The sequence below is a fragment of the Artibeus jamaicensis genome, unplaced genomic scaffold, assembly GCF_021234435.1.
Source record: "Artibeus jamaicensis isolate MK-2021 breed Jamaican fruit bat unplaced genomic scaffold, CSHL_Jam_final contig_1998, whole genome shotgun sequence".
Taxonomy (NCBI): Eukaryota; Metazoa; Chordata; class Mammalia; order Chiroptera; family Phyllostomidae; genus Artibeus; species Artibeus jamaicensis.
The window spans coordinates 18,295,294-18,403,140 of NW_026521407.1; the positions used below are offsets into that span (position 1 = coordinate 18,295,294).

The 107,847-nt window shown below is 39.9% G+C and overlaps 1 protein-coding gene and 1 pseudogene across 5 annotated transcripts; one reads left to right on the top strand and one right to left on the bottom strand.

Moving 5' to 3' along the window:
* Nucleotides 1-21,146: 21,146 nt before the first annotated feature.
* LOC119036257 (ABC-type organic anion transporter ABCA8) lies at nucleotides 21,147-89,322 on the bottom strand. Of its 5 annotated transcripts, none has more exons than XM_053655625.1 (40): nucleotides 89,111-89,322; nucleotides 73,619-73,720; nucleotides 72,781-72,854; nucleotides 72,128-72,332; nucleotides 68,675-68,839; nucleotides 67,511-67,614; nucleotides 66,677-66,903; nucleotides 64,886-65,027; nucleotides 64,383-64,568; nucleotides 62,945-63,092; nucleotides 59,894-60,062; nucleotides 58,120-58,178; nucleotides 57,281-57,391; nucleotides 56,348-56,523; nucleotides 55,769-55,888; nucleotides 55,381-55,519; nucleotides 54,627-54,717; nucleotides 51,358-51,497; nucleotides 49,041-49,160; nucleotides 46,447-46,645; nucleotides 45,003-45,169; nucleotides 44,620-44,753; nucleotides 42,117-42,254; nucleotides 39,974-40,078; nucleotides 36,671-36,844; nucleotides 36,354-36,467; nucleotides 34,593-34,712; nucleotides 33,733-33,798; nucleotides 33,203-33,294; nucleotides 32,043-32,163; nucleotides 30,876-30,993; nucleotides 30,131-30,222; nucleotides 28,027-28,187; nucleotides 27,495-27,570; nucleotides 27,327-27,421; nucleotides 25,584-25,703; nucleotides 25,244-25,384; nucleotides 23,591-23,670; nucleotides 22,199-22,254; nucleotides 21,147-22,066 (listed from the first exon to the last, which is right to left on the bottom strand). In XM_053655625.1, exons 2-40 carry the CDS (start codon nucleotides 73,644-73,646, stop codon nucleotides 21,968-21,970), a joined length of 4,872 nt encoding a protein of 1,623 aa, XP_053511600.1. In that variant the 5' UTR covers nucleotides 73,647-73,720; nucleotides 89,111-89,322; the 3' UTR covers nucleotides 21,147-21,967. The 5 variants fall into 5 exon arrangements, with proteins under 5 accessions (XP_053511600.1, XP_053511597.1, XP_053511610.1 ...); XM_053655622.1 differs by lacking the exon at nucleotides 89,111-89,322 and adding an exon at nucleotides 83,071-83,243; XM_053655635.1 differs by lacking the exon at nucleotides 72,781-72,854.
* Nucleotides 26,227-26,661, top strand: LOC119036256 (mitochondrial import inner membrane translocase subunit TIM14-like; annotated as a pseudogene).
* Nucleotides 89,323-107,847: the final 18,525 nt, after the last annotated feature.

A 107,847-nucleotide genomic window follows, 5' to 3' on the forward strand; every position in this document is an offset into this window, starting at 1 on the left:
CATATTCCAGACCACCAATGTAAATGGATTCAAATTTTTACAGTGAATATTAATTATAGGTCGAGCGAGTTCTAGATATTTTCTGTGCAATGAAGCATCATGTGGTATTAGCTTAGAGATACAAAAGAGAAAGAGTAAGTGAATGAGAAAGACTACATGAATAACAATAAGAAAATTGTATGTATTGAAAATTTTCTATCCTGTGATAATTGGAGTAGCTATATTTTATGGGAGCTACTGGGCAACTCATTAAGTGAAAACTAGAGATAAAACTTAAGAAGGATCATATCTGATAGTGTAATTATTTTTACTACCTGTCCCAAATGCTTTGGTGGTTTCAGAATTATAAAATTGCATTTAGTAAGACAGCATGTAAGAACATCCATACTCTCCTTTGATACTATGGCCAGTTAGGGGAGATGGTGGAGACCAGAGAGGCAAGGGCTCCCAGGAAGAACTGTTAGCCACTTCTTTGCTTTCATACATACTAGAAACATTAATTATAGCATCTAGTGTATATATATATGTATCCTCACCTTGTTATAGGAAAACGAAGCAACCAGACACCGAGGGATTCTGGAGTACTAGGTTTATTGTTTAACGTGCACGGGCCCAGAGGAGGCATTTCCAAATTCTGAGCCCCGAACAAAGGATTCTTGGGGAATATATAGATTAGGGGGTCTTCCTGTCGACGTGACAAACGTGGGATACAGAAACAGAATGTGATAATTGTTCCATCAGCGGGGGTGCTAGTTCCAGTCCTAACTATCCGGCCACCTGCCCTCCCAGACGGCCCCATCATTCTCTCTAGGGCGCCTGGGGCCTGGGCAAATACAGGTTAAACAGAGGTTTTTCAAAGTTTCCCATATCAACCTGAGGATATGTTTTTATTGGTTTTCCAGAGAGAGGAAGGGGGTTGACAGAGAGAGAGAGAGAGAGACATCAGTGCATTGCTACCATCATCACCCTGACGGGATTGAACCCACATTCTAGGTATGTGCCCTGACCAGGGATTAACTGGTGATGTTTCGCTTTGTGGAATGACATGGATCCCACTGAGCAACAAGGGTCTGGGCATGTCAGTGTAATTTGATGTCATGACGATACAGGGTGCAGCCGGGGGCCCCCCCCAAAAAAGATTTGGAATGGTGTCCAGAATTCAAAGTGTATAGGAATATTGGAGAGACATATAAGATGTCCTTCCCCCCCCCCCCAGGGGGAAGAAACAAATGGAGCCAGGCCATTGAGAGCTGTTTTGCATAGCAACAGTTTTGCAGCTAACCTCTGGAATGGTTATTTAACATATCTATAACCTTTAACTGGTTTCATAGATATGTTAAATAGCTGTGGCCAAGTTTGGAGGGAGAGAGAGAAGGTAGTGGCTGGGACTCAGGATGGAACTAGGGGCTGCGCCCTGAGAGGAGCTCCTGTGTGGGAACTGGGAAAAAGATGGGCTCCAGGACATGAGGGGATAACTGCCCAGGTGAGGGGAGAGCCACACGGTTTGAGCAGAGTGAGGAGAAGAAAGCCACATGCTTTTGGTGGAGTGTGGACCCCTGCAGCTTTGGTAGAAGAGGCCCACGCGGCTTTGGGGTGCCCCCTTTGGCCGCGTGGCCTGGAAAAGCAGGAGAGACTTTGACTGGAACTTGGTACAAAGAACTCTTGCCAGTGGACCGTGAGAAGGTACCACAGTACTTTGGATTAACTAGAGAGAGATCCTGCCTGCACGGTGACACAGCTGACGGTGCCAGCGGCCTGCAGCACAGACATGTGCTCTTTTCCTGATTTACGGTACCCGGAGTTGGGTCAGTGGGAGAAGGGAGAGCTGTGCGGGCGTAGGTGTATACCCTAAAGGACTTTGATATTTTAGTGGAGACATTAGGCCTGAATAGCATTAAATAAACATTTTGTTTCCTTTTCACAAATCTCTGGCATTGAGAGATGTCTTTCCAATTGGCAGCGGACAGAAGAGCCCAGTAGATATTAGTATTTTGTTTTTGGGAGGGTCCCCTGTTGTGTAGCAGTTTTTGGCATCCCTAGGTGAGCCAAATATTGTATTGCCCCTCCCTCGGACCTCTTGTTCGGTAACAATGATATCACAGGTAACCAGGTTCTTGGTGATCGGGACAAAGAATTGAACTGAACTGAACACGCAGAGTTTATAGCAGAGATTGACCTCATTGGCTAGAGGGACTCTATTCTTACAGGGCAGATCCTTCCTGGCTAGTTTTGATGGGCTTTTACTGTGCATGTGGTCTCCCATGATTTTCTTTGATTGGCCACCAGGGAAGGGGGTCCCACAATGTTATTGAATGGACCCCCCCTTCTCCTGGGGTTCCCCTGTACTAGGTTCGCCTTGTCCATCACCAGAGAGTTATAGCTCTCCATGTTAGAGATTGGTGAAAAGGAATTGTTTATTCAAGTTATACAGACTTAAGAGTAATGACTTAATGTCTTCATTAAAATCCCAAAGTCCCTTAAAACACCCACAAACGTACACAGTCCTTCCTTCCCCCCTTTGTCTGGTCTGGGGTACCATATCTCAGGAAAAGAAATAGAAGTCCGTGGCTCAGGTAGCCCCTGGTTCTTCCCAGTAATTCCTGCTTGGCTGGCAGGCCTCCCTTGGTTCCTAGCACCGTCAGCTGTGTCATCGGGACCTCCAGTTCTTCTTCCAAAACCGCATGGCACCTTCTCATGGCCCACCAACAAGAGTCCTTTCACCCCTTTCCTTCCTGCAGCATCTCTCCTGCATTCTTCCGAATTGCTAAGAAAGAACCCTGCATCGCTGCTACATCTTGCTTTCCGACTTCCTAAGCTGTGTGGCAAAGGGACACCCAAAGCCACGTGGTTCTCTCCAGCCAAAGCCACATGGCAAAGCCATGTGGTGATTCTCTGCCAAAGCCATGTGGTGATTCTTGTCATGGCTGCTGCATCTGGGTTTAAATCCCAGCGCTAATTTTCCTCTATAGCCCCATTTCTGACTCCTCCCACAATCGGCTACATTTGCCAGCCGTCCCATATTTTTCCAGCTTTACTGGGCTGCCATAGTAAGTCTGGGCAGGTGTGGCCCCATGGCATGGAGCCAATCATCTCCAAGCTCCCATGCAGACTCTGTAACCAGGGGGAGTTGCCTCCCAGTTACATTTTGGGTGGAAGTCACTCCCTTCTCCCTAGCTCAAAGCATGGCCACAGCTACTTAATATATCTGTGAAACCAGTTAAAGGTTATAGATATGTTAAATAACCATTCTAGAGGTTATCTGCAAAACTGTTGCTATGCAAAACTACTCAATGGCCCTACTCCATGTATCCCATCCCCCAGCTCAGACTTGTAGGGGTGAGGATATCCCATATTTTTAATATTTCCTGGACACCCTGAGTTCTGGACCCCATTACAAATCCTTCTTTTGAGGTCCCCCTGGCTGCACCCTCTCACAATGATCCAGGTCCTTTTCCTATGAATGACACTATTTTAGTTAAAGGTCATTCAGGAAGGCAGAGGGGTATGGGTTCACCGACTCTGGCTGCTCCCATCAGGAAGTCTTCAGATTTAAACACTCCTGTGCCCTTTACTCCCCAGTAAGTGCAATTCCATATCCTACAGGTTACAAATTCCTCTTTGTAGGGGGAGAGCCATGCCTTGCCTTGACTATATTGTCTCTACTGACGATACTTTTCATGGGGAATGCTCATGGCTATCCTACCCACAGCTCTTGATGCTTAGCTCTCTGTGATTTACAGAGATGATTCTATCCCTCAACCCCAAGTGGCCTGAAGCTACCTGAACACCAGCGTCGTGCTAGTGCAGTGATCAGTGAGTCACAAGATGGGGGAAAACAGATGTGTAGACTATTGCTGGCTTCTAAGGGCACTCCCTCCAGTCTTTGCACTTTGGAAGTCAGACAATAATTTGGGCCAAGGTTATGCTCTGGGCCAGGGGTGTCAAACTCATTTTCTCAGGGGCCATATCAATCTCTCAGTTGCCTTCAAAGGGCCAAATGTACTTTTAGGACTGTATAAATGTAACTACTCCTTAACAGTTAAGTGAGAGCTCGGCTCTGCCGCTGGGTAGAAACAAGGTGCTGGGCCTGATAAAACAAGGTGGAGGGCCAAATTTGGCCCGTGGGCTGTTGGGAACCTTACACCTGGCTTCTAGCTAAAAACATTGCATTGATTACAGGAACCTGTGCGCTCCACAAAGCCAATCGGCTACAGGCACATGAGGTGTGCACGCGCTCCACAAGCCAATCAGCTACAGGCACATGAGGTGTGCACGAGTACCGGTTGCACCCAAGTAATCAATAAGCGGGCCCTTCTTTGTCTCAAGCTAGCCAATAGCAAGCAACCTAATCTCCTTCCTCTCCCTCCCCCCCTATATATATACCCAGTTCGGAAAAATAAAGTTTGCAGCTTGATCAGAATCTTTTGTCTTGCTGCCATTCTTCGCGCCTCTTGTCCCCCCAACTCATTTGTTCTAGGTAGGTGGTCGAGCCCCAGTTGATTGCTCCGAGGGCCGGAGCAAGTGGCGCCCAATGTGGGGGCCCGATAGCCGCCGGAACAAAGCGCGGTCCCCGCCAGTGACTTCCCTGCACAGATTGGATCGCCGCGACTACTCCACTGCGAGACAGATCCAGGAGCCCCTCCCCTCGACGGCGAACTCGGCCAGGTAAGGCCCCCAATCATGGGACAAGCATGTTCACAAAATGATATTTTTATAAGTCAATTAAAGCAAACTCTCAAGGTGCGAGGAACTCGAGTTAAGAAAAAAGATTTATTTTTGACTTTATATTCAAAATGTGCCCCTGGTTCCCCCAAGAGGGGAGGATTGACCCGCAGTGTTGGAACCGGGTCGGAGATTGCCTTAATGACTATTATCGGATCTCTGGCCCCGAGACCGTCCCTATCACCGCCTTCAGTTATTTTAATCTTATTAAAGAAATCTTAGTCACTCATGGGCATTCTCCGGATGTCCAGAGCCTCTGTAAAGAGGGACAAGAAGTTCTAAAAAATCAATCCCGGCCCCCCTCGAGGGCCCCTTCAGCCCAAAATCTCTGTAAAGAGGGACAAGAAATTTCAAAAAATCAATCTCGGCCCCCTTCGAGGGCCCCCTCAATTTGCCCCTCAATTTCTATTAACATAGAGGAAGAGATTAAAAAAAACCCTAACCCTTCCCGTAATTCCTCAAATAACCATGTCGACCAATTAAACCCAGCAGAAGAGGCCAAACTCGAAAAAGAGGCAGCTTCTTACAATAACCTTGACTGGCCTCCTCTCTCTTCTGCCCCCTTACTTAAAGATCTCCCAGCTTTTCGGCTGCCCTCCTATGCACCCTCAAACCTACCGCCTGCAGCCACCCGTATTCTGGCCCCCATTCTAAACAACCCCGAGCCACCAACAATCCACCAAAAACCCCTTCTCCAAAAAACCTCCATTCAAGAAGCCTTAATTCTCATTCGAGAAATCAAGGCAGTGGCTAAAGAATTCACTGATTTGACCGTATCCACCCCCACTGAATTACTTGCTTTCCCCAAACCGCGGGGAGTAGACCTAGATACCCAGACTGCTGACATTTTAATAGCCACACATCAAGCTCTTAACATATCTAACCCTCACCTAGCCGAGGATTGCTGGTTATGTATGAGCCTAGGCACCCCCATGCCTTTAGCTATTCCTGTCAATATATCCACCCTTAATAAATCACAGCTACAATGTAACCCTAGTTAACCCTAGTTTACCTTTTAGAGTCCAACCTACAATATTCCCACCCTCCCCGTGCTTACAAGGCATAGCTCAAAATAATAGCTTCAACATTCCTGTCGGCTTTATAGAATTTACTGGTTGTAGAAGCATAACCAATTATAGTAACCCCCTTTGCCCAGGTCATGGACAAATATTTGTTTGTGGAAACAACCTGGACTTTTCAGCCTTGCCCGCTAACTGGACCGGGCTATGTGTCTTGGCTACCTTACTACCAGATATAGATGTTCTCCCCGGAGACGAGCCTGTCCCCATTCCCAGCTTAGACCATATTGCGGGGCGACAAAAAAGAGCATTAACATTCATACCCTTATTAGTTGGATTAGGCGTCTCTGGAGCAGTTGCCACAGGGACTGCAGGATTGGGAGTCGCAGTCCATTCATACACAAAGCTCTCTAAACAACTAATTGATGATGTCCAGGCTCTGTCCAGTACCATTAGTGACATCCAAGACCAAGTAGACTCCCTAGCAGAAGTTGTCCTTCAAAACAGACGAGGTCTAGATTTACTTACTGCAGAACAGGGAGGTATCTGTTTGGCTTTACAGGAACACTGCTGCTTCTATGCCAACAAATCAGGCATCGTCCGAGACAGATAAAACAGTTACAAGAAGACTTAGAAAAAAGAATAAAAGAACTTTCCGAACACCCCCTTTGGGGTGGACTCAACGGAATTCTCCCCTACCTCCTTCCCCTCTTAGGACCTTTAGTTTCTATCACCCTCATCCTCTCCTTTGCCCACTGGATTCTTAGACGTATAACCAACTTAGTCAACGACCAACTTAACAGTGTACTAGGAAGACCTATTCAGGTGCACTATCAACAATTAGAAATGCTGGAACATGGAGCGGACTCTGAGCCGTACAGCCCCTGGGGTGCTAGCCCACGATTCCTGCCAGGTTCCCCTCCTGCGGGAGCAGCATAACCCTCGAAGGTATGCTTCACAGCCAAGTAGCTGTGATAGACACCGCTGGGTGCAAGGCAAAGCACTGCAAGGAGAGGCCTGTACATACGGCCACTTCGAGTCTCCTGAGAGGTAAGCTGACTTGCAAAGAGGTTGGTACCCAACTCCTCTCCTCCCAAAAGGTACCCTAAAGCTCAGAATGAGCCCAGGAGGAGTCAGGCCTCTGCCTCCCCCAGCTGGTTAAAGTCTACCCTACCTACATTCTCCTTGCCCTCAAAGTAATAAAAAGGGGAGGAGATGTTGGGAACCTTACACCTGGCTTCTAGCTAAAAACATTGCATTGATTACAGGAACCTGTGCGCTCCACAAGCCAATCAGCTACAGGCACATGAGGTGTCCACGAGTACCAGTTGCACCCAAGTAATCAATAAGTGGGCCCTTCTTTGTCTCAAGCTAGCCAATAGCAAGCAACCTAATCTCCTTCCTCTCCCTCCCCCCCTATATATATACCCAATTCGGAAAAATAAAGTTTGCAGCTTGATCAGAATCTTTTGTCTTGCTGCCATTCTTCGCGCCTCTTGTCCCCCCAACTCATTTGTTCTAGGTAGGTGGTCGAGCCCCAGTTGATTGCTCCGCGGGCCGGAGCAGTGGGCCAAATTGTGCTCTGGACACTCTGAGCCTGTAACGGCTCCTCACCCCATGTGAGCTGTGTGAGCTATATGTGAGCTAAGGAATGCATTCTAAGTCTTCAGAAGGCTCTCAAGACTCCCTTAGCTTTCACGTTGTTGCCAGGCTACCACGGCATTCATAGGGATGTAGACAATCATGCACATGTGGTGAGCTTATTTTCTCCATCTTTCTATGGCCTGCTGACTTCTAGCATCTCTCCACTAAATTTCTAGCTGCTCTGCATTGAGTTCCCCGCTTTTGGCAGTAGAGCTGCGGGTCTTTGCTGCCAGCTCTGAACTGAGTTCCCCATATCCCTCCTCAGGTAAGGCTGCAGGCCTTGCTGCCTCTGTGTTTATGGAAGGTGTGGGGACCCCTCCAGGAAAACTCGCCACTGTCCTCCCATGGATCGTAACACTTTTTCCAAGGGAGTCATGTTCACAGTTTATCTTCTTTTGGTCATTTTTAGTACCTCGAAATGGTTGTTTTTAACCATTCTGTCTGGTTTTATACTTGTTTTCTGTGAAGGAGAGTCATCTGATCGCCTCATACTGCTTTTACTGGAAGTAGTAGTCTTACCATCGCTCTGTGGTCTGTGAAAGACAAATAGATTTTTTATGTCAGTTCTTCTCGTATACCAGTGTTTATGTTTTTATAGGAAAAATGAAATTTTTCTCAATAGCATGTCACCATTATGCAGTAATTGTCCTACCTAACTTCAAGCACTATGTTTTACTTCCCTTTTGTTTTTTTGAATGTTCCAGACTAATACATCTTTCTCCCAGAGGTCTTTTGCAGCTGCAGTGTTTTTAAATGTTCATTTATTGTGAAATCTGGCCAGTCAGATTAAATATTCCTTTGAGATACAGCTGCAGTCATTTTTAATGATAAAAAATTATTCAGTTCTCATTTAAAACCATTTGCAGAAATGAAATATCATTGCACATTAGCCTAATTTTTTATCCATCCCTTTTCTCTTCTCACTGAGTATTTTCTTGGTGTTGTTATTGTTTTATTTTTCTGTTCTTTTACCCTTGTGTTAATAGGTTGGTGGTATTTTATCATTATTGTTTGCCATCTCAACTCCATTAATCAATATGAGATGACATGAACAATTAATAACAAACAATAAAATTATATTCAATAATTCTCATTTAAAAAATCCTCGTACATTTAAGATAACGGCATGTTCCTTGCTAAAATCAATTGGATAACCCACATTATCTTTTCTGCATCTGATACCTTAACAGAGAAGGAATAGATAAATCCTTCAACCCATGGGTCTCTCAATTTTTCCAAAAATCCAAGTTCCCTTTCAATGTGCAAAATATTCTGTGTTTTTGATGTTACGTGAAATGTAGAGCAAACACAATACAATAATCTTGTCTAACTTAATATGTCAGTCTATCAGTTTTATATCTTCGACCCCCAACTTTTTTGAGGAGAAAAAATTCTAATATCCTCCATTAGAACACTCCCCAACTTTACATTAATTCACAAATGCAGTTAGATGTTCAAGAAAAACATTTTACTGTCTTGACTTGGTGACATCAAAGTCCTAAATGCAACAAGAGTACTCTGAGATGGGCAGAGAACTCCGCCCACTGAAGTGACCTGTGACATTACTATTAACTCTATAATCACCTGTTACTGCAGCCAAAAGGCAAGGAGCCAATATTAGACGAAGCCCTTATAAAATACTTGCCCAGGAGCTTCTGGAGCTTACAATGAAGAAGTGTGGCTTAATAAGAATAAAAACAAAAGCAATATTATTTTTGAAGTCCTGGTAAGCAGAAATAACTTGCATGGTGTTTTCGAATGGGTCTTGAATTATGATACTCATCCTAATTGCTCTTTCTCACTGGTCTTAAAGGCTCCAGTAGCTTAACGCACTTTCCCTGATATCTTTTCTTTAAAATTCTCAAACAGTCATCCTTCTAGCATTCTGGCAAGTTTTTATCACCTCCCCAAATGGCAGCAGGGCAGCTCTGACCCTCTCCAGCTCAGGGTCGCTTGGCATCAAGTTTTTCTTCCCAGAGCTCATTTCCTCCTGCTCTGTGTTCTTTGCCAACATCTTTCTGCCCTGCTGGGATTTCTTAAAGAAGTCAGGTACCTCAACTTTCTGAACCACAGAACGGAGTTTCTTCAAAACTTCCCATTTTTTAGTAAATATGCAGCATAGAGTCTCAGAAATCTGTGTTCACATGGAAGTAGCAATTCCTCTATATTTGCTTTGAAGCATCTTTGCTATTCCCTCTTCCAAGAAAACAAAGGAAGTGGCTGTGCATAACAGAACCCACAGGGTTGATGACAAGCACAAACTGGCTGTGTCACTGCTTAGACAGCTGCAACTAAATGTCCAGAAGCTGTGGTTTGCTTTTTGCCACAAGTCCACTAAGATATATTAAATGGCCACAAACCATGGCCATGCCCGTTACACAGAAAATAATCAAAGGGCACACAGGTCTGAAAAAAGTGACCCTGGGAATGTTTCCGGTGTCCTCTTCCCAATACCCTCTCCTTCAATTTTCTAGGCAGTTAAAATAATTATCTTACAGTTTACAGGTCTTGGTATCCTCCACATTGGAATGGGAACTGATAAACCAGTTCATGACTTGCTACCATTTCACCTGCTTTTCATCTTCCCTTTGATGACTTGTCATATTCCAACTCATCCTTTAGGACCTAAGTTTAGGGAAACCTATCCTGGAAATTTTCTTTGCTTCAAACTCTACACACCCTCCCAAAACAGCCAAGAGTTAATTATACAATTCTGCTATGATTTTGGTTTTATGTAATTGTTTGCATTGCATTTGTCATATGCTGTTTTCATTCTAGATACACCGAAATGATCATGGGGCTTTGGAACAAGATAGACTTGCATTCAAATTTTAGCTCTGCCAACCATGTGACTATGAAATGGGATGCAGAACGAGGGGTCCCTAAAGCTCCCACAGTCCTTGCTTGAAAGATGGGGAGAGGAGACAATACAGCAGTTAAAATACTTTTCATAACAATGGCAAGTTGATGCTTAGCTAATAGCTGTGATACCATCACAAGGCAAAAGTTGTGTACACGACTTGAAGAATGTATGGTGACTTGTGACACAGCCGGGGAGTTTATACAGCACCTTCACAAGAGGCAGGGAGGCAGCTCCACCTGCAACATTGAGTCACATTTGCCCTGACTAAATACGGCAGCCAAGAGAATGTAAATAATAGGGGAAACTGGCAAATGTAGCTCAGTGTGGGAGGAGCACTTAGGAATTTCTTTAAACTAAGGGTGGGCAGACAGAAAATGTTCTGCTATGAGGGCTGAGAGAGTAGGTTGCAGCTGTGCTGGTCTGTAGTAAAAAGGGCAGCCATGTGAGAGATTCAGCTACACTGCTAGTAGTGAGATAGGAGCGGAGTGGGTAGAGGGGAGGAGAAGCCACGATAACAGCTCGGCAGTTTGTAGTCAGCATTTGCCCATGTGGCCTGGTGTAGTCAGAGCCACATGCTGCTGCTCTGATCGTGCCTGTTCTAGCTGACTCAGAAGTCATCACGGACTCTGCCTTGCAAAATGCTGACTCTTGGGACTTGGGACATGCCGAAAGGTCATGCTCTTGGGACTTACGCCTTTCCTGGACTTCACCATGATCCGGTGCAACATGGCACATGCTTTCCTGGACTACCACATGGAGGCTGAGGATAACGTACCCCAGATCCCGAAGGGGAGAGCTGCCGTGTGAGGATGGCAACTTTGAGAATTATAAGTGTACTTTTCAGAGGGACTGAGAACTGTTTGTGCAGCCAGCTTAAGATGAAAATATGGGGAACTATTGGGCTTGGCTTTGGCTTTAAGCATTTTGGGGAGCAAGAGAAGTGCTGGGTCTTGGGGAAGAACAGAGGTCTGAGCAGGAGTGCTCTCAGCCCCTCCAAGGGGCTGAGAGGTTGGAATCTTGTAAATAAAAACCATGTGAAACAAGGTTGGAATCTTGTAAATAAAAACCTGTTTCTCTCAACACTGATTATTGGGTCATGCACCAAGGTACCACATGAATGGGCCCCTGTTTTCTCAGTTACAAATATAGGTGAGTTACTCAAACTCTGCAACTGAGTTCCCTCACCTGTCAAGTGGTAATAACCATCCTTTTAATATAGTAATGTGAATGCCTAGTATATTAGAAGATGCTTAATAATATGAGTCCTCTTCTTTCCCCTTCCTGATGGTGTTTTATTTATTGTGGTATTTCTGTAACTGTGTCAGTGTTTGGCACACAAAAGGTTCAGAAGTATGTAGTTACTAAGAAAATGCACCAGTCCTCTCTATGAGGTAGATTACACATCATGTATTTTTCATCTTGAAATAAAGCAAACCACCCATCTTGTTTGATAGATTTTCTTAGTCATGGATTTTGTATTTTCTATTTGTAGTTCAATTTTCCAGACTTCTTTGGATCTCAGAAGCTCCCAGATTGTAACCAGAAGAATTAGTCACTATTGCTCAAATGTCAGTGATCTTTGGTCAAACAATATTCAGGTTAATTTTTGCCCCACATTTTATTTTAAAGTAAGAACAGTTTATCTTAAATAACCCCAAGCCCCCAACCTCTTTTGTTTTTATATTTATTTATTTATTTATTTTTAGGATGGGGTAACTTTTTTTTATTGATTATGCTTTTACAGTTGTTCTATTCCTGCCTTCATTCCCCTCCACCCTACCCCCCGTCCCCACCATTACCCCCCCTTTAGTTTATGTCCATGTGCCTCAAGTTCTTTAGATTCTATATTTCCCATGCTATTCTTGCCCCCCATCTATTTTCTATCTACTGTCTATGCTACTTATTTTCTGTACCTTCTCCCCCCCTTCTCCTCCTCCCACTCCCCTGTTGCTAACCCTCCTTGAGATCTTCATTTCTATGTTTCCACTCCTGATCTAGCTGTCCTCTTAGTTTGCTTTTGTTTTAGGTGTGGTTGTTAATAACTGTGAGTTTGCTGTCCTTTCACTGTTCATATTTTTTATCTTCTCCCTCCCAGATAAGTCCCTTTAACATTTCATATAATAAGGGCTTGGTGATGATGAACTCCTTGAATTTGATCTTATCTGAGAAGCACTTTATCTGTCCTTCCATTCTAAATGAAAGTTTTGCTGGATAGAGCAATCTTGGTTGTAGGTCTTTGGATTTCATGACTTGGAATACCTCTTTCCAGCCCCTTCTTGCCTGTAAGGTCTCTTTTGAGAAATCCACTGACAGTCTGATGGGGACTCCTTGGTAGGTGACTGTCCCCTTAGCTCTTGCTGCTTCTAGGATTCTCTCCTTCATTTTAATTTTGGCTAATGTAATTGGTGTGTTCCTTCTTGGGTCCAACTTCTTTGGTACTCTCTGAGCTTCCTGGATTTCCTGGAAGTCTATTTCCTTAGCCAGATTGGGGAAATTCTCCTTTATTATTTGTTCAAATAAGTTTTCCACTGGTGGCTGTGCCTTTCCCCCTTCTGGTACCCCTATAATTCGGATGTTGGAGCATTTAAAGATGTCCTGAAGGTTCCTAAGACTCTCCTCATTTCTTTGAATTCTTGCTTCTTGACTCTTTTCTGTTTGGCCATTATTTGCTTTCTTCTGGTCCACTCCATTGATTTGAGTCCCAGTTTCCTTTTCATTGCTATTGGTATCCTGTGCAATTCCATTCATTTCAATTAGTTTCGCCTTCATATATTTGTCTGATTTGTGGCTATAATCAACCAGTTCTGTGAGAATCCTGATCACCAGTGTTTTAAACTGTGCGTCTGAGAGTTTTGCTATTTCTTCATCGCTTAGATTTATAGGCTCTGGGGCTTTGAGATCTTCTTGAGTCATTTTTGGTCTGTTCGTGCCCTTTAAGTGTGAGGAGCGGAGCCCTGGACTCCCAGGTCGCTGTGTTGTGACGCTGTACGTGGGGGCGTGGTCAGAGCGGGGAAATGGCGGCACCCTCCCTGCCGCTAGCCTCGGGGACCGCTGGGTCCCAGTCTAATCGCCCACTCCCTCGCTTGTCTATCCGCGCACAAATGCGCGACCACAGTCAACCAGCAGCCCTGCTCCCTTGCTGTTTCCCCATGGTCGCTCGCTTGGTCGGTCGCTTGGTTGCTCACTAGGTCCAACTCTGCTCCTGGATTCTGTATGCCCGAGTCCATCTGACCGAGTTTTCCTGTGCTACCTGGCTCCACCAGCTGCTGGTTTCGCCCTTCTTACCGGTCAGACTGAAGAATTTGTTGTTAACAGACTTCCGAAAAGTTCAATTTTCTGTGTTCTGGCTGTGTTTTCTGTTGCTAACATTTAGTTGTCTCTAAACTTGGTTGTGTGAGAAGGCACGGATATCCACCTATGCCTCCATCTTGGCGGAAGTCCCCCCATCTTTTGTTTTTAGTTGGAGATTGTATTTAATGTGATGGCTTGGCCCATTTGGCGAGGTTCCTCAGTTTTGGGCATTTCCCTTATATACATAGTTATTTGTATTTCTCCTATTAATATTTTTATTATGCAGTGGGGTCTAGCCAAGAACCTAGAAAGGTAGAGATAAAATTATTTTTCTTCCCCTACACTTCAAATAGTGATCATCTAATGGAGAAAAACCTTTGGAGACAGGTGTTTATATTTCATAGTAATAAGTGCTAAAACAGAGAGAAGCAGGGGTTGTATTTAGGTAGTTGATTAATTTAGTAATTACTTAGTGGTTGCCTATTATGGGATAAGTACTGTTCCAGTCCATGGGAAAACAATAGTTAATGAGACAGATGAGATCCCAGCACTCACAGAGGTTGTCTTTAACTGGGGAAATAGGGGCAGGGTGGGGGAGAGAGTTTATTTGCAAACATCTAGTACATCTAGTACATAAATAAAGTAGAACATAGTACATCTAGTTCTAGATGTACTAGAACAAACTAGATGTTTGTTCTAGTACATACATCTAGTACATAAGTCTAGTACGCAAACATCTAGTACATAAACTAGATAATTTAAGAAGAATAAAGCAAAGCAAATAGTGAGAGGGTCTAGGAGCGACTTTAGATTTGGTGGTCAGGGTGATGATTTTGATGAGACAACTGAGTCCAGTGAGACATTAGAGGTAATCAGGAGCCAAGCATGTGGATGTCCAGGAGAAGAAGCGTTTTGGCATAAGGAAAAGCAGATGCAAGGTCCTGTGGGAGAAAAAAATCTTGGCATTTTTAAGAAACAAATAAGACTCCATGTGGCTGGAGTCTCAGAGAAGTGGGCAGAAGCCACATCATAGAAGGATCTGTAAACTTGAATGGGGAGTTTGAATTTCATTTTAGTGCAATGGTGGATTTTAAAAGGGCTGTGGTGATGTAACCACAGAACCAGCTCAAAATGGTCCTATCCTATTTAACAAGACACTGAGCCACTGTTCAGAAACAACAGACCAAAACCACATGATATGCAGCTGAAGCATGTGCAGAGTAGAGAGCTTCCATCTCCAACTGCACCCAGAAGCAAAGTCCCCTATTCCCTCCTCTGCAATAATACCCTGCAGGGGCCAAAGGACCGAGGCATAACTGGAACTTGAACACTGACACCCTTTCAGAAGTGAAGGGTCTGTTGTTCAGGAAGATCTAGTACCGAGGCCTTTTACCATAAATGGCCAAGTTCTAAGGTCTTCCAATTAAAAACTTGTCCTATCAGTACTTCTGTGTACCTGTTGCCCCTAACCCCTCAACCTAGTCCAGAGAGCACGATGGATTTGAGGTACCACTAGGTCTCCCATCTTCTCAGTTGGGAATTAATAAACCTTTCCTTACTCCATGTTCTGATGTTTTGACTTTTGGCCTTTCCAAGCATAGAGCATACAAACTTGGGCTCAGTAACAGTGACATGACATAATTTGTGGCTGCTGCATGGAAAATAAAGTACAGAGTACAAGATTGGATGCAGGTATCATAGTGTGGGGGCCAGTGCAGAAATCCTGATGAGAGCACCCAAACTATGGTGGTAACAGTAGATGGAAAGAGGTAGATAGATTTAGGGTACAGGATGGAGGAAAGTTCAACTGAGGGGAAGGAGGGAGAAATCAGGGATGGCTCCTAGGGTGTTGCTATTTACTGAGATGGAAAAGGCTAAGGGAAGTATATTAAGACTTCTTTTTTAGACATGTTTGGTTTGAGATGCAAACTAGTTATCCAACTGCAAGTGGTTGGCTATATGAGCAGAGCTCAAGGGAGAGGCCAGGGTTGGAGATATTTGAAAGTTTTGATGCATTTGAAAGATTAGATTCCAATGTTTATTCCACCCTCCTTCCTTGAGTTTCCAGCATTAGAGTTTTAAAATGCTGGAGTCTCCTCTCCTTCACATCAGGACCACCCCAACCAGTCCAGGAGTCAGACTACAAATAACGAAGATAATAAGAATCACTAGCATGTTTTATGCGTTGTTTTCATGAGTTCTCTGATGGCAGCAGGCAGCTTCAGCCTACTTAGACCCTGGCTACAAGCCACCTTTCAGTCTCCAAACCAAGACTTGAATCACTCAGGCTTCCAAAGGTTAAGATCTCAACATCAGAGTCTCCATTTAGCTTAAGTCTCATGTAACTTTTTCTTTGGATGTGAGAGTAGGATGAAAATATATATTTTAAATTACCAAGAAAAAAAAGTAAGGAAATTCTGGATTTTGTAAAAAGAATATTAACCTTCTCCCCTTCTAAATGCTGCTCGAATTTCCTCCATATTATGTGATGGTGATAATTTCATCTCTCCCCTCAATACTTTCACAGTGAAACAGGGTACAGAGCAAGAGGTCCCTGAAGCAGAGATGTTCCCCCACCGCCCATGGTTGGAGGAAAGGGAGAATGAGATGATGTGGTTTAAGATGCTTTTCATAATAATGGCAAGGTGTTAGCCATGTTTTTCCTGAAGGGAAGCTGTGCTGCCACCTGGGTAAAAGGTCTATGTGACTTTCAGAATGTATACTACCAAGTATGAGGTCATGTAGGAAGCTCTGGATCAGCTTTTAAAAATTAGGGTGGCCAGCCGTGAGGGGGAGCGATGAAGCAGAGAGCCATGGGGTTTGAAAGGATGTAGAAGGACCCCTCCATCCCCCACTGTCTGCCATGAGGCCTGGTGTGAAAGGAGGTGCCATGTAGTTTGGAGTAAGGAGGTGCCATGCAATTTTGGATTAAGAGCTGGAATAAAAATGAGGAGGTCCGCTGGGAAATCCGCTTGGAGAACACAGGGGCACGGCAACTAGAAATTGAGGGAACCATCCTAACCAAGCACAGATTAGTGGGAGATTGCTGGAATGCTGAACTGTGACCAGGAATGCTGAGCCACAGACTTCTGCTTTTCTGAAAGATGGTACCTCTGACTGGTATGTTTAGAAACTGTCCTGGTTTGGCAAAAGAGGGATAGGACTATGTGTTTTGGGATGTTTTATAAGGAATGGGACTTAACAACAGAAATCTGCCATTATTCTGGATCCGCATAACCTTTAAATAAACCCCTTTCCTTTTTCACCAAACTCTTGCACTGGGAGTCATGCTTCTTGGTGGTGGGCAATAAGACCCCACAGCTGTTCCAGAACAGCATAGGCTGGGGTTCTGTAACAAAGCTGTGAATGGTCTTATCTGAAGTAGACAAAGGATGTCTCTTGAGGCATTCAGTTCTCACCATCATAAAGATATTTTCTATCTTCCCTGTTCCCTTTAGTTTCTCTCATTCAACATAACATATTATGCGGCTCCTTTGGGATCTTGGAAGACTGTTCGTTTCTTTTTGTAATTGTGGAAAAAATCTTCCTCCATAATTTTAATTCAACAAAATCTTGGAAAAGATTTTGGAAGTGTCATGGACCTAAAAAGGAGAGGAAGCAAACATGTGAACAGAAAAGGAATCAAAAGCACAGAAACTGGAATAAGAGGGAGCCTGGGACAAGGAGACAGAAGCCATGTTTCCTTGACATTGTACATCTGGTTGAAAAATGAAGATGTCGGTCATTAACCAGACATTTCTGCCACACAAACCAATTTATCTTAAACATTTCCCTTGAATATAATTTTGTTTGGTCTCTATGCAACCAGAGAAAAAGCAAAACAAAGAAGGTTAAAAAAATATTATGTAATACAAAGGAGATGAGGATTTAAAAAATGGATGGATAGAGCATGACTGACCATAAGGAGCAGAAAGAATGAAGTTTTGCACAGTGATATAGTTCCACCTTCTGTGGTATATAAATGTAAGTGGCTGAGACCTGTTGAAGGTAAAATCTACACAGTTAATCTCTGCTTCTAGTTCTAGGGTTTCTCATTGGCCTCAGAAATGTCAACTATTGCCATCTGGCCACCAAGCATTTCAAAGTGTATCATCCTCTATGTAATACCAGATTTGTGATAATGGATTTCCTTTGTAGATTGAAGGGCACCAAAAGTTTTGCTTTTTGAGATACTGATTTTAAGCTGTTAAGAAAACAAAGACTAGGAGAGAGAAACTTTGACCCTCTCCCTTTCCTGCCCAAGAGATTCAGATGATAAAACCTGCTTCAGGAAGGAAGGCTTAAGATGTTCGTTCACCTTAACCTAACTTGAATTAAGTATGGTGAATGGGGAGGCTTCAGGCAGGGGGGCCTGTTAGTGAGAAAGCCTGGGTCTCATTGTTTCTGATTCCTTAGCAAGAATTTGCCTGTCCTGTGTGTTCTGCTCTCCTTCAACTACCTGTAAACCCCCTGTTCTCACTTCTGAAACCTAATAACCCATTCTCCCCTATTCTCCTTTGTCTAAAATAACACACGTACCCAATGATGTTAGCCAATGATGTTGCCTTGCTGTCTTTGCAATTGTCATGCTAAGGTGAATTCCCCATATGCACATATTAAGATGTGATTTGTCTCCAGTTAATCTTCTCTGCTAATCTGATTATTAGCCCAGCTAGAAGAATTTAGAAGGTGGGAGGAAAAGTATTAACTTTTTTTTAGCCCCTACACAGATATATCATTGGAAGCCAACAGCAGACTTTGGTCCCACATAGAACCACATAAAGAATTGGGCAGGCTTTTCCTTGGCAAAGAGCAGATGAAAACCCAAGGTCAGGTTTGACACAGTTGTCGGTTTCATTTTTTCCCAAAGATCTGGTTGTCTGATATTAAGGCTGGGTCAATCCATAGGCTGAATAAAAACCCACTTGAGAGCTAAAACTCAGCTTGTCCCAGGATATCTCTCCCATTCACCTGCCAAAAAGCTTAAAAAAAAACAAACCCAAACCCAAAACAAAACCACAACCTCGAGCTAGTTTGTATTATTTCTTTGGGATATAAAGTAAAGTCCTCCATTAAAATAAGTCTGTTTAGTGTACTATTTACAGATACCTCCTTTGGCAATGGTGGAATTTTGATGTGTCCTTGAGAAGTGAGGGGGTAGGAGAAAGATGGGGGCTGGCCAGGGCATGACAGAGCCTCTTGGAGTCCCTAGGCTCTGGTAAGAGCCAGGCAGCAGTTCGGGGCTGTTGTTGCCTTTGTCACTTTTGGTTGTCACAGTAACCCTCTGCCGTGGGTACTGAGATCTCCCTTTCACAGATGAAGAAACAAGGTCAGCACAAAGAGAAAATTGTAGATCCAATATTGAATTTAGGACATGTGCTAAATTGCTTTACCACGCAGCTGCATTCACTGAAGGTAGGAACTAAGTTTGATCCTTCTTTTCTTCCCAGCACAAGATGAATAACCAGACCTCCCAGGAGCCTGCACAGTCAGTCAGGGGAGAGGTGCCCTCCAGAGCAGAATTATCTGGGATGCTAAGAATTTTCTGAAAGGGATGAAAGGGGATGCAAAGAGAGCACAGGTAAGAAAGCTCAGAGAGTCATCTCACCACTCAGAAAATCGTGCATTTCATGCATGGTAACCTTAGCCAGTAGTTTTTGGTGACTTTTCTAGGAAACATTTCTGCTTGCCACTGTTTACTTCCTTAATCACGGTGTGGTCTTTTCTTCCTTTAGATTTTGGTAGCACATCGATTTTTTAAATATATATTTTATTGATTATGCCATTACAGTTGTTCTATTTCCCCCCTTCATTTCCCTCCACCCTGCACACTCCCTCCCCCACCATCCCCTCCTTTGGTTTATGTCCATGTGTCTCAAGTTCTTCAGATTCTATATTTCTCCTAATATTTTTGCCCTTCCCCTATCTATTTTCTACCTATTGTCTATGCTACTTATTTTCTGTACCTTCTCCCTCTTTTTCCTCCTCTCACTCCCCTGATGCTACCCCTCCATTTGATCTTCATTTCTATGGTTCTACTCCTGATCTAGCTGTCCTCTTAGTTTACTTTTGTTTTAGGTGTGGTTGTTAATTACTGTGAGTTTGCTGTCCTTTCACTCTTCATATTTTTTATCTTCTCCCTCCTAGATAAGTCCCTTTAACATTTCATATAATAAGGGCTTGGTGATGATGAACTCCTTGAATCTGATCTTATCTGAGAAGCACTTTATCTGTCCTTCCATTCTAAATGAAAGCTTTGCTGGATAGAGCAATCTTGGATGTAGGTCTTTGGATTGCATGACTTGGAATACTTCTTTCCAGCCCCTTCTTGCCTGTAAGGTCTCTTATGAGAAATCCACTGACAGTCTGATGGGAACTCCTTTGTAGGTGACTGTCCCCTTAGCTCTTGCTGCTTCTAGGATTCTCTCCTTCATTTTAATCTTGGCTAATATAATGATGATGTGCCTTAGTGTGTTCCTTCTTGGGTCCAACTTGTTTGGTACTCTCTGAGCTTCCTGGATTTCCTGGAAGTCTATTTCCTTTGCCAGATTGGGGAAGTTCTCTTTTATTACTTGCTCAAATAAGATTTCCACTGGCTGTTCCTCTTCCCCTTCTGGTACCCCTATAATTCGGATGTTGGAGCGTTTAAAGATGTCCTGGAGGTTCCTTAGCCTCTCCTCATTTTTTTGAGTTTGTGTTTCTTCCTATTTTTCTGTTTGGTCATTTTTTTTCCTTCTGTTCCGCTCCCTTGATTTGAGTCCCAGTTTTCTTTCCATCACTATTGGTTTCCTGTGCATTTCCCTTCATTTCAATTAGTTTAGCCTTTATATGTTCCTCTAATTTGTGGCTAAAATCAACCAGTTCTGTGAGCATCCTGATCACCAGTGTTTTGAACTGTGCATCTGATAAGTTGGCAATTTCTTGTTTGCTTAGATTTATCAGCTCTGGGGCTCTGAGTTCTTCTTGAGCTATGTTTTGATCTGTTTGCGCCTGTTTTGTAAGAGGAGCAGAGCCCTAGGTCTTTACCAGGGTGGGGCTACCCAGTTGCTGGGTTGTGACGCTGTATGTGGGGGCGGGGTCAGAGAGGGACAATAGTGGTCCCCTCTGCTGCTTCCCACCGCTGGGACCTGCACGGTCTGTCTCACTGCTATTTCCTTCACCTGGTTTATCTGCGCACGAATGTGTGACTGAGATCAGCCTGCTGCCTTGCGCCCTCACTGGGTCCACCGGTTGCTACTCCACACCTAGTATTCGTCCTTGGCTGCCTGTGCGCCTGGGTCAGTCCGGTGGATCTTTCCTGCCTGACCCCACTCTGCTGTTGGCTCTGCCCCTCTTATTGGTCTGGCTGAGTGTTTCGTTGTTGTCAGACTTCCATATAGGTCAATTTTCCGTGGTTTGGCTGCGTTTTTGTTGCTAAAACTTTGTTGTTTTTGAACTTGGTTGTGCGAGAAGGCACAATGTTTTCACCTACACCTCCATCTTGGTGGCAGTCAGTAACACATTGATTAAAGCAGCAAACTCACTCTTACATTAGAAATAATTTTCAATTGGGTTATAATACACTTGTAAATTGGAGGTAAATAAATTGAAGAAAAGGACACATGAAATTAAAAAAAATTCTAAACTACATATATGAGATTTATTTTATCTGTTCTACCAACATGGTCATTTGACCCGTTTATAATATTTATCAACCTTCTGGGATGAAGTGGCAGATACCCATAAAAGATCAGTTACAACATAAGCAATTGTAGTAAAGATTTAAACATACAATGAAAATAGGATTTTGCTGGTTTATAGAAATAAAAAAAGTATAATAAATTCCTAATAGTCAGTCTGTAGTCTTTCAGGCTGTGTCTATAGGATTGATAATATTACCAGAGGAATATGTTATCAAATATATTGATATCAGATATTATGACCAAAGGTGTTTTAATATTTCTATTCATAAGAAAATGCATTAAAATTTATTTCAATAAGTATGGTACTTTTTGACACACAGTCACTTAAATTATTACTAAAATATCAGCTGTACAAAGTAAAGCTAAAGAGTATACATATGAATTTCTCAATCTATGTTAGAAAAAAAAGCTTTTACATTTTTGAAAAAAGAAATTAAACCAAATTTGCATATCAGATTTGGAGACTGAAACTATCTCATGGAAGTAAGTTTATTTATTCAGCATTAGGCAGAAAAATGGGGTGAGAGCGACCTGCAGAAATACAGAGGCCAGGCCTGGGAGGCAGGCCCAGCCAGGGCCTTGGTCCTGGCTGTTACTGTGCTTGCCTAGTGCTCATGCCTCACTACCACACCCAAGCCCTGCCAGTGTCTACCGGATAGGTTCTAAAAGTAAACACTGATGCTGTAAACGAAAATGTCTTAAAAAACAGCCACAGGCTTGAATGGTGACACAAAGTATTTGGGGCTTCACGGCTCTTCCTGCAGGAGGAGCTTCTGCCTCACTGAAGGGTGAAGTTCCTCATCAAAATTCTCCAGCTCCTGCTCCTTGGACAGCTCCAGAAAAACCTGAAAGGGGATAAGAAATATATATAGAGAGGGGGAATTCACACTGCCTCCTGTAGATCCAGGAGAGTAAAAAGTGTATCACTTGTACGTTTACACTCCACAGAGGATATAAAATCACTAAAACCGACCCACCTGCTCCAGGGTGGACTGCGAGAGGCTATACTCCTCCAGGTCGAAGTTCTGTTTAACTGCAGAAGGATGGACATACATTAGGGGTTTATATGTTTTTATACATAGGTGGTCTTAGAAGTCAGCACAGAATACAAATAAAAAAATTTAAAAAGCATGAAATAAAAAGATTAAGACAGTAATTAATAAAAGATTAAGACAGTAATTGTCTATGGTTTAAGTACAGCATCCAACTAAAAGAATTCCAATGCACTCATAAAGGCTTGAGAACAAGGTGCTGGTGTTATGCCTGCATGTTGCACAGGTTTCGAGATCTCTGTTTAAGGGAGGAAGCAGTGCTGAGGGGGCTTCCTTCCCCGCAGGTGAGCCAGCACATTGTGTACTGGAAGAGGTGGAAGACAGACACGTTTTGAAAAGGGTCACATCAGAAGATTATAGAAAAAGATGTTTGTGGTTTTCTAGGGAGCAGATCATCCTCAATCAGCTTCTTTCCATCAATGCAGTGTGAACCAAGTCAAGTTGAAGTCCCTTCTCTTTGACCAAAATGGACTGGAAAGAGTAGTTAGAGCCCCCAGTAAGAGCCCAGGAGACTGGAAACATGCCACCAACAGTACCAGATGGGAAATATTCTAAAGAAGGTACTAGGCTGGTACTGGCCACAGTGCCAATCTGGGGAGTGCTCATACTCGGGGGCGCTCCGCTCAAGGAATGGAAAGAAGAGGTGTCACTATGATCACAGATGCTATCAACAGGAGTAAGAAGAGTCTTCTAGAACCAAGAGACTTGAATCTCTTCTTAAGGGAATGTGATAAGCAAGCAAAGATGTCACTGAGCGGTGACAATGAAAGAACGCAGGAAGTTCCAGCTAGCGCAGAGGAGAGTGGCAGAGGTCACGGGCCTGGATGGCAAGGACAAAGTGAGTCTGGTGATGACAGACGCAGTGTGGTCAATTTTAAAGTGCAGCAGACATAAGGAGATAATCTTAATGACCAGACAAGAGGTCAGTTTCTTAATATAGAGCCTAAGACAAAAAAATGCAAGTCCACATAAAATTTAATTTTAAATATGTAAGCATCAATATTCCAAAAGAAAGTATCTTCTTAAATGCACATATAACTGAGTTTTGATTTAGCCTGTAACAGTATATATACAAAAAGTCATGGAAAACCCCTAGAAAGCAAGAATAAAACCCCAGAAAGCAAGAATAAATGTCCCGTTACCCCAACCCCACATACACAATTCCTCCACTTCCTTGATATCATGCTCCTAAAATTCTTTTTGGGATTTTAACCTTTAACACATTACATCACATTTAGTTTTTGTCACGAAGATGGATTATTTTATGGTTTGAAATGATCTGCTTTCAGGCTCTATTTCAAAGCATATCACTCTTACCCCTCTCTAACTTGAAGAAAGCTTGGGCCAAAGGTCGCACGTCTTCCACTGGCAACTTATAGACCATCAGAGATGAGTACCTGGGAGAGGAGGGGAGACAGGCTGACACCACCTGTGACAGGTGTGAACGGACTCAGACATCTCCCTGGGTGGTTTGGTGTAGGTGAAATATATAGGGTGAATCCATAATAGTGAGAAAGAGGCAGCTCAACAAGAAAAACAAGGATGGGAGCCAGACTCAAACGGTTTAGTGCTCTTGGTCCCTTGAATAGAGATGAGCAGGTGTGGTGCAGATCGCCAGAGTTACCTTCTGCCTTACTTTCTAAGCTCCACGCCTATTCCTCAGCTTCGTCCTCCAACCAGGCCCTGACCCATGTAGTTAGTTCCTTCAAGTTTCCCAACTCAGGTGGCAATCTAAGTCTGTTCTCCAGAGAATTCATACCTCTCCTACCTTTCCCCACCACCTCCCCCTCAAACTGCTAGTCTCTGATTAGGAGACTAGAAAGCTCTAGGAATTCAAGCCCCAAAGAATGTCCAACAACCATTTTGAAAATAATTTGTTTCTCAGATAAATTTTTCTTCTCAGGAAAAATATTTAGACTTCATTTCAGAAGGTGCTACTTCATGTATTTATGGAGCAATCATTCCCATCCATTCTGCCCATTCTCTGTACCTCTGCGACATATTTCTAGTTAGTCTTGGGCTGCACATTGACTTACAGCATTGCTTTTATATTTATACTCCACTGCAGATTTATATTTTTGACCTTGACATTGTGACTTATTTCTCTTCTCTGTTTTCTCTCCTAACTCATAAAAACTATCTGTCTTCTGAAGTAAACTGTAGGTGTTAAAAATGACCCTAAAGTTAATCCTTGCACTTTTTCAGTGTACTACTTTTATGAGGATTGTTCCATTAGCAGATTCTACATAAAATCAGAAATATTAATATATTTGAAATAATCAGCTTTACATCCCTATTCTGCCACTTGTTAGCTGTCAGGTGATCTAACCTATCTACCAATTTCCTATTTATAAGGGTAATAATTCCATTTATTAAAGTCCTTGTAAAGGCCAGGCTATCCCAATGCCCCCTTTTTTAAAAGATTTTTTAAATTGTTATTCTATTACAGCTGTCCCGATTTCCCCTCCTTTGCCCCGCTCCACCCGTCCCACCCTCCGACTCCCCCAGTCAATTCCCACACTGTTGTCCATGTCCATGGGCCGTTCACACACCCTCTTTACATAGTCCCTTCCCCCTTTTTCCACCATTATCTCCCTCTCCCCTCCCTTCTGGTCACTCTCGGTCTGTCCCTGTGTACAGGCATGGAAACATGGAACAGATTGACAATGCCCTTTTGAAATCATCGAATTCTTCACTGGAATACAGAGTCTACTTTAGAAAGTCTCAGTGAGGATTAAACAAGATAACCTAAGACCAGGACAGTACCTGGCACACAGTAGGACCACAACAGGCAATGTCAGCTTTTACATCAGTTCTTCTCTAGTTTACTTTCTGCAATATCCAACAAATCATTTATTTCTTTTAGGTTTCCTTTTGGGCCATATGCGGATTCAAAGGATTACAAATGAATGATCCTGACAAGGAAAAGTTAACTTTGGACACCAAATCAAAGCCAGCCACCATCTTTACCTTTCCTGACGAGCAGCCTGGGGGAAAAGCCTCAGAATTTCCGAGTGGAGAGGCTCCACCTGCGTGGGACTCTTCACCTTCATCTCTAGCAGGTAATCCTTGCCAAATTTGCTCTTCAGGTGCTGGATGGAACCGATACATCTGGAAGGAAGAAGGAGGTCATAGTAGAAAGAGAAAAAAGACATAGGATGCAATGTTTGAGACTGATGATTCACTGCTAGCGCTGTCTCAGGGCTTCACTGGTAGACCCTGGTGATGTGGTTCCAGGTATTCACAGTGTCCTCTCTGCCCACAGACAAACTCTTCCAGCTGTGCACCTGGGAGTCAAGGGTGCACCCACCTCAGCCTTCCAGACACCATGATGGCCACACGGTCACACACAGCCTCAGCCTCTGCCATATAATGGGTAGTCAGGAGGACGCCCCTTTCTGTGTTTTTAACGATGGTCCGGATCGCCTGCCTAAATTGCCAAGAGAATATTTGCAATGAAGGAAGTCATCGAATTAATCAGAGAAGAAAAATTTTAAGTGGCATGAATGTGAATAATTAGCAAAAAGAGGTTAAGCAAGGGCAGCTGGGAGGAGGAATGGCAAGCCAGGTGAGAGACTCTATGAAGAGGCTGTGTAGAGGGAAACAGCTGTCATAACCTGGTAGGAAAAGTGCACAAGGTACACACATGACAGCACCAGAATCCTCCTTCTGCTCGCACCTGTGCACCCTAATGAGAATGACCATCCTCATGAGAAGTATGGGACACTGTGATTGTGTCATAATGTGTCACAGAGATGCAGCAGAGCTACCTGAAAGATCAGTCGGGCAATTACAATACTCAGATGGAGCATGCTGAAGGCCTGACAGTGATTATTTTTCCTTTAATGAGAAACGGTTAGGAAGTATTATCTGGGTAAGATTTTTTCTTTTTTGGCAAAGTATTGGTTATACTAACGATAGTGAGGTTTTATTAGGAAACAGTTTAAGGGACAGTGGTCGCCTTGCTTCCTGGTAGAGGTGTGGAGTGGTGGCTATGGCCTCTGGGCTGGGGTGACCCGCGCTCTTGGGGGGAGCCACGGCCAGCACAGGGTGAGCAGTCGTACTGACCATCCCTGCTGCAGGATTTGCTGGCTGCTGTGTTTCGCAAGCCATGAAGTACATGGAGCCTCAAGTCAAAGAAGCTTTTCCAAAGCTTACCAAAATCTGCCTTCAGCGGTGGCTATTACGGAGATGGGTCTGAACCCAAACTGACAAAATGGGAAGCAGTGTTAATACCAGGTCTAATTTCTCTCACCAATAAAGGGAAAATAAGAGATGCTCTTAGACAAATTATGCTTTTGAATCCCCCAGACAAGGGAGGATCTCCTTATATAGAAGCCAAAATCAGTGAAGCTAAAGATTTACTAAAAGATCAATCTGAAAAGTAAAGTGAATGGATGGTGAATTTTAAATTCTTATTAGTTATGTATATGAGCACCAGCTGTTTATAATGAGATGTTTTGAAGTTACAAATTTTAAAGATGACTTTGCAGAAACTAAGTTAAAGCCTTGGTATAAGCTCCTTGTTTAAATTTGAGAATTTTAAATCAGATTATAGAATATTTGAAGACTAATGCTTAATAATACAGATCAATACATACTATGGAATAGAACATTGTTGATTACTCAGTTGACAAATAATTTGGTACTTACTTCAAGGCAAAGTGGACACGAGAGTCGCAACTCTCAAGGAACCTCGATCTAACGGGAGCCTGATGAACTAACTGGTAATTAAAGTGCACTGTGATACGTATCATGATGGAGTCAGCACAGGTTGTTAGAGTGGACTCATCTCACTGGGAGGAAATTCTGTCAAGGTGCAGCGAGCTGGCTCAGCTGCTTGGGACTGGGAATTTGAAAGTGAATGTAGCCACATCTTTGACCTTAGGAATGGATGTAATTGGTATGTGTATCATCGACAAAATTCAGATTCCACACATTAAAAACTCAATAGAAAAGTAACAGTTTAAGGCACCATTTTTACAACAGTAAAATAATCCACAGATTTCCCGCAAGGCATCCACGCTGGCCCTGAGCAGGTCAGGCTCCTCACCACATCTGCTGCTGCCCCTCGGGGTCCATGCCCGTGGACGGCTCGTCCAGCAGCACCACCGACGGGCTTCCCAGCATGCTCAGCGCGAAGCACAGCTGGAACGAGAGGAACAGCGCGTCTGGCCCCAACCCGTGGGCTGCACAGAGTGACACCGAGCCCCGCCCCTACCTTTCTCTTGATTCCCTGGGACAAGGCCTTCACGGGCTGCTTCTGCTGGTCCTGCAGCTTGAGCGCCTCCACCAACCTGCAGGAGACACAGTGGGTGTCTTGGAGATGAGGAAACTTGATGGGAGAACAGGGCCACGCAGGACCAGGACGGGGAGCAGAGTACAGAAATGTGGTTTTGGAAAGACACTGGGCCATGTTAAAAATGACTGGTTTGATCCCGCCCCCAAATTAGTATTTAAAAAAAGAGTTTAAGCACATTTCATGATATCTGAATAGCTGTCTTACCATAGCTTATACTTAAATTTTAGTATTTTTTGATAAATTTACCCATGAATGCTCTTCCATATTAATATGAGAAAATAAAATAACACTTGAAAATCAGGGAAGACAGATGCTAACTGCACATCTACGCAATGTGGTCTGGATCAGTGCTGACAGTCACAGGCAAAGTCCTGAGCTGCCCGTAGGTTGTCACTGCGAACTGTCTCCGGGACCCCTCGGGTAGAGAACAGGTGTGTCTTCTCACACGCACCGTGTGATGGCGACTTTGGCATCCGCCTTCCTGAGCCCTCTCACCGCAGCGAACACCTCCAGGTGTTGCCTCACAGTCAGGTTGGGCCACAGCGCGTCCTCTTGAGGGCAGTACCCCAGGAACTTGGGGGTGTCCCCTTCGTGGCTGCCTTTTAGAAGCACCTGAGGAGAAAGGTTCACTCTCAGACTCTGACTTGCATTGCTTCTCTGAGTTTCCACAACACCTTTCTCCCCACTAACTGAGAAATCCTAGAGAAATCCTTGGGTCTCACTGACTTTCGTCACCTGCAGCCATTCTGCATCAGAGGAAGGCTATCGGTGTGCACCTATGTGAAAACAAACATACGCGCAACCAAATCCAAGCTGAAAATCAAATATCTCACCGTCGTGGTGCCTTGTCGTCACGGCCAGCCATTCACATCCAATTTTTAAGTCACACTCAGAAAAAAAAGTACGTCCATGTAATGACTCACTATTGAGTCATTAGTGAGCTTCTTTCCCTGCGGAGGTGACAACTCTTGCGCTGCCTGCTTCGGGTGTAGTGAGCAATGGAAGGGCTAGGGTCCCAATGACTTGGTGTTTGCATTCTACTGAGCAGACCAGGCAGTAAACAAGTAAAGAAGTGAGTAAACAGAATACTGAGAGATTGCCACTGGTGCAGTGATGGAAATTTTCAGGAGGCCAGGGTGGAGAGTAACAGGGGAAGTGACTTGGAAGAGGGTGACTGGAGAAAATCTGTCTGATGAGGGACTATTTCAGCAGAAGGGTGACAGGGCACCTGCAGTGGAAAAGGCCAGGAATTTGGGGCAGGGCAAAGCTCTGTGGAGGGATGGTACTCAATGTGTTCTTGGACCCTAGGCAAAGGTGGGGGACCTGGAGCAGAGTGGTCCAGGGGAGAAGAGAGAAACATAATAATAGGGACTTGGAAATCAGCTTCTAATCAGCAAGGGAGGTTTCCTTCCCGCCACAGTGCCATGAGAGGTCATTTAAGCAGGACAGTGACATTGTTTATAAAGATGACACTGGCCCTGATTAAAGCTGAGTCCATGACACCCAAATAGCTGTTGGCTTTATAATTAAGATCTCACTTAACCTTTAAAAATGTTTCATTCTGCTACATCAATGAGTGGTTATCTCTTTTTTGCCCATGCTTAAGGAGAAATAAAATACTGATTTAGGGTTCATGTGGTGATTGAATTAGAAGGTGGTCTCAACTGAACTAATGAGTCCAGTTAGGGTCAGCTGAGCCACCAACGTCCCTGAGAGGCCCCCTTCAGAAATACCTGCTCTCACCTTGGCTTCAGAGTGACTGGGAATATGTTTTCTCCTTCCTCTGTGTTGGGATACCTGTCAGTCATGTTCCTGGAGGTCTTTCCCTGTGTGGGCTTGACTACCACGCCCTTTCCTACAGTCTGGTTCCATAGCCTTCTGCCTTAAGATTCTGTTCTTCACTTCCCTTGGACATACTTTCCAAGGGAGTTCTTAAGGTTATCTATCTTCTGACATAGAATTTTAGGAAAAAAAGTTTACAACTCATGTTGTCCCCCTCTGATAAACTGAGCTCTTTTTCTGTTTGCCTGGCCTCCTTATGCAGTTGAATTGCATGCACAATTCTGTAGAGTTCATATCCCTGCTATTCGGCTTGAAGGCATTCCCTGAAAACACTCCCCCAAGAGTGGATTTGCACCAAAATATGTGTTCCAGTAACTAAGAACTTTTTGAAAGATACTGAATATGATTGCTTAATAAAGTTTTTTAATTAAAAAAAGCATTTTTATTCATATTGGGAGGACAGTGCTCATTGAAAGTGCAAATCCATGGGTTTGATGGTACTATAGGTAGAATTTATATGAATTTTGAAATTGACTTTTGATCTGATACTGGACAGTCCCACTAAATGCCTTTGAAAGCATAAATAATTATCCCCTTTCAGTGACTAGTATTGGTGTGTATTAACGGGATAATTTGTGATGTGTTACTCTGCCACATTAATCACTTCATTCATCTGATGAGTAAATGGGATTTTGCTGTGTATACTATTTTAACATCTTATAAACTTTATTTTGAGCACCACTAGGTAACTATTCTCACCAAAATTCACCTACCTGTCCAGCAGTTGGTTTTGAATCTCCAGTTATCATCCTAATGGATGTACTTTTACCAGCTCCATTGTGTCCTAGTAATCCTAAAACCTCACCTGAAAAAAAAAAAAAGTCTACACTTAATACATATTGATTTTAATAGTAAAATTAAGAATAAGACACAGTCTGATGTTTCACTTTGTGACAAGTGTTCTATGAGCTTTATACATAGTATTTCATTTAATTGTCACCACTCCCCTGAGAGGTAATTACTATAATCCTTTCTTTCATATTTGGGGACAAAAGCTCATAGGGATGAGGTTAGTTGCCCAAAGCCACACTGATGGGAAGTGACAATACCACTCTCGGGAGCTAGGTATGTCAGACTCTGTCTCCTGTGATCCCAAGTGTGCAATAATATCACAAAGTGAGGTGATCTATCACCTGTGGGTACATCTGTTAATTTTCTTGTGAAATAATAATGGACATTGGACAATTCATTGTGTTCGTTAAATAGAAATGTCATGGTTGCAATGGCTCATTTCAACAGAGTGCTTATGGTTTCCACGTAGATGTGACTAAGCCCCTCTCCACATGCATAAGTTAATTAATTTCTTCAGAGATGAGCCATGTGGCAGGAGCTGTCAGGGCCACCTGCTGATGGTTCTGTGTATGAACCAAGAGGTGGTGTACAGAATGATTCACCTCAGGAAACATAAAGCTGTAAGAAGGGCCCTGAGCCCAGAGTGGAAGAGCCTCCATGCCCAACCTTTTCTAACACAGAAAGAGACATTTCTTGTGGCAGTTTTCTTCTTCGTCTTAGAAAAGCAGTGTTTCTTCTTCCCTACATACTCCTTGCGTAGACAGCTGGCAATAATGACTGGTTTCTGTAAATGACAGGAAATTGTGTCAGACCTTAATACCGTCTATTGACCTGGAAAAAGCTCTATCCTCCCAGTGGGCCAGCCCCTCCCTGTACAAGCCATGCATCAAAGAAGACTTTCTACTAGGAGACACGTTCATTGGCTATCCTCCTGTCTTAGCACTTCTTTTTGGAGAGGAGAGACTATCATTTTTCTCTCCTACAAAGGCATTTACTCGGGAACACATTAAGTGGAACCTTGATTCTCGAACTTAATTCGTTCTGGAAAATTGTTTGAAAAAGCAATTTGTTCATAAACTGAATCTCCTTTATTTGTTGTCTGAGAGACATGTGACTGATCACACAGGTATCAGCATGAAAGGGTTGTTGGGTCAAGAATCAAGACCCAAAGTTTTGTTAGACCACCAAGATATTTTTTCCCTTGAACAACTTTATTGAGAACTGTTCGAGAACCAAGACATTCAAGAACTGAGGTTTGAATGTATTTTATGCAGTCAGTCCATCTCTCAGAAAGTAAGCAAAGAGATTTGGAGAAGCACCAAATAACCCTCGAAGGACAAAACAGCATGCTGTGGACTGGACTTTGCCCTGAATTTTTGTACAGTATAGTTTTTCCAAGTAGCAGTGATTTACAGTACTTTGTTCAGTTTCTAAAATTCACAAGTTCTTCCTTGGCTTCTTTAATTTTAAATTCACTCCACTTTTTTTGTTTTTTATTCTATGAAAGACAAAGCAAGTTAACATGATTTTTTTGGATCCTTACCCAAGGATATATTTATTGAGAGAGAGAGAGAGAAAGAGAGAGAGAGAGAGAGAAACAAATCAGTTGCCTCTTGTACATGCCCTGACCAGAGATCAAACTCTTAATCTTTTGTCAAGAAGATTACTCCAACCAACTGAGCCACCCATATGTAGATGTAAACGTAATTAATATTTGTTAAAATAAAGTTATGAATTAGAGAAGCTCAAAATCATTTGAGAGTTGTAGGCAGGCCACTTTAACTGACAAACATATGTATTATTTGATGAAATAACTACTCTGTATGCTTTTACCTCATCAAAGTTTGTGGAATTCAAGGCGTTTGTTGTTCTCACTCTTTCCATCTGCACATCTTCATCCTCTGCTCCTGGATCTTCTGGGTTTGGGCATACATTGCTGCTTCTTGGAGAAATTCTGGGAGTCAAAACCATCCATTAATAATTGATTTTAGGTTTTCATCCTGTATCAAGAACACTGCATTCTCTAAATCTTACTATATTTAATGACCAAAGCTTCCTACATAGATTTCATTTTACTTCCCAATGGAAACATTATTTTTAGAAATACCAATAGGTAACTTAGTACCTGGTATAGGACAAATAATTTTACTGTCATAGCTTAAAATTTTTTTCTAGGCAGCCTAGTTTTGACACCAACATGTCAGCATTCTTATATTTTCATAGGGAGATAAGGTCAGAATATTTGAAGTCAGGATGTGCCCCCACCAAACAAAAAAATACAAGTAAGATGCTTTATCTCTCATTAAGCTTGGTCATTTCTTTGGAATGTGTGCCAGGTTCACTCTTCTCCCTTCTTATTCTGTCTCTCATACTTAGAATATAATCTCATTCTATTCTCCCTTCAAACTAATGTCCCATATTGACATTAGAAAATTTCTTCTTTTATCTTGGAAGTCTCCCATCTAACTGTCTATGATAGTTAATGATAAAACAGATGTGATGTGGGAGACACAGAGGGAATAAGATGCTTATGGTTGTGTTCTTGAATGGTGAAAAAAAATGTTTTGAGTCCCATTGATAACTGAACCAGTCTATGGTCCACTGGTTGGCCTTCTTACTACCATAGGAAAAGAGCACAGTTATTGCTGTCTTTGATTTATTGATCATTCTGTTCTTCCTTTCTGGACCAACATCATCCCTTCAACTGCTGATCTATTCAAATTAACTGCTAAACTAGCCACATGTAACCTTTCCTAGTGTTCCACTGCACAGTGTCAGAAAGAGTCCTTTATCTTCAATGTCTCAGATCCATTTGCTCCATTATTTATCATATTTGATTTGGGTACCTAGATCTCTATAATTTGTATTGATACATGGTTCCTACTCCAGTCTATTCTAGTACTTGGCACTTCTTTATTAATGGGTTAATTTATACATGAAAAAATATTTTATTGATCACTAAAATGAGAGAATCCAATTTATTTTTTTCTAACCGAAAGAAGGGATCCTTGCTCATTGATATCTTCCCAAACTTCCATTCTAGACATCGAAGAATAAAGAGGAAGATGATAAAATGAAGCAAAGGCTAGGAATAAAGAGATGCACAATTAGAAACACTACAAGAACATCATTTCACATTAGAAGTGAATTAGGACTAATCAGACTTCTGCAATGATGCATTTGGCAAAATCATTACCAATTTCCAATAATCTATTCATCAAATTGTGAACTAGAAAATTCGCTCTCTGTTGTTTACAGACACATAGGCAACAAATATAATTATGTGATACCATTACTTTAAGTCATTTTCTCTAATAGTTGTACAGAGTTCTTAAAAATCGGGAAGTAGATTATCTGGTTAGTTGATCTTTATAAAAATGTTCTATTTTTACACAGTTCTATCTCTATGGGCTACAGACACCCATATATCCACTTTAACAAAAAGTTTCCCATGGTTATAGGAATTAAGATGGTTTAGTTTAATAAAATACATGATAAATTTTGAAGAAGAATGTGTTCTTACAATTAGAAACACCAGGAAGGGCTCTATACCTCCTGATTCTTCATGAAACATAGAAGACATTAAAAGCTACAAAAAGAAAGATAACAGTTAGACAGTAAAAGTTTTATTTTGTGAACTTTAGCAATATAAATGTGAATTGGCCCATTGAACAGCCCTAGTGGAATGTTCTCTGATTTCACCCAGAGTATTGACTAAGTGTCCATTCTGAAATATGTAGTGAAAGGCTGTTTTCCTTCCTACCAAGGTCTATGAGCCACTGTGCTTCAATTTGAAACAGTAGAATATAGCAATTATTCATCGTCTGCTAAGAGAATCTTGGGTGTCTATGCTAGCCTCCCCAAACACTGAGAGAGAAGCAGAACTTATCTTCATCACACACACCTCCACACACCTTCCTGTGCCCCCTGTGCCTTTTAGAAGGCCCCTTTCTCCCCTTTCGCATGGACACCTCTTCACTCACATACTGTACCTTCCTTCCATTTGTAGAAGTATGGGTATTGGTCAGCTAGGACAAAGGGATTCTATTCATATTGAGAGCTTCTCTAGAATCCTGAAATCCCTAAGATTAGGAACATTTCATTCGCCTCCTTCTAGAGCTGAACATGCCCAGGAGTCTAGAAAGCCCAGAGTGTAAAGGCTGTTCTATTTCTCACCATCCACTATCCTTCATCCCTGCCTATGAGCTAGGGCCAGCTCTTCAATTACAGTTCAGCTGGAGTATATTGTCTTATCTGGGAGAAATTCAGTTGGAATCCATGAAGTACAATCTTCAAATGTCATGCCCATTTAATGTGCTGCAGAGTCCCAACCCAGAGCCCAGCTTTCCCCACTGGTTGTGAGTTCCAGGTAGTATTACTTACATGCCAAAATATGAATATGCAGATAAGTAGTGTGCTTTGAGGTACTAAAAAGACAGTAATATACATTGTATGAGGTCCCAATAAACCAATCATCGTTATAAACACACAGAAGTTTGTGATCTAAAGAAAATACAAATACATATGTTAACCACTCTGAACTTCAATAGATTCTCCAAATTAAGATGGCTTATCTTGGATCCGTTCCTAATCTGCACTCCATCCTCTGAAAACAAGCTGAAATCAGCATATTTCACTGACATTTTCTTTTGGTGATTTAGTTGCATTCCTGTGGTCTAGAGTATCAGAATGAGACATCACTGGATAAATCTAGAATTTAATACATAGAGCATCTTATTATAGAAAAGGAGAAAAGGTGGTGTATATTGTTTTTGGAGATAAAATTCAGAATGGTAAATTCTGATTTTATTGCTTATTTAAGCAATAATCATAGGTACAAATTGAAATTAATCTCTAATAGGAATAAAGCAACAATAAAAGGAAACTTTTGTTAACTAAAGCAATGGAGCACTCAAAGCATTTAATTATTTGGAGTGGCTTAGCAGACGTACTAAAATACAAAATTCAGGGATAACAGAAAGTTTTAAGTATATCTGACGCTCTCAGACTTTTTCTTCTAAACTATGGCAATGCCTTCTTAAAAGTTTTGGCACTTCAAATTTCTGTCTGTTACAAAACATCACTTCTATGGCTTCCAGAATATTCTACCTAAAAGGGTGTCTTTGGTCATATATTTTTTTTCTGCACTATACACCACCCTGGCTTCCCACAGTCTGCAGAATAAATTCTTGAGCACATCACTTAAGGCCTCTCAAGGTTCCAACCATTATGTTCACCGTAACTGGGCGCATGTGCAGGCGGCAGCTTGCTTTCTATGGATATTCATTGTCAGATTACTATCAGTAGCCAGGTCTTTCTCCTAGCCTGGACCTTCTCCCCTTTGGGTTTCTGCTTATCCGCTGTTTCCTGTTTGTATCATCATTCCCCTCCAGCTGTTGGAATTTTACTCTTCTTCGGGGTTCACTTTCTAAAGGAAATCGCTGCTGTTATATTTATGGATGACTCTCTCCCCTTTTCTGATTTAATAGACCTCTTTATTACTCAGTTGTATTAGACTTTTAAAGATGGATGGCATCTCGATCATCTTTGCCTTATCTCTATTTCAGTAAGTGGCTGTTTACTCACCCGTTTACCCTCTGAGTGCTCCTTCAGTGTTGAAACTATTTTTCTCTGTCTTAGTTTGTGACATATTGCTGGAAGCCACCAATAGGTTTGGTGAGTTAATAATGTACTTGTTGGCATCCCAAAGTGACAGGAAATTAGAATAGATGCTTTTAGATTACATATATTTTCCCCCCTAATTTACATCAAGTAATTGTTGCTCTATGGAATTAATTCTTAGTAGAGAGTTAGAGAACTTGTTTCTAGTTTTAACTACGTGACTTGTGTAACCTCATGGAGATCTTTGGCGTTATTCCTTTTTCAGTAGAAAGAAAATACAGATAGTTTCTAGGTTTCCTTTTACTAAGTATTTTATGGTTAGAAAGAGTTTTGGCCACTTTTAAAGAGAGACAGGGTAGAAATAGGAAGAGAAGCAGATTTCTAAAAACGATCCATACATAATGTAAACACAAAATATTTTAGTCTATAATACTAATTTACCCTACTGAGGATGAATTTTTAAAGTATTAGCTCAGAATCCTACGTTAAATATATAAAATAAATGTCCAAAAACATACTTACAATAAAGAAGCAAAGAGACCAAATGCCACTGTTTTTTCTTCCCTTGCGACAGATGAAGGAAACTATGTATGTAAAGAAGATAAGGGACATGCCATAGCCAGTAGCGCACGGGATCTGAGATGAACAGAAGTGTTGTGTTTAGTGAAAGTCAAGTGTCATCTAGGAAAACATTTCAGATCCAAAACATTGTCATAGCACAGGGTTTTATAGTTATTAATGATTCCCGACGATGCGAGTATCCATGAAAATAGTTTGCATCTTTAAAGGCTCTAATTAAATTGTACAATGACATTTGTTCTATGAATATTGTAACTTACTTGTATAATCTGACCGAAACTGGAAAATATATGCCTTTGAAAGACCAAAATGAAATCCATTAAACACATAAAGAAGAGCATCAGCCAGTACAGTGGAACATCAACCAGTGCTTGCCCAAGCCAGTAAGCCGAAGGGAAGAGTCCCGAAATCCGTAGCTGGGACCAGGCTCTGCTCTGATTAGAAGAGAGCAGAAAAGTACAAATGGTATTTAAATTTGAGGTTTAAGAAAATGTGGATTATGTAAGAAATATTCAAACAAAACATCCATTTGTAATAATTCTGCATCATGGCTACACATGTTATCTGGACCAAGGGATATGAATTGTTCCCAATGTAAGTGGTCAGTTTGCTGCTTTAATAAACAACATTGATGTTCATCAGACCCCTGATAAAACACATGGTAAAGGAAATCTCAGAATAATCAAGGCGTCAACACTTGGGTAAACAGAGAAGTGATTCGTGGCTTATGGGTCAGGGTGAGATAGTTTATCTGAGCAGCTTTTTATCAGGGATGCTTCTTTGACTCAGTATGAACTGTGCTCTTGCTCTTTTTCCTAGTACCGCATTTAACTATGTACTTATATATATGCTTTTAAATATATGTACATTTGCTTTATTCTTTTAATCGAAGTAAATGATGTATTAGGATAGTTTTGCCATAGCACACATTCAAATATTAATTGCCCATCTAAATATTTGTGTGTGTGTACATAAATACAAATTCCTTCACAAATACAGAGGTATTTTATATTCCTTGTAATCCTTTTGTATTTATTCTCTGAATAAACTACTAAGTTACATATTTTAAAAACAACTTATATGGTGATGTGGTTTGGAGCACAAATTATACTTTAAACTTAATAATTTTGAACATGTTTTTTTTTGAAAAATATTTACATTCATTTGTTGATGGTCACTGATCAGCTAAATAATGCTCCTGCCTGAGATGTAGTTTGACCTAAGGATTCATATCAAAATCCTCACACAGATCCACTCAGGTGGTACAACTGAAAAGGATTTGGTGATCTACTCAATATGTGGGTGAAGCTCCAAGAGAAATGAAGGATTATTTTCAGATGACCCACAAGATAACTGATGCATTGTGCTGACATTTATGGGGACAGAAAATAGGCAGGGGAACACATTTAAGAATGTCACACATTTACTTTGGGAAGGTGAAGTCTGAGAGTCTGTGAGGCCTCCAACAGAAAAGTGGAGAAAGGAGCCTGGGTCAGCATTGAAGGTGAAATCACCAATTAGAGGTCTGAGCTGGAGTCCAGCCCATGAGTGATGAGGCAGTAGAGGGCATTTGAAGCCTTAGTGTCAGATGAGCTTGCTGGGGAGAAAATGACATTTAACATGAGAGTCAACGGGTTGAGACCTGAGGATCTCCAAAATTTAGAGATGAGATAGAGAAATAAGAAACTTCAAAGAAGGAAGGGGGGGGGGAGAGAGACAAAGAGAAAGTGGCTGCAATGTTAGGAGAGACACGGTGAAGTCAGGACATCACACAGCCTGACACAGCCTGCAAAAAGAAAGCGTTTCTGTTTTCCATGGGTGACATTTTAAGTTGGGATTATGTTAATGCTAAAATGACTAATTGTTCCATCAGGCCCGTACATGGCCTTTCCCTAGATTCCTGGAGATTCTACACAAGAAAGGGAACATTGCACGGATAATATTCTTTCCTTGGGCAACAGGATTATTTTGGGCAGGAAGTGACACTGATAGAGATGGTAGTGAGTAAACAGATGCTTACGCAAGGTTTCATGGGTTTTGCCTCATGAAGTTCCACAAATGAAGCTATTAAAGGGTATCCTATTGAAATGTGTGAGTAAAGCTAATGGCCTGTATGGATTAGTCATATAAGCTCATCACCCTGTGATTACTACTCAAAATTGGTCTCCACTTCAGAACTACTGAATCAGAATCTTCATTTTACCAAGATGCTCTAGTAGTATGATTTGTAGATGCATTAAAGGGTCATTTGGATTCATGAAAGAGGGTCTTTAAAAGGAAATTTATAAATAGATTGTCAATTAAACATTGGGATTTTCTTTTTATTTCTCTGAGTTCAAATATTATTTGAAAATAATATTTTCAAAATATTATTTCCTTTTATTTCAATAATCTCATTTTTATTAACTATAAAAATGTAATTTTTGAACAGTAAAAAGTACCCATATGAAGTACACAGTTGTGTGAACTCTGAGGAATGTATATATTACTATATCACAATCATAACCAAAGTATAGAATGTTTCTATTCCTCCCTCCCACAAAATTCCCCATGCTCCTTTGCAGTCGGTAGCCTTCTTTACTGTTACAAGAAACTACTGGTCTGCTCTCTGCCATTAAGGAATAGTTTACCTTTCTGAGTGCTTCATATAAATGAAAAAAATTTAGTGTTTACTTTTTGTGTCTCATTTCTGCTGGTAAATTTATGAGTTGCCCCTTCTTTTATACGGCTGAGTGGTAGTCCATTGTATGATTATACCAGAGTTTATCAGTTCACAGCTTGATGGATATTTGGGTTGTTCAGGTGGTTAAAATTTCTTTACGTTGTTGACATAAATCTTTTACTTACATAAGCATTGTGAATATTTTTCTCTGAGTCCACAGCTTTTTATTTTCTTAATGGTGTTTTACAAAGAACAAAAGGTTGTAACTTAGATGAAGTACAAGGTATCATATTCTTGTGTGGTGTATGCTTCCTTTGTCCCAGCTAAGAAATACTTGCCTACCATCAGACCTATGATTCATTTCAGAATAATTTTGTGTATGGTAGGAGGTGCATGTTGAGAACATTTTTTTTTCATAACAGTATCAGGTTGCTTCCATACAACTTGCTGAAAAGACTAACCTTACCTCATTTGAATTCCCTGACAGTTTTTATTGGAAATCAGTCGATTATATATGGATAGGTTTATATCTGAAATGTCGATTACATTTTACATATTTATATGATTATCCTTATTAATTCAACACATTCTTAGTACAACTAGAGTAAGCCTTGAAGTCAGAAGCATACCTATTCCAACTTTGTGTTTTTTTCAAAGTTATTTTATTTTCAGTTCTGTTCATGCTCACATAAATTTTAGAATCATTCTGTATAGTCTATTTATCTGTATATTTATGTTTCCACTTATAAAACTCCCTTTATTTTTACAGCCAAAGATTTATATCTGAATTGGCTGGTCAATTAAACATGTATAAATAGGCTTTTGAAATTACGCCTGTAATTACATTACGTTCAACATGTTCTCATAAAAAGTAAGGAAAGTTGCAGTTACTCATTGTTACCTTATAATCATCAATGCTAGTCATGGCAATGTAAGGAGCACAACAGGATGACAAGAGCAACCACAACAAAGAAGGTAGCAGGAATCCCAAGGAATGAGTCAGTTCCTTTTGAAAAGACAAAGAATATAATGAGCTGAATGAACAAATTCAAAATTCATTTTCTGGAATGCATTTTAAAAAATATTAAACAGCTTATGTATAACCCTGCCTTATGCCCTTTTTGTTACCAAACTCTCTCACTATCCAACCAATTTTGAAGCTTGACTTTTGGCTTGATTCCCATGTTTATGGATAAAGAAAGCAATTCAAAGAAGGTGAGTGAATTGCTAATATTACAGAGTTGGAAAGCAATGAGAGTAAGATCTTTCATTTTCTTACTTTATGCTTTTCAGTGGAGTCTGATGCTAAGTAATAATGATAATTCACAGTTGAAACATTGTTTTCGAACAGATCTTTATAATTGTTTTAAATGTAATAGCTTGACTCAAAAATTGAATCACATATTTTATGAGTACAAGGATAGTAAGTCATCTTTCATGCACAACGTGAGACAAGGTAAGTATTGGGTGAGGATTCAAAAGCAGAGATGAGGTACTACAAGGGAAGTGAAATCTCCAGGTAAAACTTATGCCCTTGGTTATACATACGGCTGCTCCTGTTTATAACCATCTTTAAGGACAGAATATTCACAAACCGTCTTGGACACAGTCCTCATTGTTTTGTGATTTGCAGAGTTGCGTTTGAGCGAGCACATTACTGAGAAAATGTCGTAACCAGAGTTGTTTTTAGCCTGGACACCAGAGACTCACTTGCTGTGCACAGAAAGGTGGGACTGAAATTTATTGACAGACTCTTCCCAGAACACCTGCATGCTGGGTGGCTTTAGTGCTCTGTGGCAAATCCATTGCCTTTGGGCAGGACGGAAGTAAGGTCTGAAATTACTGGTGCAGTGAGTAGGCAAATTAATAGAGTATAAAATGAATTGCTGGAGACACTGGGCACATGAATATGGGCTAACTGAGCTGGATGGTGTCATTGCACTCACCCTATCTAAACAGGACATTTTTACAGATGAACAGCCCAGGCAATGTCTCGGTTATTATACCCTCCTTCAGAAACCAGAACATCAAAAATGCCGTCCTAGTTATGTAGGAGGGGGATTAAATAAAAACACACTGTATATTCTAAAATTAATTAATATTTGATGGGTGACTGAAACTTTTTGGTTTCATGATTACATTTCTTATATACCCTTACTGAAAGGAATGATTTCCTGAGCACACAGGGAGAGATGTTGTGAGAAAATAACTCAAGGTCTTTCTGGAGCATGTGACAATAATGATGGATAGATCCATGGTCCATTTTATATGTGTATGGGTAGATGGTTGTTAGCCATAGACATTATCATAAAACCTTACAGTTGAGTGGAAAATGGATAATTTTCTGATCTCTGATATTGATTTGTGTGTTTAACAAGTAAGGAATTCAGGGCTTTTCATGTTCTAGTCCTTATCCTATGCACAGGGTATAATATGTGTTAAAAATACATGCCAACAGAATGCTTTAGAAGAAAGTACTATATTTAGCGAATAATCAAAAAAGAATAATTACAAAGTCTGATAGGTATTCTGGTTTCCAAACCTAAAGGGCTCTGTACATTCCAATCACCTGGGCTTTTTACAGAAACAGAATTATTTTTACCTATAAGAAAAAGCTGCTTTGGTCTAGAGTGGGCCTTAGGAATTAATATCTTTGACAAATGACTGGAGTCATTCTAATGTAACCAGTCTTCAGCTCTAGCCTGAATTTGTTCTCATTTTTTTTCTTTTGTAGTATTTATAAAAGTAATACTAAGGCTTCTATTTTCTCTCTCTCCTTTCTTTCATTATTTTTGTAGCTACAGTGCTGCATGATTTCACTTTAATTTCCTCATATTCTCTTTGGAACTACATTTTGTTGGTTCTATTTTACATTAAAAAAAAAAAAGAGAGGCTTTGAAAAATCACATGGATTTCCCAAAGCATGAATCCAAATGCTAATTTATCACACAGTAGTTTACTCAATGAGCATCAAATTCCAGCACTTAAAAGTGTAATCTGGGAGATTCTTGATAACAGGAGAGTCGCTCAGATTATCTACTTACCCCCTGAAATGTAGTTCTGTCAGTTTGGATGCATGCTGTTGGCTGGACCATTTTAAGTAGCCCATTACTAACAATATGCATAAGAACTGGGAAGCAATTCAGTCTTTTGACATTGCAAGCTAGTGAAAATCTGTAATTCTAAAATATAGAAAACAAGGTTATAAATTGTTAGAAACCTTCATGTTTTTTTCTAAAGAGGTCAAAATTCAATATTTTATTTTAAAAAGTCATGTTTTTAAATAGTGTTAAATAATCAGAACAAAAATGAACACTGTGTAAATAAACCAAAACATGGGGACTCCCGTCAAGATGGAGGCATAGGTGGATGTGCCGTGTCTTCTCACACAACCAAGTTTAGAGACAACTAAATATTAGCAACAGAAAACACAGCCAGAACATGGAAAATTGAACTTTTCGGAAGTCCGTTAACAACAAATTCTTCAGCCTGACCAGTAAGGGGCGAAACCAGCGGCTGGTGAAGCGGGGTTGCACAGGAGGACTCGGTCAGACGGACTCAAGTGCCTGGAATCCAGACTCGCGGAATCCAGGCACAGGGTTGGACCTAGTGAGCGACCCAGTGAGCGACCAGGTGAGCGACTGCGGGGAAGACAGCGGAGGAGCGGTGCCGCGTGTTGACTGTGGTCGTGCATTTGTGCGTGGGTGGACAGGTGAGGGAGTGGGCAGTGGAGGGCGCCGCCATTTCCCTGCTCTGACCCCACCTCCACATACAGCGTCATAACCCAGCGACTCAGAGTGGCCTGGCCCTGGTGAACCACGTAAAGCGCTGATCCTCACCCAGCTGTGAGAAACAGCAGAGGGGGTCGCCATTTCCCCGCTCTGACCACGCCCCCACATACAGCATCACAACCCAGCGACCTGGGAGTCCAAAGCGCCGCTTCTCACATTTAAAGAGCATGAACAGAACAAAAATGGCGCAGGAAGATCTCAAAGCCCCAGAACCTATAGATCTAAGCGATGAAGAAATAGCAAAACTCTCAGACGCACAGTTTAAAACACTGGTGATCAGGATCCTCACAGAACTGGTTGATTATACCCACAAACTAGACAAATATATGAAGGCGAAACTAATTGAAATGAATGGAATTGCACAGGGCACCAATAGCAATGAAAAGGAAACTGGGACTCAAATCAATGGAGTGAACCAGAAGAAAGCAAATAATGGCCAAACAGAAAAGAGTCAAGAAGCAAGAATTCAAAGAAATGAGGAGAGTCTTAGGAACCTCCAGGACATCTTTAAACGCTCCAACATCCGAATTATAGGGGTACCAGAAGGGGGAAAGGCACAGCCACCAGTGGAAAACTTATTTGAACAAATAATAAAGGAGAATTTCCCCAATCTGGCAAAGGAAATAGACTTCCAGGAAATCCAGGAAGCTCAGAGAGTACCAAAGAAGTTGGACCCAAGAAGGAACACACCAAGGCACATCATAATTACATTAGCCAAAATTAAAATGAAGGAGAGAATCCTAGAAGCAGCAAGAGCTAAGGGGACAGTCAGCTACAAAGGAGTCCCCATCAGACTGTCAGCGGATTTCTCAAAAGAGACCTTACAGGCAAGAAGGGGCTGGAAAGAGGTATTCCAAGTCATGAAATCCAAAGACCTACAACCAAGATTGTTCTATCCAGCAAAACTTTCATTTAGAATGGAAGGACAGATAAAGTGCTTCTCAGATAAGATTAAATTCAAGTTCATCATCACCAAGCCCTTATTATATGAAATGTTAAAGGGACTTATCTAAGAAAAAGAAGTTAAAGAAACATGAACAGTGAAAGGACAACAAACTCACAGTTATTAACAACCACACCTAAAACAAAAGCAAACTAAAAGGACAGCTAGATCAGGAGTGGAAACATATAAATGAAGATCTCAAGGAGGGTTAGCAACAGGGGAGTGGGAGGAGGAGAAGAGGGGAGAAGGTATAGAAAATAAGTAGCATAGACAGTAGATAGAAAATAGATGGGGGGCAAGAATAGCATGGGAAATATAGAATCTAAAGGACTTGAGACACATGGTCATAAACTAAAGGGGGGGTAATGGTTGGGATGGGGGGTAGGGTGGAGGGGAATGAAAGGGGGAATAGAACAACTGTAACAGCATAATCAATAAAAAAAATTTAAAAAAACAACAAAAAAAACAAAACATGTGTATAGGCTGTATATGATTTTCAGGACACCGGGTATCATCTATCTTACGGTTAGAATCAAGTATTATTACAGTTTAAGATAAAGCAGGTGTTTCAGAACATATGCTCTTGGCAGTGGGCATTGTATAGTATTTATTTTGCTAATGTACATCATTTGTGTTGGTAGACAGTGCTTGGTATATGCATTATTTATCATACTAATGACTACGATTAACTAAGTAATTAATGAAAGCAATATTTTTTTCACTGTGTTTCCTAAATTAAAGGCCTGAGCATATTGATAGTTCATTAGCTCTGCACGCCTTGAGGAAAAAATTACTAAGTAGAGACCAGCATACCTTTTCATGACCAGACACTATGATGGCTCCATTATAAGATGGATCATCTAGACCATTCTCAGTTCCAGATACATCCACTTTCAGAACTATGTTTTGATGCTCCACGGAACGTACAAAGTCATCAATGTTTGCCCCTAAATGGTAGTTAAATATATTAGGTGTCACAGAAACTAAGAAAACCAACGTCAAGTTCTTCAGTGAAATTAAAATTAGAATTAAAATTTTAAGATTAAAATTGTATATTTGTCATCTCCCAGCCTCAAAAATTGATTTGAACACACGCGGAAGAAGTAAAAAGTTCATTTTTTTCTCTCATTTTTGTTTTCTAAGTAATACCCTGGACAGTGAATGTTTTGGAAATGAAGCATTCACCATATTATTACCTGTTTTATTGATGATTAATAATTGAGTGAGAGGATCATGTGGTTGTTGTCCAGGAGCAAGGAAGTATAAATGAGGAGTAAGTTCCCAAGTATAACTGCTGGTATATAATTTAGAGAGGATGAACTCCCAAAGAAGAGGTATCATTGCAATTCCTAGAATCGATAGCCTACACAGGAGAAAAGTGCTGATGTGAATGAATGCACAGTCATTTCCTAACCTTTTAAAACTGTCTAGGCAAATTATAATGTAATGAGATCAAGCAATTATGGAAATTAAACATATAGCTCTCTGATTCATTTATGGAGTATTTTGCTTTTTCTTTACTTCTAAATTAGACATGATAAAATATAGATATATCCTTTTGTTAATTTCTTGTTCCTCTCTAGCCATTATAACAATTTCATGGGATATGTGTCCTTTAACTCTATGTTCAGATTCTGCCTCTTCCTGGGGTTCCAGTATGGTGTTAATTCATCAACGCTTCATACTCAACTCCCTTCATGTTCAGTCCTCTTCACATAGTCCCTATTTCTTTTAGTGATGACCGCGTGATTTCTTGAATCTCCAGGCTTGGATTTTCAATTATTTTTTACTCTTTATTTTCCTCCATATAAGTTGAAATTTTTTATTATGCTTTCATTATATCTTATTTTGGAATCTTTCTCCATTCCTAATTTCTAATTTTAAAATATTACATCTGATGTCAATTCTTGCTAATTGGCAGGCATCTCTCAAGACACTTCCACAGTGTCACCAGATTAATCGTAAAGATTCTTCTTAAATTATGCTAACCTCCTTATGAAAGATTCTCAGTGAATTCTCATTACTTATTTATTTAGCAAGGATTTATTGAGATTCTATGATGTACCAAGTTTCCTATTTCTTTGATGCTTAATCAGTCTATTCATAGACAAGGTACTGACAGACAGCCAAAGTTCTGTGGACACCAGGGTGCTAATGAGAAATGCTATCATTCTTAGGAGCAGGAACAGTGCCCATTGTGCATGCAGCAGGTATGGAAAGTGAGCTATTGGCACTTAGGAAGGGTGGAGGGAAGCCATGAGATCTAGGTTAGAGCAAGTAGAATCTAATGGGAGAGTCAGGACTTCCCAGAAAGTCAGCAGCGTGATTAGACAACTGGCATATGAATACTGGGAAAAAAGATTTATATTCCAATGTGTCCCTCGCCTGCCACAGGAAATCTAAAGGAGAGCCAATATTACATTACTTTAACTTTTTTCCTAAAATTGGCTCTGAGATGTTATACATTCCACCTGCTACTCTGCTAGTGAATAAAATAAGGACCATGAACTAGACTGAGTATTATACTTTATCTAGTTTTGTAGATGGAGAAATTTATTTTCATTTGTTTTCTCTTGTTTTTAGACCATAATTTCTTTTAACGCATTGACTGAACAAAAGCTATGGCACTCTGATACTCACAGTGTTAAAAGGGCTTTTCTCTCATGCTTTAGCTTTAAGAAGCGGACCCTCGCAATTGCAAGGATTTGCTGTCTCCACAGAGCCATGCCACCTACTGTTTCTCTCATTTCACTAAGTGAGGAGGGAACATGTTCCATCTCAACAAGTCTTTCTGTGTCTCCAGCTCCTTCTGCTTGTACTTCTCCCAAAGTGGCAATATCTACAAAACACAAAATAAGGCCCTGGCTGGTGTAGCTCAGTGGATTAAGCACAGGCCTGTGAAGCAAAGGGTCGCCGGTTCAATTCCCAGTCAGGGCACATGCCTGGGTTGCAGGCCAAATCCCCAGTAGGGGACACATGAGAGGCAACCAGACATTGATGTCTCTCTCCCACTCTTTCTCCTTCCCTTCCCCCTCTCTAAAAAATAAATAAATAAAATATTAAAGAAAAAACCCACAAAACAAGTAATGCATAAAACCCCATTTCAGATAGAACTTACTATAGGCATTTGTTTTACCAAAGACATCACAGGTAACGTCTTCCACATAACTGTAGGCATTGTTTGGTATTATTGGCTTTTGCCGTGAATTGAATAAACAGTGGGAATGTTCATTTCTTGAACAAAAGGACTGGAGAGGTCTTATATAACTTAGATACAGATAATACATTAAAGAGGTTAAGATAAATATGCAAGACCATCATAGTGCTTAGGTGTGGCTTGGAAACTTGGTAATGAAAACAATTATTTTAGGTATTCATCTGGTGAAACAAGAAATTGATATGCTACCAACTGGGGGTTAACTATAAATTAACTAGAGCAATAACCACATTAAAAATAAGGAAACCACTATAAGAAACATTGTAAATGTAATAATAAGCAAAATTTGACAATATTCTGAATTTAAATAAAATGCACAAAGAAGTTGATTTTAAATCAAAAGTACAAGTGGGTTGAAAAATTGTTTTAAGAGACAAATTGCATTAAAATTAAAGCAATTGCATGAATACTAGACAACTGGGCTTCAGGATAACTGCCATAACCAGAGTTTAAAGAGACTATTCATAATGATAGTGAAGGCAATTAATCAAGAAGACATGCTAATCTTAAATGCATATGTGCCTAATAACAGATTGAAAATACATGGAGTAAAAATTTACCTAACTGAAGGGAGAAGAAGACAAAAATAGACACATCTAGAATTATAGTTGGAGATTTTTACCACCCCTCACTTGTAAATGATAGAAACTATAGGCAACTAAAAAATCAGTAAGGGCATAGAATATTTGAACAACAGTATCACCCAGTTAAACCAAGTTGATATTTATACGACTTGCCCTACAACTGAAGTTTTATAAATATGTACATTTATAGCACAATGTTACCACATTGATCAAACCCAAAGTGACCATGCTGAGCTGCCCCGTCAGAGGGTATACATGTAGAATGTATACATGTACTATATATACACACACTATGTATACTATATATATTACACATACTATATATGCATGTTATATGTACTATATATAGTACATGTATACATTTGTATACACACATATATACATATATGCAGTACATGTATACATTTGTATAAACACACACATATGCATTTATATGTATGTACATATAAATGTCTTTAAATAGAAAGGAAATATTCACCAAAATAGTCGAAATACTGATTCAATAACACGCTTGGGAATCTTCAAGTATGACAATAATGTTTCACTAAATAGGGCATGCCAATAGAAATTGAAAAATTATTGAAAATAGCCAAATATAAATTTTGTATTTGAAAAGTATAATAACTAAACAAATTGTTGAAAAATAAAAGCTCAACAGATTTCATCTGGTGGAAGAGATGATTAAAAAACATGACAAAAGGTACATGGAGATTATTAAGTCTAAGAAACAGAAAGAAAAAAGAATGGAGAGAAGTGAAATTTCAAAGACATGTGAGACACTATCAAGCACACTGACATATACTACCACATACAATAATGGGAGTTCCAGAGGACAGTAGAGAGAACAATTGGCAGAAAGTGTATTTGAAGAAATAGTGTCTAAAATCTTCCAAACGTGATGAAAAACTCTAATCTATACATACAGGGAGCTTAACAAATACCACATAGAATGCAAGGGTGTCTACCCCCAAGGACATCTTTGTTGAATTGTCAGAGTCAGAAAGAGAATCTTGAAAGCAGAGGAGAAAAATAAGTAATCATACAAAGAAATCCTCAATAAGATGTACAGCTGACTTTTAATCAGAAACCATGGAGACTAGCAGGCAGCGTGATGGCATATTGAAAGTGCTTAGAGAGGGAGATTTGGAGTAAGTGTTTTGTCTGAAATTGTCCTTGGAAAATGGGATATGATGATGGTTATGAGCCTTGGGTAGAAGAAAATGGGCCACCTTTAATACTAAGGCAACTGGCGGTGGAGGTAAAAAATGTGACAGGGATGCATTTCACCTTAATAAATTCTTCTCTAAGAATGGCCTTAATCATGGAACCCAACATTTTGTAATCATGTCTTTGGAATGGTCTTTTCTAGAAGTATATACTGTACCTGATGTTATGAACATATCTACATGATACTTTTCATGCATTTTAGTTACCTGGTTCATCAATGGTTGATTCTCCTTCTAGTTTCAGGAATACCTCATTCAAAGTTGTCATAGAAACACCATAAGTCTCAATCCCCAGGTCAGAATGGAGATCAAGTTTCTCATAAAGTTCTAAAAAACACATACACAGTAGCAAATCAAAACAACAAAAATCACAGGTGAACTGAGGACAACTTTTCAAACTCAAAAGCACAAATAATATATAAAATTATACTTACAATATGTCAGACATTTAAAAAACAAACATTTTATGATAATTAACATTTTCAAATCTATGTTACACTTTTGGTATTATGTTACAGCCTATACATTCACTTCTTTTGATCAAATATTAATTTATATTTATATTAAAATTTCATTTTAGTTTTTTATGACTTACTTTTAAAATTTAATTAATAGTGAAACTTCAGATTTTTCAACTCTAAGCCTAATTAATTGAAGTCTTTTTCAGAGAGCAGATACAAAAGGGACCCAACAAAGGGATAGAACTAATTTTGTGAGAATTAGTTGGATTGTGTAGAATCTTCTTCAGTTCAGAAAATATCTGTCACAGGAAGTACACAGGATATAAATAATTTTTAAAAACTACTGCTTTTGCCTATAGAAGAAAAATTCACAGGATCTTATAGACAGAGAATGAAAAAGCAACTCAGAATTTTCTTGGAAAAGTAAGAAATTGTCACAGCATTCTCTCTAGCAACCCTGTATCCATTCATTCTTTGGTTCATTCACCAATGATACTTTTGCATCCATCATTGTTCTTAAAACAAGAAACAATGTCCCTGTCTGCATGAACTTGAATTCTAATTTTTAATTAAATGAAGTTTAAATAAAAGTCTAATTTAAAATCCTAGTATGATCACAGAACTGCTGTGGCTTCAACCTGGAGCTTATCCTTGGGCACAAGGATATGTTAAAAAGCTTTGTGTAAGTTAAATTTACTGGGGTGACATTGGTTTATAAAATTATACAGGTTTCAAGTGTACAGTTCCATGATACATCATTGGTATGTTATATGTGTGCCCACCACCCAAAATGAAATCTATTTAAAACTTTGTCTTGACAAGTGCCATATGGAAAAGTAAGATTTAAACTGCTAATAAGTATTATGCGTCATTCTTCCATTTCCCTAAAATTATACAAAGCTCCTCTGAATGCCAACTATTATAAAAGCACATCTATTAGGGCTTCATTAATGTTTTTCCTGATGGTTCTAAGGACTAACTTGTGTGGTCACCATGAAAAGTGTATTTGAATGACTCTGTGGGGATAATTTACATGTTCTTGTTTCCCACACATATGGTGGGGTTAACTATTTCGACCATTCAGTGCAGGCCCTCATCAGACTGCATTACTAGGGAGCAGACTCTTTGAGTGATAAATACAAGTAGGAATTTAAAAAAATATTAAGCTCTTTAAGATAATTTTAGATTCACATGCAGTCATAAAAAATAATACAGAGAGATCTGTCTACTCTCTTCAGTTTCCTCCAGTGATAATGTCTTAAAAGCCACAGTGCAATATCACAGCCAGGGTACTGTCATTACTGTAATCAAGATCTGGGACATCGCCATCACCACTGTGATCACGCTAGCCAGTAAGAGCCACATGCCCCTGGCTCGTCAAGGAGAGAACTGATGAAAACCACAGCTGCCTTCTTCTCCCTTGGAATCAAAGGAGTTAATAGAAGCCTTTGGACTCTCTGACCAGGCCAATGGGTGGGGACCTTCTCTAGCCCCATGCCAGTCTGTGAAGATGGGGAGAGGTGCCTGTTCTACCTAATGTACACACATCAACCTAGACAGTCAAAGGAAATGAAAGCTTCTCAAAGAGATTCTAACAAAAGAACAAGATAAATCTCCAGAAACTGACCCTAATGAAATGAAACTATTTACCTGATGGAGAATTCAAAACAGTCCCCAAAAGTAAACTGTTATGTATTGGTCTGAAAAACCCAGAGTTCTCACAAAAGTCTTGTCAAGAGAAGAACAAGCCATATCATGGGGCTATTTAACATAGTAAGCCAGAGGTTTTCAACCACTTTTGTTTATGAATGATTATGAATATTCTGTTGTACAGTATAAAGGGAATGAAGACCTAAAAAAGCACCTTGAAATGCCCAGGCCTAATGCAACCATTGGAATATAATATTTCCCATGGTAAATAAAATAATCTAGTTATTGTACCTCATGTTTTAAAAACTGGAACACATTGTAAGTCCTCAATAAATATTAGTTATAATAATTATCACTGATATTATTATGAATAATATTTATATATTTCATTTCATGATGCTCATGCACATTACCTGGAAATCTATTTGTTCTTTCCAAGGGCAATGTATAGACAAGTTTTCCTTTGCTTTCTGCTGATAATTTGGCATCAGGGATGTGCTCGGTAACAAGGGATGTTATTTTTTCTTGAACACACATTTCATTCAACTGCAAACTGTAGTTCAAAAAAAAGATGTATGTTATTTGGCATCATCTTCATTCACATGAAGAAAATTATTAGTCTCTATGAGACAAAGAAAACTCAAATAAAATCTAATGCAACAAATAGGTCATCCAAAGAAGAAAAATGAAGACAAAACAATCAGATTATATACATGTGATGGGGGAAATCAAAGAATGAGCGAACCAGAATTACAGGTCAGGTTATTCAGAGGTGTTGCCCAGAGAAGGTCGATACTGATTTAGGTTATTAAGGGGAGAATAGTTACCAAGATACCAGGGACACAACACAGCCAAGTCAGGACACTGCAAGATGGAAAATGTTTAGGATTTTTCAAAGGGAGTTTAAGTTGGTTAAACAGGACTGTGGGACTGGGCAAGAACAAGGGACTTTTGATAGGTAGGCCTAGGCACAAAACAGGTTCAGTTCAATTTAATCATCCAATGCAAATTTGTGAAGTTCTTAGCATGTGATAGAAATGATCCTAAATGCTGAGGGTACAATGGTGAACAAAACAACATTGTCCTGCTCTTGTGGAGTTTAATTTCTGATGGGAGTGACAGAAAGAAAAGAAGGAAACAAGTGGATACATAAAGTAACTACCAATAGTGGCTAAGTGTTATGAAGGGGACGGGGTTATAGGCAGAAACAAATTATGGATAAATGTGAGTTTGGGTTGGTGGGGTAACTAATTTCTCACCTTAGTGCTAACTTTAGAGCTTTGAATAAGAACAAAGTAACATTGAGAAAATCAGTCTACTCATTTAAAAAACACCAGTGCAAAACCCTGGCCAGCTGGTTCAGTTTGTTGGAGCATCATCCCAACTACGGTAAGGTTGCAGGTTTGATTCCCAGGCAGGGCATACACCTAGGTAGTGAGTTTGATCCCTAGTTGGGGTGCACACAGGGGGCAAACTATCAATCTTTCTATCTCACATGAATGTTTCTCTCTCCTCCTTCCTCTCTCTCTAAACAATCAACAAACATATCTTCTAGTGAGGATAAAAGAAAAATACCAACGTAGAAAAACAAACAAAAAATTAATCAAGGTTATAAAGTATACAGTAGATGAAATAAGGGCAGTAACTTGACTTCGAAACTTGGTTTTGCCATTTGAAATGTGTTATTTAACCTATTTGAACAGTTTCCTCATTAGTAAAATGGAATAATGATTGCTAACATCTAGGGTTGTCCTAAGAAGTGGGTATTAGTGATGTTGGCACTTAACAAGCCCTTCACAATTGTAGCTATTTCATTTGATCAAATGCTTGAGTCAAAATTATTCTATTTACTCATCAGGTATTATAAACATATAAGAACAACAGCCATTTTTAGAAGCAGTGAAATCCATTGATGGAATGAAACAAAAAATACTACAGTTGTTCTCCATGATGATGTTCTCAATTCACGAAATATTTCCTGGCCACTTAGAAGAACTTGTGCTGAGCACTAGAGAAGACTGCATGAACAGTACAAGTTTATAGCTCAGAAGGGTGTCAGCAAACTTTTTCTCTAAATAGCTAGATAGTAGGTATTTTAGACTTTGCAGTCCAGTAGATCTCTGTTGCAACTACTCATCACTGCCCTTGTAACGTGGAAGCGGTCCTGCCCAATATCTAAACAAGTAGGCGTGGCTGTGCTCTAAACTTCATTCAGAAAAACAGGAAGTGGACTGGATTTGGCTCATGGGCCATATTTTGCTGGTCCAAATTTAGAAGAAGAAATAAGGCAATTATACAAATTATTGTCCAGGAGACTCATGACTTGGTCAGAGATCCCAGCCAGCATATTTTAGTTTGAGAACACGTTATGTTGCCATGCAGTGTGCCAGTCACCATCTCATTTATTTTTCTACAACCTTTATTTCCAACTAAGAATTATTACTCCCACTTGTAAGTGAGAAAACTGAGTTTCAGCGAGTTTATTTAATTTCCCAGGAGACATTAAAATAGAGTGCTTTAAGAAATCAAAATATTGGGACACTACACAGAGATATAAGATTAATAGAGGCTACATGAGGTGGCTATCAAATAACTCTTTAGGACTTGCATAGGTTGAAATAGGCCCAAGAAAATGCCATATTTGGGAAATAATTTCCAACAGTGAGAAATGTAGGCCATGCTATGGTATGTGCAGGGAAAAAGGACTTGTTCCTTCCATACCTTAACGAGAGGGTATGGAATTGAGCAAGAGCAAAGGATTTGGAGTCAGGATAGTGGGCCACACCAACAGCATTTGGTTATGTGGTTCAGACCCTGGTTGGTAAAATCAAACCACTGGAGATTTTTGTTTGCTTTGTCTTGTTGTTCTCATACGTTTGGTTTGTTTCAGTTTTTAAAGTGTAGATGGTATAAATCAGAGCTGTCTTTTAGACCAACTGACCAATTCTTTTAGAAATTAAAAAGTAATTTAAAATATGTATTTGGATCATAAGCTTGAAATTAAAACCATGCAGGTTCCATTCCTGATTCTTGCACTTATTCTCCTAGGGAACCTATAGTTTTACCTGTAGAGTAAAAGTAATAACAGTTCCTACCTCATGAAGTAAAAGATTTAAGTATATTTTCTCTGAACCAATCAATAAATAATAGCTAGAATATGCTACTATTTAAAATAATGATAAAAATAAAATGAGAAAGATGGGAAGGAGAGAAAGCAAGAAAGAAGAGGAGAAGCTAAGAGAAGGAGAAGAAATAAAGGGCCTACTTGAGAGATTATGTTAAAATCCTGATTGACAGACGATGAGGCTATAAAATACAATGTCAGTTGAAAAAGTTTCCTCAACACATATCTTCCTTACCAAATAATGTTTGGAGGATATATTTTCTATCACATTCATCTAAGCTTTTCTGTAAGGTTATCTTTTATTCTTGATCTCTACAATCTACCAATCAATAGCTCTCATATACACATACTAACTCCATATATCTGTATCTCTTTATCTCTCCATATCTATATCTGGGTATTTATCTCCATATAAGTATTGGTATAAATGTGTCTATGTATATACAAACACCTGTATGTAATAATAAAAGGTTTCCTTGTGTGTTGTAATGTGTTGCTTCAAGCATCCTGCCTTGTTTTACCCATATCTCAGTCTTCCGCCTTCTCAAGTGGCTGTACCTTAAGTGATATCCAATCCCCCATTTCTTCTTTAGAAATAGGGATGAGCCTGCACACTTCAGCTTCCCTTTGGAAAGAAACACTTTCCTGTCTGAAAGGGAAGAAGCAAAGAAGAAAGTTTGTTGAAAAGGTGCCCATTCTTTCCCAAGAAAAGACAAGTCATTCACTGTCTGTGTGACCCAGCTATAATTCAGGAACTTCTACATTTTCAAATGTGGACTTCATAAAAGACTCATTGAAGAAAACTATGCTTGAACAACAATTAAAAGAAATAAATTTTAAAAAAGGACTCATTGAAGTAGACCTATTTTAATCTTACTTATATACTTTTGGCAGTTTTTCCTTCCAACCAGTCAGAGAGGTTATGTGTATAACTTCTAATATAGAATATAGACCATCATCACAGCATACATGTTAATGGACCAAACACCAAAATTATTTTAATATGTCAAGTCGATATATTTTAATTTTGAGTAAAAGGATTAATGCTTTTGAGTATAGACTCTAACTTCAGAAGAAGTGGGTTTCCTGGCACATCATGCCCCTGTGTAATCAAATGATTCAAAGTTCTAGGAGATACATGGAAGTGTTTGGAAGTAAGAGTCTTGGGCCCAGTTTGTATCATTACCAGCTTGTCAAATGGGCAGATGTAACTAGATAGCCAGCCTACAAAATACAGCTGCTCAGCAATAAACCATATTTTTCAAATCTCATAAAGGCTTCATCATGATATGTAAGGAAAACCAGCAATTACCAGCCAGGATGTCAGCCTCATCCATAAACTGAGTACTGAAGAGGATCACATGGTCCATTTTCCGCCCCTTCAGCAAGTTCCACACTTGATGCCTTGAAAAGGGATCCAGTCCAGCAGTTGGTTCATCTAAGAGCAAAACCTGCAGAAGAGAGGTGTGTATGAACAGGGTTTCCAATAAGGTATATAGTTCTCCCAGAAAACATGTTGAAATCACAACTGTTTATATTTTAAAGGGCATTGTGTTTAGAATTTTGTTTTTATATTTAATATCCCATCATAGATATTTTATCACAGATCTCCTCTACAAATAAGAGGTTTGAACTACTACCCAAGCCAACAGTTTCATTTTTAGAAATTTGAATTCACCACTAAATCTCCCCTGACTTACCTGGGGATCTCCTAAAATGGTAATGCCAATGGTGAGTTTCCTTTTCTGTCCGCCACTTAAGTTCTGAGCAAGGACATTCTGAATATTTTTCATTTCCAGTTCCATCAAAACTCTTTGTATCTAACCAAATGACAACATTTGTGTCACAAATTAAAACTTTCTTTTTTTATTTTTAAAATGTGTAAATACAAGAGTGTAAAGTATAACAGTTAAAAGCACGAATACTGAGCCAGACTGATTAGGTTTGAATACCATTCCACATTAACTAGCTGTACAGTCTTGGTCAAGTTACCTGTTCTCTTGAACCTCAGTTTCCAAACATGTAAAATGGGAATAATAATAGCACTTACCTCATAGAGTTGTTGTGAGGATCAAATAAATTATTATATTTAAAGTTAAGAATAATGCTTAGCATATTGTAAATTATATGTAAATGCTATTATCTAATTATATTTCTTTGTCCAAATTTCGTGCAATAATTTTACTCAAGGAAAATTTAATAACAGCATAAAAACTCAGTGGAAATAGAGTTAACAATTTCATTTTGACCAACATATTAGTTCTAACATATTTATGTACCTCTTCTTCCACTCCCTGTGGCTGAATTCCTTTTATTTTAGCAAAGAGTCTGAGATTTTCTCTCACAGTAAGGAAGTCAAATTGCACATTGAACTGTGGGCAAATTCCAGTGAGCTTGCTGATATTTTCTAGGTCAGCCATTTCTGAAAGTTTATTGTTATACATTGTGACCAAACCTATAACAAAGATTAAAACTTAATATCAGATTATATTTGAGATTTTCCTAAATGAACATTAACTATATAGTTATTAACTATATTTTAGATATATGAGTTTTTTCTTTAAGGTTTAGACAGTACAATTCAGAGTATATATTATAAACTTCCATTTTAGTTGTGTGGTAAATATGGGGGAGGCAGGTCCTTTCTGAAGCTTTTCCCATCAGGATATAGGCCATTTATCCACCCCTCATAGTTAGATGTGGCTATACAATAAATAAAATTTTAGTAAATGTAGTATAAGCGGAGGTGCCTCTACCCTGGGATTGCCATCTTTTTGCTTCTGAGATAATGGACATCAATCACTGGGTGAAGAATCCCTAACCAGCTTCCTGGAGGATGAAATGCCACGTAGGAAGAGAGATGCTGTGGTCTTAACTGGAGCACCACGTATATGAGTGAGGCTATGCTACCATGTCCAGCTCCAGCCACTTTATTCCAAACAGAAAAACTGTCAGGCAACCCACAGAATCATGAGAAATAAGCAAATATTTTTAGTTTAAGTCCTTTGTTTCAGGAATGCTTGTCTTGCTGCAAAAGCTAACAGATACAATGGTAACTAATGGTAAAAACTGCATACCTTTACCTCATAGTACTATATCAGTTAACTTCCATTTTTTTCCCTGGTAATCTGTGTTTGTGATTGATGATCAGAAGAACTTTATGTTAACAGCTGATTTATTTGTCAATGTGATTTTAGAGAAAAACCTCTTACCTTTGGTGGGAACTGATAACCCACTAAGGATGTTTAACAGTGTCGATTTTCCAGCTCCACTGTGACCAAGTATTGCAGTGATTTGGCCTTCATATATATCAAATGTCAGATCTAAGAAGGAAAAAGTGAAGGAAAGAAGGATGGGAGAAAGGAAAGAAGAAAAAGAGGTAGGTAGAGAGAGAAAACAATTGAAACCACAAGTTGATTGTGGAGGTAAATTTGTTTGCTTTACTTTTTTGTTTCCTTGAATGGCTATATTTTCTAAATATGAGTGCACTAGGTTATTAAACTCAAAATTAAAAATATACCCTTTAACAAATTGGTATGTTGATCCTGTTTCAAAATTTTGAAATTGCTTGTTATAGAGCCAGGAAACATGTCTCATACTTCTAGGCTCCCTGACATTGCCTGGTTTCTGGTAGGTGGATGTTAATATTTATTGGCTTAAAGAATAGATTAATAATTCAGTGAATTGTTATGTGGATAAAAATCTCTCGATGTATGACTTTTTTTGCACAAAGTAAAAATAGCAATATCAACAATAGCTCTGAAATTACAGAAGAAAAATTTGAGTTTGTAGAAAACAATCTAGAATAGCCTTAGAATACTTCAGTATTACACAGTATATCTTTCAAATATGTATATATAGCTAAAACATATTCCAATTTTTCTAACTTTTATGCAGTAGGAATAATGAGTTGGAAAGGAAATTTTATCATATGGCTAAATAACTAATTTCAAATATGAAATACCACCAGTAATTTCTCACCATGAGCAAAATCAATCAGTCAATCAATCAGAAAATTAAGATCAATATAATAACTAAATACATTTTTTACCTTTTAAGGCTTTTATTTTATCAGGCTTTCCTTTATATTCTTTTGTAACATTTCTGATTCTAAAATAAAGAAAAGAGACTTCAAGTTATGACCATGTTCTTCAGTTTGTAACTCTTAAGTTTGGATGTAATTCTAGGTGTGGATGGACCTTCTCTTCATGGTGTAGGAAGACCTGGGATTTTACTCTACTGCAGTCCTGCTTTTGTGAGAGAACCAGTGAGAGGATTTCTTCCTGGCCTTGGCTGCACATCAGCTTCACCTGTGAAGGTGTTAAAATTTACCTATGCTTGGAACCCATCACCAAACCTTATGATTCCAATAATTGAGATGTAACATGACATTATTATTGAGAACCAGAAAGCTAGACCAGGAGATAACATGGCCACCAGACTGAAAGGACTCATGTGAACTACTGACTCGGGTTGGGGATATCTTTGGTTATATATTGAGTCAAGGTTGGGGTGGGTAAGGGAGAGAGGCTAAGGTCATAATAATAGGAGGGCATAGGTTTTATGGTTCTACCTAACTGAGCTCATCTCATCTATACCATTTGGTAGCTCTGTTACCTTAACCAATGTACTTATTCTAGGTAAGTTTCAGCTTTTGCAACCTGAAAATTTGGAGTGCTTCAGGGTTATGTTGAAGGGTGAGTGAAATATTTCATCTTGCATGCATAGTGCTTTGTTCTTGGTAAATATTCAATGATGATTATGGTAATAGAAAATAATGGAATTAACACATTAGGTGCTATTATAGATCTGGAATCCTAGGCATTTTATCTATTTTGTTTTATCGGGTAAATATATAATCCATAAACTGAGTCAAATGTATGTTTCTTATTTTATCATCCATTCATCAGACAATTCAGGTTCCATTCATATGAACTGTTCAGATTTTCTCACTTCTGTTTTAATCCCATTTTACCATCATTCTATAGTATTTATAGTTAGGTGAAGCACTAAGGAGACAGAAAAACTTATAACCACATCAAGTAAAGCCATTGTTTTGCTCCAAGCTGATCTGCTGGAGGTTAAACCTACCTTTGGTCATAGGATGAATATAAGCATGAAAGATACATATGGAACAGATTAAAACAAAACATATGAAATGCTTGTTGAAGCTTAGTAGGCTGAGGTAATCAGAGACAGTTTGCAGAGGATTGACTGACATATGCTGGCCACAGATGGATCAATAAGATTTGAATTGTCAGGGATGTTGAGAAATTTCTTCTTCTTCTTTTTTAATTTGGAAATAAAATGACCAGACTCAAACAAAACATTCTAAAAGGCACATCTCCCTCAATTCACTTTGTGACTATCTCTGGGCCTTTTTCCTTCTTCTTCCCCACTCTTTTTTATCTCTCAAAAAGGCAATAAATAGAAAAGAGATATTTAAAAATTGAAAGAAAAAAATAGAAAGTATGATAAACGAGGTTGAAGAAAATTATGAATAAATGAATCCAGGCAAGAAATTAGTGAGGCGGAGGCTAAGGTTGGAGAAGACAACAGATGAAAGATTGAGAATCTAGACAAGGGTTTTGTTGAAGTATCTTTGTGGGTGAAATCTCAGTTCGTATTTAATGTAAGTGTCAACAACATAATACAACCAAGGGTAAAGGAGTATTTCTTTAAACTTGACCTGGGAAGTGGTGGACTAGCATGAATGAGGTTAGGTGAGAGCCATCCACAGGGCACTAAAGAGAGATTTGCTTGTTTCAGGTGCAAACTAGTAGCTCCTCAGCCTTTGGCCTGTTTTCCACTTGCACCCTGGTTACCTGATAGCTTCTTTCCCATGGAATTCTGGAGACACTGGTTCAAAAGAGTCAACAGATGAAGGATCACAACACACTGCATCATCAAGGGCCACATGACCAGCATTATGTTGTCGGGACCAAAATGAGGACTTCAGGAAAAACAAGGGTGAAAGTTGATGTTCATGTTCATCTACATAGCCAGGAAACAAATACTGGGTCAATCACTGTGTTAGGGGAGAGCATCACCTCAATGCAGCATAGCAATGCAAACTTTTGCCAGTAAATCCAAATCCATGGCTGACACAAGGAAATACATGTTTTGATATGTATAGCCTCATAAGGAAAAAAAATCATTACAATGTCTCTCCATGCTGATATTTGTTTCCAAAGAAAGAAACTGAAGCTGTGACTTTAAAACATTCCAGAGAAACTTAAATCAATGTTAAGACCCTTCTCAACCTCAAGAAAGCCAGATATTGTGATATAAATGCAAGATATGCTGGGTATGCTGAATCCTATCTAAGAGTCTGGGTTAACTACACTGGCAAAGGAGGAAGAAAGTGAGAAGGGACTATTGGATACATAAAACCAATATTCCCAGAGAAAAGGAAATAGGACTTAACAAAAATAAGTGACATACTGTAAGAAAGGGAGAGAATGGGGCAAAAGGATTTATTGAAATTTAACACAGAGAGGAATTTAAAAAAGGTAATTTGTATTTATGCTTTATCTCATCTCTAAATTATAAATTTCTTCTGAAGCAAACTGGTGATTTGCTTTTAGAACATATTGCCCATGAACCTTTTTTCTGGAAATCAATCCACAGTATGTTTGCACTTAATTATCACTTCTGTTTTCCTATGTGTTAAGAGACATCATGAAATGGAAGAATTATATTTCTCTAATATTTTATAACTGACCTCCACTGTAAAGATTGATAGGTTTTAAACTTCTGTTTACTTTTTATATGTTCGGTCATTCATTCATGCAATAAATATATACTGAGAACTCTCTCAATACCTGGCATATGGTATATTATTAGTTAGTACCTATCGTTTCCCCTTGATTAGGAAGCATAGCAAATAAAAGCTGTAATTGGATACATTTTGTCATGAATGCTTAGAATGTATGATCACTTGTGATCATGATCATAACTGATCATGGTCTTATCATTTTGTATACTTAATTTTCCTTTCTGTCACTCATACTTCTTATCTTTAAAAGAATTTCTTAATGAAGCCACCTCATTCAAATTCAGGCTTAATTAAGTACAGTCTTAATGAATGGATGATACAAATAATTCCAGTGGTATAATAAATGTATGAGCCCAACATTGTAGATCCTGGCATCTATTTCCCTGACTCTTCTCAAAGGCAGAGGTAGTTATTATTCCTAAGGGATTATCTAAAAAAGACACAACATGATCCAGTCACTGCTTCAAGATCTTGCTGTGTGTCTTTGCTCTCACTCTTTCCCCTCCTTCCCTTCCTCCAAATGTCTAGTCAGTGATTTTTTTGACCTGCTCACTGTGATGATTTCATTAGTGAGTTTCATAATTTTTTCCAGCTTTATTGAACTATGATTGACAAAAAATTGTGTATATATATATATATACATATATATATATTTAAAATATACGACATGATGTTTTGTGAAATAACTACCACCAACAAGCTAACTGACATATCCAACACCTCATATAATTTTCATTTTTCTCTGTGTGTGCCTGTATGTATAAGGTAAGAATATTTGAGGTCTATCTTAGCCAATTTCAAGCATACAGTACATTAACTATAGTTACCATGTTGCACATTAGATCTTGAGAACCTCACCTTATAATATTTATGACCTTTGACCATCATCTCTTACTTCTCTACCCATCCCTACCCCCAATCCCTGTTAACCACCATTTGACTCTCTGTTACTGTGAGTTTGACTTTATTACATTCCGTCTGTAACTGAGGTGCCATATTTGTTTATGTCTGGCTTATTTCATTTAGCAGAATGTCCTTTAGGTTCTTCCATATTGTTGCAAATGACAGAATTTCCTTCTTTTTTAAGGCTGAATAATATTCTACTATAGGTAGGTAGGTAGATAGACAGACTGACAGAGAGATAGATAGATAGGTGATACATTTTCTTTACCTCTTCACCCACTGAGGAACACTTAGGTGGTTTCTGTGTGTGGGTTGCTGTGAATAACGCTGCAGTAAACATGGGAATACAGATATGTCTTTGAGATGGTGATGTTATTTCCTTTGAATATATACCAGAAGTGGGGTTTCTGGATTATTTGGTATTATAAAGGTCTTTGATGTTCTGTTTTGATTAGGAAATGCAGAGGTAAAAGACACAGACTCTGCCTTTGATTATAAAAGGAGAGAGAAAAAAAATAAGCCAGCATTTCAGTCACAAATATTTCCTGAGTCCCTAGCATGCACCAGGTACGTAAGTGCTTGGGGTCCATCTGTGAACAAAACCAACCCCTGCTTTTGTGAAATTCATATTCTTTTATGTTGTAAGGTGATAAAAAAAGGAAATTTATCACCTATTGACTTTCCTATTGTGAAACCACACAGAGACTTCTAAAAACATAGACGTCCTGGTCCCACTGCTAATTAAATAAACCAGAATCTTATGGAGTTGAGCTGGGATTGGAAGTTTTTTTTAAAAGTTCCCCAGGTGGTTCCGATGTACAGCCAGGGCTCAGAAATGCTGGGCAAAATAGACAAAGCAGCAATAAATTTCCATATGTATTAAGCCAGACCCACTTTAGAACTAGCTTTCTAAGCATCTCTTCAAAAAGAAACAAGCCATACACTTAGAGGAGAGTGAAGTTCAAACAAAAGTTAGAAATTCTATAAGCAAAATTCAGCCTTTACTTCTGACCAGTCAAATAGCAAGAGAGAAATAAAGAACTAATTTGTTCAGTGGCAATGAACTTGCTCACGTCAATGACCTTGATGCACACAGTAGCTCTTAAAATATATAAACCAGACATGTGTCAGGAAATTTGTCTTAGGAAATAAAATGGTTGAAATGGTGCTTGATTTTAATCGTATCACTACTCACTTGGCAAAACTTTTTCAAAATAAATCGTCAGTGCCAGATAGAGGAAAATATCAAAAGCCAACATAAAATTTGTTGCTATTATTTGATTTGAGTAGTCCGATGAATCAGGAAGTGCATTAGAGTTCAAATCATAGTCCACACGTAGGAGCTGAAAGTTAAAAGGGACTTCATTAAAGGAAGTTCGGTTTATGATACATTTTAAACAGGTTTACCATAAAAATAAAATAGCTACTCTTTGCCCCACACTGGCCACACAAAGAATAAGACTTGAATAAGACTGCCTACTTTACAATTCTCAAATCCATTGGAAAGCATGCGTACGCCACCAACTATAATGCAATTTCGTAACTGCGATGGTTTAAAATACGCTCCAAATGGGAGGGGAGCATCAGGAAGAGGTGGGAAAGCGTGGGAAAAGGTGACATTTGAGCTGAGCCTTAGATAGATTTTTTACCAAAGAGAACAAGGGGGAAAAGTGTGATGCTCCTTGAAAATGGCTCATGAGAGAGAGAATTTACCTCCTTGGAAAAATCACTGGTATGTTTAAGAAGAATGAGTGGTGGAAGGGGGCTGGCCTATAAGATTCAAGCTAAGGAGTACTTTATAATTAACAAAAATTATATTCAGTCCTTCTGTGAAGCACTGAATAATGGATATGAAATCACTGGCATCGCCACTTAGTTGGAGGGATGGCAAAGTGAGGTCAGTGAGAGACTTGCATAAAGAGAGATGACATTTTATGAAAAGGTATGTAATTTATGACTCGATGCATTTTCAAGGCATTTTTAATTTTGAATTTTCTTTTACTTTATGGTTTTTATAATCATGTGTACTGGTCAATGACTCAGTCAAAATAAGAACTAGACTTGTTTAGTATTAGATTTGTAACATCATGTCCATATTTAATTAGTAGCTAAAGAAAAAAACATTGTAAAGAATTATATATCAGCCTTCCATTCCCCACCCCCCCCACTCACCCCATGGCTTATTTTGCTGGAGTAAATACTTTCAGGGCTTTTAAAAGCTTCACAACAGTTTCTATGAAAGTTTTATACCTCATAATGCTGACCATGGAAATGACCACAGATAATTAAATTCCAGAGAAGAGACGGATATAGGGTTAATACATAGTAAAGCAATAGTTCATTTTTATTTAAATTAAATTAATTTTATTTTATAATCTCATAGTCTGAGATTTGACTTACTCCTATGCCTCACTGCATAGAGCACTATAATTAGTGTGTTTAAGGTAATTATTATACCTAATCTCACCAGGATATTGTTTGAAGACACTTACCTATGATTGTATAACAAAGGTAACCAAGACTTAACATGTTGGTGTTTTGTTTTAATAAAGTAAATAATGTAACACAAGAAAATTCCAGAGAGAAAAGATGGTTCAGAAAGGTCATTAATAGACAATTAGATGGCTTCTCACCTGGACGATTCCAAGCATGAAGGCAAACGGGCTGAAACAACCTAACAGCCACTCCAAGGATGCAGGAAGATGTCTGTATAACACCGTGAATCCGAGACACCCCCAAAAGACAGTGAGAAGGAACACAACTAGGCCAGTGCGAAAAGATTTCTTTACCAAGACACTCATGAGAAAAGCCAAAGCTATCTAAAATGAGAGAAGATGCAGTTGGTTTATGGTTTTCCACAAATTATTCCTAGCATAGTAAAATAGGAAATTGAATATACAAAATCAGATTTATATAATATTATTAGCCTATGTATGAAATACAGAACAGTGATCTGAAAGGTGCACTCCAAATTGGTGTTACAAAACACTGCAGATCAAATGCCAGTCTACAGACTTTCTCATGTAACCACAGCAGGCAGAGAAGTAAAGGGTTATGGAGACTAATAACTGACTTGAAAACCAACACTTGATCCTTAGGGTAAGAGTTAGAGGGGAAAAAATATTCACCAACTCACCAAAGACAATCCATAGAGGAAAAAGTGGGTGAAGACCACCATGAAGCCAGCCCGAAGTAAAAACTGGTCAGATTTTACAATAAGTGCCAAGAAAAGGCTAGTAATGAAGATGAAGCCAGCATAGAGCAAACCCCAGGAGAGCCTGAAATGGGAACAAAATGTTATTTTAGTATTTCACGTTCAACTGAAAAGGACCTACCATGTATTCTAATAGCACTGATTCATTCATTCTAAGCATACATTCAGTTATCCAGCAGATATTTATTGAGAATTTAGGATAGTAAATACTAGGTAAATGTTTTAGGAAAAATTTCTAAGAAATTAAAAATATTCTTTTTCCTAAAATTAATTCCAGAAACACACACATACACACATGCCCATTATTATGAGAAAAGGAAAGAACAGACTTCTAGTCTGATGGATTTGGGTTCCACATTTTCTCTGCTGCCTCATTACTCTGTGACCTTGAATACCCCTCTGTACAGAGGGGTTACTCTGTAACCCCTCTAAGTCCTGGTATTGTTCTGGACATTTGGAATAACACTACAGTGAGCACTCAAAGAGGTCATATCTATGTGGGACCCTGTCTGAGTAAGTGGTAGCCTCTCAGTGAATCCCAGATCCTTTTTTCTTCTCTGGGGGTGAGAAGATTCCTGAATTTCCTTGGAGATAAAAAATGTCTTTCTTGTGTGTAATTCTATCACTTCTTTTCCCCAAAGCTGTTTTGCCTTTTCTCTGAGTGTGTACACCAAGGAGTCTACGCACTTGCCTTCCACTTTATTCACTTTCTGTAAAGCCAGGATAGTTTACTTTCTTTTATTCAATTACTTTATCTTGTTTATTAATATTCTTTGAAGAGCATAATGAAATAATGTTAAAAACAAAAACAAAACAGCAGTTGAACCAACAAAATAATAGCCGACACATTTAGCAAATATTCTGTGCTGGATAATGTTTAAGGAACCTAGCGAATATTAAATCATTTATTCTCACAATTCAGTGCAGAAATACCATTATTTTCCTCATTTTATAGACAAAGACCTGACTGAACAAGGATGCTAACTACGTTTCCAGTCCAGGCATTTTCGCCCCAGAGTCCTTAGACTTCATTGTTTCACTATACTTCCCTTTATTGACTATTAATTTGATAAAGAGGTCAGTTTTGATTTGTAGGTTTTTCTTCAAGCCTCTGCATTTGTTTCCATCTGCATAATTCACCTGGCTCTCTCACCTCTCTGTTATTTCACTTCCTCCTCACTTTAAACATCACCTCTCTGCCCTTTCCGCCTATCCACAAGTTCTCACGCAGGACCTTGTCCACACCTGGAATCACTAAACTTCTTACACTTTACATTCAAGTTACCCTGCCCCTATTTACCATCGTCTTCTGCCAGTTTGCTCCCTCAGGTATATCCATCATCCCTGATCTCCAAAAAAAGAGCTTCTGATTCTTGATCTCTTCTTTTTTCCCTTTGAATCTCATCCTGGCTTAACTCCCACTTCCGGCTCAGACACCAATGCCTATAACTTCTCCCACACTCTCACCTGTAGGCTCACTGGCCAACTCCCATTACCTCTGCTTTGCAATCACCCAGAAAACACAAACCTGATTTTCTTTCCTCAGTCAGAGATGTATAGGCCCCAGTCTTAGCCTGGTAAGCGTGATAGTAAGGACAGTTTATTCCAGTCATAGGGAAAAGGTAGACAATCATTGTTTCAATAATGATGCTTTAAAGAAGTCCACTTTCCCTGAATTCTTATATTTACTTACTTGTGCTACACTTTACTCACCAGAATGCTGCATTTTGAAGACCCATCATTGTCATCAAGCCTTTCATCCTTTTTCTCTCTCTTGTAACATTAAGAGAGGCAGAGTAAACAAATGGGGAAAAGGAAATAATGCAGAAGAAAATGTAAAAATCAACCATTAATCCATCTTGACTAACGTAGGGATGTATTTTCATATTCTTTCCAGTAACTGACATCAATTCCTCCATCACTGAGTGATTTGTTGTAACCTGAAGAAGGACATTGATACCCACGTTTGTATATTCATGGATGACAGGCTCTGTTTTCTTTTATCCTCTCTTTCCCTGTGACCACAGAATGGGCCTGTGTGCATCTGAGGCCAGCCTGCCTTTTCACTGCCATGTCCTCCCACTGGTCCACATGGGGCCTCCACCCCCCCCCCCGCATCCTGAGCTACACACTGCTCCCATCCTTTGCGCAGTGTTTTATCACTTTCCTACCTAACATTGCCTGATGATTTGCTTGACATGTCTCTGTGCCAGCAAACCTTTACCTCAAGCTTCAGTTTTAAATGTCATTTTAATTAGGAATGCTTAGCTTGTTTACATATAAGGACATTATTAGCACCTCTTTGATAACCCACTCTCCTCTTCTAGTGATTTTCTCATTATTAGAAAATTTCTTCTTTGAGGAGAAAATTTCTCTTCTATTTATGTATCTCCCTTGTGGCACATAGAACTTAAGTAAACTCTGTTGTAAAGAAACCACTGAGTAAAATGAAAAAAACCAGGCAATTAATTTATATTTTCTTTGATGAAATTTTGATGCCACTAATCTACATTGAACATTAGTTTGCATTAGCTATTTTGTACTCACTTCTATAATAGCAGCATTAATGGCAGCCTGAAGAGTCACTATACCGTTTTTCCAGAATTCTGTAACTTGACAGTGAACGTCTCCATAGGATGCAAAACAAGGGGCTTTAAGGGAAATGGAAGCATAATTATATGGATTGGTTCAATCCTCATTATAGGAAACAGTGAACTTTACAAGGGCCCTAAATTACAACTGTTCTTATTTTGACTCAGGGCTTGTGAAAACATAAACTACAGTAATGTGTCTTATAGAGGGGCAGGGAGAAAACTCCTAGGAATTGGTATACCTCGAGTGATAACATACACACTAACTTGCCCACATTCTCTTTGTGCTTCTTCACCTCAACAAGTTGAGGTTGTGTTTTTCTTTAGAAGATTTATAACCTCTTTTGATAGGCACCCCAGTGCCTGAGCAACCCAGGTTCACTTCCTTTATATTTGTTGTTGGAATTTCTCAGAACAGGCAGTTGGGTTGCATAAGAATCCCAACCTCAAGGGAAGGTGGGGTGAGAGCTACAGATTCTCCTTGCAGGGGTGCTTTCTGTCATCCAAAGGCCATGATAAGACAAACAAGCTTCCTTTTGTTCTTCCTTTGTCAATAGGTAATTTTTTTCTTGTCTACTCTTTCACTGAGTATGTAGCCTCTCCAGGTTCCAAATTCACACAGGAATCTTCACCTCATGTAAACTCACTTGTCCTCAGGTAGTTACTGAAACCTAAACTTCTGGTTAGTGATATCGGCAAATTGATAGGGCATTAATGAATCCTTCCAAATTTGATGCCCTCTTCATCTGGACCCCTTGGGCATTTTCTTTGCTTTCATGAACATTTGCTCAAAGATTTAAAGAGAAGTTTGTTCTATTTTATTCATAAACAACTTTATCTTTCTTTAACAATGATATTTTACATGTACTCCTATGTATACATGTATATGTATCTATACAGATATATATGTAAATATGAATACACATATATAAAGCCACTATATAATATAGTATTGTATACCCCTAAATCAATGCACATTTTTGAAATGTGTTGACTGGCCTCTTGACCTCACCATCACAGATCAAGATTTTAAAATTCACTGTAGTAACATCTATTTACACATATGGCCTTTAACATAGTTGAAATAGAAAGCAGTGGAATTGTATAGCTAGAAAGTTACCTATATGGTCCTCATGTTCCTTTCTTGTTGAAACTCCATGTCTCGGCGTGAATTTCAAGTGATATGAGAATGTACTAGAAAATATGACTCTTACTACTAACCCATAATAATTATTATCAAATTCTTCAATACTGTCTTCATCAGACAGTCCAAAGACTTCTTTATCTGCCATTACAAGAAGAGGATATTATTGTTAGTAAATTACTAGGAAACTGTCTTCAGGTTTCATGTTTAATGGCTTTTACTAAAGTTCTTTATGGAAATAAAATGAAATCAAATATTTACTTGGACTAAGTCAAGCACAATAAAAGGTGAGGAGAGACATTTCTAAAATTTTATCCAGATAGTGTATAATCAGAAAGCATACATGAAAAATAGTTATTTTCATATGTTAGTTATTGAACCCATTTCAATTACATATAATATACCATATAAATTTAACATTTCACAGAAGAATGAGCATAATAGTAAATCTAAAATGGTAGTATATATGTATATATTTAAATCACAATTAAGTACTGGTTTATATCAGGTAATTATAACTATATAATTTCATTTTTCTTTAACAACCCTCACAGTATGGTTAATATACTGGGAAAAAAAGAGTAAAAACTTTAAAAATATGTCAAGTGACTATGTTGATATCACTAAAATAATCCCTCTTTTTCACTTTTTCTCCTTTGTTTTTATTAATCCCTCTTTTTTGTTAATATCATGCTCAATACCACTCAGATGCTTTCTTAAGACTGAAAAATGAGAAAGAATACATGAAAATTTCTAGACTGGGGTGGGAATGTCAAAGACAGAAGGGGAGGGAGTGCCAGCATGTATTTTGATATAATTAACTTTTCTTTTTCCCTCGAGTCTACTCCTTAAATATGTAAAGTCATGAGCAAGACACTTAATCTTTGTTATTCAATTTCCATATTTGTAAAATAAACATAACAATATCAATTATTAGTAGTAAAGAATATTAATACATAATGCAGATAGAAAATAATACTATTATTATTAAAGAATAATATTCTATTACTATAAAGTAATAGAACTACTACTTTATAGTAATTCTATAAAGTATTACTATAGTTATTACTCTGTTATTACTTTATAGTAATATACTCTCTAAAAATCTAGCATATAGTAACATTTAATGAGTATTTATTGTCATAATTGCAATTACCTTACTTGTAAAATAAAGATAATAACACATTCATGGTGAAGACAAACTCTATGTAAAGATCTTGCACGCAGTAATCATTTAATGAATATTTATTATTGCAATTACATGTGACTTTTAACAAAGAAGTAATTCAGAAGCACAAGTTCATGGCATTGGGGCCCTCAGGAAGACACTGTGATACAGGGTGAGAGCAAACACATCTCAGGAGAGACTGAGTGAGTAGGCCTTAGGTGGACAATAGGATCAGGTCAAGATCTTGAATCAAAAGTGGATTCCATGTTTGCAGGCAAGATGCACACTGTAGATGCTCAGATTCAAGTGCAAGTAATGGTGGGACTTTTGGTGAGGTATCATGGGAAAGCTTGAGATGTCTACATCCATCCACCTGACCCACATGGAAGCAAGGACAAGAAGGAAAACTCCCACATAATCTGGAACTGTGGTCACAGAAACTCTAGATAGCAAGAGACTGAATGTAGACTATAGAGTGGGTGGACTTTTGGATACTGAATTCATATAAAGAGTCAGAATTCAAATGCAACATTAATGGTTACCTAGGCTAGAGTGGAATCATGGACAGAGGTTGACACACACCCCCCAAAAAAAAGACATATTATATAACTTACAGTGACCGGGCGGAGCAAGAGTCACAGGTTCCCCTAACAATAATACTCTTGGGTAGGGAATTATGGTGCCTAATGGTAATACTGAGCTCCTTCTAGGTTATGTTTTTAAGTTTATTAAAAAAATTGAGATTTAATTTCATGATCTTCATCCTTTTACCCTGTGCAATTTCATGGTTTTCAGTATTATTCACAAAGTTGTGCAAGCAGTCAGCCACTTTTAAATTATACCTCAGTTCACATTTATGGAGCAATCACCATAGATTCCCCATTGAAGTGTGCATTTGTATTTGTAAAGGACAACAAAAACCTGTTGTTTTATTTGCCCGACAGCCAGTCCTCCTTTTGGTAAACACTCTAAAATTCATCCAGGATACTGCCCCTCTTCCATTCCCAAACCATGTGGTTTGGATGTAATTCACAGGGTAACCTGGAAACCCAACCACTGAGCAATGACAATACTTCATCCCTCTATCCTATGAGATTAATTCTTGAAGGACTAAAATGAAGACTAATCTAAAGTAGACCATTTGTTTAAATGGCTATAATCTCTGGAATTATTTTGAACTGTCGGGAAATATTTGTACTCCTTTCACTAGAGTTGTTTGTGTGGTAGGGCTTAAAACTAGAAATTTTGAAGACCTACTCTGCATCTGTTTGGAGAGAGTCAACTTGTGAATGAAGGCAGCACGCATCACTATAGATCTGAGAAGTAGAGACATTCCTTCCTTTCTTGTTGACACTCCTCTGCCCAGCTGTGCACTGATAGTTTTTTTCTTTAAGGTATACAAAAGATGCCCCTTTTCCTTAAGACAAGATGACTTGGGATTCTTTCACTCTCAACTGAACTACCCATGAAAAATATAGTATCAATAACCTTATCTTGAATATGGTGGTAGTAAGACTCAGACAAGTTGATGCCTTGTGAAATGTACTATAGACCTAATGCAGAGCTACGTTAGCCAAGGGTTCTCTGACTCTTGGTCCAGTTCTCTTGCCTCCTCACTGGGCTGCTTCTCCTCAGATTTCAGGAAGTTGTCACAGACATGATATTGACAGTAAGAATGCCCATCTTAGTTTTCACTGGTAAGGACTGTAACACTGAAGGGTGAAAACTTGAAACACAAAATGCTCTTTAATAGAATCTTCAACTATACTAAGACCATCTTTTTGTTAGTAATAGGTGAGGATAAAATTCCTATATTCAAATTTAAGAAGAGAAAACACTGGCTGTTTTTTGTAGATAATAATAAGCAAATACTAGAGCCACAGTCTTATTCTAGTAATGAGGCTTCCACAGCTACGAGTCAACAAATCACTAAACACCCATCCTCTTCAACGTCTCCCAGTTTGTGTGTGCCATGCATCCCCAACCCTACACAAGATCAGTGGATTTCTTTTTTGAAAGACTGTGTACTTCAAGTGGTAATCCCTTGCTTGGCAAGAAATACACTCACAGTTTTGACTTTGATATTGAGTGATGGCTTCTTACTTTCAACAAAGGAAAAATATATTCACATTACATATAATCTTGAAATTGTGACAACTGACAAGGTTTATCAACTGAAAGCAAATTAAATGCATGCTTCTGCAGTCAAAAAAAGCAAATATTGACATTAGAGATTCCTCTTAGGTTGCTAGAAAACTCACCATTTACAAAGGAGGCTGAGGCAACTTTATTCATTATCTGTTGGGTTGCATTGGTCACAGGTGCATATGCAATAGCAAAATCAGATAGGTTAATTGAATCTACCCGTTGCAGGTCCATGGTAGGCAGTGAAGAAAGGTCATCAACTTCATGACCAATAGGATATAGGTACAAAAAAAGTAGTAGGAGCAATGAGCACAACCATTCCTACACAATGCAAGATAGAAGAAGAAGAAGAAAAAGAAAAGGATGATTTCAAATTAGTCATCCACAATTTGGTCATATATTTGTCGGGTTCACTTTTTAAATTTGAATATATCCTACATCATAAACCATTCAACATATGGATAGCAAAAATTTCAGCAGTCTCTGCAACTCTAATGAACTATTAATAGGAACTTAAATTTTTTGATCCATAGCACCAGTCTAAAGCATGCACTGATCATGAAAACAGGAGAGGCAACAGTGGCAAGCCATTATAAATTATTATCAGCTGCTATTACTGTGGTGACTGACTCATGCTATACAGGCAAACCTTGTTTTATTGTGCTCTGCTTTACTGAACTTCACAGATGGCACTTTCATTTTTTAACAGATTGAAGGCAAGGCCTTCCACCAGCAAAAAGATTATGACTAATTTTATTGTGATACTCACTTTATTATAGAGGTCTGGAACTGAACTTGAAATACCTCCAAGGTCTGCTGTATTTGATTGGATTCTGCCGAAAGCTTATGTGGTACAAGAGACAGTTTCAAGGCATTGCTCAATTAGTGGTGATATACTGGTTTTGGGCCAAGATTCTAGTATTGGAAACTCAACAACATCTGAGAAACACTGTCTCGTTTGGTTATCAATACTAGTCTCTTAAAAACTTCCAATAAGAAATCATTCTATTCCCTAAATGCATGAATGTAGGAAAAAATTCACAATAGCTATACAGTAAAATTCCAACATAATTAAAAATGCTACTTACCTCTACCTGATTTTAAAATGCACCAAAGTTTAACCCACATTTTTGTTATTTGGAATGACTACAGGTTCTAATACTTATTTTCTTCTTGGCATTAATCGCATTTCCAAATTATCTACTATTTTTAAAGAGAATGATTTACTTTTTTAAAAAGAGAAAGGTTCAAAAGAGGAAATGCCAGCTATCTATTTCTACAGGTTGATTTGTTTGCCATATCTTCAGAATACCGGTATCTTAACCTAAGTATCTATGCATGGGACTGCTAGTAAAAAGTGTGACCATAGACATATAAAACCTTTATTGGGTTTTCTGTTGCTGACCAGCTCCAGCACTGTCAGACCTCAAATTACCAGTCTGTGTTCATTGAAATATCTTGAGAAAGATATGTGATGCGAGGAAGAGCATTTTCTAGTGCATAAAGGTGCTTTTTTTTTTTTTGAGAGGAAATAAACAAAGCAGAGATACCTCCCAAAGAATGTACACTTCCTTATCATAAAACAGACACAGATATTGGATGCATACCATTAAGGACTCTTTTTTCATTCTCCATTTTTTACAAAAGTTCTTGCATAATAAGGCCCAAGTCTGTTGACAAATACTTATCTTTCTCTTATTCATTTTGCCCTGTTTAATAAGCAAAAAAGGGAGAAGGTTAAGTAAATGCAAAGATCTTAATGAGAAGAAACATCCTGCAAACACAAAAACAAGTAGCCTGATAACCTCAGTGTTCCCAGTAAGTGCTTAGCCTCTGAGTGTTCCACAGTTAGCATTTTACTACTAGTATCTGCTTTCCTTTCTCCTCCACATTCCATTTTTTTTTTTTTTGTTACACACTGTACCAGTTCCATTGGCTCTCAGTTCCAAATTCTCCCTTGAATTTAGAGCCTACTCTATGAAGATGGATCTGGGTCCTGCAGATATTTTTCTTCACCAGCTGGCATGACGTAAATTTGGCAGGAGAGGGAACTGGAGAGACATCCAGAAGTGATCTTCTCCCTGGTATCAGAGTGGTTCATTTGCCTGGTACCTAGAGAATGTATTTTTTCCCCTCACTGCTCAGACTAAATGACTTTCTCCAGTGCAAAGTGCCTGAGGAGTGCAGGTTATACTGTGTGTTTTCTCTAGCTCTTAAGTCAAAGAGAAGTCATCTTTTCTGACCAACAAGAGGAAGAAAGCTGGAAGATTTACAAACACGTGGAAACTAAAGAATGCACTTCTGAACAACCAGTGGGTCAAAGAAGACCTCAAAAGGGCAATCAAGTGACATCTTGAAACAAATAAAAATGCAAATACAGCACACCAAAACCTACAGGATGCTGAAAAAGCAATTATAAAAAGAAAGTATAGTGATAAGTGTTCATGTTAAGAAAAGTCATCTAATAAATAATCTAACTTTATACCTTGAGAAACTGGAAAAAAAAAATAAACCCAAGGTTAGCAGAAGGAAGGGAATAACAAATATAATGAAATAAATGAAATGAAGACCAGAAAAGCAACAGAAAATATCAAGCAAACTAAGAGCTGTTTTTTAAAAGGATAAACAAGGTTGACAAACCTTTAATTATACTAAAAAAGAGAGAGAGAAGACACAAACACATAAAATGAGAAATGAGAGAGGAGCCATTACAATTGGCATCAGAAATATGATCATAAGAGACTACTATGAACAAGCATATGCTAACAAATTGTTGGCTAACAAATAACCTGGTTAGAAAGGGATAAATTTCTAGGAATGTACAACCTACTAAGACTGAATCATGAAAAAATAGAAAATACAAACAGACCAGTAATGAGGAAAGTGATTGAATCAAAAACCTCCCAACAAAGAAAAACCCAGGACCAGGTGGCTTCACTCTGGTAAATTCTACCAAACACTTAAAGAAGAATTAATGCCAGTTTTTCTCAAACTCTTCTAAAAAAATCAAGGGGAGGAAACATTCTTAGATTTATTCTATGAGGTCAGCATTACCCTTCTACCAAAGCCAGGTAATGACACTGTAAGAAAAGAAAATTACTGACCAATATCCCTGATGAATACAGATGCAAACATTATCAACAAAATATTAGCAAGCTGAATTCAATCACACATTAAAAGGATTACACACCATGATCAAGTGGGATTTACCCCTGACACTCAAGGATGGTTCAACATAACAAAAATCAGAGTTATATACCAGGTGAATAGATGAAAGATAAAAATCATATGATGGACTTCCACCAACATGGAGGCGTAGGTGGGAACACTGCGTCCTCGCACAACCAAATCTAAAAACAACAAAGTTTTAATAATAATAAATGCAATCAAACCACACAGAAAATCAAATACAGAGTCCAAAAACAGCGAACTGCTCAGCTAAACTGGTGAGAGGGGTGAAGCCAGCAGCGGAGCGGGTTGAGCAAAAGAGATCCCCTTACCTGGGCCGGGCAAAGGCAGCCCAGGGCTCGAATTCCAGGTGTGGGCTAGCTATGGGCAGAACCCAGAGAAGAGGCATGGCTGGCTGTCTGCAGTCAGTCATGCATTTGCATGCAGATAAATCAGTGAAGAGGCGAGCATTGAGACAGATTGCGCAGGCCCCGGCAACCGGCACAGGGCAGTGGCTCGCACATTTGCGCTCCCTCGGATAAGCAGGTGGGGGTGAGCGGTAAGGTGGATTGGGTGAGCGGAGAGGACCGCCATTGCTCTCTCTCTGACCCCGCCCCCACATACAGCGTCACAAACCAGCGACCTGGGTGGACACCGCCCTGGTGAACGCCCAAGGCACCTCTCCTCATATGTAACAGGCACAAACAGATAAAAACATAGCTCAAGAACAACTCAGAGCCCCAGAGCCGATAAATCTAAGCGATGAAGAAATAAGGCAAACTTTCAAATGCACAGTTCAAAACACTGGTGATCAGGATGCTCACAGAACTGGTTTATTTTAGTCACAAATTAGAGAAACATATGAAGGCTAAACTAATTGAAATGAATGGTAATGCAGAGGAAAACAATAGTGATGAAAAGGAAACTGGGACACAAATCAAGGGAGTGGACCAGAAGGAAGAAAAAAATGACCAAACAGAAAAATATGAAGAAACAAGAATTCAAAAAATGAGGACAGGCTTAGGAACCTCCAGGACATCTTTAAAAGTTCCAACATCCGAATTATAGGGGTACCAGAAGGGGAAGAGGAACAGCCACGAGTGGAAACCTTATTTGAACAAATAATAAAAGAGAACTTCCCCATTCTGGCAAAGGAAATAGACTTCCAGGAAATCCAGGAAGCTCAGAGAGTACCAAAGAATTTGGACCCAAGAAGGAACACACTAAGGCACATCATCATTATATTAGCCAAGATTAAAATGAAGGAGAGAATCCTAGAAGCAGCAAGAAATAAGGGGACAGTCACCTACAAAGAACTTCCCATCAGACTGTCAGCAGATTTCTCATAAGAGAACTTACAGGCAAGAAGGGGCTGGAAAGAAGTATTCCAAGTCATGCAATCCAAGGACCTACAACCAAGATTGCTCTATCTAGCAGAGTTTTCATTTAGAATGGAAGGACAGATAAAGTGCTTCTCAGATAAGACCAAATTCAAGGAGTTCATCATCACCAAGCCCTTATTATATGAATTGTTAAAGGGACTTACCTAAGAAAAAGAAGATAAAAAAGATGAATAGTGAAAGGACAGCAAACTCACAGTTATCAACAACCACACCTAAAACAAAACAAATTAAGAGGACAGCTAGATCAGGAGCAGAACCATAGAAATAAAGATCACATGGAGGGTTAGCAACAGGGGAGTGGGAGGAGGAGAAGGGAGGAGAAGGTACAGAAAATAAGTAGCATAGACAGTAGATAGAAAATAGATAGGTGGGAGGGTAAGAATAGTAGGGGAAATACAGAATCTAAAGAACTTGAGACACGTGCTCATGAACTAAAGGGGGGAATGGTGGGGGAGGGGTGTGCAGGGTGGAGGGGAATGGAGGGGGGGAATAGAACAAATGTAAAGGCATAATCAATAAAATTTAAAAAATTATATGATCATCTGCCCATATGATCAAATGCAGAAAAAGCATTTGACAAAATACAACCCTTTTTTGATAAAAGCCCTCAAGAAGTTAGGTATAGAAGAAACATACATCAATGTAATAAAGGCTATATACAACAAACCCATAGCTACCATCATGGTCAATGGTGAAAGGCTGAAAGCTTTTTCTCTAAGATCAGGAACAAGACAAGGGTGCCCACTTCTGACCATCCTTATTCAACACAGTGGCCCCAATTGGTCACTTTGACTTATGTCAGACACCCTTTGTCTGGTAACTTTGGAATTCCTTCCATAAAGGCAGAAGGCAACTTTGACCAGTGGAAAGAGGTGGGAGTGAGGATGTTCCAAATCTGAGCCTGGATCTTAGAAGGTTTTGAGTGTATCTGCTTCTTTCTGTGGCTCTTCCACTGCTATGAGAGCTAACTGGGTTCTGGAGGATGAAAGGCACATGAAACAGCTGTGTCATTCCAGTCACCCCAGGACATGACATTGACATCAGAGGACAGAGAGCTAAGTCCCTGGGGGAGGGCAAGCCTGTGCAAGTTCAAAAGAACCTCTTTCAAATCACCCCATGCATCCCAGCTATAGATGCTCATTGTTGTATGTTATTTGTCGCTCTTCTTTTTTACAATGCAACATAAATGTTGCTATAGACCACAAGTATGGATAGACTTAGGATTGCCTATTGATGTTTCTTTGGTTTTAATGAATCTATTTCATCTATTTTCATTAAATAGATTTAATGAAAATCTATTTTCAAATTGTAACTTAACCATGTTGTGGTCAGAGGAATTATATACTACTCTGTGAGATACTATTCTGTGAAATTCCTTGGGACGTTCTTGGTGGTGCAGCCTATTTTAATATTTGGAAATAGTCCATGTGTACTTAAAAAATGTGTATCATGTTGTAGGTTGTTTTGCATGACATTCAATTATTTAAAATTTTTAAAAATCTTCAGCATCCTTTTCTTATGTTACATTTATGAGAATAATCATCTCATAACAGAATTCTATTAAATTTTTCATTCTGGTATAGGTTTGCCAATTTCACATTCTATCTCCGTTAGGTTTTAGATTGTGTATTTAAAAGCTAAGTTGTGAATAAAACATTGTTTTATTGCAGAGACATGAGTTTTCTTCAGCTTAAAATGTCCTAATGTAGCACTATTTGTTCCTTTATTTTTAACCTTCTGCTGAATTTTTAAATGATTAATGTATAGAAAATTTACAGTTACTATATTTTTAGAAATCAAACTGATAGATACTATATTTTTAAGAAATGGACTTAACATGTACAAATTCCCATTTCTGAGCATCTTTCCCTGTTTTTCATTCTCATGTTAAACCTGCTTTGTCTTTGCCTCTAGTTTTCTCTACATTCTTACCTTCTATTAAACTTCATAAAGTTTTCTTCCTCCGTCCATATTTTTCTTCTTTTCCCAAAGACATAACAATATTTATATTTTTTTCATCATGACTCTTAAGTTTGGGACTCTCCTAGGGAACTATCTTTTCTTCTTAATAAAAACTTATCCATTCATAAAAACAATGACTTTCTAGATGCTTTACCTCTGCTGCATTCTAACCCTGAGCATCCGGGTTATTACTGAAATTTGGTTCAATCTTTAATTTAAAGGATACATCAATTATATATATTTTACCATGTACATAGTTAATTAGATTTGCCGATAGATTATTTGGGCTCCTATGGGGAGGTTGTCATGTATTTGAGCTTGGGCTTGAGATGGAGGGTAGCTATCCCATATGAACTGGGTGGCCTCGGATGGCCTTTAGCTGGGGTAAACACCCAGGGCTCTGCCTTGTGTGTAAGCTAGCTCATTGTAAAAACATTCCATGCACTCTACCTGAAATTGTCCTCGGAAGGCAGTGTTATTCTTCCATAACCACTAAAAGAATATAAGTATTTTTTATACCAGGAGTACAGTGGCAGACCACAACCTGGTCCAAGCAGCAAGACACAGTTCTGCTTAAGGCATATTCAGCCTGAAGCAAATGCCATATTATATGTGTGTCTGTGTGTGTCGGAGGAATTGCAGTGGTGAGGATTAAGTAGGGGAATTTGTATACACTTGTTTTTGCCAAGGGCGCAAACGCCTCCCCCAAAGGGGATGTTTTAGTACATACCAACCATACCACATCTTTCCATAGCCATAATCAAGCACTATTACACAATATGATTTTCTGAGCCTGTTCTGAAAACTGTGGAATTTTTGTGCTTGCAAAGATCTCCATCGCAGGAGGAAACACTGCATCTAAGTTGACCTGTAGAAAGTAAAGAGATTCTGGAATGGTCACCAGCTTTCTGGGAGGCATGCCAGGTGGCTTGGAAGAATGGGTCAGGACTTTTGAGCAGAGAGCAGCATCTCCATTCTAAATCTGACTCTGAATTTGGAGCAAGCAGTCTCCTCCCTCTATGTGCATACATGTGGGCCAGGGATAGAAACCATATGGTTGCCATGAATTCTTTCTTTGTGGTAATGAGTGGGTGTGCCCCTGCTTGAAGCTCTCATTCTATTCATGAACAAGATGATGCTCATATTTCCTAAAGACAAAGCTCAGAAAATGGGTCAGTCCAGAAGCCAGTTCCAATAGGAAGCATATTAGCAAGACAGCCTCAAAGAACACTGTCCAAAGAAGAACCCACACACAGATGCTTCATGAGGCCAAGAGTCAAGTCTATGCAGAAACAGACTGAGGAAAGAGCTTAGAAAGCCCATGGAGTGACAACTGGAGGGAAGAAGAAGTTCAAAAAAAAAAAAGCATTAGGTCAGGGTGTCTAGTAAAAAGAAACTGAGGACTCTCAAGATTGTTCCTAGTGTAGAGAATTCAGAGTAATCCCTTTTAAGGGGACTGTGGAGGGCTGTGCAGGTAGGTACACTGATCAAGCAGATGATCTCCTGTCTGTGAAGTCAGCCACAGCCCAGGGTAGCAGGAAAATGTTAATCTGGCTCCACCCCCTTAGGTTTTCCATTGGGAATCAGCATTGCTTACTCTCCTTTCCCTGAATTCACATGATGTTCTGTAGTTTATCAAAAGGCTAACAACCACATGAATTCCTTTTTACAATTGTAATGACTCTGATTTATTATCCTGCCATATGGCTGTTAAATTCAGAACAAAATGTTTATACTGTAGGAGCATGAATGTCCTGTTTACTGGGAAGCAAGGTATATCTGAAACAACATTGTGATAAGGAAAAGCAACATATTCACATTCTGACTCAATATATGATATGGAGTTAAAAAAATCCTAAGGACTTTTGGTCAAGATGGCAGCATAGGCAAACATGGCTCACTTCTTCACAAACTACATCAAAATTACAACTAAAATACAGAAGAACAACCATTACTCAGAACTGTCAGAAATTGAGTTGAATGGAAGACTGACAACTACAGAATTAAAGAGATCACATCTATCCAGACTGAGCCAGCAAGCTCCTGCCATATCTGAGGCTCCATTATCCTGGCTAACATGGTTTGACCCACCACAGAGATCCCCAGAGACCCTGCCCTACCCAACTTAGGGGCCCCTCAAGCTGCTTTTCCATATGAATGGCTGTTCTTGGCTCATGATTCACAACCTCTTAAATTCTATGAAACCACCACCAACTGGCTGTAGTGAGCCCCGGACCAGGCACTAGCAGCAGCCAGCTTAGATTCACTGCTTAGATTTGTCTGGGGACCTCCAAGCCCAGGGCAAGTAGTAGCCATCTCAGATGGCTACTTTATAGCATAGGCAGGGTGGTCGTAGGCAAAACACAGGTCAGGGCTGACTTTGGCCTGCACCGCCCAGGAAACCTCAGGACCAGTGGACCCAGCAGACAGCTACAGACTACATTGGAGAACCACTACCCTGCTCCTGCAAAGTTGATCCTCCACAGAGGACAGAGGTTAGTGGTCAGTGGTCACAGCCAGTCCTTACAGTTGACTGACCTGAGGAAATCCCTCCCATTGATCTGCCAACAGCAACCAAGGCTCACACAAAGGTCACACCTCGAGTACCCAGCTTGAGTGATAGAGCAAGCTGTGGCACTGGACCCTACAGGACACCTACTATACTAGGCCACACTACCAAGACAGGGAGTCATATAGCAACTCTACCTAATACATAGAAACAAGCACAGGAAGGCTGCCAAAATGAGGAAACAGAGAAATATGGTCCAAATGAAAGAAGAAATCAAAACTCCAGAACAAGATGTAAATGAAATAGAAATAAGCAACCTATCAGATGCAGAATTCAAAACACTGGTTATAAGGATGCTCAAGAAACTTAGTAAGAACTTCAACAGCATAAAAAAGATTCAGTCAGAAACAAAGGATACACTAATTGAAATAAAGAACAATTTACAGGGAAACAATGGCAGAGTGGATGAAGCTGAGAATCAAATCAATGATTTGGAACATCAGGAAGCAAAAAACAACCAATCAGAACACAAGAAAAAAGGATACCCCCCCCAAACAAACAAGAATAGTATAAGTAACCTCTGGGATAACGTCAAGTATTCTGACATTCGCATCATAGGGGTGCCAGAAGAAGAAGAGAAAGAGCAAGAAGTTAAAAATCTATTTGAAAAAATAATGAAAGAAAACTTTCTAATTTGGTGAAGGAAATAGACATGCAAGTCCAGGAAGCACAGAGATCTCAAACAAGATGGATGCAAAGAGGCCCACTCCAAGACACACCATAATTAAAATGACAAAGGTTAAAGATAAAGAGAGAATCTTAAGAGCAGCAAGAGAAAAGAAGTCAGTTACCTACAGGGGAGTTCCCATAAGAAGCAGATTTCTGAAAAGAAAGTTTGCAGGCTAGAGTAAATTGGCAAGAAATATTCAAAGTTACAAAAAGCAGGGAACTACTGCCAAGAGTACACTATCCAGTAAAGCTATCATTTAGAATTGAAGGGCAGGTAAAGCGCTTCCCAGACAAAAAAACAAACAAACAAACAAACAAAAACAACCCCAAAAACTAAAGGAGTTCATCATTACCAAACCGTTATGATATGAAATGTTAAAGGAAGTTATTTAAGAAAATAAGATCAAAACTGTGAAGAATAAAATGGCAAAATATACATATCTATGAACAATTATACCTAAAAATTAAACTAAGCAAACAAGAAGAACAGAGACAGAATCAGGGATACAGAGAACTTTTTGATGGTTGCCAGATGGGAGTGCACTGAGGGAGAATGGGTACAGAGGTGAGGAAATTAAGTACAAATAGGTAATTACAGAATAGCCATGAGGATGTAAAGTACAGTATAGGAAATGGAGTAGCCAAAGAACTTATGTGCATGACCCATGGACATGATCAATGGTGTGGGGATTCCCTGAGGGAGTAGGGGGTGCTGGGTGGAGGGGGGCAAAGAGGGAAGAATCAGGACAAGTGTAATAACATAATCAGTAAAATATAATTTTTTAAAAGTCCTGAAAAGCATCTTTCATTTTTAAAATTCTTAGAGGCTGAGAGTCAGAGACAGGAACAATGAACACATGTATTTCTGTAAGTGTTTTTGGTAAACAGTCAAAGTTAGAAAAATTTTACCCAGAATGCCCCCAAGTTATTGTGCAAAAAAGTAAAGAACTTCAAAACAACGCAGGTTTGGAAGTTAATTCTCAATACTCTTGGTTCTTCACAACCTATTAGCAAATTTCAGCTTATTTCTACACTGTTTCTGACTTAAAACTATATAACAGTTCCATAATTTTTAAAACTTATGTTTTAAATCAATGCTTTCATCTTTACAATATTAAATACCAGATGTTAAAAAAACATCCAAATAGTCCATTAATTTGCAAAATAGTTTCTCCACAGATGGTTGGCATTCAGTTCCTAAAAGCTTATTCCAAATTTCGTGATAGGAAAAAGGAAAAAGAAAAAGAATCTCCACCCCAAACAAAACATAAAAAGTCAATGAACTTACCTTTAAAAAATTTGAAGCATGTAATCTAGAAAAACGTTTTATCCACTGGTCCCTTTATTTAGAAGAAAATGTTTCACATTTTTTTTGCCTGGTCTCTACTGCAGCTCTAAAATTTTAGAACACTTTAGAATCTGTAGAATGCTTTAACTGTTTTGACTTCTGCTTTCAGAAGAGGTTATGATCTCAATTCTGTTCACCATGCCAAAAATCACATTCACGTGATTACCCTTGGGCTATTTGTCTCCCTCTTTTTTTAACTGAATAATCATATTTACTTAAAAATCTAGGAATCCAAACCTTTTATCTTCATTGTCATTGTTTCAGCTGAGCTAATACAAGCATGAGAGTTTCAGAATAAACATATTTTTACCAAATTGCAGACCAAAGAAAAAGTTAAAAACATTTTGAAAGTCTTTGTTCCCAACAGATTATCCTACTTAAAAATCAATACTATCTCACAGGTAATATTCATTGTATGTGCTCAAAAAGCAATAACTTTATGTAACTTTTTTGTTAGAGTGCGCTTCAGTCTTTGATAGTAATCTCTTGTTAGACAATTCTGATTGCACAATAACTCCCTTTGTTCCACTTTCCATTAGCTACTGACCCTGAAAAAGAGATAGGAAGCATGCTTCTTATTTGAGCTCAATTTAACACTTCAAGATCTAATGAAGGATTTTGATCAAAAACGAAAATACAGCAAATTACTTAGTTAAGTATGCAATCATTTCGAGATAGAAATAGCATCATGGAACAGTTAATTAAAAACCAGACAAACTATTTCATGCTTGTACAGAGCTTAACGGTTCATCTGTCCTGGCTGGCATGGCTTAGTGGGTTGAATGCCAGCTTGGGAACTAAAAGGTTGCTGGTTCAATTCCCAGTCTGGCCACATGCCTGGGTTGTGGTCCAGGTCCCCAGTTGGTATCATGTGAGAGGCAACTGATTGATGTTTCTCTTGCACATTGATTTTTCTCTTCCTCTTTTTCTCCCTCCTTTCTCCCCTCTCTAAAAAAAATTAATAATACTTTTTTTAAAAAAAGGTAATAATCTATTCTCTAATTAATATTTTGTTTTACAACTTTTTTTATAACATGGCTTTAAAATCATTTTGCTAATGAAAACTAGTATATCCAATATATAGTAGAATGTGACATGAAGGGGAACTGACCCAGAATTGCAGTCCTACCTCTTCTATGCTCCCTCATGGACCAAGTGGCCAAACAGTGCCTTGCCACCATCTCAATTCCCCTCACCCACCCCTGGCAACATCAAACGGCCAAACACCACCCAGGAATGGATTTTGAGTTTTGTTGCTAAAACCCATAATCCTGTTTCCCTACTATCTTGCCAAACCGGTTTCCCTCCACTTACATTTCTGAGACATAACACGGCAGGCCTGTATACAAACAGGTCTGTACTATTTGCATAAGTGGACAATTGGATCTTATAGTGGAAGAGGAGGACCAAAATCCAATAGTCTCCTCCCTTTATTTTTATGTTTTTTTTTCTTTTCAGGGTATTGCCTAAACTCTCTGTAATTCCCAGGAGGTTGTCTTACCCCACCGCAATTCTTTGTGGTTGAAAGAGTGCCCATGTAGTGGTATTGTGTAGTGGTTGCCCAACAATTGCAAGGCAAAAGACTAGCAGTTTGGGAGAGAAAATGAGAGCGCAGCACATTCAATGGAAAGTTTAGCCTTTGCCTCCCTTGCCAATCAGAAAACACAGTCAATAACAATTAACATCTCTAGAGTGTGTTCCCAGGTACTAGGAGGGCTGGGATCTTGGAGTTGATGTTTTGAATGAGAGTGTGGGTGAATAAAGCCCTGCGGTTCAGTTTCAGAAGATTTCTATCAATCTAACCCAAGTTGTGGAAATGGGAAAGTCTCCACCCATGCCTCAAATTATCTGTCTACCCATAAAGTCCAGAATGTCATGTTTAAATGTGTCATTTGGTCACTGATATACAGGGTAAGGTTAATCTAGAAATAACTGTCAAGACAAGCTTGGTGGGTAACCAGGGATAAAAGGTGAGGGTGTTTTTTCATTGATATGGAGCCAGTTCCTGCCGAGTGGTGGCACTTATACCTGGCTGCCTGCCTGTAGCACGGCATAAAGAGCAACCATATCAAAATAGGAAGCACTGCCTTTAAACCAAGACAAAGGAAAGAGTTTCATCAGAGAAAAGCTCTTCTCTATACAGAGCTCCAAACTGCCTGATTGCCATCATCGCCTAGGGAATCAAGATTTTTCATTCCTGTTTGTTTTCATTCAGTTTCGAACATTTTCTAATCTCCCTCGAGACTCGCTCTTTGAACTAGGCATCATGTAGAAATATGTTGTTTCATTTCCAAGTGCCTGGAAATTGTCCTGTCATCTTTAGGTTATTGATTTTTACTTTAATTCTGTTATGGTCAGAACATTTATTTTGTCTGTCAAATTTTTAGGACTTGTCTTATGACCCAAGATATGATCTATTTTGATGAATATTCCAAATGCACTTGAAAAGAGGTACATTCTGCTATTGCTTGAGGGGAGGATTATATTAATGTCTATTAGATCTAGTTGGCTGATGTTCAGTTTTTCTGTGTTTTTGTTGGTTTTTCTACTAGTTCTATTGATTACTGAGAGAGGAATATTGAAGATTTTAACAAAACTTAGAGGCTCTTTTTTTTTCAGATCTAACAGATTTTGCCTCATGTAATTGGAAGCTGTGGTATTGGGCACATACATACTTAGGACAAAATGTCTTCTTGGTGAATTGGCCTTTTTATCATTATGTAATAATAAAAATTACCATCTTTACTCCTGGTAACTTCCTGTGCTCTGAGGTTCATTTTGTCTGGTGTTAATATAAGGGTGGAACCCCTCCAAAATCAGAATTATCATCTGAAGGCAGGTCCCTTGTAGTACAGGCATCCCCCGCTAGGTGGTGTCCTAGGAACCCACCTGTATCAGCGGGCCAGCTGGTGCTGTTGTGAGAGGTTGTGCTCGGCTTCAGTAGATTTCTGTTGAAGACTCTTTCAACCCATTTGCCCATTTCATGATGGATGATTTACAAGTGCACCTGCCCACACTGTGCTGAGTGTTCAGGAGTTTTTGACCAAAAATGGCATGACCCCCACGTCCTACCCTCCTTAGTCGCCCAATCTCATCCTGATCAACTTTTGTTTGGTTTGAAAGAAGTCCTCAAAGAAAAACATTTTGCTGATGTGGAAGAGGTGAAACAAAACCGGCAGAAGCACTAAAAGGCATCAAAACTGATGAGTTCAAAAACTGTTTGGGGCAGTGGAAAAAGGTCTCGATAGGGGTGTTGTATCAGATGGAGAGTGCTTGGAAAGTGACTGAAGTTTAAACATGCAAGAATAAATACACAAATTTTTATAAATTAATTCTGTTCCTTGGGTCTCCCCTTGTATATCCATTTCCCCACTAGTTTTGATCAACTGGCCAGATGACTTCTCTGTCATTTCAATATTCTTTGCTATAATCAGATTTCCAGTGGACACGTTAATCAGAACGTGCTACAGTTCATTTGCTTTGATTCTTTGTTTTCACGTGCATAAATGATTTATAGATGGTTGAGCCACTTAGTTCTTAGTACTGTGTCCTTTTGCAAATATTCACAGACCCATGAACTTCAAATAGAAGTTGGCTTCTGACTTGGGATAGATGTAGCAGACTATGTTGGATCAATGTTTCTACCACAACCGCTGCAAAAAAGCCAGGTAAATTTCTCATTAGAAATCAGGCAAGCCAATAGCTAATGGAGCCACATCATTACAGTAAAGAAATTAGTTCATTTTGATTTCGAATCAAGAAACTATCTACCAAAAAATGAAGACAAAATAAACATTTTTCAGAAAAACAAAACTGGCTGAGAGAATTTGGCACATTGAAAAATATAAATTGTTAAGGATACGTAACATCAACCCTAGAGTAGCAGTAAAAATAATACATACATACATGGAGAAGTACATAAATAAATAAAGCTAATATGCCAATAGTATAAAGTGGAACACCAAAAGTATAAAATGGTATCTCTAATCCAGCCATTTTCATAATCAAATGAAATACACAATAATCACAACACTCCAACTATAAGAGATTCTCAGACTTAATTTTAAAAGTGTGACATAAACATATACTGTCAACAAAAAGAAAGCCTACTTTATTTATTTGTGTTTATTGATTTTAAGAGAAGAAGGGAGGGAGGCGGGGGAGAGAGAGAGAAATTTGTTTCATGTCATTTACACATTCATTGGTTGCTTCTTGCATGTGCCCTGACCAGTGATCAAACCTGCAACCTTAGTGTATAAGGATGATGCTCCAACCAACTGAGTTACCTGGCCAGGGCAAAAGAAAGCCCACTTTAAATGTAAAGATTGAAAGGTGAAAACTAAAACGATGAGAAAAGATATACCATGGAAACGGAAAGCTGGAGACCTATATTAATATGGTACAAACTATGACCGAAATTGTTGCCAGAGATAAGGACGAATATTCCTTAATAACATAGGGGTTAATTCATTCAAAGACATAAAAAACCTAAATGTATCTGGAACTAATAGAACAGCTTGAAAATTCATGGATAAAACAGAACTGAAAAGGCCAATTAACGAATCCAATTATAGTGGGAGATTTTAACATTTATATCTCAAATAATTGATAAAAATCACTGTTCACTCTGGCCCAACATCCCACAAGTGAATTACCCTATAATATATTCTGTTACAGTCTATGGCACAGGTGTCAAAAACAAGGTCCACGGGCCAAATACAGCCCTGCATCTTGTTTTATCCAGCCCAGCACCTTGTTTCTACCCAGCAACAGCACTGAGCTCTTGTTAACTGTTAAGGAGTAGTTACATTTACACAGTCCTAAAATTACATTCAGCCCTTTGAAGGCAACCAAGAAACTGATGTGGCCCCCGGTGAAAATGAGTTTGACATCCCTGGTCTATGGAGTTGCTTGCTTCAGTCTGAAGCTACATTCTCCTTCTGTGGGTCGTTAACCTTTGCCCCACCTTAGGACCTGCGCATTATGGTTGAACTATTTCTCTGCTTTGAAAATTCACATTAAAACTTCTATCTGGAGGGAAACTGTGATTGCAATTCTCTTGGCCAGAGAACACTGAATGCAAAATTAGCTTTTGAAAATGTTCCAATGCTGATTAGGTTAGCTAGAAAAATATGTCAGTCCAAAGGTCCGGAGCCCCTGGTGGAGAGAAAAGACTTTTCTCGGACTAAGCTGTTCACTTTCATACTATTTAAAGACGGTAGGGGGTTTTTGGTGGTGGTTGTTGTTTGCTTGTTTTTTGTGGCAGTTTTTCATAAAGATAGTGTTTTATACTTTGAAACCAGCCACTTTTTTCAGAGGCCTAGAAGACAACATGTTAAAATATTAGCATCCCTCTGTAAGATACCTCTTTACAACATGACAGAGTCTGCCCACCAAGCACAGCTCAGGGTCAATACGAAGGCGATTTGGCCAAGAGTAATCAACATTGAAATGCTGAGGCAGATCAGCTAATCAGGGCTTGAATATTTTGAAAGGCAAATTCTGGATTCCTTTCTGTTTCCCATATTACATTGTCCTTCCCTATTTTTAAAAAATATTATCAGGATAATGCTCAAGATAAAAATACAAGAAATCCCTTTGTCTAGCTTTCCCTTACTCCCCCAACATCACCCTGACACTCAGCTTGACCTCAGAGTGGTAAAATTGACAAGCGGTTGGTTTAAAGACACATTGTTCTGATGCAGTGGGGGTGATTTGGACAACGTGGGAGATGTTTTCCATTGTCACACTCAGGTCCAATCGCTGCTATGCTGCCGAAAAGTCTACAATACACAGAAAAGCTCCTCCTTCTTCCTCCCACCCCCAACAAGAAATTATCCCACACACAATGCCAATTGTGCCAATGTTGAGAAGCTCATATCCCGTATAAGAATAAATAAACCTAGTATCATTAAAATTACTTATTCGTAATCACTGCCATGTTTTCATTCATCTAGTCCTTTGAATAAAGTATTCTTACCTTCTACTTTAAACACTGCCAGCATTTACTCAATGTACATTTTGTATATCCAAATTAGGCCATCTTTGGAAGCTGAACTTCTGGAAGGATATTTCAGCTGCCGGCGGGTAAGGGGTGGGGAGAGTTACCCCCAAGAAGTGTGGGATCTAAACTCCAAGCTGAGCTACCCAGCCTACAGCAACAGAGTCTGAAAGGAATCCAGGTAATATCTGACCGTGAAAAGCAGCAGGGTTTTTCTGTGCCACGGAGAAATGGCTGGAGACGCCAAGACTCTCTTAAAGGGACGACACCCAAAATTTCATTTGTAGCTGGTAGAAGGAAGGCAGAGTGGACTAGAGACCCTTGAGGAGGAGAGTGTGGGTCTGAAGTGGTGGCTTGAAGGGGGAACTGAAGGAACAGCTACGAGGATATTTGTGTGAGTCAGTCACCATAGTGCAGGAGCCATCTTTCTCAGGCAGACGACATCTCTCCAAATGGCAGCAGCCTGAGGGGAAGCCCCACCTTCAGGAATTACTCTGCCCCACCCTGTGGCACTTGAACTCAGTTTCTGATTACTGCTTGATTAGATTAACAATGGACCAGTTTAACAGCTGGTTAGTTTATCAATACAAAGCAGCAGCCAAAATGGGAAGACAAACAGATCCCAAATGAAAGAACAAGGGAATTCTACAGAACTTGATGAAATGGAGGCAAGCAATTCATCAGATAGAGAATGTAGAGTCATGATTATAAGGATACTCAAGTCCATGAAAAAGACATAGAAATGATAAAAAATAGTCAGAAATAAAGAATGCACTCTCTGAAATAAATAATACACTCAAAGGAATAAGCAGTAGGTTAGATGAAGCAGAGGATTGAATTAATGATTTGGAAAACAAGGTAGAAAACAGTACCTAGGCCGAGCAGCAAAAAGAAAAGACAATTTAATGAGGAGAGCTGTCCTGCAGACTGTCAAGGTGAGGCAGGTTCCCTGGGGATTCAGACAGATGGGAGAAAATTCACGGGGCCGTGGGATTGCCTGGCATGCCTTCATTCAAGGGTGTGACAGTCCACGCTGCCAAAAGCTGCCTGTCACACAGTGGGAAGTGCCAATTCCCTTATATACTAAATGTACACAAAGTTGGCAGGATGACTAGGTATTGTATCATACAGCGTGATTCTGTGCATGTGGGCCCATTCAAGGCTATGGGAATGATACAGGGTGCAGCCGGGGGGGGGGGGGCAAAAAAAGATTTAGAAAGGTGTCCAGAATTCAAAGCGTATAGGAATATTGGAGACATATAAGATGTCCTCACACCCCCCCCCCCCCAGGGGGAAGAAACAAATGGAGCCAGGCCATTGAGAGCTGTTTTGCATAGCAACAGTTTTGGAGCTAACCTCTGGAATGGTTATTTAACATATCTATAACCTTTAACTGGTTTCATAGATATGTTAAATAGGAGTGGCCAAGTTTGGAGCCAGGGAGAAGGTAGTGGCGGGGACTCAGGAGGATGTAACTAAGGTCTGCACTCCTGAGTGAGAAGGGCTTGAGGACTCAGGATGTAACTAGGGGCTGCGCCCCGGAGTGAGAGGGGCCTGTGGGGGAGCTTGGAAAAGATGGGCTCCAGGACATGAGGCAATAACTGCCCAGGTGAAAGGGAAGGCCACGCCGTTTAGGGTAGAATGGAGATCCCTGCAGCCAGGTGAAGAAGACAGCCACATGCTTTTGGTGGAGTGCAAACCCCTGTGGCTTTGGGGTGCCCCTTTGGCCGTGGGGCCTGAAAAGCAAAAGAGACTTTGATTGGAACTGGGTACAAAGGACTCTTGCCAGTGGACCATGAGAGGGTACCACAGTACTTTGGATTAACTCAAGATCCTGTGCAGTGACACAGCTGACGGTGTCAGCGACCTGCAACATAGATGTGTGCTCTTTTCCTGATTTACGGTACCCAGAGTTGGGACAGTGGGAGAAGGGAGCGCTGTGTGGGTGTAGGTGTACAACCTAAAGGACTTTGATATTTTAGTGGAGGTGTTAGGCCTGAATAGCATTAAATAAACATTTTGTTTCCTTTTCACAAATCTCTGGCTTTAAGAGATGTCTTTCCAATTGGCGGCGGACAGAAGAGCCCAGTGGATTTTAGTATTTTGTTTTTGGGAGGGGCCCCTGTTGTATAGCAGTTTTGGGCATCCCTAGGTGGGCCAAATATTGTATTGCCCCTCCCTCGGACCCCTTGTTCGGTAACAGGAATACTGTTTATCCCTCTCAGTCTCAAGGCTGTGGGACCACTGCTCATCTTAGTTGCCCAGACATCTGAGTGAGGGAGCCTGACTGACTCCGTTTGCACTACAAGAGCTTAAGAAACATTTTGGACAACATGAAGCATAACAACCTCTGTATCATGGGAATCGCAGAAGAGATTGAGCGAACCAGAGAGCAAGCAAGAGATTGAGAACCTATTTGAAGAAATAATGACTGAAAACTTCCCTAATCTGGTGAAGGAAAAAAATCACACAAACCTGGGAAGTTCAGAGAGTCTCAAATGAGTTGGACCCAAAGAGGCCTACACTGAGATACAACATAATTAAAATGACAAGGTGTAAAGACAGGAAGAGAATCCTAAAAGCTGCAAGAGAAAAGCAGGTAGTAACCTGCAAGGGAGCACCAATTAGACTAGCATCTGATTACTCACGGAGACATTTCAGGCCAGAAAGGAACGGCATGAAATATTCAAGGTGCTAAAAAGCCAAGAACTACAACCAAGCTACTTTACCCAGCAAGGTTATCATTTAAAATTAAAAAAGAAATAAGGAGCTTCCCAGACAAAAAAAGCTAAAGGACTTTCTTACCACCAAACCAGTACTACAACAAGGGTTAAAAGCCTTGCTTTAAGAAAAAAGGAGAAAAAGAGAAAGAAAAAAGAGAACAGTCTAACAGTAATCTATCAATGTATATAAATGTAAATGACTTAAATGCTCTGATGAAAAGACAAAGGTTAGCTGAATGGATAAGAAAACATGACCTATATATATGCTGCCTCAAAGGGACCCATCTTAGATCGAAAGATACAGACAGACTAAAAATAAAGGGTTGGGAAAAGATATTTCATGCGAATGGAAAAGAAAAAGAAGTAGCAGTATTTATGTCCAACAAGACAGACTTTAAAACCAAGGCTATATAGTAAGAGACAAAGTAGGACATTGCATAATGATAAAGGGAACGATCCAAGAGGTTATAATCCTACTAAACATTTGGACCCAATGTAGGAGCACCTAAATATGTGAAGCAAATCTTGATGGACAAAAAGGGAGAGTTGGGGATTTTAATACCCCATTGACTTCAATGGGTAGATCTTCCAGGCAGAAAATCAACAAGGAGACAGTGGCCTGAAACCACTCACTAGATCAAAAGGATTTAATTGATATCTTCAAAGCATATCACCCCAAAGCAGCAGAATATATGTACTTTTCAAGTGCATATGGAACATTTTCTAGGGTAGACCATGTGTTAGGACACAAAACAAATCTCAATAAGATCGAATCATATCAAGCATCTTCTCTGACCACAATGCTATGAAACTAGAAATCAAGAAGAACACAGAAAAATACTCAAAGACATGAAAGCTAAATAACATGTTATGAGACAATGGATGGGCCAACAATGAGATTAAGGAAGAAATAAAAAGATACCTTGAGACAAATGAAAGTGAGGACCCAACAACCCAAAATCTGTGGGACACTGGAAAAGCAATCCTAAGAGAAAAATTCATAGCAATATTGGCCTGTCTCAAAAAATAAGAAAAAGCTCAAGTAAACAATTTAACTTCACACTTAAAGGAACTTGGAAAAGAACCACAAACAAAGCCCAAAGTGAGTAGGAGGAGATAAATAGTAAAGATCAAAGCAAAAAGAAATAAAATAGATTCTTAAAAAAATGATATAAAACATCAATGAATCCAAGAACTGGTTCTTTGAAAAAATAAACAAGGTTGACAAACCTTTAACCACACTCATCAAGAAAACAAAAGGACCCAAATAAATAAAATTAGAAACGAAAGAGGAGAAATAACAGCTGACATCAAGGAAATACAAAGGATTTTAAGAAAATGTGATAACAATTATATGCCAACAAACTGGACAACCTGGATGAAATGGATAAATTCCTACAAACATATCATATTCCGAAAATGACTCAGGAAGAATGAGAAGATCTAAATAGACAGATACACTGGTGGAAGTGTTATATCCACCGGACGTGGAATAATTTTCGAAGACCTTTCAGGGTTTTGATCTTATTTTATTGGCCAAGCTTAACCTGCGCAGGGGTGAACTCTCGGGGTGTCCAGAGGCACGGGCTGCAGATGAGAGTCGCACCGAGCGCTTACGGCTAAGTCCTTATATAGGGGCGCGCAAGCAAGCGTTGAACAGAAGCAGACGTGGCAGTTAGCTGTTTGCTGACAGAGACCACGTGCGGGAACAGGGTGGGGTTTCAAAATTCAAAGCTAAGCAGATTACAATCTGCCTGTTTTGCTGTGGTCAGGCTATGTTCTCAATTTCCCAGATCTCAACATTCCCCCGTTTTCTTTGGGAGTATGTCAAACCCTTGACTCTTTTTTTTTTTTTAAGATTTTTATTTATTTATCTTAAGAGGGGAAGGGAAGGAGAGAGGGAGAGAAACATCAATGTATGGTTGCCTTTCATGCGTCCCCTGCTGGGAATTGGCCTGCAGGGAACTGGTCTGCAACCCAGGCATGTGCCCTGACTGGGAATCGAACCGCGATTGTCTGGTTCTCAGGCCCGTGCTCAATCCACTGAGCTACACCATCCAGGGCAACCCTTGACTCTTTATCATCTGGAAGAATGGTATATGGTTGGGAAAGTACCATTAACTTAACTGTTTCTACTCTTTCCTTGATGAAGGCAAGGATCTTATTGAGAATAATAGGGCCTATGGTAATAGCAAGTAAAAGCAGTAAAAGGGGGCCCAGCAATGGCTGAGATGAGGGTGGTCAGCCAAGGGGATGTCTTGAACATAGAGGCATACCAATTGGAGTCGTCTTCGTCCTTTTCTCTATTCTTTAATCTTTTGATGAGGGTCCTAATATTTTCTCTTACGACTCCAGAATGGTTGGCATAAAAACAGCACTCCTCCCCTAATGTAGCACATAGCCCCCCTTGCTGGAGGAAAAGGAGGTCTAGCACCCTTCTATTCTGCAAGGCAACTTCAGCAAGAGAGTCTACCTGGTGCTCTAAATATATTACCTGATCTTGGAGGAGTGAGATATCCTTTGAAAAGGTCTGAGACAGCTGCCTAAGGTTTATTTCCCCTTGGATGAGTGCTACCGCCCCTACGGCAGCAGATCCCACTATTCCTATTGTGGCTACTATAGGGATGAGGAGCGGGGTTTGCTTTGCTTGTCTTGGTGGAACAACTAGAAACTCAGGGTTTCCCCCATATAGATATACCTGGGGGATAATATAGGAGCTTACAAGAGCTTATGATGGGTAGGAACTATGCACTTAAAAATACCTTGGGTACACACGAACCAGAGTCCCTCTGGGGCCTTAGTCACAGTTAGACTCCCTGGGGTTTCAGGTAAGGTTTCTTGGTTAAGACAACAATCACTCTAGAGGTCAGCTGCAAAACCGCTGCTATGCAAAACAGCTCTCAATGGCCCTGCTCTATTCATTCCTTCCCCCTGGGGGGTTGAGGACATCTTAATATTTCTTGGACACCCTGAACTTCGGACTTCATCCCAAATCCTTTCCAGGCCCCCCCCCCGGCTGCACCCTGTATCAATATTCTTCCTTTCAGATTTATATCTACTTTATAATCATATAAAGGAAAATGGACGAAGGTCTTACCTTCTTATAACTGCTTCCGGCTGGAAATGGACGCTGTCCTACCTACCCCTGGGTCAGAGGTGCCCTGAAAGTGGGGGGTGCAGCACGGAGGGAGTCCTTCCTGTAAGGGGAAAGACCTTACAGGGTCCTGGTCAGTTGGCTGTCACCTGGACGTCGCAGGCTTGGTGTCCAAAGGCTGGCATTACTGGACTGTTGGCATACTGGTCAGGTTGTATTCTGGAGGTGACAGATTAAGCACGAAATTGGAAGTACAAATAAATCATAACTATTAATTGACAAAGGCAGGGACTTCAGTAAAGAATGGCTTATCTAGTGGAAGGTGCACAAGGCATGCTATACCTATCCAAGACTCTTGTGGCTTACTATACTTCACTCAGGCTGAGGGGAATACATTAAGATTTCCCTCCTTTCAGATTTCTGAGCCCTTTCTGTCCAAGCTATCAAGACAGAAAAGGGAAAATCAGTTCTAAAGTGAACCCACAGACTGCCCCAACCTTTTATTAACTTAACTACTTAATTCAACCAAACCATTGATCCTCAGGAGGGCGATGACAAAGATGGGCTCCTTAAGTGGGGCTTATATTGCTACTAATTACTCATAGGCATAGGCAGGTCATAGGCATACGCCCTATGAAAACAGAAGAACATACAGGTTAATTAACAAAACAATCTCGAAACTAGTCTCTGCACCTGTGAGACTGTCTTTTGGGAAGACATTCCATTGCAAGGTCCCCTGCACCTGTAAATTGTACATCTTTAGTGATATCACAAACCTGGTTTCAACTCTTTAATGAAAACAAACTTTCAAGACAATTAGCTACACCATTCTGATGTCCAATACTGAGCATTGTGATTTTTCTTTGAACTATAATTTTTCTCTTTAAGATCACCCTCACTGTTATTACAGGGACTACTTTGGGTCCTGCTTTTGATTTTGGCTGTTTGTTTGCATAAACACACTAAGAGCAGCCTGGATCATTTGTGATCCTTAAGTCTGCTTTGCTGGAACTCACACAGGGAACTCTTAGATTGATTTCTCAGTCCGCCCCTCAGGGCACAGAAGCAGAGCCACATATCTGCCATCTGGCTTCACCTGTACCAGTTGTTTCACTCAAATCCTTGAGCCTCCATTGTGCCTACAGCTTCCTTTTTAGCCATCTTTCAGGAAAGCAACCTTCGTTCCTTCCCTGGAAAGACTGGCACGAACCGCACAACCAGCCAAAGTAGCAGGCTTTTCTCGTGGGCTTTCACTAACTTCACAGGTCAATCCTAGTTCCTCAGGGCTTCCTGGTAATGACCAGAACCCAGACGTGCCTCCTTCAGGCGTGACATTCCAGTCAAAGTCCTGGTTAACAAAACTACTATTAATGACTGGTCTTATGCAAAGAAACCTTATATTATCATTCATTCATTCAGAGTGCCAAATTCTGGAGGGTTCAGGTAGAGAGAAAAATACAAAGCGTGATGGAAAATCATTTTCCTTCTGTTACCTACTAAGATTGCATCTACATGCCTTATACCTTCTATTACTAACTCTACATAATTTCTTTCCAAAACTTTCACATCTCTATTTATTTTTATAACTTCCCACAGACTTTCTGCAATATTCACATACCTTCTATAGCCTTTTTACCTATCCAGATTTATCCATAATTCACTTTTAATCTCTGTTCCTTTCCCACACTGGGAAGGACTCTACTTAAACTCAGTATCTGGCAGCTAAAAGTCCCTAGTACTATAGGCATCTCCTATAGGTATCTTTTACTAAAAGTCCCTAGATTTGCAGGGACATTTTTCACCTTTCTGAAGCTTAGACTTTGTAAATACCCTATAAATCAGGTGGTCACTCTTGGACCTCAGTTCATGACTTTCAAAACCAGAGCCATTACTATTAGAACCAGCTACATGGAGAACCTGACTGCTGCAGTGTCCACACAGCAGTAGCATGCAGCCTATAATCTAAAGAGAAGCCTTATCCAGGTCCAAGATGGCAACGCCCGTGCATGCTCTGTTCTCCAGCTGGGGCACTCACGTGGCTCATCTATTTTACCTACAATGGCAGTACCCTGACTCTGGTTCTGCCCACCTGCGAAGGTCCCAGGGCTCCGGTTTCAGGAACTCCAGAAGCCCCCAAGGCCCCTTCCCCCTGTGGGTGTGGAGGCACCACAAAGCCACCCTCCACCCATTGGGGTGGTTTACTGAGGCTGCAGTCACCAGTGGAGGCGGGACAGAGGTCCCGCTGGCCTCTGAAGGTGGGGGCCCTGCGGCTCTGTTTTTGGGAGTCAAGGAAGCCTCTGCTAACTCTTGGTTTGGCAGGTGAGTAGAGCCTACTTGCAGAGGCTGGGAATTCGTGGCGGAGACTTCTCCCACCTGCAGGGCAAGAGAGCTGTAGTGGGCCTCACTTCTCTAGAGGGCAGCGTTACTACTGGAGCTCCTGCTGTCTGAGCCCCCCCCCCCAATCCACTCTGGGGATGGGGCGAGGCCCCCCCTTTCAGACCTAATTAACCCTTCTTGGGCCGCAAAGATCAAACAGTAGATAACATTTCAAAGAGGTCTGAGGGAGTGTCTGTCAGGAAGAGTTGCAGAAACCCTGGGAGACACACCCATCCCCCTCCACCCTTATCATATCAATGAAAGCACTCCTAGCAGAGCAGATTTCACAGGTTTATCAGCAAGTCTTTGTGATGCCAGATTTTCCCCATGACACACTCTAGCAAGGCAAGGAGCTGCACCTCTCCCTAGCAGGCATTCAGGCCTTTGCTACCAGAGACAAGCTTTGTCTCCTGCTGCTGGCATTCCAGAGGTTGTCTCTTGCCCTTAGCCCCAAGGGGTAGAGGTACAATTCCTGAAATCAGGCAGAGCGGTTGGCAATATCTCTCTATCCTTGTTTATAAAATTAAGTCGAAATAGGCCCGTGAAATCTGCTATTTGCTATTCTCGAATGCAATTATAAGAAACAACTTCTATATACATCACAGAGTACAAACAAGAATTAAAACAGGCATTCCCGAGTTTTTATAACTCAAATTCCTAAATTCAGTCAGTTGAAAAATGATATAAACGCATGGGATAGACAAAAGTGACAGGTCTGGTTACATTTCAATTTTGGGAAGAATTAGCACAGACTTTACAAAGTTACTTTAAAGATATGCAGCAAGGGCTAGTATCTGAACTCAGGGTGAGACAGTTTGGCATGAAGAATCTGAAAAACAAACAAACAAACAAAAAAAACCCTCCTGCTTGGTTAAGCGTTAAATGTCCTGCAGCATTAATTTAGTTCCTTTAAGTTGGTAGGAAAAGTCTCTCTTAAGGTGACCACTCCAGGGGTGTTGGTTGGAATTCCACACAGCTTGGAGAAATCTGGATCAGGAGAATTTAATGTGTGGAGGTTCTTCACCCATTGGGGAAGCTTTTTCTGTGATACGGCTTCACTCTCATCGCCTGCAGTTCTAAAGGTCATTCTGAAAAGCAAACAGCATACTCTCTTCTCCAAGTTAAGAGTTAAAATGGCCAATAAAATTAAATTTGGTGGCGGGAAGAAGGCTCAAGACTCTTTTAAAAGTATGAGGAGCCCATTTTACAATTGCCAGGCCAGTTGGATTGTAAGGTCTTTATTGGCAAATATCTCAGAACTAAAAATTCTTCACACCGCAAGACCGGGCACTAGAAAACCAGCTTCAATGCTACCAGTCCCGCCCACTTGCTGAAATCTTACCTGTTGCTAGGAAACATCTAGCGCCACACTCTTACCGATTTGGTGCCCCTGGCTCAGGTCGGGTGGTAGCCCAAAACCCTCGCTTCCCGTCTGGAATGCGCCGGCCATGGGCCCCAACTGGACAGGGTCTGAGAAATCTCAGGGCATGTGCACCCCCGTTTCTCCAGTTGGAACTCCGGCCACCGCCCGCCCATCCAGTTGGCAAGTTGGCCCGAATTTGTGAAAGGTCGCTTCCCGGAGAGCCAAAATGGCGGCGCCTCCCACGGGAGGCAAAATGGCGGCGCTTCCCACCGCTGAAAATCAGAAAAATTTTTCAAAATGCAATCAAGTGGGGACCCGGGTAACAATTCCTCTTGTCCCATTTTGATTTCAAAAGAGATGATTTCCCACAAGCGGACAATAACACAGACAGATACACAACACAATCCCACGGATACACAAGCCGTCCGAGGTACCTGGCATGCAAGCGGCACGTCAGACAATTCGTGCTCCCGTGAAAGCTCAGCGCAAACCCTAACGTGACCAGTCACTTTCCAGATTACTGAAACCAGACTTCAGGGGCGGCGTCCCACCTCTGAAAGTCCCTGGCTGGGCTACCGGCAGCGTCCCGCCTACCACCACAGGGCTATTTGCTCCGGAGCCCAGAAACCAAAAGAGGATCCTCACCAGATACTTACTCAGCTGGAGCTGCCTGTCCAGTCTCCGAACAGAAACTCCGCCGAGGGAGATCTCACTGGGGCCTCCAAATGTTATATCCACCGGATGCGAGAATAATTTTCGAAGACCTTTCAGGGTTTTGATCTTATTTTATTGGCCAAGCTTAACCTGTGCAAGGGCGAACTCTCGGGGTGTCCAGAGGCACGGAGCCCAAAAGGGCTGCAGATGAGAGTCGCACCGAGCGCTTACAGCTAAGTCCTTATATAGGGGTGCGCAAGCAAGGGTTGAACAGAAGCAGACGTGGCAGTTAGCTGTTTGCTGACAGAGACCGCTCCAGGGAACAGGGTGGGGTTTCAAAAAGATCTCAACATCTACATTTACTCTCCACCACTCCCCCTGCCCCAGACATCCCCAACTTTCTCCCTTGCTTCTGTTGAGATCTGGGAAATTGAGAACATAGCCTGACCACAGCAAAACAGGCAGATTGTAATCTGTTTAGCTTTGAATTTTGAAACCCCACCCTGTTCCCTGGAGCGGTCTCTGTCAGCAAACAGCTAACTGCCACGTCTGCTTCTGTTCAGCGCTTGCTTGCGCACCCCTATATAAGGACTTAGCCGTAAGCGCTCGGTGCGACTCTCATCTGCAGCCCTTTTGGGCACCGTGCCTCTGGACACCCCGAGAGTTTGCCCTTGTGCAGGTTAAGCTTGGCCAATAAAATAAGATCAAAACCCTGAAAGGTCTTCGAAAATTATTCTCGCGTCTGGTGGATATAACATAGACAACTGTAATTGAACAACAGTAAAATAATAATAATAAATAGACAGATACACCTAATGACATTGAAGCCATAATAAAAAATCTCCCAATAAACAAAAGCTCTGAACCAGATAGATGGCTTCAGAGGTAAATTTTACCAAACATTCTGAGAAGAACTAATACCTCTCTTTCTCAAACTCTTTCTTAAAATTCAAGAGGAGGGAAGACTCCCAAACTAATTTTATGAGGCCAGCATTATCCTAATTCTAAAACCATATAAAGACACTACAAAGAAAGAAAATTATAGGCCAGTATCCTGGATGAACATAAATGCTAATATTTTTGACAAAATATTCACAAACCAAATATAGCAATGGATCAAAAAAGGTCAGAATGGTCATCATAACCAAATCAACAAACAGCAAGTGCTGGCGAGGTTGTGGAGAAAAGGGAACCCTAGTGCACTGTTGGTGGGAATGCAGACTGGTGCAGCCACTGTGGAAAACAGTATGGAGTTTCCTCAGAAAACTAAAAATGGAACTGCCTTTGACCCAGCAATTCTATTGCTGGAGCTATACCCTAAGAATCCCGAAACACCAATTGAAAAGACCCTATGCATCCCAAATGTTCATAGCAGCACAATTTACAATAGCCAAGTGCTGGAAGCAACCTAAGTGCCATCAGTAAATGAGTGGACCAATAAATGATGGTACATTTACGTGATGGAATACTACGCAGCAGAAAGAAAGAAGGAGCTCCTGTCCTTTGCAACAGCTTGGATGGACCTGGAGAGCATTATGCTAAGTGAAATAAGCCAGGTGGTGAAAGACAAATACCATATGACCTCACCTATAAGTGGAACCTAATCAACAAAATAAATTATCAAGCAAAATATAACCAGAGACATTGAATTAAGAACAAACTGACAGTGATTGGGGGAGGTGGAGGGGACAATGAGGGGGGGATGGGGAAGGGTTGTCAAGGCACATGTATAAAGGGCACATGGACAAAGCCAAAGGGGAGTAGGATTGAGGGTGGGAGGTGGGGAGTTGGGGATGGCTTGGGTGGGGGGGAATCGTGGGGGGGGGAAACTGATACAACTGTACTTGAACAACAATAAAAAAAGATCATACACCATGATCAAGTGAGATTTATTACAGGAATGCAAGGTTGGTATAATATTCACAAATAAACATGATTCGTCACATAAACAAAATGAAAAATAAAAACCACATGATCATATAAATAGATGCAGAAAAAGCTTTTGATAAAATCCAGCACTCATGATGAAAACTCTCAGCAGGGAACAGAGGGAACATACATAAATATAATAAAGGTCGTATATGACAAACCCACTGCTAGCATCATACTGTATAGGCCAAAATGACAAGTGTTCTCCTTGGGACTGGGATGTCTGCTTTCACCTCTCTAATTCAACCTAGTACTGAAAGTCCTAGCCACACAATCAGAGGAAAAGAGATGAAATGTATCCAAAGTGGAAAGGAGGAAGTGAAATTGTCTTTATTTGCAGATGACATGATAGTGTACATAGAGAACCCCAAAGGTTACACCAAAAAACTACTAGAACTGATCAATGAATTCAGCTAAGTAGCAAGGTACAAAATTAATATCCAGAAATCAGTTTCATTCTTATATGCCAATCACAAACTAACAGAAAGGGAAATTAGAAAAACAATCCCAGCCTGGCTGGTGTAGCTCAGTGGATTGAGCACGGGCCTGTGAACCAGAGTATCGCGGTTCGATTCCCAGTCAGGGCACATGCCTGGGTTGCAGGCCAGTTCCCAGCAGGGAACTCATGAGAAGCAACTGTACATTGGTATTTCTCTCCCTCTCTCCTTCCCTTCCCCTCTAAAGATGAATAAATAAAATCTTTAAAAAAAGAAAAAGAAAAACAATCCCATTCACAATTGCTTCAAAAAGAATAAAATACCTAGGAATAAACCTAACCAAGGATGTAAAAGACATGGAAAATTATAAGACATGGAAGAAAGAAATTGAAGAAGATACAAATAAGTGGAAGCACATATTCTGAACAGATATTTCAAAACTTTATATGGAACCACCAAAGGCCCCACATGGCAACAGTGACCCTGAGCAAGGAGAACAAAGTTGGAGGAATTACTCTTCCTAATATTGAACTCTACTGCAAAGCCATAGTAATCAAAACAGCCTGGTACTGGCATAAAACGATTACATAGATCAATGGAACAGTATAGAGAGCCCAGAAGATCAGAGTAGCTGTTATCCAGGATATAACTCCCTCACCCCACTACCTCTACACTTGCTACTTGTCTCAGGGGTAGGAGGCCAGCAGGGGCAGGGAGATATGAGGCTCCACCCCTAGTATGTCCCGTTGGACTGAGCTTCTCCTCCTTTGGTAACTTTGGGTATATGAGTGTGTAAGGTAGAGGAGAAGTTGTAGATGTCGACACTGGGGTCGAGTCTAGGGGCTCTGAGGGCTGCTGGGTTCCCCCTGAAAGAAGGGTGGGGAACTTCAAAGGGGGTCATCTAGAATGTCATCAGTAGACCCTGAAGTAGATATCCTTTGACCCGGAACAATGAAATCATACCAAAAAAGCTTGTACATAGGGAGGCTCCGACCACTTGCCTAGCTTCTGACAGAATAGAGGTATGTGGCATACATCTCTTTCCTTCATTCCTTCTCCCCTTCTCCTTCATAACCCCTCACTTTCTAACTCCTTCTTTCTCCTTTTCTTTCCTTCACTTTCTTAATTCCTCCCTTTTCCTTCCTTCCCCCTACACAATCCCTCTTCAACTTGCACAGACCTTCTGTGACTTACTTGAACCTTTGCAATGTACATTCCCAACATTCTAAAGTAAGCCTTTCTTTTCTTCCTTCCTTCCTTCCTTCCTTCCTTCCTTCCTTCCTTCCTTCCTTCCTTCCTTCCTTCCTTCCTTCCTTCCTTCCTTTCTTTCTTTCTTTCTTTCTTTCTTTCTTTCTTTCTTTCTTTCTTTCTTTCTTTCTTTCTTTCTTTCTTTCTTTCTTTCTTTCTTTCTTTCTTTCTTTCTTTCTTTCTTTCTTTTTCTTTCTTTCTTTCTCTTTCTAAACTTAAGCCTGATTAGGCTGCCTAACACTTGACCTATGTATGAAATAAAGAGGGAAACTTATGAATGAGGCAAATTTGAGTGAAGAAAAGCACAACTAGGAGGAAAAAAAATCTGGAGAAGCTAGCACTTTGCACTAAGAGCTAAAATCTTCTTTTCTTGTCTCCCGCACTAAACTCGAGTGGGGAATGCGCCACAGAAATGAAATGGCGATTGCTTTACACTGTGCCTTTTGCTGCGTGGACTTCTGCTTGCAGCTCGCAGGAAACCTAGCATTCTGTCTGGGTCCCTGTCCCAGCCTATCCGCTTATGGGTGTCTTTGTTGCGGCAAGCACCCCAGTGGCTTTTAAATCTCTGGCCTGCACCTGTGGGTGTGGCAGTCGTGAGAGGGAGAGACCATTCACCTGGAAAAAATGTAACATTGCCCCTCCTGGCAGCTCTTGCAAGGAGTATTTGGATGCAAATTGAAGTGCAAGAGAAAGAGAGATACTGCAAGAAAGCCACCTGGGGAGAAATGCTGGAAGCCATCTGGGGAGAGAGACACAAGAAACTTTCTGGGGGAGAAAGATGCTGCAAGCTTACAACAGGCCAATGGTCTAAATTGACTTATCTCCTGGCCAACTTTGGAGGTGGAAAAGGCTGAGGATGGTGGGTAATGGGAGTTCCCTATGAGACCCCTGCATGACTTAGGGATTGACCTCAGACACCTCTGTGAGACCCCCACTCACATAGGGACACCTGAAGGAAGTGCTCCTTTTGTCTTCGGAGCCCAGGAGCACGGGTGCAACTCAAGCACTCATTTCATTGTTTCTACCCCCAAACACAAGCCTCGCATGTTTGAATGCCCCACTCCCACGGTACAGCAACATCTCCTTTACCCCAAAGGTGAGAGACTGCACTCACTGCATTCTGAACGGCTGGAGACAAAAGGTAAGATCCAAGTCAGGACCCATGTTAGGTTCCCAGGTTTCTGCACCAGATACGTTACCAGAGAAACTCTGGTTCTTCTCACCAATGCAGTAAACAGTCTTAACTCTGCAAGCCTATTAGTGTGCATGCAAAAATTTATCGGTGCTAAGTTCTAATGGGAGAGTAAAAGCACGATGGCAAGAGCAGGGGTGGCAAAAGCATGTTGGCCGGAGACCAGATGACCAGAGGCCTCGGTGGCCAAAAAGGGGTAGCCAGAGGTCCCCCTGCTCAAGGCTGAGCAGCCAGGATTGCCCTCCCCCCACCATGTGGTAAAAGAGCCACACTAGCTAAGAGATGAGAGTGAATCCTTTGTTCTGTGGATTTATACAGTTGGTGGGATGGGGGGGAGGAGTTACATTTTGATTGATGGGTAAAGGTGGTGCCATCTTTCCCCACCCGGGGGAGATGTGACTACCCAAATGTAGGTATGTGTGGGGGTCTGTTAGCCTGAATGCTTATCTGGCTCCAGACTCTATTTGTTCATTTTGCACATGGGACAGGGGGCAGGCAATTAACCAAAGCTGTTTCATGGACTTTTTCTCTGGGCACTGTAGCCCCCTCTCTTTCTCACTTCTAGGCCTTGGAATGAATATATAATCTCAAGGTTTTCCTTTTCCCAGCTAGTGGAGATGATACACACAAACTGTCAAGGGCTTACCCCCTGCACTATCATAGTTTACTTGTGTTGTCTGGAATGCCTGGCAGCCTTATCGGACCAGGTGCAGGATTACTAACTAGGTCAACGGGTGAGACATGCCTTCCTTTGCTTTTAGTCTCCTGTATTAAGTTCTTCATTATATTGCAATGGTGAGGCCTCTGCCTTTATTTCCCATCTAGCCACTCATTCCTAGCTGCTGCCTTTGTGTTAAAAGGCATTGCCTGGCAACCAGGATGCCAGCCACTGGCCAGCAACAGCAGCACAGTCTCAGAGCTCTTCTGTGCCACGTCCTGCAACACAGCCACTGTGGAAAGCAGTGTGGAGACACCTCAAAAACTTAAAAATGGATCTGCCTTTTGACCCAGAGATCCCACTTCTGGGAATATATCCAAAGGAACCCAAAACACTAATTTGAAAGAACACAAGCACCCCTATATTCATAGCTGCATTATTTACAATTGCCAAGATATAGAAGCAGCCCAAATGTCCATCAATAGATGAGCAGATAAAACAACCATGGGACATTTACACAATGGAATTCTACTTGGCTGTAAAAAAGAAGAAAATTTTACATTTTTGCAACAATATGGATGAACCTGGAGAACATTATGCTAAGTGAAATAAGCCAGTCAGAGAAAGGCAAATACCATATGATTTCACTCCTATGTGGAACCTAATAAACAAACTAAACTAACAAGCAAAACAGAAATGGACTCATAGATGGAGAGCAGATGACAGCTGGTGAGGAGGAAGGTTGGGCGGCAGGGATTGAGCAAAAAGGAAAAAGGGCTCATGGATCTGGACAACAGTGTGGTGATTGCTGGGGTAGGGGATATTAGGGGACTAAATGATAATGGAAAAATACAATAAAGATTAAAATTAAAAAAACGAATTAGGCCATCTTTGACTAATTTTTAACAATATGAGGAAGGGTAGGCTCATCCAAAAGCACTTGGGTGTCTTGGGTTGGATTGTGTCCAAAGAGGGATTTTTGAAGTGACATTAAAATATTTCCCAAACTTAAAATATATCCATGTCAATATAGCAGTTTTAAAACAGAAACAGACTCATAGATACAGAGAACAGAATGATGGCTGCCAGAGAGGAGGGGTTTTGGGGGACTGGGTGAAAAGGTTGAGAAGTACAAGATTGGTAGTTACAAAATAGTTATGGGGATGTAAAGTACAGCATAGAGAATATTGTCAATAATAATGTAATAACTACATATGGTGCCTGGTGGGTACTGGAAATATTGGGGGCTGGGATACTTAGTAAAGTATATGATTGTGTAATCATTATGCTGTAGACCTGAAACTATGATAATACAAAAATAATATTGAATGTAAACAGTAACTGAAAAAAATAAAATAAAAATTCAGAAGATAGCTTTAACCCAACATTTTAATTCTCTTGCTTTGAAGTTTCCATGGATATAACTCAAAAAGTATCAAAACACGAAAACATGTATATCAGCAGTAATAACAGAGAGTTACTATTGTCTGGCTAGACACTTTGAGGGCAGTATGGTGGAGATAAATTGAGATTGCAGGAAATACCAACTTGGTACAGAATCAACACAGATAGGTAAGTGGCAAGGTCAACCTTGCAGAGTCCTGATCCAGGTGAGGATCAGGGACAGGCAGCTTGGGATAGTTTGGAGGTCTTTGCCAATTGCATCTGTGCACTGTTCAGGGTTTTGTCCTACACCTTTCTCAGCATGATCTACTATTTAGTCAATGTCATGTTAACTACCTGTTGTAACAACCCCACAATCTCAGAAATCTCAATAGCTCAACATCACAAAGGGTTTTGTAGTTGTTCAGTGTTTGGTTCGGTTCTGGAGTGTGTGTGTATGTACGTTTCATGTTTTTTATGTTTTGATCCTAAGCAGGCCAGGTGGCTCTTGTAGGCAGCTCATCTCCAAACGGTGACTCAGGGACTCCAGTGCTTTCCACTGTGGGCTCTGCCATCTCGAGTCTCTCATTTCCTGACTCACAAATGGGAACGAGAAATCACACAAATGACCTAGCAGGAGACTTAGTTAGCAGCCCAAGAGTGTCATACATCATTTCTGCCCATATTCTATAGTCCACAGCTAGTCCCATGGCCCCAAAGTAACCATAAAGGAGGCTGGAAAGGGAAATCTTCCAGTCCGCTCAGAAGGAGAATAGGATTGATGAGCATCAGCAGGTCTCTACCTAAACGACATAGAAAATTAAGTGGGGCTGTTTTTACCCCAGATTCTTAGTAAAGATGGTGCATAAGAGGAGAAACAAGTGCCCCAGCTGATGTTAAGAAGATTCAACAAAAGATGGCACCTTCATGTTACCTCTAAGTGTTTTCAGTACCATTTGATCAATGTAATCCATCACTGTGACTCTCCTGCAAAATGAAATGCAGTTAACTTTCTTAATGATCAGAAAAACTTTCCTCAGCATCAAGGTTTTACATCTCTGTTGTTATGTACAGTATAGACTTTAAACTTGAATTATTTTCCTCTTTAGAATAATAGTTCAATGTCTGGAGTTGTGATACTCAGAGGATGCAGCCTCTTTAATATGGAAGGTGAGATTATAAAAGGAAGTTTTTTTATCCTGGTGGAAGTTTTGTTTATAAAGGGACTATTGCAAAAGTGCAGAAAAACAAAGTACACCTCCCATTACTCTGACCTCTGCTCATGTGACTGTCCTTACAATTACAGGAATTTTTTTTATTTATAAACTTTCACCTGCATTTTGTCATCTGATTCTCAGAGCAAGTCAATGAGTAAACACATTGGGTATTAATACTCCCTTTTTAAGATAGAGACCTGAGACTTAGCATGTTTAAATCAGAGACTTACAGACCCATAGCTTAGAAAGCAGCCAAGAATAATACCAGTATAACTCTGCCAATTCTGAGGCCTAAGAAACAAATTCCTATGGGTATTTCATAGAGCTTGCAAATGAATTCTCAAGTTCTTTGCCAAGATCATTGCATTTCCTTTTATATCCTTGTGGCTTTTGAAGTTCATAGCAAGGGAAGGCACTCCTGGTAACTTTATTTATACTTGTG

What these genes read in the sequence shown, in the direction of transcription:
- LOC119036257 (XM_053655625.1), bottom strand. Translation starts at nt 73,646, where the DNA reads ATGGAGAATGAAAAAAGAGTCCTTAATG. An exon ending in CTAGCATTGATGATTATAAG is followed by an intron (nt 36,845 to 39,973) that starts GTAACAATGAGT and finishes TCTTCTAATCAG; the next exon opens with AGCAGAGCCTGGTCCCAGCT. An exon ending in GCATATTCATATTTTGGCAT is followed by an intron (nt 33,799 to 34,592) that starts GTAAGTAATACT and finishes TTCTTTTTGTAG; the next exon opens with CTTTTAATGTCTTCTATGTT.